This window comes from Xenopus tropicalis, chromosome 8 (genome assembly GCF_000004195.4).
Source record: "Xenopus tropicalis strain Nigerian chromosome 8, UCB_Xtro_10.0, whole genome shotgun sequence".
NCBI classification, from domain to species: domain Eukaryota; kingdom Metazoa; phylum Chordata; class Amphibia; order Anura; family Pipidae; genus Xenopus; species Xenopus tropicalis.
Genome location: NC_030684.2, coordinates 81,583,302 through 81,727,390, shown reverse-complemented (window position 1 = coordinate 81,727,390; position 144,089 = coordinate 81,583,302). Strand labels below are relative to the sequence as shown.

Sequence of the window (144,089 nt, the reverse complement as noted above, 5' to 3'; positions counted from 1 at the left end):
ACTCCCTTACCTGGTCTCTCAGATGGTTCCTCTGTGCTTCTGAGCTGCAGTTTGTCCCAGTGCTTCCCATCTTTATCCTTTTATACCTGGAGTCCCAGATGAAAAGAAAATGCATTTGTGCAAGTGCAGGATCTCTTTCTGTACATCTGGCTCTGTTGGTTACAATAGGATTGGTGAGAGAATAACTGGGAACTAACAGGGATCTTTCACTTTCCTTACTTAACAGGTGAGGAGGTGACGTGTTTATAGGTAGGGAATTCCTCCAGTTACTCACTCTGTCATTGTCTGCCTTCCAGTGCACACCTTCCACCTGCAGAGATTATTAGTGGGGAGCACTGCCACCTAGTGACACTGGTAATGTATTAATATAACTAGGCATATAGCAAAACAGCATCACAGTGAATATTTATGAATGCAAATTACAATAAAAGCTTACTTGCATCTGCATTGTTACATCTCATGTAAGTAGGAGTGCACACTATTTTGTGGATGACTGCTATTACACTGCAAATATGATGATAAAATATATGATATATTTGCACCTATTACTAAGTAAATAAAACCCATTGGGGCTTATTTATAAACACTGGACAAATTTCCCTCAACAGTAATTCACAGATTTCTGCTTTCATTGTTCTACCTGCAGCCAGTAGATATAGGCTTGTTGGTTTCCATTTGTTATCACCAGACACAAATTTACCCAGGTGTGTTACAGACAGACCTAACAGTAAGATTACGCCACAATGTCTTTCTACACAACCAGGAAACCATGAATAATTGTTTTTATACCTAAAACTCCCTTGAAATTATTGAGAAGTTGCAGTCTCTGGTCTCAAAGAGGCTTTTTTGGGCCAACACCATTCACCTTTACTGGGCACAAGTACTATGGGTGCTGATGTACATGATGCACCATTTACAGCCAGGTGCAGGACGTTATGCTTGATATGGTCTTATTCCCTACACCTCCGAGTTTGCTGTTACTAAGCAGAATGATATGTTTCAACTTTAGATAATTGCATCTGTGCAATTATTGACCCCTATATAGGATGACCACTTCCTGCCCACTGTAATAAAGTGTTATGCAGGGTGTGGGCACTTCCTCTTTGGCCTTCCTCTTACCAGCATAAGGTAGTGTTCCATTGAGCCTGGGCCAAATAGGCCTAGAAGCCTGTGCCCTAGAGGAAGCAATCCTACTATCGATCTAATTCGGGGGGGGAAGGGACACTGTGAATGAGGTGAAGTCATTTGCAGGTTAGACGACTGTAATAGCACGCTCTAGGAGTGTGACTTAGAGTTATTTAGCAAGAGCAGCTGTGTGTTCCAACAATGGAGAATTTAGTGGGTTTAGTACACCCAAGGCTCTGCTGCCTTATTGTAGGGACTACAGTTCAAAGGATTCAGGCTATTTCTAAACCCTGAACAGCAGTTGACTGTAGGGATCTGGGCCAGTTAAGGTGGACACCCTTGGGTCATCTGTCTACTATTCCACATCAGTCTCCACAGTGGTGCTACAACATTCTGCTTATATTGCAACTGTTGCATTGTACAACTATTCCTCAGTTCTGTGAGTATTCACCATACATCTGCTGTGTACATCACCAATAAATCAATTTATAGTTCATTGTAAAAGAACCACTGATGTCCATCATATACACCTTTGGCAGTGAAGAGTTGCAGTTCAGCAACATCTCATAAGCGCATTTCTTCCCATTTGTGAAGTCCTATTCTGCATGTTTGAGTCACATGTGCTCGTGCTCATACCCTCTAGCTGGACATTGGCAAATACTAGCCAAAATGGAGTTACAATATATTGCCAGCAAACACATAGGGTTTTGTGCCTGGATTTTGCCCTTTGCATGTTGGCTTACTTTAGTAAATGAGCCCTACAGTCTTCTAAATATCAGAACAGGGGTAACCCCGGGAAGCCACTTTAGAATAATATTTCAAAATAAAAGACATTTATATATATTGAAGAACTTAGGCAGAACTATTTTATTCACACCTTGTATTTTGGACTTCCTAAAGACATAATAATTAACTGCACATTGCAATATTTTTGATTTTTTGAAAGCATGTTCCTACGTGAATTATATAATGTTTGGGTTTAGTATTTTTATTACTTGTGTTATTGTCTTGCTCTATGTGATTGGACTCTTCATGAATAAGTATTAAATCAGGGCTACATATCTATTGAGCAAACTGATTCTGGAGGCACGTTTATCAGAAAATTTTATATTGAAAAATTGGAGTTTGAAAACAAAAAACTGCTCACACTCTCACACCCCTTGGTGTATTCTTTGACCCTCTTAGTGGTTCTTCTACTCTTATTCTTTCCTTATACTTATGCATATTGCTGCTTTACATAGCAGGGTAAATTCACATGGGTCTATGGCGGGGGTTCCCAGCTCTCCTTGGTAACCAGACAAGAGCCTCCACAATTCTGGAGGTCACTTAGTTGCTTAGGATTCCTCCCTTCTTCTGTGTTGCACCCCAACCCTCCTGCCTATGGGCAGATACCACTGCAGTGTTTGGTGTGATTTGTATTTTCCACATGATGTTTTGTGATGCTCAGTAATACTGGCACAGTTATAATTGTGAGATTACTTATTACTGCACTAAAGTGAATAGCTACATATTGCACACAAAGCCATAATTACTGTAATTATGTAGTTTATTTTAATAAAATAGCATAACATAAATAGTCACGGTTATATTTATAAAAACAACAAACATATAACACTATTAGCAATATCTCCTCCTGGGTGTTTTTTTTAACAATGCATTAATAAACTACAAAAAATAAATAAATATGAATATGATTTAAATAATATTAATTGTAATACTCTTATTAGTTACATTAAATATAGAGAGCCTCAATCACTGTAATGATGTCATTTTAATTCAACAAAATAGCAAAATAAATAATGGTCATGGTCATATTTATAAAAACAACAAATATATAATACTATTAGCAATATCTCCTCCTGGGAGTTGATATACAATGCATTAATAAACTACAAAAATAATAAATTAGTATAAATAAGATTAAAATAATAATATTTGTAATATTTTTGTTCTGCAGCCTCTGATTTAAGTGTAGGTTGGTCCAGTCCAGTCCAATTATCAGTCCAATGGGCACAATGGCAGGTAGAGGTATAAGAAGCTGGGCACTGCCCATACTCTATATGAGGATTGTTGTGAATGACTGACAGTCTGGAGCAGGAGTAAATGATCCGGTGCCTCCTGTGTATGGGCTCTGATAGGGATGTGCAGGCTTGTAGAGCAGGGGAAGCTTGTGGGATAATCTCTCCATATAGATTCTACTGACTCTGCTCCTGGAGAGAGCAGGGCATTATTCCTTATTAGCCCAACACATTACATCTTCAATTAGGAGCTGGGTTAGGCTGAGTAACACGGCATCCTGCACACACTGAGAGGAAACCTACAGAGAGGGGCAAACGTATTAGTCCAGAGATCTGACAAATATTAGGAAATCCAAAATTGTTTTCTAATAGCTGCAACTCAGTTTGGGGAATTTTTGTATGTGCTTTGATAGTGGCCTGAGATTTCACATTCTGTAAAATGAATCCAACTTCACTACCAATAGTACCTATACAGCATACAACCTGTTGTCCATGCTGCCTGCTAAGTACAATGTGGGAATATATTCTTGTCTGCTCCCCTTCCTACCCCTCATCCTCTGCTCATCTACAGTATCCTCACCCTTTCCCTGAAATGCTTGAGATGGTTCAGCCATGGCATCAGCTGTTGGGAGGGAGGGTCACTGTACAATGGAGACTTCCTCTGTAAGGGAAAACAGACATTGTTAGAAAATGAAGCATTGATTTGCCTGTAGAAGACAGTTACCCTGTACCACTGCATTTTAGAGTTCTCCTAGTATGCCTTGTATATTGCCCATTTGAACTTACACAGTGCTTCAGATCATCTTCCAGGCTATGGAAAAACTCAAGCGGCTTGGATACGAATTCACTAAGTGGAGAGTCTGTTATGTTTGTCAGCACATCTACAGCCATGGTAACTCTCTCCAGAGTCAGAATCAGTCTGTCACTTGCCTGAGGAACAGGATAAAATGTCACTTTAATGCAGATATAAGAGATACCTCACGAGAGAGCAAGAGGTGGTACTTAGGAGGTTTAATATCATGGGTAGGTACAAGGGAAATGTTGTCAGTACTTGCAAAAGAGACCCAAAGAGGGACAGGTAAAAGGCAATGTCCCTTATTTATACTCATCAGAAAAAACTAAAACAGGGTTTTATTATAAGTGTGGGAACTACATTTCCTTACCTTCAGGTCACATACAGACGCCTTCTGGCGAAACAGTTTCTTCTGACATTTTATCCCATCGCTGAAAGGGCTTTTCTCCTAGAGAAGAATAGACTATGTAATGTCCTGTATGTACAGATGGGCAGTGGCAGTTATAATCACTCATATAAATGACTCCTGGGAACCACCTATATACAGTATCTCCTATATTGAAATGATTTAGATACTTTTTCTACCAGGGCTGTGCTGCTCTGGCGCTCCATGCAAAAAGCAGCATCAAAAGGCACACCCCAGCCCTGCCCTTACTGCCCGCCTTAGGACAAAAGGTAAGGACAGGGCCCTGATATGGCCTGCACATCCTGCAGCTGAGTATCTTGTGCATCTGGTACAGGTAGGGGGATGCCCAAAGCTAACCCCTTTTTAATCTAGAACGGCCTAACACATGCAACACTAGATTGAGCAAGGAGTTCACTCTGTGCTCTGGGCTGCGGCTATTTGCACAATGCCCCATAAAGTGGCCAATCTACAAAAGTGGCTGATTGCTGTGTTTTTTGAACTTTACACACTGCATGGGACACTGTGAATGCTCCCTTATACCTCTAAGTCTGCAAATATTGGTGCAATTATGATCACACCGTATGCTCTAAAATAGATATAATGGAGAGTGTATATTGATGTAATTCATTAAGGTATTGTGCCCAAACACACTCCTGCACTTCCACATGGTTCCCAATGTATCCATCCTGCCCCTTCTGATGAATGGGGCGCAGTCACAACCCCTTTTTATGTGTGTCTCACACTCACATGTTCATTGTGCAGGCGTCTGACTGCCCTTATATCACTGGGGGACACAGATCTGTATCTGGACATGTGGCAGTGCCTTCTGTGTGGATGCGCTGTCACTGTCACCAGCAGGACCATCATGGCGGCCAGTCTGATAGGAATTTCCATGGCTTCTGGATTAATGTTCTGTATTCAACAATAACTCTGCAACCCTGTGAGAGATCAGTGAGTGCATGTACAATATTAGTGAGTGTTCTCATCTCATGTAGCATATACACAAACACCCAAGCCATATTTCATGAACAGCAAATCCCATATATGCACAGGTGCACAGCACCCACAACACACAGCCTCCCTATTACATATGTGGCTCCCTTACCTGGTCTCTCAGATGGTTCCTCTGTGCTTCTGAGCTGCAGTTTGTCCCAGTGCTTCCCATCTTTATCCTTTTATACCTGGAGTCCCAGATGAAAAGAAAATGCATTTGTGCAAGGGCAGGATCTCTTTCTGTATGTCTGGCTCTGTTGGTTACAATAGGATTGGTGAGAGAATAACTGGGAACTAACAGAGATCTTTCACTTTCCTTACTTAACAAGTGAGGAGGTGACGTGTTTATAGGTAGGGAATTCCTCCAGTTACTCACTCTGTCATTGTCTGCCTTCCAGTGCACACCTTCCACCTGCAGAGATTATCAGTGGGGAGCACTGCCACCTAGTGACACTGGTTATGTATTAATATAACTAGGAAAAGGTGATGTACCGTGTTAGCCAGTCAAAAATGTTTACAGGGTATGCTTGATAGAGATTGGTACAAAAGGGCACAAGATATTAAATTCTTTATTTTGTTTTTTTCAAAAAAAAAAGGGGGTGGGGAGGGGTACAGAAGGAAAGAGGTGGGGGGGGGGAGGTAGCAGTCATACACATAGTTATTTGGCAATAAGTAAAGGCATATCTAACAACAAGTCATAACTATCTTGTACTGGCACATTTTTTATTTTCACATTGTCTCAATCACACAGTTTTAACAAACTTTTCAGTGGATACCACATTTTCCCTTGTCTTTGTCTGTAATACCTTATATATTTGAGTGGGCAAGAGGGGGGGGGTTAATGTGGGAGGGTAAGTTGTTCTTTATTATGCTATGCTATGGGTGCCCGCTTTGGCTCAGTTTCTGTAGGTAGTTAGTCCAAGGTGACCATATATTTTTGTAATACTGGTTTTTGTTTTGTATTGAGAAGGAGATCTCCTCGAGTTTTCTTATTTCCTCAACTTTGGCTAGCCAGTCATTATATGTGGGAGGGTTGGGGGATTTCCACTTTTGGGGAATCAGCAACTTTGCAGCTTGTAGCAGATGTATCGTGAATGGGTCTATCAGGGTTATATTTTTCTCTGGTATTGCATATAGTAGTATAGAAGCAGTATAGTCTAGTTTAATGGAGAATTGCGTTGTTTCATTAATTGTTTCTATTATCCTTTCCCAGTAGGGTTTAAGCTTTGAGCACGTTAGCCATATGTGTGAGTGCGTTCCTGCTAGTTGGTTACAGCGCCAGCAGAGGTTAGAGCAATTAGTGTACATCTTTTGAAGCTTGGCTGGCATATGATGCCATCTAGTGACCAATTTGTATATAGCTTCTCTAGTTCTTGCAGCTCTTGATGCTTTGTGGACTAGTCTGAAAATCCTATCCCATAGGCTAGGTGTGATTGTTGTGTTTAATTCTTTCTCCCAGGCTGTACAGAATGGTTTTGGAATAGGTGAAGTTGTCGTGTTTAGCATATTATAGAGTCTGGAGAGAGGCTTGTCTATACTCTTATTGGGTTCTATTGATGTGATTAGTTTTTCCCACGTAGTGGGGGGTCTATTCCAGTCTCCACCCTTGCACGATGTTATGTATGTGTGTAGCTGATTATAGTTCCATATGTCCCTAGGATGTGTGCCCCACCTTTTTTTGGATTTCTGCAAGTGGTATGACTCTGTTGTCGACCACAAAGTCGCTGATTCTGGTGGATCTATCGTCTATTTTGTTCCACCTTGTAAAAGAGGCCGGCTCCAAACTAGGCTTAAAATCAGGGTTATACATGAGTGGTTGTAAGATGTTGGGATAATGGGCTAACTGGTAAGTTTCCTTATTCTTGTGCCAAACCTTCAGTGTTGCCTCTGGGACAAGATATTAAAGGGACCCATCCATATGGTCTTATTCCCTACACCTCCGAGTTTGCTGTTACTAAGCAGAATGATATGTTTCAACTTTAGATATTTGCATCTGTGAAATTATTGACCCCTAGATAGGATGACCACTTCCTGCCCACTGTAATAAAGTGTTATGCAGGGTGTGGGCACTTCCTCTTTGGCCTTCCTCTTACCAGCATAAGGTAGTGTTCCATTGAGCCTGGGCCAAATAGGCCTAGAAGCCTGTGCCCTAGAGGAAGCAATCCTACTATCGATCTAAGTCGGGGGGGAAGGGACCCTGTGAATGAGGTGAAGTCATTTGCAGGTTAGACCACTGTAATAGCACGCTCTAGGAGTGTGACTTAGAGTTATTTAGCAAGAGCAGCTGTGTGCTCCAACAATGGAGAATTTAGTGGGTTTAGTACACCCAAGGCTCTGCTGCCTTATTGTAGGGACTACAGTTCAAAGGATTCAGGCTATTTCTAAACCCTGAACAGCAGTTGACTGTAGGGATCTGGGCCAGTTAAGGTGGACACCCTTGGGACGTCTGTCTACTATTCCACATCAGTCTCCACAGGGGTGCTACAACATTCTGCTTATATTGCAACTGTTGCATTGTACAACTATACCTCAGTGCTGTGAGTATTCACCATGCATCAGCTGTGTACATCACCAATTTCTAATCAGTTCTATAAGATTAAACGTATAGTTTCTAATTTAATTCCTGTTCTCTATAATGATCCTGACTTGGCATTGGTATTACAAGGTGGTTACAATATTGTTGCAAAAAAAGCTCCCACATTGGGTAATATACTTTCACCAACTCTGTGGCGGTCCCGGCCTTTGAGAGCGACATGGCTTACAGTAAAGGGTACATATCGCTGTGGAGCACGCAGATGTGTTACTTGTTCACATATCAGGCAATCCACTACCTTTAGTAGTTCAGTGTCTGGGACAGTATTTAACATGCATTTTTATGCCAACTGTAATACGCGATATGTTGTGTATCTTCTAACCTGTTCAAGATGTAGCATTCAATATGTTGGCTGTACAACACGCTCCCTTAAGAGCAGGATGAGGGAACATATTAGACATATAGCTGCTAGAAGTAGCAACAGTCCCGTGGCTAGACACTTTTTACAATGTTGCCAATCTGATGTATCGTTTTTGCACATTCAAGTCATAGATAAAATTCTTCCTGATGCAAGGCGCAGTGACTTATATGCTAGGCTCTTACGTTCTGAAGTCAAATGGATATTTACTCTTGATACACGATATCCTAATGGCCTCAATTCTATTTTTGACATTAGCTGCTATGTTTGAATTTATGAGTCTATTTATTTGTACATAAAAGAATTTCTAACATTTAATGTTGCCATTCATGTATTAAATTAATATTATTTACTTTTTACTATATTTATTGATATTGATGTATTGAACAGTTTACTTGGATTGATTGGATGTATTCTACATATGCATTTTACAAAAAAAGTCTTTTTTAAATGATTGGCCTTGTTAATATAGCCTACAGTTTTGATTTATACAGGTTCCAGATTCCACTATGTGTGCTTTTTTACTGATGGGGGTGTATGTATTGATGTCTTAATTTGCATGTTTAATTGCTTATGACACTATTTAAACCCTCCTACTGTTGTATATGTATGCCTATGAGTAAGTGCGTTCGCGCAAGAAACATGTCAGGCGTCTAGTTTTTAGATGGAACAATAAAGACCTGGTTTTAGCAGCATGTCGTGTCCGGAGATGTTTGGAGCTCAACTGTATATGATACTATTCCACATCAGTCTCCACAGGGGTGCTACAACATTCTGCTTATATTGCAACTGTTGCATTGTACAACTATACCTCAGTGCTGTGAGTATTCACCATGCATCAGCTGTGTACATCACCAATAAATCAATTTATAGTTCATTGTAAAAGAACCACTGATGTCCATCATATACACCTTTGGCAGTGAAGAGTTGCAGTTCAGCAACATCTCATAAGCGCATTTGTGAAGGCCTTTTCTGCATGTTTGAGTCACATGTGCTCGTGCTCATACCCTCTAGCTGGACATTGGCAAATACTAGCCAAAATGGAGTTACAATATATTGCCAGCAAACACATAGGGTTTTGTGCCTGGATTTTGCCCTTTGCATGTTGGCTTACTTTAGTAAATGAGCCCTATAGTCTTCTAAATATCAGGGGTAACCCCGGGAAGCCACTTTAAAATAATATTTCAACATAAAAGACATTTATATATATTGAAGAGCTTAGGCAGAACTATTTCATTCACACCTTGTATTTTGGACTTCCTACAGACATAATAATTAGCTGAACATTGCAATATTTTTGATTTTTTGAAAGCATGTTCCTACGTGAATGGTATAATGTTTGGGTTTAGTAGTTTTATCACTTGTGTTATTGTCTTGCTCTATGTGATTGGACTCTTCATGAATAAGTATTAAATCAGTGCTACATATCTATTGAGCAAACTGATTCTGGAGGCACGTTTATCAGATTTCTTGTCTATTTATCAATTCTTTGATTGATCAATATTGAAAATTTGAGTTTGAAAACAAGAAACTGCTCACACTCTCACACCCCTTGGTGTATTCTTTGACCCTCTTAGTGGTTTTTCTACTCTTATTCTTTCCTTATACTTATGCATATTGCTGCTTTACATAGCAGGGTAAATTCACATGGGTCTATGGCGGGGGTTCCCAGCTCTCCTTGGTTTCCAGACAAGAGCCTCCACAATTCTGGAGGTCACTTTGTTGCTTAGGATTCCTCCCTTCTTCTGTGTTGCACCCCAACCCTTCTGCCTATGGGCAGATACCACTGCAGTGTTTGGTGTGATTTGTATTTTCCACATGATGTTTTGTGATGCTCAGTGATGCTAGCACAGTTATAATTGTGAGATTACTTATTACTGCACTAAAGTGAATAGCTACATATTGCACACAAAGCCATAATCACTGTAATTATGTAGTTTATTTTAAAAAAAATAGCATAACAAATAAATAGTCATAGTCATATTTATAAAAACAACAAACATATAAACTATTAGCAATATCTCCTCCTGGGAGTTGAAATACAATGCATTAATAAACTACAAAAATAATAAATTAGTATAAATAAGATTAAAATAATAATATTTGTAATATTTTTGTTCTGCAGCCTCTGATTTAAGTGTAGGTTGGTCCAGTCCAGTCCAATTATCAGTCCAATGGGCACAATGGCAGGTAGAGGTATAAGAAGCTGGGCACTGCCCATACTCTATATGAGGATTGTTGTGAATGACTGACAGTCTGGAGAAGGAGTAAATGATCCGGTGCCTCCTGTGTATGGGCTCTGATAGGGATGTGCAGGCTTGTAGAGCAGGGGAAGCTTGTGGGATAATCTGTCCATATGGATTCTACTGACTCTGCTCCTGGAGAGAGCAGGGCATTATTCCTTATTAGCCCAACACATTACATCTTCAATTAGGAGCTGGGTTAGGCTGAGTAACACGGCATCCTGCACACACTGAGAGGAAACCTACAGAGAGGGGCAAACGTATTAGTCCAGAGATCTGACAAATATTAGGAAATCCAAAATTGTTTCCTAATAGCTGCAACTCAGTTTGGGGAATTTTTGTATGTGCTTTGATAGTGCCCTGAGATTTCACATTCTGTAAAATGAATCCAACTTCACTACCAATAGCACCTATACAGCATACAACCTGTTGTCCATGCTGCCCGCTAAGTACAATGTGGGAATATATTCTTGTCTGCTCCCCTTCCTACCCCTCATCCTCTGCTCATCTACAGTATCCTCACCCTTTCCCTGAAATGCTTGAGATGGTTCAGCCACGGCATCAGCTGTTGGGAGGGAGGGTCACTGTACAATGGAGATTTCCTCTGTAGGGGAAAATAGACATTGTTAGATAATGAAGCATTGATTTGCCTGTAGAAGAAAGTTACCCTGTACCTCTGCATTTTAGATTTCTCCTAGTATGCCTTGTATATTGCCCATTTGAACTTACACAGTGCTTCAGATCATCTTCCAGGCTATGGAAAAACTCAAGCGGCTGGGTTACAAATTCACTAAGTGGAGACTCTGTCATGTTTGTCAGCACATCTACAGCCATGGTAACTCTCTCCAGAGTCAGAATCAGTCTGTCACTTGCCTGAGGAACAGGATAAAATGTCACTTTAATGCAGATATAAGAGATACCTCACGAGAGAGCAAGAGGTGGTACTTAGGAGGTTCAATATCATGGGTAGGTACAAGGGAAATACTGTCAGTACTTGCAAAAGAGACCCAAAGAGGAACAGGTAAGGGCTCTGGCACACGGGGAGATTAATCACCCGCAACAAATCTCCCTGTTCGCGGGCGACTAATCTCCCCGAAATGCCATCCCACCGGCAAGGCAACTTCCACGATGTCACTGAAATCACGCCGCCGCGTATGCCATCCCACCGGTGATTTACATTTTCGCCGGTGGGATGGCATTTCGGGGAGATTAGTCGCCCGCGAACAGGGAGATTTGTCACGGGCGACTAATCTCCCCATGTGCCAGAACCCTAAAAGGCAAAGTCCCTTTTTTATACTCATAAGAAAAACTGAAACAGGGTGTGGGAACTACATTTCCTTACCTTCAGGTCACATACAGACGGCTTCTGGCGAAACAGTTTCTTCTGACATTTTATCCCATCGCTGAAAGGACTTTTCTCCTAGAGAAGAACAGACTATGTAATGTCCTGTATGTACAGATGGGCAGTGGCAGTTATAATCACTCATATAAATAACTCTTGGGAACCACCTATATATCTCCTATATTGAAATGATTTAGATACTTTTTCTACCAGGGCTGTGCTGCTCTGGCGCTCCATGCAAAAAGCAGCATCAAAAGGCACACCCCAGCCCTGCCCTTACTGCCCGCCTTAGAACAAAAGTTAAGGACAGGGCCCTGATATGGCCTGCACATCCTGCAGCTGTGTATCTTGTGCATCTGGTACAGGTAGGGGGATGCCCAAAGCTAACCCCTTTTTAATCTAGAACGGCCTAACACATGCAACACTAGATTCAGCAAGGAGTTCACTCTGTGCTCCGGCCTGCGGCTATTTGCACAATGCCCCATAAAGTGGCCAATCTACAAAAGTGGCTGATTGCTGTGTTTTTTGCACTTTACACACTGCATGGGATATTGTGAATGCTCCCTTATACCTCTAAGTCTGCAAATATTGGTGCAATTATGATCACACCGTATGCTCTAAAATAGATATAATGGAGAGTGTATATTGATGTAATTCATTAAGGTATTGTGCCCAAACACAGTCCTGCGCTTCTACATGGTTCCCAATGTATCCATCCTGCATCTTCTGATGAATGGGGCGCAGTCACAACCCCTTTTTATGTGTGTCTCACACTCACATGTTCATTGTGCAGGCGTCTGACTGCCCTTATATCACTGGGGGACACAGATCCGTATCTGGACATGTGGCAGTGCCTTCTGTGTGGATGCGCTGTCACTGTCACCAGCAGGACCATCATGGCGGCCAGTCTGATAGGAATTTCCATGGCTTCTGGATTAATGTTCTGTGTTCAACAAGGACTCTGCAACCCTGTGAGAGATCAGTGAGTGCACGTACAATATTAGTGAGTGTTCTCACTCTCATGTAGCATATACACAAACACCCAAGCCATATCTCATGAACAGCAAATCCCATATATGCACAGGTGCACAGCACCCACCACACAACACACAGACTCCCTATTACATATGTGACTCCCTTACCTGGTCTCTCAGATGGTTCCTCTGTGCTTCTGAGCTGCAGTTTGTCCTAGTGCTTCCCATCTTTATCTTTTTATACCTGGAGTCCCAGATGAAAAGAAAATGCATTTGTGCAAGGGCAGGATCTCTTTCTGTATGTCTGGCTCTGTTGGTTACAATAGGATTGGTGAGAGAATAACTGGGAACTAACAGGGATCTTTCACTTTCCTTACTTAACAAGTGAGGAGGTGACGTGTTTATAGGTAGGGAATTCCTCCAGTTACTCACTCTGTCATTGTCTGCCTTCCAGTGCACACCTTCCACCTGCAGAGATTATCAGTGGGGAGCACTGCCACCTAGTGACACTGTAATGTATTAATATATATTTGCATGCCATTAAAGGGCCAATAACATCAACAACAACATAAAACTGCTTTCTTTACCTTCCTAATATAATATACTGTTAACCTTCTCATTCAAAAATTGTAGGGCTCATTTATGAAGTAAATGCAAAATTTACATGGAATGTGCCATGTAATTAACACACAATTAAGTATTTTTTGCCAATGCAATAATGAACACACCCTGCACTTACCACTAGTAACAGGGGTGAAAAAAGGCCTCTCGGTGCTGGGTGGGTGGGAGATTTAAACATCTGCCAAGTCTCAGCCCAGCCATTCCCCAGTGTGGATGCTTTCTTTCCTATTACTAGCTGTAAGTGCATTGGAAGGTTCAGGAATTTGGCTGTTGTTAGCTTGGAGGGTTAAGGTTTAGTTAGAGTTGTGAGCCAGAGTGCGGACACCTTCTTCCTATTTATAACTATGCGGCCTGTGAGGGACTTGCCAACCTTACTAATTTGTTGTTTTAGGTCCAGGCCTAAGTGAGCGCCAGCAAAATGTGGCCTATGTGGTTTTCATCATTTCTAAACTGACTTGTGGTGGCAAAACTGTTAGTATGCAATTCATTAGGGACAAGTATGTTGCCTTTTGCAAAGGGTGCATTAAAAGTCATACCTTGTAAAGTATTAGCAGGGCTCCCATATGTGCATTTTGCATGCATTTTAGAAGTTTCCATTCTGTTTTCAGAACTATAACAGGGAACTTTATTATAGCAACAACCCCAAAAGTACAAGTCAATTTACAGACTCAGCAGTCCACATACTACACCCAGTGTACACCCATTACCTTCAGAAGCATGCTGGGATTGGGAGGCAGGAAAAGAAGTAGAATCATTATCATATCAAAATTACCTGTTATAAATACAGTAAGTTTATACAAAATGTATCTAATATCCAACAAACCTTAGCAATTCTTTGCTTTCTCTCCCAGTTCATTTTCTGAGTTAATTAAATAATTAGGGTTAGATTTAATATAAGGTCACATATAGTTTTAACCCCAATTGAAATTACATATTTAGGGTGTTATCAGATCCATCAATAACTTCCTAGTTAACGCTTTATGATACTAATGTTATTATTGAGCATATTTAAATTGAGGAAATAGTAAACTGGAGCAAGTGGCTGTAGCAAGCAATGCCAGGCAGCAGCTGCAAGGGCAAACAAGGTTTTGAGCTGTATTAAAAGGGGTATAGATTCACGGGAGGAGGGGGTTATTCTTCCCCTTTACAGAGCACTGGTAAGGCCCCATCTAGAATAATCTAGAAAGTCTCAGTTACAAAGAAAGACTAGGGTTGCTTACACTGGAGAAGAGGTGATTAAGGGGTAATATGATAATTATGTATAAATATAAAGTATTTTATACGTTTTATTTACAATGAGAGCTATGACGTTGTGGAATTCTGTCCTTGAATTAGCTGTACTGGCAGATACATAAGAAGTGGTTGGATGGATTTTAAGCAAGTAAAAAAATACAGGATTATGTAAAATAGCTTAGTACAAAAGGTGATTCAGGGACTGGTCCCATTGCCATCTAAAGGTGGCCATACACGAGCAGATCCGCTCGCTTGGCGATGTCGCCAAGCGAGCGGATCTTCCCCCGATATCCCCACCTACGGGTGGGCGATATCGGGGAGCATTTAGGTAAAAAAAAAAAAATCCGATCGTTTGGCCCGATTATGTTGGCGGCAATGGGGCGGTCGGATCGGGGACCACATCAATGAGCCGATGCGGTCCCCGATCCGACCGGATTTTCTAACCTGGCCGATCGAGATCTGGCCAATTTCAGGCCAGATATCGGTCGGCCAGGCCGCTCTGCTCTCCCCATACACGGGCCGATTAGCTGCCGAATCGGTCCAAGGGACCGATATCGGCAGCTATAGTCGGCCCGTGTATGGGGACCTTTAGAGTCAGGAAGGGTTTTTACGCAAATTGGAAAGGATTCAGGAGCGTGGTTGCCTTCCTCTTGATCAACTAACAGTTAGGCAGGTTTTACATAAAAGGTTAAACTCGATACACATGTATCTTTTTTTTAAAGGGGAAGTATGTAAATACAGCCATAAGCACTCACAGAAACGCTGCACTTAGTCCTCTATCAAAAGAAACAGGATTTCTTGTCTCCTTTTTTGTAAACATGTTCTTCAGGTATCTGACTTCCGCTCTCAGAAAATCCTCCATTCCTGGGCCAGAGTCTAGGCAGTCCTCTCCTCTCTCCCCCCTCCCTTAGGAATGTGTGATCTGAGCTATAAGGGCTAGAGCTATACAGCAGGAAGCTATGAAGACCAAGCTAAAATGGCAGCTGCAATCTTTAGCAAACAGAGAGAGCTTCTAAGGCTCTTTCCTCAAGTATGGTAATGCTTTCTGCAGAATAAATATATTGTTCTAGGTGGCACTAATGTGGCAAATCTATTGGAAGTAAAATGCCAAAATGACTTTCCTTTAACATTTTGATAAGCTATTATTCTGTTTGTACCAAGGTCTTACTGACATAATGATACTGCCAACCTTATATACAAGCAAAGGAGATCACCTGAGCATATATTTTGACATCTAGTAACACAGGTTTTAGGCCTTATTAATGTCTTTTAATTCAACACAAGTTTTTGTTTTGAATAGAGGATCTCTCTCTCTCTCTATATATATATATTTACACAATTTGTTCAATTTCAACAATATTCTCAGTGATGGCTACTATAATTCTTAACCATATCATACAAATATGGTAAAGGAAGAAGTTCTTGAATCTTTAATCATATTAGCCTGTGATGTTCTTCAAGTGACAGGGTTAATCTTGCACCAATATGAATTAACATAGGTATAGGCCAGCTATTTCTGATTTATGTTACCTTAAAGGAATAATGCTATAGGAAAACATAAAAACCGCATCGGTTAATAGAGCTTTTCCAGCAGAATCCTGCAATGAAATCCGTGTTTTAAAAGTGCAGATTTTTTTATGGCCATGTGACTTGTGCTCTAATAAACCTTAGTCATACAGAATAGCACTCAATAGTAAGAAATCCAAGTCTGGCTTGGGACTCCTCCAGTTACATGGGAGTAGGAGAAACAATAGGGTACCTGAAAGCAGTGTACTAATGAGTACTGCTGGCTCCTTCTGAAAGTTCAGACTCAGGCACAACTCACTGAGATGGCGCCTACACACCAATATTACAACTAGAAAAAGCAAATTTTCACAATACATTCACTACATCTAATTAATGGTATTAGTTCTTTGTAATATTATGGGCTGTTGAAGGCAGTATATTTTGGTTCCTCAGTATTGTGACTAGTGAAATAATGTAGTAGAGAGCTGATTTGTGAAGAACCAGAAGTGCAGACAGGGACAGACAGGTACTGCTTTCAGTTGTATTACATTAACAAATAACCATTGACTTTTTTTACAGAATGTATATTTGAAAGTTGCTTAGAATTACATTTTTTTTTGCATGCTCCAGGAGGCAGGACACTTGAAAATACAGACAGATGAAAAAGGGTGTCCCAGGACTACTCCAACTCTACTCCTAGCACTACCAAGAATTCTGGACACAAGGAGAATAAAACAGAACAGAAATATTTCAACTATAGACAAGTATGACTGGGTGGGATGTCCTGTGTCCCTCTGTCAACTACATAGAAACAGTAAGTGCATAAAATCCTGTACTACTGTATGCAAAACCTTGCGGCCAAAGGAGGCCTCTGTTAAAGGCAGGCCTCAATGTATTGAGGCAGTAGAATCTTGTGAATGTTTGAACTGTGGTCCAGGTTGCCGATGTACTCTGCTGATGCAAGTTGTGCCACGTCCAGGAGGCTCCCATTGCTCTCATAGAATTTCCTGAATCAAAAAGAAGAGGAGACTTCCCCTTTGCCACATGAGCCCTACGGATGGCCTCCCGAATCCATCTGGCTATGGTAGGGTTAGAAGCTGGCCGGCCTGCTCGAGGGCCTGACGGAATGACAAAGAGTGTTGAATTGTCTTCATGCACATGAGGTAAATCCTGAGCTCTCAAACAACTTTAGGCAGGAAGTGTAAGGGAAAGGTAGCAGGGAACTGAAGAGAAGGAAAAGGGAAGTCTTCAGGCAAGAACCAATACTGTGCAGACAAGAAAAGGGGCAAAGGCTGGAGGAAGAACAGGACTAAACAAGGACAGAGCAGAATCAGAGAAGGAAAAGGAGCCAGAATAGGGAACTAGGAGCTAGGGACAATGCCATAGTGCTCTAAATAGAGAGGAGGGCTGGGCTTATATATGGCAGGGTCAGCCCAGATAGAAAGGAAGATAAGCACTTAACAGTTGCTCTCCTGGGATAGTGATTAAGGAGAGCAGCCAGCAACCAAAAGGTTCCTGGTTAAAGACCCAGCAGAACCTTACAGGAAGGATGGATGGATGGGTATGCAAAACATCCTTGTCCTTATGAAACACATGCAGTGCTGAATCACTGGAATTACCCTTAGCTCTGACACTCTGCGTACTGAAGATATGACCATGAGGAAAGATAATCTTCCAGGTGTGTAGAAAATATGGATTATAGAAAGGGGCCCATATCTCCTTTGCTTTAGGGTTCATATCCTCATAAATCACATATTGGTTATGAGGAGGTCCCATGCTTCCCAATGATACCAAACAGGGACTGCCTATACCCACCAGTTAGGAGGGATAGTTTCTGGGGGACGGAGACCCCCCTCATGTTTGGTATCATTCTGATCACCCACATATGGGTTAACCCTTTAAGTGCCACAGGACGTAGAATCTACGTCCTGTCTATAAAAGTACCTAAGTGCCACAGGACGTATATTCTACGTCCTGCTGCACTTCCAGGTTTGGGAGCGGAGGAGTGGCTTTTCAAGCTGCTCCTTTGCTCCCCGTTCGTTCCCCAGCCCCTAGGCAACGAGCACCTGGGGGAGAATGAGTGGCCCCTGGGGCGCGATCGTCCAGGGGCCCCATAGCAAAAGCTCTCCCTCTCCCATCCTCCACTCCCCTCTGCTCTCTCGCCCCCCCCCTTTCTGCACCGCCCACTCACGATCGCCTGCAGCTGCCTCTCCTGTGTCTGTCTGCAATCTTCAGGCTTCTTCTGCCCAGGAAGGTGCCAAATACACACACCAACACACAATCACACCCTTATTACATTAGTACAGACTTATACTTACACACACACATACATTTTGGGGGGGGGGGGGGAGGGTTGGGGGTTTTCACACATTCACAGCACATCCACACAAAACACATTTTTGCCATGTGTACACACACACTTATGTAATTTTGTAATTTTTTTTGTAATCGTTTTTATTCTTGCCTTAAAAAAATGTTTTATTGCCATTGCGAATAGCGTATTCGCTAACTGCACTGCGCAATACCTTTTGTGTATTATTTTGGTGTTTTTACTACATTTTCTGTGATTTTGGTGCATTTTTAGCCATTTTATTGCATTTTCAGTTATGCATCACTGTTGTCTGTAAAACTTATTTGCCAAAGCCAAAATATTCAAACTGTTATTCTGACCGCAGATATTACTAGGAAAAAAAAACATTGATTTTAGTGATTTTATTTTTAGCAATTTTATTGCATTTCACATTGTTCTTTGGTTCTTGTCTTTGCAAATGGACATTTTGCCTGCTGTATTTCAATTTGGCCTCCTCTGTACCCCACATAGTTTGATAAATCTATGCATATTGGGCATCAAACTGTTCATTAGACCCCTGGCGTTCATACTTAGAGTGTTTTATGTTGGTACATTACTAAATGTGGGGTACGTAATGGGGCAACATGCAACAAAGATTTTCAGAAATGTCACAAAAACCGTTCTGTTTAGCATAGCTTTGTAGTTTGGTAGTTTGCAGTAGAAAGATGTATTTACCCATTTTTGTTTTGTCAGAATGTGTACTTTCGGAAAATATATGGTTTTCTAGGGTCTCGGTACTGTTAGGGGGTCTTATGGCACATAATACACATACCGGGTGCAAAATTTGCATGAGCCGGAGCGTCTTATGTGTAAATTCATATGCACTATTTTTATTTGGGTGCCCCTGTACGGCACATAGTTTGGCAAATCTACGCATATAGGGCATCAAACTGTTCAGTAAACCCCTGGCATTCATATTTAGAATGTTTTATGTTGATACGTTACAAAATGTGGGGGTACATAATGGGGTAAAATGCAAGCTTTGGGACGATTTTCAGAAATGTCATAAAAACCGTTCTATTTAGCATAGCTTTGTAGTTTGGTAGCTTGCAGTAGAAAGATGTATTTACCCATATTTGTTTTGTCAGAATGTGTACTTTTGGAAAATGTATAGTTTTCTAGGGTCTCCAACCGTTAGGGGGTCTTATGGCACATAATGCGCATGCCGGTAGCTTATATTGCAGCGTATACACTTTGTATGCACTAACTTTCTTTTGGGGTCTCTAAATGCCAAATACATTGGTGATCCTATGCACAATGGGCATCAAACTGTTCAGTGGACCCTTGGCTTTCATATTTAGGATGTGTTTTCTTGGGTGCCTGTTTTGAATTCACCTGAATGTGTACTTTCTGAAGATATATGGTTTTGGGGGGGTCAATGTATTTTTTTGTGTTTTTACCCCACAGAAAATGCAGTAAACGTTGAATTTTCAGTAGCTAAAGAGATCTCCGGGGCAAATTGTATGTACTAACTTCCTTTTGGGGTCTCTAAATGCCAGGTACATTGGTGATCCTATTCACAATGGGTATCAAACTGTTCAGGGGACCCTTAGCTTTCAGATTTAGGGTGTGTTTTCTTGGTACCTAATGTTATGTGTGAGATAAGGTGCTTGAAAGTGGAAGATTTGATGCGATTTTCAGGTATTTCATCAAAACCTTCAATTTTGGGAAAGCACTGCGACTCTGTAGTTTGGAGTAGAAAGACATGGGTACCAATTTTGAATTCGCCCGAATGTGTACTTTCCAAAAATATATGGTTTAGGGGGGTCAATGTATTTTTTTGTGTTATTTCCCCACAGAAAATGCAGTAAACGTGTTGAATTTTCAGTAGCTAAAGAGATCTCCGGGGCAATTTGTATGTACTAACTTCCTTTTGGGGTCTCTAAATGCCAAATACATTGGTGATCCTATGCACAATGGGCATTAAACTGTTCAGTGGACCCTTGGCTTTCATACTTAGGATGTATTTTCTTGGTACCTAATGTTATGTGGGAGATATGATGCTTGAAAGTGGAAGATCTGAAGCGATCTTTTTAGAATTTTCATAATTTTTTATAGAAGCTGCTAAATTCAGTAAAGCATTGCCGTTTGGTACTTAGGATTTGGGAGACATAGTTACCCATTTCGGATTCGTCAGAATGTGAAATTTTCAAAATTATATGGTTTTCTGGGGTAAACCTAATGTTCCAGGATTTTTGGCTTTGGCATCTAAAGTATGCCGTATTCTGCTGTAATTCTTTTTCTTTTGTATTTGAAGCTCTAAATCCTGTTTCAGAAGTGGAAATACACAAAAACTCAGATTTGGAAAGCTCAGGATCTCCTGAAAAAAACAATATATAGTTTGCCTACCAAAACGTAACCCTTCCCCCAGTAAAAGCCCCTAAATTGAGAGAGCACAGAATGTTTACAAAACGTCTAGCACTGAGGGGAACCGAAATGTCAAATTCTGCTGGCACTTAAAGGGTTAAAGCAAGCCCATATTTTCATAATAATATTGGGTACTGGCAAGTACCAATATTATATGACAAGAAACTGGCATAAGAAGTGCAGCTCTCTACAGGGGGTCCCAAGGGACAAGTTCCTGAGCATACAGTAATGAGGGAGGGTCCCAGCAGGGAAATAAAAAGGGCAACAGAGCCAGGTACTCTTTAGTCCATACGCAGGGTCCCAATTCTGTTGGGGTGTGTGCTCAATTTCAGGAGGACACAAAAGATAACTTGGTAACATACATAGGGTTTCTCTGTGTTTTATTCCCTTTTATTTTATTTACTGTTTGTATGTGTATGTCTCTTTTTGTAAAATATTTTTAAATGCACGGTTTACCCTTGTAATATTAAATATAAAATTTATTAAGTTATGTCCTTTGGCTAAGACTCAAGTACCTGTTATAAATGTTTGGGCCTAGAATGTTATACCCTCATGTCTAACTGTGGAGGGCAAGTTCTGTGTAAATGCTTATTAAGTAGTTGACTGCTAGCAGGAGTGTGTGTTTGACTGTAATTTAACCCTTCGGCTGCTAGAGTGCTTGTTGAATTAGTGGAAGCTAACCCTAAGAACAGTAAGAGGAAGTGTGTGATATATTTGTGTATTAGGTTTCTATCGCCTGTTAATGATAAATGGTGGCAGCGAATAGTTATTTGGGGCGGTGGTGTGTTTGGGGGTGCCTGATGTTAGTCACACCTGTGTGAAATGTGACCCCTTGTTTCCCCGTCCCGGTGTCATGTGCGTCTGAGAGTGGGGTGACACTGACACTCATTATGAAGTTTTTGGCCATAAATCACCATGTTTTTCCACTTAATTCCAGCATCAGTTCAGACATGCTCAAAGCTGCATCAGCCCCAATAGCAGCAGATCACTTTAAGGGTGGCATTAACAAAAGCATTAGCAGCCAATTTGCTTGGTACAAGTCTGTAGAGGTTAAAAGAACGTCCCAGTGGAATCCATAAATGACCATGCCCAAAGTGGCAGTAAAGCCAGTGCTCCCTAGCATCAATACATTCACTTGCGCATATTTCATTAGAGATGGCAGGTGCATTGGCACTCCAGTACTTGGAAGTACAAGCAGCATGCAGGGGCCCAAGAACCTTTTATGAATGTTTTTAGTGCTTACCATTTGTGGTTGTGTTTGTAGCCCTTTATTCCTTATTTAAAAGTTTTTTTTTTTTTACTTCAAAGGCAATGCAATCTAGTCTTGTACATTTACATACATATATTACAAGTCAGCTTAGATTTGATTAGCTATTGTAACCATTGCAAGTCTGCTAACAAGTCCAAATATGTAGTTTACTAATTACAAGTGTATTTGGATCTTAATGCCCCTTAAAACACATTTTAGCAAAGCAGCATGTAACCTTGTGAAACAACAACTTGAGTTTAAAAAATAAAACAAACATAAACCCCCCCACAGTGCACTTTCTCTGGTTTATTGACTGCACCATATAAATATTACACAGTGGAAGTCCAGACTAAAATGAGTGCCAAAAAATTAAAAGAACACATCTATAAATGGGATGTAACCAACAAGCTCACATCTGCTAAATGACTACATAGAAAGATTTAATAGCAAAAGGGCCACTTTACCCTTTCCTGAACAATTTTGCTTGGTACAGGGAAATACTAATGACATACATTACAAGTATTTTCATGTACAGGCTCTAATCAAATTGGGAATTATTTTGGCTTGGCATTAGCAGGAGCAGCTTTCTATCTTCAGCTACTCTGAACTGACCATGTACCTAAAGATATCATACGCTGGCTTCTTACAAGAGTATAACATAGATGGGCTCTGTTCAACACTAAAACCTTAATGGCTAGTTCACCTTTACGTTACCTTTAGCAATGTCCTGCCATTGCAATTTCAATCGCTCTAAATTTTTTTTTCCTTCCTCTTCTGCCTCTTTGCTAGTTTTCAAATGGGGGTCACTGACCCCAGCAACCAAAGAACTATTTATCTGTAAGGCTACACTTTTATCTTAAGTTTTACTTCATTATCTTTCTAGTTCAACCCTCTCCTGTTCACATTGGGCTCTTGCTGAAAGCACTGATTGATTGCTACGGTAAATTGGACCCTGACAGTTGCTAATATCTCAAACAGGAGAGAGACAGAAAATTGTTTCAACATATCACTGATTACAGCATGACAAAAAGTAAATTTAAAGGTGAACTACCTTTTAAGGTGAGAAACACATTAGAGAAGCTATAAAGATTTTTAAACACTTTAGCTCTTACTATATCAATTAGATATACAAAAGAACAATAAATTATGAAGGTACAGTGGCTCTTTAAACCTCAGCCTGATGCACAAACATACTGTGACAAGTAGAGCTTGGGCTTTTAGGAGTAAGTGCAGACTTACTGAATGGTATCTATAGCTCAAGAGGCAAGCTTATATAAATCTGTAGATCTAGATCTGATGCCCAGGGATTCACTTGATATTTTGAGGGATGGAATTAGAGCACTCACCACAAACATCTACAGATGGAGCTGAATTAACAATGACTGCCCCAAGGAATGAGTTATGGACAGTAGCTAGAAAGTAAGAAGATCTAACAACTAACTGCAGCATGACTGGACTATAACACTTTTATTGCCAGAGAAGTAAATGCAGTCTGAGTAGCAATACAGAGGGATTTGAAGAGCTGGCATGTTATAGTTACACATTCAGAGGTGATGTAAAAATTTGCTGCAAGAGATGTTCTGTGTGGCTGGGTACAACACCACAGATGTTAGGTTACCACATAAAAACCCATGAACTCATATAAAACATTCCATGTACAGATGAACTGGTTATATACAAAGCCAGATAACGAAAGCCAGTTAATGATGTGGTAACTTTGCTGTTTCATGGCACCCCTTTCACACCTAGGATTCCAGCTTCCCCAGAAAGTGAAGATTAAGGATTTTCAGCTGGTCGTCAAGGTCCATTCGAACAATGCCATCCTCATTATCTATACTGAGTAGGACTCCTGTAGCTTCACGGTCCTCTCCTAGTATAACTTTAACCTGTAAAGGTAGAGACAGGGTATATAGACAAAGGATTTGCAAATCCATTAGCTAAAAGAAAAAAAGATTAGACATGACAGGAGCACTGCTACATTTACTTACCCTGCTGTTCTTGGTGGGGGTGACTGGCTCCAAGTGATCACCAGAGATACTGATTACCTTTTCGCTGTCTTGCAGGAGCACAGAGCAGAGACCACCCTGAAATTTAAAAGTCATCAGCGCTTTATATAGGATTTTTGTGAAGAGAGATTTAAAAAGACTTTTAAATCAGTTACTGAGGTAGAAATCTTTAGTGACTGGTGGACACTGCCAAGGAATAATTCTTTACATCCAGACAAGAGGAAATTGCAGAGGGTGATCAATTTATTTGTCAATTATGTACCCTTATTTACAGTGCTGAGAACAAAAAATAAATTATATAGTAGTTATTCTAATAATTATAGATCAGAGCTATTTTTGCATTGGATCAGTTAACTGTGGATGTCCCACCTACATGTAAAGACCAAATTCTAATAATCATTAGAATAAACATTAAGATTAGTGACAAAAAGGCACTTACCGTTACACTGCGGATAATCCCAGTCTGGCCTATCACCTGGCTATCCTGGAAAGTGTCTCTGACTTTAACTTGAATGTCTGTAGTCACCCAGTCACTGGAAATCTGCTCTATGGATGAGCCAGGGGTATGAGGGTTGTATCCCCCTGGAGAGGGAGCACCAGGTGTCATTGGACTATAACCCATGGGGCTTGGACTAGGACTTGCCTGGAAATAAAAGACACCAACATTATACTGATGTAAAATTACTCAAGGAAAAACACACTGTAAGGATTCATTACCTGGTATGCCATTGGTGATGGGGTTGGATGGTAGCTGGCTGGTGAGTGGGTGTTTTGGTACCCCACAGGACTTGGGGCCACTTGGTGGTAACTCTGTGGACTAGGGCTGGGCTGGTAAGATCCTTGAGGTGACGGTGCAGCATATGGTGAAAACTGGTCTGTATTATACCTTAAAAGACAAAAAATCTGAAATCAAGATTTTCAAGCGCAGGACTGAATATTTAGGTTATGCAGGAGTGTATGCAATCAAAAATTTTAAACAGCCGGGCAAATCAAATAAAAATGCAACTGACATTGTTACACACTATTCACTTTAGTACAGTTTTGTAAAGTAGGGCAACAGATAATAACAATAAAACCCAGGACAAAGTATTCACAGAAAAAAAACATCTATACATATACAGAACAAAAAATATAGTATGTGAAGACAGCCTAATTCCATTATTACTGGTGTTACTTGTCATCTAAGCAGCAACAAAATCCTACACCACTGAAAATGTTCGAAGCTTCCAAGTGCATGCTACGCTATGTTGTGAGCAAACATTATAATTTATTGCAAAAGAGCATAAAGAAATGAAAAAAAAACAAAAAACTGTACGTGTAAAAGGGGGTTAGACAAAAGAAGGAAGCTGTGCAGGCAGCTGAAGGGAAAAAAAAAGATGCTAGATGGGATTCAGGGATTTGTGCAAGAGAAAAACATTTTGTGGGGAAAGGGAATGAGCTGTTCTTTCAAAATAAACACAAGCTCCCAGTTTCCATAAGTGAAAGAAATGGAGCAAGACATGGTTGCCATTGTATGCCACCTACATTGCAGGAGTACCAGGCGTCTGAGGGTGATACGGCGCGTTGACCTGCGGGGAGGGAACATCTGGATACCCTGGAGTCTGAGGGTTGGGTGTTCCACCATACCCCTGTGGTGATGGGGAAGGCTCATCATCATATCTATAATCATATTCTTCATCCGCCCTGTCAGGGGGAATAAAAAAAATATATAAGATGGTAAAGCACAATTCGAAAAAGGACTAGATGAGAAACTCCAAAAACATGTTCCTACCTGGATGGTGTGTTGGGGTTGTTGGGGTCCCAAGCACCACTCTGAGCTGGTGTTCTGCTCCCATCGTGCAGAGGGGTCTGAGATCCATAATGAGGTGTGCGGCTTCCTGCAAAAATACCAGTGGAACAAGGTTGATGTGAAGAAATGCAGGAGATACCGCATGTACATTAAGCACCCTGCATGGCCTCTGCCATATTATTATAAGAAGCAGTAATGCAAGACCCGAAGAATGCCAACAGGAATGTACATTTTGAATGGGGACAGAAATGTTTAAAAGAAATTCAAATATAATTAGTTAAATGTGTGTTTGCTGCAGAAACACTACTATTTAGTATTTATATATAAATAAGCTGCTGTGTAGCAATGGGGGTAGCTATTCAGTCTGAAAAATAAAAAAGAAAAGAAAAAAAGATACATCCTAGATAGCAGATGAGCTTTCCTTTGTAAGAACAAAATCTTTTGTATTCTAAAGAGCTTAAAACGTTACCTGCTATGTAACCTGTGCCATTTAGCCCTATTTCAACTGGTATTGCTGCCCCCATAACTGCAGCTTGTTTATATAAACTAGTGCTTCCGAAGCAGTTTTATCAGTGCAGGGCAACAGTACATCACATTTTAATTGCATTTATACACTTTTATTATTTTTGATGTTATTATTCCTTTAAAAAGCAACCCTATGTTCTAATTCAACAAGCCTGTGTTAAAGGAACAGTAACACCAAAAAATGAAAGAGCTTTAAAGTAATAAAAATATAATGCACTGCTGCCCTGCACTGGTAAAACTGGTGTGTTTGCTACAGTAACCCTACTATAATTTATATAATAAGCTGCTGTGTAGCCACGGGGGCAGCCATTCAAGCTGGAAAAAGGAGAAAAGGCACAGGTTACATAGCAGATAACAGATAAGTTCTGTAGAATACAATAGTGTTTTATCTGTTATCTGCTATGTGCCTGTGCCTTTTCTCCTTTGAATGGCTGCCTCCATGGCTACATAGCAGCTTATTTATATAAATTATAGTAGACTTTCTGAAGTAAACACACAACTTTTACCAGTGCAGGGCAGCAGCACATTATATTTTAGTTACTTTTATACACTTTCATTTTTTGGTGTTACTGTTCCTTTAAACCAAGATGGTTGACTAAAGCAGTCAAGAATTACCGTAAGGCAGCATACAAATAATTTTCTATTCTAGATGCTTGACCTCCTCCCAAAAAAACAAGCACAGCAGTGTAGCAGTTTTAACAGTGGCACCAGGCTAAACTCTAACATCCTTGTAATGAACTGACACTTACGAGATACATTGCAAAACAGAGCTTTGCTCTTCCGTGACAGAATTCTTATTCTGTCACAGAAGAGCAAAGCTCTGTTTTGCAATAAAAGTGATACACTACACACACTGATATACTGCTGGGTATTCTAAAAGTCTATCTATTCTTTTATTAGGCAGATAAAAAAAATATTCTATTCATTTTCTGAGGATAGGAAAGTCGTAAGAAAAGAACAGACTATATAATGTGAGTAAGCAAAAGGAAAACTCTGCAAAGAACATACATGAATAAAGGCAGAAGAAAAAGGGAGTGAGCTAAAAAACTGAATAATATAGTCATGCTCAAGGGTAAACAGGTAGGGCTCGTGCTTACATGTGATTAAGTCTAAATGTTTTTGGTAAGTGTACTATGAATGCTGTTGGTAATGGTACCAAATGAAAAGTACAGAAATAGCTGAAAGGCACTAGTGGGAGTTCAGGAAGTATACAGACAGCAATGAAACAGAAGCTGAGAGCAAGACACTCACCATCGTGCAGCGGAGTTTGTGATCCATACATAGGTGTCCTGGAACCTGTACCATACATAGGAGTCTGAGAGCCGTATATAGGGGTGCGAACATGTGTAGAGGTTGTTCCTCCCGAACGACGAGCACCACTGAGAAGAGAAGGCACTGATGATTAATACTGTTGCTCATTTTATTTTTTTTATATTTTAAGTCTTGGTAACAATTATTATGGAGTGTGTCTTTATAATGGTGTATAGACTTTTTTAGATATCACACCTAAATCCTTTACATTGGAAGCTGGTGTCAGTACTAATAAAACATTTTAAAAGGGAATTTAATTGTACACCAAAATACAGACTTATTAAAGTAAAGAGGGTAAACCATGGGTGCATTCTTAAATGCATTCACAGTGTATCTCACACAACCAAGCAGACCAAGTGATAGAAATAATTAGAATTACTGACACAGTGGTGAGGCGCTGTCGGTCAACAGATATTGTTTGGCATGTGGAATGAAGTTCTACTCTAGCTGTGGACTCTGTAGCATCCTTTACAACCCCAATGTATCCTGGAAAAAATAGATAAGGTTACACAAATTTGCTAGGATGTATAAATGCTAGGATGAGGTGGCAACCTCACAAAATATGGGCAGTCTGCCACTGTGCACTCTGAATACTGGGACATTACCTTTATAGGGACCTTGTGAGATTCTTACAGTCTGGCCAATCAAATCATTGTCTCTACGGCCACGTCCCCTACCAGCGCCTCCACCTCCACCTCCACCTGCCATTCCTCCTCGTGGCCCTTTTTGGGATTAGAGTACATAAATATGGAAGGGGTATTAAGACAAGTGGATGTAACATATGTTTACATGCATTCTCACCTACTAAGGCATTTAAAGCATTACTAACATTGAATTGAGATAATTACCTGAACCACTAGGATGCATTGGACTGCTGATCCGAGGGCTCATGGGAGCAAATCCTCCTATTGTGAAGTTTGTGACATCTCGTGGCTGAAAAGGTATTTGTTTTTAAAAATTATTTTAAAAGTAATGGACTAACTAATGTTGAACTAACTAATGTTGAACCATTACCTACCTTGGATCCTCCTGCTAGAACTAGGTAACGTGTTTTGCACACAAACATGCCTCCATTCTCAACCAGTTTCTTACAGTGCAGGAAGGCATAATTCCGGAACAGATGACGTATTTCTCCCTCACGACCCTAAATAAAGTAGAAAGAATGATGAAAGTGATGAAAACTTATTTGCCCATTTTTGTAAAAATAAAGGAAACATTAAGAAGGATGAACTAAAAATATTCTCTAACCGAATGTGGACCATCTATGACTTTAACAATATCCTTCACATGAATATTATTATCTTCTGAGTCAAGGGCCACAGCAAAACGATTGTCCTTCTTCCTGTTGACAGCCTGGTGTCTGACAGTGACCACTTTACCATGCATGTTCAGGACCTGCAAGAAAGTAGTAGCAATCAGAAGAAGCAATCAAAAAGTTAAAATGCAAAGTAAGCAGCAGAGAGGAAGGAATACAAGACACAGAAACAAAGATATATTTAAAAGAAAGTCAGCAAGCCCTTGGCAAAATTGGGGTATACATGGGGCAGAGAAAAACAGCAAAGCAAAGATGTTTAGAGAATAATGAAAAAGGTGTCAGAAAAATCAAACCATTAAATATACAGAGAAGTTTTATTTAAATGGACAAGTTACACCTACCTGAAAGGTCTCCCTTTCCAGACGCACAATTACTCCCATGGTCTGTGGATCTAGTTGTACCAGCTCACCCCATTCATGCTGCCCACCAACATCTACACCTGAGGCAGTTTCCGAACATAACTGTAAGTCTCGAGGTAGAACCTTTAACTGTAATTTGAACACAGTCATGTGAAGTTATAAATTATAGATGTAGCAGCATAAAAAAAAAAAAAAAAAGATGGTAGAAGCAAAAGAAATAGTGGGAGTGTGAAGAAATAACTGGAGATGATCTGATCAATATGTGTCAGACTATTGCAAATATACAAATAATTAAAAAAAAACAAAAAACTGGGTAAGGTAACAGAGGGATTGCAAATATGGAGGCACCATATTGCAGGAGAAGGAATGTATGAGAGTTCTGTAAATGAAGGAAGGTAATCAAGTTTTAAGTGGAGTTAAAGGTTTATTTCTTGGCACTTACTTCATGCATAGTGAGATCAGAGAACAGAATGACAAAGTTCTCTTCCACACGTACAATCAGTCCTGTGTCCCCTTCATAACGCCCAGCAATCACTTTCACATGGTCTCCCATTCGAAAATACTTGCGAAGTTCTTGGGCTGGAAATTCCAGCATGTCCTGCATTATGGAAAGGTAAACTGATTACACACAATAATATATTAGAGTTGAGGATGTAAAAGTTGCTTTCTTACTTGGAAATGGAAAGGCAAAGAAGTGTACCATACTGTTCTTTTGTATTTGGGGAGACAGTGAGTGTGTGGCACTGTGCAGGAATATATGAGATAAAACATAGAAACCTGCCATGTTGGCCAGAAAAACACAGAATTTGTTCAAATTAAAAAACGAATGCCTTTAAAGGAGAACTAAACCCTAAAAATGAATATGGCTAGAAATGCTATATTGTGTATACTAAATTGACACTGCACTACCCAAAAGTTTTAGCATCTCTTTAGTAGTAATCATATATGTCTTTACAGTTGTCAGAGGAGCTCCTCATCTTGGATTTTGTTAAAACTGTCCGGGACAGTGCATATGCTCAGTGGGTTCTGAGCAGCTGTTGAGAAGCTAAGCTTAGGGGCCATCGCAAATTATCAAGCAGAAAATGAGGCTGGTCTGTCATATAAACTGATGCTACAGGGCTGATTCTTAAATTCTGATGCTAACTGCATTGGTTTCAGAGTTACCATGTTATGTGAATCCAAATGCATCACTAATCAGCCTAATACTGTGACATTTATATTCAATATAAACAGTATATTGTGCATTGGTCCCTAAGCTCAGTAAGAGATTGCAGGATGGAACACATGTGCAGGGAATCAACAGAAAAGAATATGGGGAGCTACTGGGGCATCATCAGGGGCACAGGTCTTCCCTGCTAAAGGGCTGTGGTTGCCTAGGGCTGAACAGAAGCCCAAAACATAATGTACAACATTTCTAGCTTATTTCTTTAGTTAAGCTTTAGTTCTCCTTTAAGGAGGGAACGCTCTTAAATATTTAAATGTTTTAAATTTTATATACACACACAAGATAAAATAAACAACTCATGAAAATTATACTCCGTTTTGCATATACTTAAGGAATGAAATTATGGCCAAGTTTGCACTATTTAAATTAAACTTGTTTAATCCATACACACTTGGGCTTTGACACTGAATCATTCTTAATTCTGAAGAAAAAAAAAAAACAGTCTCCAGGTAAGAACTTTAATCAAGTAAATTTACAGCGCTGAACCACAAGAGTTTGTGTTTCAGAGCCGATATACACCCCATGTCTGCACCTGGGACGAAGCAAAGATTCCTGGGTGAAGGCAAAGAAGGCTGATTCTCAGCCTCCAGTGTGGCATCAGCCTATAAGTCAGGGTTTCTGTGATAATAAACATGGACTTTGCTTCACAAAAAGTACATCATACCTTAAGGTCTTCATGTTTAGGCATAATTGTGATTTTGTTTCCATCCACACTAAGAATTTTTCCTTGTAAGTTTATCAACTCCCCTTCGCACACCTCCACGTTGTCCCCTGGCTGCAAGCTGTGTTCTCTCTCTTTGCCTGTTCAGAGAAAGAGCAGCATACATGTACATATACCATGGCATTCATCAGCAGTAGGTGTATTTACCAATCATTGAGCAGGACTACAGCCTTTGAATTAGTAATGTGAGAAGTGAGGTCTACAAAATCTTTAGCAAAGTATTACATTCTACTGTTTGAGAGATCATTACCTGTTGCTTCAGTCACCACTTCCAAATCAACTCCCTCTGGCTGATCCTCAAACTTTTCTAATTCTGAGAGGGTAGGTTTAACACCTTCTGTGATCTGGTGTTTACAAAAACAAATATATAAAAATACTTTAATATGAAAAACAATTTACTCAAGCATGTGTGATAGGTCACGTGACCTGTGGTGTTTTAAATGTTGAAGAAGGTGTGAAATGATTATTGGTTTACAGAGGGAGTGGAGTCTCTAGAAAAGATGCCCTTTCCTTTCCCTTTTTCTGCACAATAAAATGAATAAAAGAATCATGCAAAGATTTTTGTGATGCACCTAAACGTTTGCTATCTGTGGTAGTGCTATCCATGTTAATCTATTTCAACTCGTCTGCAATCAACTGACCTCTCTATATAAAATACACACAAACACACTCACACTCTCTTGGCTGGAGCTAAATTCATAGAACTAGAATACTTACAACGGCAGACATGGCAAAGCTTTTAAATAGGAAACCTTTGCGGCTGTATCGATTACCCTCAAAAATAAGAAAATCTCCATCAGATGAGACATCTCCACCCAGAGACCTGTTATAAAAAAGCAGGAAAGTCATACTGTTATAGTGAAACGTAAAGGTGGGGTGATTTCTGCTTCATATTAACCATTATCACCATGAACTCACCTGATTTTTTCAGCATTAAAATGTTTTTGGGGTGGTCTCCGAAACTTCTTTCTCTTGGCAAACCAATCTTTCTGTAAATTGGGCGGAAGGGGGGAAGAAAGACAGCTTCATAGAATGCACAAGGTACATTTAATAGCTTTAGAGGACAGTGTCTTATAATACAGTAGTAACAAAAATTAAAAGGTTTGTTTATGAGGAGGGAAAACAAAGTCAACTGGTATACAGAAGAGGGAGCTGAAGGAGGTTACATTTGGTAAAACTCATAATTAATTCTTATTCCCTGCATTATTGAAAAAGGGACTACCCAGGACAAAGGCTTAATGTAAGTAACCAAGTAATCTTCAGGGTGTTTTCGTGATTAAGCCAAGAATGGGAAAAAGGGGGAAAAAGTAAGCAGATGACAAGTCTAGAGGAAATAAAAGGTGATTAGTATGAAAAAAAAACTAGGTGAGTGGAGGGATTCAACAGGAAGAATAGATGAAAAGCCTAAGCATTGAAAATGTTACAAGTTGGCTAACGGTGCGGATACTAAACAAACAAGGGTTTCTCAAATCTCAAAGTTACTCCTACTGGTGTAGGAGGTTGGTCTCTAATGCCAGTTATATTATTTTCTAGATATTCTGCTTGTGTATCTTGCTCAATGGCAAGGGAAAATATATTTATGTCCAACATATACAGCTTTACAAAAGTCATCTGTATTGTACAATTAAAATACGATCCTGAATTTGTCTTACCTGTCAATGAATGCTTACATCATAATCTTTTAATCAGAAGGCTTATTAAGGTATTTTAACACAATGTTAATGAAAAGGCAATCAAATCAGTTTATGGAAAGAAAAGAAGGCCTGACTAACTTACCAGACTCATACGTGCTTTGATACGATCATAGTCAATTCGAGGAATCATTTTCAAGGAGATGGTGTTCTGGCTTGGCTCTACATAATCAACCTAATGAAGTGAGAGAATATTCATTTAAATGCGCTTTCCTCCATTGCAAGGCTTGACATGGGAATGCTGGATAAATCAGTAAAAACCTTTTCCTTTACATCTATAAAGTTATATAAAGTTTTTTGTATTTTTTTGTTACGCAGCTCTCAAAAAAAATACAAACAACTTTTTTTATTATATAACTTTTTTTTATTTATATACATCAGGCTAAAAAAAGAGCAGAATACGAAGTCTAATAAATGTAAAACCATTAAAAAAAAATGAAGACCAACTGTTCAAAATAGGTCCAACATACTCGCTTTAGTATGCTTTCTACTATAGACTTGAGATGTGAAGGAGCTGCTTTTTGATCATAATGATCACAATGACTTGTAGGATAATACCAACCATGGCTTTTTTTTTCAGCAGCTCCTCCTACTTTATGTAGCACGTACCTGGGCTATGTCATCCTTGTAGATGCCTCTCTTGAGCCTCACCCAAGATTTGGGCTTGAGATTGGTCACCTCCTTCACAACTTTCAGGACATCTGTCATTTCCTTAATGGGTACCATTTGCTGATTCCAGAAGCCCATACGCAGGTTGCCAATGCCTTCAATGGCCTGCTTTACGTGGGTTTGTTTGTAAGCCTCCACATAGATGTAACCCTTCACATGCTCTGGAGCAACTACTGACTTTATCTGAAGGGGCTAAAGCATGAGAATAATATGTTAGAGAGAAGTTTAAGGATTGGAAAAACAGAGAATACACAGGAAGAATAAAGCAAGAATGTGGTGGCCACATGTTATCTTATATGTAAGGATAATTCTAACATTGTCATCAAGTAGACAACCCTACATATGGTGAGGTCTCTAAATAGAGCATAAAGAAGGGGCTAAAAAAGGAAAATGGCCATAAAATAGAAATGGATATGGAAATAGGGAAAAATCAAAGCTGGTCTCACTTACTGTATCAGTGAATTGGTAGGCGATAAATTTGCGCATCAGAGCAATAGCTGTAGCTCGTTCTTCTCCTATCTGCATGAGAAAAGTGGAACAAGTAAAGTACAACTGTATGAGGCACTCCGCACTGAGCATAAACCAACATCGACACCCAATTCATACACATAAAATGCTGATATGGACCACAACCACTCTGTGTGCAGTAACATGCATCAATGGGATCTGCATGGCTGTGCATATAGAAAAAAAAAATTAGCCACTTTGTAGGTAAAAAGATGCTGAGAGAACCAAAACCAGATATAAACTTCTCATACTTCAAACAAACTGTCAATTAAATTCAGATCAATATCCACTGTAGACTGTAGCATGCGTTGACATTATCGGTAGATTTACCAAGCAGAATGAGTATTTCATGTGTATCCTGGTTTAAATAAGTGAGCTGGCAACGTTAGCAAATATGTGGTTACGTTATGATTTATACAGCTTTTCTTGATGGGGCCAACTGAATAATTACCTAGAACATTGGGGTATGCTGGCTTGTATTTGTCACTGCACTTTCTTTTCTACTAAGTTAGAACAGCGCAGGACAGTATTTCTGATATGAGGTGAAGATTAATGCTCACTATGCAAAAGGGTGACATACTAATATCTTTGGTGTCTGAATATTATGTAACAGGCAAGCGCCCTGGCAGTTTTGGCAAGATAGTGTAAACTCTAACATGTTTGTGTGTTCAAAAGTGCATCACTATCAATTTAACCATCTATTTATACTATATCTATTATAGATCCCTACAACATTAACATTAAGCCTTTAGTCCAGAACATAAAATGGGAGCTTTACAAGGACCAAGCATGTATGCAATAGCAATTATCGACCTTTGCAAAAATCAAAATAGCAACAGCAAATGCAATGTTAATAATGCATCATATAAGACTATGGCACACTATCAGGGGAACCACTGTTGCCAAAACACTACTCACCCAGTAAAACACTGCCTACAGGTGATGCTTGTGTGTTCTTGGACAATCCTCACAGCACCAGCATTTACTTGAAAGCAAAATGACTGTAGGCTAGGAAAGGGTGTTATATTGCCACTGTACTTTCTGAGGTCTAAACACCCTGCATGCTATAATTCAGGGACCCCCAACCTTTTTTTACCCGTGAGCAGCATTTCAATGAAAAAAAATCTGGGGAGCAACACAGGCACAAAAACGTTCCTAGTAGGTGACCAAAAGGACTCAGATTGTTTAATTAGTAGCCCAATGTGGACTGGCAGACTACTAGACGCTCTGTTTAGCAGTACACATAGGGGCCATTTATCAAAGCATGATTGCCTCCGAATACAAAAAAAAACTGTATTTTTTCTAAGTTTTCACCCATTGCGTATTTTTGCTGTTTTTCTCACTAATTTGTGTGACTGTTTCATATTGTACGTCAAAAATTATGCGACAAAATCGTATTGTTGCAACGAGTAAAAAAGTTTCGGATTCATTCAAACTTCAGTATTGTGACTTTCCTTTGGCCAGGTTGGGACCTATGGGAGGCATCCATCATCACAGAAGGATCAAAGCCTGTTAACAATCGTTCAGATACAAAAATTTTGCAGCTTTCAGATCGCCAATACAACATTATCGTGACTATTACGATTTTTCGTAAGCATTTTCGTGATATTTGCGATCATCAGAAATTATCGTATCTAATCAGAATTTTACCCATTTTGAGATTCGAACTTGTACTTTGATGAATCAGCCCCATAGTCTTTATGCCTCCAAGTCAGAAATTCAAAAATGGGCCCAACTTTGAGGCCACTGGGAGCATCAAAAGGGTTGGTGAGAAACGTGTTGCTCACGAGCCACTGGTTGGGGATCACTGCTTTAATGTTTAGTTACAATGATCCAGCATTATACAGTGGTCTGGATAAGCCAATGCAGATGCAATTACAAACAGTAAACACTCAAGTTTACTCACCTTACATTTTACTGTCCACAGATTAGGGTCTCTGCAAATAACAAAGTCACAATATGCATTAAATGTATGAGACATTGGTTAAAGTTCTCAAATCCACAATATACTGGAAAAAAAAATTTCAGGAGTGAAAGTGAAAAATGAAAATGAGGAGAAAGAGAGAGAGAGACAAACAAAAGAAAGAAAAGAGGTTTTTTTCACTTTCTACCCATTCCTAAATACACTTCTAAATTCCCACAGGAATGAGTAGAACATGGGCGAGTTTTTATGTATTAAGTTTCAAACATTTTGAAGCAATATGCCAGCTCAAATTAGTGATTTATTTTTATTTCTGAACCCTTTTAACATTATGAGGATTTTGTTAATAAACATACAAATTATTTTATTTCTAGTCCAAAGTATTTGGCATTTTGTAGCACAACAGAGCTTTGCACTGCTTGGGGAAGCTTGAACCAGCATGGGGTTGAAAAGGTTGTGAGGCACCTTCTCACTGACTCACTGCACGGCATGGGGTTGGCACAATGAAAGTACGACAACACAGCCATTTATGAAGTCACAAAATGACTTGTGAAGACATTCAACCTTTCAGGAGGGATAACCCTGCTTTTGTCACGACCTGATGTCATCTGAAGAAGCACTATCCCACCAATGTTGAAGTAAGGGAAAGGAAGCCAAGCCTTTCATACAAATGATAAGCTGGGCAATGCTTACACTGACCTTGGGCCAGAAACTAAAGCAGAAGCCCGTTTTGCAGCTGGAAAGTGCCAGACCCACTAGTTTCAGGGCAGCACATAATGCGTCGTGTAGACTTCATGGCATATGTTAAAAATGTGAACTGAACACATGTTCTGCTGTGTAAAATATGCAATAACCCATAGCACACTACCAGCTAATCTATGACTTATACGCTTTATACCTCAAGGTTAACTTTGGCAATTAATTCTGTAAAACAGACAGATATTAATTTTCTTAGATGCTTGCTTTTAGAAAACATATAGATGTAGGCTGTTAACTATGCAATGATTCAAGGGTTGCTGTATTTTTAAAACGGACTGTGGAATTACATTTTTTTTTAAAATGATTTGTACACTGCAGAATGTTAATGCAAAACAATACTACTACTCCTGCTAATGCAACATAATCTCACATGGCACCAACAACCACTCAAATCTAGCTCAAGTGAAAGGTTATAAAGCAAATACATATATGGATGGAATCTTTGGTACAGGAATTCTGCCTAATAACATATGGAAATCCACTAAGGTTTTTGGATATTCGCATTTTACTTATCCATCCCTAGAAAAATTATTACATGTTGATCACAGTCCTAGTAACAGATTTCTGCAGTTATACTGAGAATAATAAAAAAAGAAAAAGCAACTTACTTGACACCAGGGAGCAGTTGTTGCTGGGTAATGTCATCAGACAGCTCATCTGAACCACCATATATGCTGTAAAAATATACAAAAGATCAAATTTTCCAGAAATTTGGAAGATTTAAGAGTTCGGCAATTACTCTACTATAAAATGGATTATAAAAGTATAACAATGGTAGAATGGTATAAAGTAGACTAGTATAGGTTCTCTACTATCTACTAGAGGAAGGTATGACCAGCAACACACTATGGCGAATGTCTATTGCAGAAGAAACTATAAGGTGGAATGCACAGTTTGGAACTAGTACCATTTAAGGTTTTATTGCTGCAATTATTTTTACTGTATTTTTCAAAAGTCATCATCCACCAAATTCATAGCAATCTGCATGCTATTTTTAGGTAATGGGCCACATCCAGAAGATATATATGAGGGAGTTATTGTAAAAAATATGGCTATAGCAATCCCTGTTTAAGTAAGCTTGCCATTAGAACACCTATACAAACTACAAACATACCGCTAGTAAAGGTGCTACACATACTGGGAAAAACTATATGTACAAATGGAATAAACATACTGCTGGGTGACATTTGTGTTACATTTTAAAAATTGCATCAAACTGCTTCAAATTTTACTAGGAAACCCCAAAATCTTACTGTTCTCCCACAGAAGACTTGGCATATTTCTTCATATAGTATTCTCCCAGCTCTTCTTCTCGCTGGTCTCTGAAAAAAAAAAACCAAAAAACACCAAGAAAATTAAAGTCACATTCATGAGTAAGGCATTCTACATTCTGTTCTGTGACAGGAGCCCCTAGATGAATGAGGATGATGTGCAGAACTTGTCACATATATTATGTGACATGGCTTTACCGGATGTGCAGGCACAGATTCAGTCACAGGGCTGAAAATATGCATTGATATTTTGCATCAAAGAGGGGGGAAAAAAAAAATCAGTTTATCCTAATGCTGTGTGTGTTTGTCACGGCACTTCACATAATCATTATCACAATTATGCCGGCCCTTCTTACCTCCACAAGTTTTGAAGGCGCCGAGCCCCTGAGCGATCCTCATCCAGTACCACATTGTCAATGTTAGAGGCTGAGGAGAGAAATCATGGTTTAGAACACAAAGATTGTCACCACGCCCCCTTTATTTTCTGCACTCCTATATAGCTGTGGCTGTCGACAAGACTGGTTAAAACAGAAACAGTATATTTGTTTGTATGTGGGTGTATTAACAATGGGACACATGCCCAAGCGATAAACAAAAACCCAAATAAATAAATGAAGGTTTACCCACACTAGGGTAATCTGCTATACATATCTATAGGATTAGCAACTATAGTGCACAAGAAAGAAAAAAAATGTATTCTGTAGAAAATTATATTTACCTTATCAATTCCCATAAATGTCTACAATTCTTTAAAAACAAAAATGTTGTGCTACAGGCAGTTCCTACTTCTACGTACAAAAAGGCAAAAAAAAATACCTTACTTTAAACCAATTAAAAATGATAAAAAACACACAACAGAATGAACACAGGTACTATTTTTTTCACAATCCACATTCAGAAAAGAACGTTTTCATCAAATAGCATATATTTCAATTAACATTTATTATACATAACATTACTTGTGGCTTAATATATGGGAAAACACGTAATGAGTTAAGCAAGTAGTCAATATGGTCAATCACAGATTCTCAATTAATAATGTTTTTGATAGAGAGAACTGAAACTGTCTGTGATGCATACTAATTTTTAAATAATTTCATAGCCTTTCCACATGTTGCCACAGAGAGCTGTTTTCGATGAAGGATATTGTATTAAACTGCACTCACTTAGTATATTATACTGGTATGGGCAGAACTATAGTAGCAGAAAATGTAATGTGCTATAAGCCTAAGTCACTTCATATAGACTGTCTGTGTGGTTGGAAATAGGCACCTTTCTTTAATTTTCCCAGACTCAGGGTTCTCTTATCATCAATATGACTATTTTAAGTACCTGCTCAAAAGGAAACAGTCCCAGCAACCTTGTATTGGCTAAACCAAATATTTATCCCAAGTATGTAACACACTTTAGCCTGCAAATCCTAGGGGCAAGTGACACATTGAGCCCACTGATTTTTGCATATTGGTTATTGGCCTCAAACTAAACAAATTAAAGCACATATAGAACTACCTCCTGCAATACAGAAACACCAAAATGACCAAATGACAAAATAAACTAACAAGTAAGAGTTTAAAACTACCAGCTCATCATCCCATGTAGCAAAGTCTGGCATGGAGAAATGGGATAGAAATAAATGCCTCTAAACAAAGCTGGACGGTTTCTAGTCACAGAGGAGAAGCTCTATCATCATCATCATAGCTCACTGCCTCCCAGGTGGCCTTTGGCTCCTTTGGCTGTCTTCCACATAGAACCAGATAAAATCTGTTTCTCTATTGTTCTGCACTTAGAAAATATGAATGTTTGAATTTTGTGGTCACAGCCTCATTGCACCCCGCCTAAAGGCCCCCATACACGGTCCGATATAAGCTGCCGATATTGGTCCCTTGGACCGACTCGGCAGCTTATCGGCCTGTGTAGGGGCAGAAACGAGGGGCCTGGCCGACCGATATCGTTGATGCGGTCCCCGAACCGACTGCCTCATGGCCACAAATGTAATCCGATTTTTTTTTTTTTAATCTACTTGCTACCCGATATCGCCCACCCGTAGGTGGGGATATCGGGTGAAGATCTGCTCGCTTGGTGACATCGCCAAGCGAGCGGATCTGCCCGTGTATGGCCAGCTTAAGGGTCTAGCAGTGAGCACAATTTTCCCTTTTTTGCTATGTGTCCACAGCACTCAAAGTTCCAAGCAGTAAAGAGAAAAGGCTGCAACATCAAATAGTTTGTAACAATAGCATAGAACATGGGAACATGGCATCAGGTGTCAGAGCTAGCCTAGTCTGCTGTGCCTATGGCATGTGCAAAACCACATGTGGAAAACCAAAAGATACTATGAGCAGTGGTCACCTGGCTTCAGCTGTCCTGCTCAAGAAACAGACTAGATCTAGGAACAAGAGTTTTTTTTCTCTCTCAAACAACTAAAATATGAATTTAACTTTTATTAAAACCTAGTACAATTGTACACTGTTTCTAGAAAGTCAAACAAGCCCTGGTCTAACAAAGCGTTGGCTCCACTTCTCTCAGCCTGCATTTTATAGGCAGGTGGAGAGAATTGGATTCTCTCTCTTCCAACGCTTCAAATAGCTGGTCTGACAGGCACAGCTTCTGCCGAGCAGATATCAGCCAAAGGAAATGTCTTCAGAGAAGACCACTTAGCAAGTTTAACATTTTAAAGTTCTCACTGTTTCAATGTACTGCAAATTAAAGGGGTTACTAAATCAACTTTTAGCATGATGTAAAGAGTACCATTTTAAAACAATTTGCAATTGGTATCCATTTTTTCTAATGTGCAGTTTTTTTAATTATTAAGCTTTTTGTGCATCAGTTTCAGCAGCTATGTGTTTGCTAGGGTTCAATATAACCTAGCAACCAGACAGTGGTTTGAAAGAGAGATAGTAATACAAATAAAGGAGGGCCAAAATAGAAAGATAAGTAACAAAAAGTACCAATAACAATAAGACTGCAGCCTTACGAGCAAGAGTAATTTGGCTGTGGGGGTCCGTTAACAACCCCCCCCCCCCCCATTTGAAAGCTGGAAATAGTAAGAAAAGAAAAAGCAAATAAAAAATATCAACAAAAAAAAAGAGCAAGTGAAGAGTTTCTAAGAATAGGCCATTCTCTCATTCTATAATAATGTTAACCCAAAGGTGAACAACCCTTTAAATGACTGCTTTAGCAATTAAACATCACCATTAGACTTATTGTACCATGCGTTTTTTGCTACAGCTGTTATATGTTACCAATTGTACTGATTATCAGCAACCAAAGATGTTCAAAGTGAATTATTAAAAAAAAAAAAAATAAGATATATATATATTTATTTAGTGGAATTTAACTAAAGACATGCATCCTTATTTTAACTCCTACATTACATTATGTAGGGCCTTTCTACAATTTGCGCCAAACAACTGCTTTATGATGAAACATGCACATATACACACCCCCACCTGATTCACTTGCAGCTGCAAACATGGTCCTTCATGTAAACCAGATGTATGTGTTCACTGTGATATGGGCATTTGCATTCTAAGTGGGCAATATGATTTTCAGTTGAGCCAACGCTTTTCAACTTTGGTGGGGTTGGACAAATTTAGAAAGGAAGTTAACTTGATGGTCCATGTCCCTGAATAGTTTGCACAAACAAAAATCTACTAATAATTTGTTATTTATCATCATAAGTACTGAGAGAATGTATTTTAAAGCTCTGAAAAGTTGTGCATTGCCATGTCTCCACTTGGCTTCAGGTGGGACGGCACCAATGAGATAAGCATTTAAACATTAAAAGGGCACTTAGTACCCTAAAACTGCTTTCCCCCACCAGAGATGTGGGCTAAGTCCTCTACAGTGTTTGGTTTCCCGCACTGGGAGAGAGCTCCAAGTTCATGTAGCCATGGTGGGGCATTCACATGCACATAATGAGTGAGTGCCACAACTCATTATGCGTATGCATGTGATGTATGTCACACGCATGTGCATAATGAACAAACGGGATGTCTTGCTCATTATTTGTATGCATGCTAAATAATATGGCTGCCTGTACTGGGAGCTCCCACTTGGTGTGGGCAGCCTAGCCTTGGAAGGGACTGTATTTTTTTTTTTTGTTAAAAAAAAAAATTGTTTTCTTCTTGTGGCACTGTTAAACTCCCTCACTCTAATGTGCAAGGGTCTTGCCAGCCACCACCCTCAAACAGAAGTTTCAACACAGTCTTGAGACAATGTTTCACCATCCACTAACCTAAGTGGCACTCAAATGCAGCAGTTTAAGCCAAGCAAGGAAAATAAATGCAGACAATATCACACTTACCTTCAAGTTCTTCAGCTGAGAGAGGTGATGATGTCGAAACAGAATGGAGCAAAACATAGCAGCAAAACCAATCACGTAAGGAGATGAAGGACCGGAAATGGGAAGGGTAAAAATTATAAGGTATGGCACAAAATGCTGCATGAAGTGGTACATGCAGGAGAGTGTGTGATGACTACAAACTAGGAGGATACAGAGGGAGTGAGGGGAGGGGGTATTGTGCCAAGAAGGTAATATTAACATTGCTAATGTTTCAACTGTACATGAGAACATATGAGCAAGACAGGGAGCAAAACAAAAACAACAAACATGCAGGATAAAACAGAAATACAAGCGAAAGACAAAAAGACTAGTGAAACAAAAAGGATGAAAGGGTGTGGCAAAGCCTGTGCCAACTCAAAAAAAGAGAGGGTGCAGGAGCAACACAGGCAGTGTGGAAAGTATATGCAAAATGCAAGAATGAGCATGGGGTAGTAGGCAAATATAGCAAATTGTAACACTTAGGGGCTGATTTACTTACCCACGAACGGGTCGAATGGAGTCCGATTGCGTTTTTTTCGTAATGATCGGTACTTTGCGATTTTTTCGTATGTTTTGCGATTTTTTCGGATTCTTTACGAATTTTTCGGATCCAATACGATTTTTGCGTAAAAACGCGAGTTTTCCTATCCTTTACGAAAGTTGCGTAAAAAGTTGCGCATTTTGCGTAGCGTTAAAACTTACGCGAAAAGTTGCGCATTTTTCGTAGCGTTAAGTTTTAACGCTACGCAAAATGCGCAACTTTTTACGCAACTTTCGTAATGGATACGAAAAACTCGCGTTTTTACGCAAAAATCGTATTGGTAACGAAAAATTCGTACAGAATCCGAAAAAATCGCAAAACATACGAAAAAGTCGCAAAATGTTCGTTTTCAAGTCGGAACTTTTCCAATTCGGGTCGGATTCGTGGGTTAGTAAATCAGCCCCATAGTGCCAGCATGAGATGGGTGTGAGAATACAGTACAGGCAGTCAAATCAATGGATACTTTGGCTACTGTGCAGGAGAATATGAGCTTGTGATTATGGTGGAGAAAATGGGGTAGGTACAAAACAGGATATTATGAGGAAGCATGCCACTTAATATTAGCAAAGCAGAGAGAGAGAAGCTTTGGAGTACAGTGAATAGTGACAAAGACAGAATATACACAAGATATACACACAGGAAGAAAATGAGTGCAAATAAAACAAAATGACCAGAGAATGAGGTAAAGGCTATTGACATTCTATGACACCGGGCTGAGAGCTCCCACAGAAATTCATAAATAAAAAACACAATGTGAACACATGTACATAAGGAACCCTACTTCTCCTAGACACACACATACCTCAATCTGTGTACGCAACTAGCAACCATTAACTTTCAGTCCACACTGAACAGGTAGCAAATATATTATTGGTAAACACAAACACAGTGCACATATGCACACACAAATAAATAGAGCTCCATTACCAGAAACTGTGTGAAGGCGTGAAAAGAAAGAAAAAAACAACAGGCTAAGACAGGGTACACCCTGATAAAACAAAATATGATGCCCTGTATAACAGCAAGTACAGCTTACATTAACTACACGAGCTCTCTATAGAGCCCCATCTAAATTACTTAACGTACATCTTCTGATATTCTAGCTTTTCTTTATAATAGATAACATCCCCATTTACTATTACTTTACACGTCTGCCCCTTTCTAGTATTATTTATACTGCATACTATATTATTGCTCCTTCAGTGTTCAAAACCCTAAGATGTCTAACTTGCAGTAAAGTGCCTTATATATAATAACTAGCTTTCTACCCATATTCACCTTTAAAATAATATACTCCAATGCCTAAGAATCCAAACTCATCATAAAAGTTCCTTACACATCTACCCATCCCTTGGAACAATTATACAGCTCCCTAAACTTATTCTGCTAGTGAATTCTTCAAGGTCTTTACAAAAGATAGCGATCTTATACATCGTAACTGTCTAGGTACACCTTGAAAAAGATGTACCACTCTACTTTTCCATTCCTGTTACAAAACATACACATCAATTACGCATCAATTACATATCAATTATGCAATGTGACATCAAACTAAAACATAGTATGTATTAATGTTTTAAAACTACAGATACACTTCCTGCTCTTGCCTTTAGTATTACTTGCAATCCTCGAAGGAAATACCTTAAGAACTGTTACTTATCCATAGCGAAGCATGGATCGTTTCTACAATAAGTTATTTTACCTCATACAAAGACACTCAAGTGTTTGACTGGAAGGCATAATTGTATGTCTATTTTGTTCCTCTGCACTCAAAAAAAAAAAAAAAAAAAAGAATTATTCTTGTGTGCGCAACCATTTACATTATCTTTATTTTATATTTCTTTGTAGACAATGCTGCAGACAGATAGCAGGCAGAAAAGGCCTATACATACACAAATATAAAACAAAGAAAAAAAAAAAACAGGATTCAGGATACACACATACCAATGTGCTGACAATGAAACATACACACATAGCCTATAAACACACATCAAGTCAAAGCACAGCGACTCCTATTTGAAAAAAAAAAAAAATTACCTTTTTCCAGAATGTCTTCTGCCCCATCTTCCCACTGATCTTCATCTTCATATTCATCATCAACATCTGGACAAAAAGGAAAAAGTCTTTTAATAGAGGACAGACTACTTCCCATTGCAGGCCTAACGTCCTACAGTGCAGGAAAGGGCTATATTTCCCTACCTAACTGCCCAACTATTTAAGACACAACATAACTCTAAACTTCACAACATGGGAAAGCACTGGGCTCAGTACCCTTCCTACCAGGCTTCACTGTATGAAAATGGAGCAGAACATCTTCCAATGCTGTTCACATCAGAAAAGGTACTATATACAAACAGCATTTTAACAGAATCATGAAAACATTACAGCCTGTAGCTGCATAGATCATTTTATATCATGTTTTTTAGAAAATTATTTTTGATATGTGATTGTCAGTTACCCCTTAACGATAACCACTTTTTATTAGCCTTTATGTATACAGCATCTACACATTTACAAGGTGGGTTAATCATTCACGTCAGTCCATAATTACTTGTTGCCCAACACAGATAGCTAATGAAACGCCAGAAGTGACATTATGGATGTGATCCTATCAACACACACTATACTCTTCTAGCGTTTGAGGCAACAGCTTCTAGATATGGCATCCATTTTCTGTCAGGAATATTAAGCCTTTTTTGAATTCACAGCTGCCTACCGGCCTCATCAAGGATAAACCCTCCATGACGTGGTTTCTTTCTAGGTCTGTCATCATCTTCCTCTTCTTCCTCCTCATCATATTCCTCCTCATCCTCCTCTTCTTCCCCTTTCTCACTCCCAGCAGCACTGGCTCTTTCCTCCTCCACCTCCTGTAGTAGCAGAGAACATTTAGGAAATACATATACACACAATGTTGTCAGCACATACATTTCCTAAAAAAGTTCTACATGCTCAAGACCCAGGGCCGCTGCTGGCCAAATGGGTGCCCTAAGCAGAAATTTACTTTTGTGCCCCCTCCCCCAAATTTTACGGAAGTAAAAATAAAATAATAAAAAAACACCTACTATAGGGGCCCCACACACAGAGCCCCCAATATCCCCCATAGACAATGCCCCCATAGTAAGTGCCCCCAATTGCCCCCATAGATTGATTGAACTATCTGGGACAGCAGGATGCGCTATAAAAACCGGCGGGACAGTGTTGGGGGGTATGTTATAACATATAAAAATGATTTTTTTTTGAGCAGCTGGGATGGTGCCCCCCTGGGAGTTGGTGCCCTATGCAGACTGCATACTCTGCTTATAGGGAACAGCAGCCCTGTCAAGACCACAAGATGAATAACGCACTTCCCAAGGACACATTTGATCACACACACAGCTTTAATAAGCAGTGTTACATGTTTACAGATTGACTAATAAGCATTAAATATGTGCTCTGATATTGGCAAAGCCCAAGGATGACTTCCATACTTTAAACAATCCAAATAGTCCATTGGCCTAACAATATGCCAGTAAAGGTGTTTGCCTGTCAGCCTGTCTTAAGCCATGGAATTAATTGCAGGCCTTAGTCTTATAGCTTCAAAGGTCAACGCTTATACATAGACCAATGTATGGTTGTTCCTTTATGGAACATAGGTTTTTGCTCCTGGGTTTGACCCATAATGCAGAATTAGCTCAGTTAATTCCCTGTTGCTGTGCACTGAAGCGCATAAAATTGTAATGGATGGTAAACAGCCAGAGAGGTCTGTAAGTAAAGAGGCTCACTGGGTCACAAGGTGTACACATAAAATATTTTTGTTGACAATATCAGAGTATTGCATATTTTAAAAAATGGATTTTAATCCCTCATCACTCTACCCTTGCTTACCTCATTTTCCTCCACCTCTTCGGCCTCACTGCTCCTGTCACTCTCCTCTTCAGAGAAGTTGCTGTCTTCGCTGTCTGACATTGTTATCTATTTCCTTCCTTTAATAGCTGTAAAACATGTAGGCAGAAAATAAAATAGGAGTCACACAATTGATTAAAATAACCTCTTTCCCAACAGCTGCCATATACCGTGCATGCTCAAATGAGCCCAACACTGAAAGAGCCTGGGTTTACTTAGCATCCTCGCTTGTGTTTTGTATTCATCCAACGAAACCACTTACATATACTGCCCCTCTAGTGCTGTCCAAAAGCTATTTCACACTCACTGTTTTCCTCACTACAACCTATTACAGTTGCTAATTGCCATTGATCAGTATATGAAATGGTATGAAATGTACCATGTATGAGACTGAACAGGAATGTTTCTGTAAAAAAAAAAAAAGGCAATACCACTAAAATGTTGACAATGTACCCAAAATTGCTTCTGATACAACTCTGCAGGTCTGGGCATTACCCTGGCTTAATCAGATTCTTGTGTCTAGTTTGTGCAAAGTGGTCACTGCAGTTTAAGGAATTGTAAGCCTCTTTATATTACATAATATTGCGGTGCGAGGTGAAGTCTTCAGTAGACTTGAATGGCCACCTACTTCTGCAGCCCTGGGGAACAAAACAACCTACAGACCTGCTTCACCTGTGTTCAGTGCCTAGAAACCAGCAAGCAAATCCACCTCCACACAGGAAACAACAAGACCACAATTCTCCGATGATGATGATGATGATGATGATGATGATAATATACTGCACAGCTATTGCAGCTAATTAATATGGAGAGCTGCTATTTCTGGAGAAGTCTTCATTCATTGCTCTTAGGCACTTGGTTTGCTCAGGTTAAGTAACCAATAAAGCTGTATTATTTATAGATAAACGCGGCATTGCAAACGCACAAATTAAGCGTAAAGCGGTACAACAACTACCAGTCACAGCAATGCTCATACAAGAAGCGAAATAAAAAGAAACAGGCACCTACCTGAGCGTCACACTAACCAGCAGAGCTGCACATACAATCCTGTGCTGTCGGGATTAAAGCAAAGCGGGAGCAACCCTGCTCCTCAGTGTGAGTTTTACGCGGTAGTCAGATATAAAGTACAAATGTATCCACCGCGATTCTTTACTCGGTAGCTTAACTCCCCAGCTCCTTTCCACTCGATTCTGATTTCTTCCGGCTACGTCCTACCATTTCCTTTTCCGCTAAAACAAGTACTTCCAGAACTAGGTTCTGCGCCTTCCCTAACGCTATTGGATGGTGCTTATTTCCGGTTCCGCTGCGCGGCCCTCAGCCTTATCATGCTCTCACAGGGAGAGTACCTGCGCATCACGTGACATAAAAGATTGGCGCCCGCCAAGGATGCGGGGCTCGGGACGTGTGGTTTTTTTTGTTTTTCGTTTTTGTAAACTCGTACTCACCAACAATAATTTGATGTAACATTAAGTTGTATTGGTTTGACTAACTCAATCACCAGCGTTATATATAATATGGCTCTGTGTTTTGTGGTTGTAGCGGAAATAGTGACACGGCGTTGTCTTTTGCAGCAGTAGCAATACCAGAACATCTGTAAATAGGATGAGGGATCCGTGGGGTAACATTATTACCTGAAGTGGCTTGCACGGATATCCTTATGCATATGTACAGTAGCTGTTAGAGACTATTTGAGCCGGCGCCTTAATGCTTAATACCTGAGCCCTGCTTGAGACGTTTGCCAGGCTAGATCCCCATCATTTGATAGGCTGTCACAACTGATCACAGGTCATTACCAGCCCATCGCTACAGTCTGTATTTGTAGTTTAGTAAACACCACCCAGTAAAACTGTTGCTCACTGTATGGGACCAAAACTCCACTGAGTGAATATAAACTTGTCCCCAGTAGTAGGATGGCCCACAGTGTGGTGTACCCTGGAATCCTGGTGTTAACTGATTACCTCCACAATCTGCAGGAATGTAAGGATTTTCATCTGTAGGTTGTAGTGCATTGCTGATATACAGTTTCCACAAGCCTGCTTTATAATCCCACAATACTTCCAAAAGTCACACTGTACTATAGAAAAATTGAACGACTCCAAGGATTTTCTAAAGGTGTAACCAATGAATAACTGATCTGCAGAGAATCATTTGTACTCTCTTACTAAACAGACATATATCTCATTCTTATTGTTATTTGTATATGACATAAAAACTTGAAACTTATTAATTTATTTATTTGAGGGAATATAAATAGTTCAGACCAATGCTTCATAACTGGTTGCTTTAAAAGAGAATAACTTGCTACTAAAATGAACACTTGTTACTCAGTTTCTGTAAAACAGGAAGGTTCCTGCCACTCCTTTCTAGTGCTTTGCTGCAAACAGCCCCAGTTTACTTGCATTAAAGCATGTGTAACCAGTCAATAGGGTACCTGGTGCTGACTTGGCCCTATTTACTCATATATGTATTTGTGTATATTCTTATTTATATAGTGCTATTAGTGTAAGCAGTGCTGTAAATTAAAACAATACATTAATAGAACAGATAGGGATCGATAGCACTCTTGCATATCTTTCTGGGTTCTTTGTAAATTACCCTTAAATGGATTCTGTCATGGGAAAATGATTTTTTTTTTAATGCATCCATTATTAGCACCTGCAGAATCCTGCACTATAATTTTTTTTTCAAAAGAGCTGTTATGAACACCGGGAGACTGGCGGTCCCTGGATTCGTAAGCTGTAGTGCGCTTCTGCACACACAATGACATATTGGCGCTGCCTTGTGATATCATTGGATGCACTAACGTCACTTTTGGCTAAAAAAGCATAAATTGCACGGTTTAGTTTGTTTTAGTTGCCCAAGCTAGTTCTGTGTTTACTGATCCTGCTAAAGCATTGCTATTGTCCTTATGTTTTTTGACTCTTTGCCTGGTTTTTGACGTCTTCACTGCCTGCTTTTGACCTTTTGCCTATGCATGACCTTCCTTTTCTGGACCCCTTTTGTACCTGTTGTAACTGTTTTTGGATCAACCTTGACTGTATGTAGGATCCTTGTCTGCACCGTGGCAGAAAGTTCAGGACCCCAAAAGGGCATCAGTAAAGACCAATGTTTGCAGGGCTCGCCGGCTATACCTAAGAGGTTGATACTTGCACTCTACGGGCTTCTAACTCTACAGCCCTTAACAGATTAGCTTGTGCCAACATGGAGCACTCTCAGGCTGCTGCTGGTTCCATGGAAAACATCTTTGAAGCACTTATCAAGTGTCTAGAGATCAAGGAGGTGACCCTTTAGCTTTTCTCCTCCTGACTAGATGTCCTGCAAGGTGTTCAGAGAGTTTCCGCTCTACCACCTCAAAGTCCTTGTCCTCAAAGTAAAGGCCAAACAGAATCAGTCAAGCCCCGGAAAAGTTTCATCACTGGTTTTTTTCTTGAAACCAAGATTTGAAATTTGATTTGAGGCTAGGCATTTCCATATTCTCCAGCTCCCTGACACCTCTGCTGAAGGATTCAGCTACGTAAACTGCCAGGAGCTCTGCTGGTACTGTCCTAAATTTTAGAAAGTGGCTTTGGGCATTTATCTACTAGCTGAAATACACTGCTTGTGTGCCATTAGCCTCTATTATCTTGTACAGTACAGGGGGTATATATATATATATATATATATATATATATATATATACAAATCAGATTCCAAAAAAGTTAGGACACTAAACAAATTGTGAATAAAAACTGAATGCAATGATGTGGAGGTGCCAACTTCTAATATTTTATTCAGAATAGAACATAAATCACAGAACAAAAGTTTAAACTGAGAAAATGTACAATTTTAAGGGAAAAATATGTTGATTCAGAATTTCATGGTGTCAACAAATCCCATTCACCTGAATGATTCTGTGAGTGACTGGGAGAAGGTGCTGTGGTCTGATGAGACCAAAATAGAGCTCTTTGGCATTAACTCAACTCGCTGTGTTTGGAGGAAGAAAAATGCTGCCTTGACCCCCGTCAAGCATGGGGGTGTAAACATTTTGCTTTGGGGGTGTTTTTCTGCTAAGGGCACAGGACAACTTATTCGCATTAACGGGAAAATGGACGGAGCCATGTATCGTGAAATCCTGAACGACAACCTCCTTCCCTCTGCCAGGAAACTGAAAATGGGTCGTGGATGGGTGTTCCAGCACGACAATGACCCAAAACATACAGCAAAGGCAACAAAGGAGTGGCTCAAGAAGAAGCACATTAAGGTCATGGAGTGGCCTAGTCAGTCTCCGGACATTAATCCAATAGAAAACCTATGGAGGGAGCTCAAGCTCAGAGTTGCACAGAGACAGCCTCGAAACCTTAGGGATTTAGAGATGATCTGCAAAGAGGAGTGGACCAACATTCCTCCTAAAATGTGCGCAAACTTGGTCATCAATTACAAGAAACGTTTGACCTCTGTGCTTGCAAACAAGGGTTTTTCCACTAAGTTTTAAGTCTTTTTTTGTTAGAGGGTTCAAAAACTTATTTCACTCAATGAAATGCAAATCAGTTGCTATCTTTTATTTAAAGTTATTTTTTCGATTTTCCTTTTGATGTGCTATCTGCCACTGTTAAAATAAACCTACCATTGAAATGATACTGTTCTGAGACTTTTCATTTCTTTGTCATTGGACAAACTTACAAAATCAGTGAGGGGTCAAATAATTATTTCCTCCACTGTATATACAGTGGTGTGAAAAACTATTTGCCCCCTTCCTGATTTCTTATTCTTTTGCATGTTTGTCACACTTAAATGTTTCTGCTCATCAAAAACCGTTAACTATTAGTCAAAGATAACATAATTGAACACAAAATGCAGTTTTTAAATGAAGGTTTACGTTATTAAGGGAGAAAAAAAACTCCAAATCTACATGGCCCTGTGTGAAAAAGTGATTGCCCCCCTTGTTAAAAAATAACTTAACTGTGGTTTATCAATTTCAATTTTCAATTTCAATATCAATTTCTGTAGTCACCCCCAGGCCTGATTACTGCCACACTTGTTTCAATCAAGAAATCACTTAAATAGGAGCTACCTGACACAGAGAAGTAGACCAAAAGCACCTCAAAAGCTAGACATCATGCCAAGATCCAAAGAAATTGAGGAACAAATGAGAACAAAAGTAATTGAGATCTATCAGTCTGGTAAAGGTTATAAAGCCATTTCTAAAGCTTTGGGACTCCAGCGAACCACAGTGAGAGCCATTATCCACAAATGGCAAAAACATGGAACAGTGGTGAACCTTCCCAGGAGTGGCCGGCCGACCAAAATTACCCCAAGAGCGCAGAGACAACTCATCCGAGACCCCAGGACAACATCTAAAGAACTGCAGGCCTCACTTGCCTCAATTAAGGTCAGTGTTCACGACTCCACCATAAGAAAGAGACTGGACAAAAACGGCCTGCATGGCAGATTTCCAAGGCGCAAACCACTTTTAAGCAAAAAGAACATTATGGCTCATCTCAATTTTGCTAAAAAACATCTCAATGATTGCCAAGACTTTTGGGAAAATATCTTGTGGACCGACGAGACAAAAGTTGAACTTTTTGGAAGGTGCGTGTCCCGTTACATCTGGCGTAAAAGTAACACAGCATTTCAGAAAAAGAACATCATACCAACAGTAAAATATGGTGGTGGTAGTGTGATGGTCTGGGGTTGTTTTGCTGCTTCAGGACCTGGAAGGCTTGCTGTGATAGATGGAACCATGAATTCTACTGTCTACCAAAAAATCCTGAAGGAGAATGTCCGGCCATCTGTTCGTCAACTCAAGCTGAAGCGATCTTGGGTGCTGCAGCAGGACAATGACCCAAAACACACCAGCAAATCCACCTCTGAATGGCTGAAGAAAAACAAAATGAAGACTTTGGAGTGGCCTAGTCAAAGTCCTGACCTGAATCCTATTGAGATGTTGTGGCATGACCTTAAAAAGGCGGTTCATACTAGAAAACCCTCAAATAAAGCTGAATTACAACAATTCTGCAAAGATGAGTGGGCCAAAATTCCTCCAGAGCGCTGTAAAAGACTCGTTGCAAGTTATCGCAAACGCTTGATTGCAGTTATTGCTGCTAAGGGTGGCCCAACCAGTTATTAGGTTCAGGGGGCAATTACTTTTTCACACAGGGCCATGTAGGTTTGGATTTTTTTTCTCCCTAAATAATAAAAACCCTCATTTAAAAACTGCATTTTGTGTTTACTTGTGTTATCTTTGACTAATAGTTAAATGTGTTTGATGATCAGAAACATTTTGTGTGACAAACATGCAAAAGAATAAGAAATCAGGAAGGGGGCTAATAGTTTTTCACACCACTGTATATAAGACAGTGAGCCGCACACACAGGGACTTTGCAAAAAATAATAAGTTTATTTGGAAAAAAGGTCCAACGTTTCGAGCACCAACTGTGCTCTTCCTCAGGGAAACGTTCCTCGAAACGTTGGACCTTTTTTCCAAATAAACGTATTATTTTTGAACATCTATAGGGTGTACTCTGTTTGTTATTATATCATATATATATATACATACATACACACACACAAACACAATGCAATTATTAATAATAGTAGATTGACTTAAGTGAACAATGACCCTAGATCATAAATACATTATACAGTGAGGGGTAGAGGTAGTGGCATTAAATACAGTGAGAGTGGAAACATTAGCCCCTCAAATGCAGTGAGAGGCAGTGGAAACTTTGGCTCCAGCTGCATTAAAATACAATAAGAGGCAATGATTTTTTTTGCCACACCAGACCCCCTTATGCTTCTAAAATGCAGGTTTCCTTAGGGCTGGAGAAGATTTCAGAATCGTATAGATAAATACAAATTCAGAAATCATTTGTATTGCTAAAAATGCTCCCCTCTCCCACCTAGTGGTTGACATAAAAAGAGCACCCAAGAAGTGCTGTCTCCTGAAAGCTCAGACTCAAGCACAATGCACTGAAATGGCTGCCTACACACCAATATTACAGCTAAAAATACACATAAAGAGAAAAAACAAAGCATTATCAGGGTCAAACAGCAAAATAAAGGGGTGGTTCACCTTTAAGTTAACCTTTAATATGTTATAGAATGGTCAGTTTTTAGCAACTTTTCAAATTGTCTTCATTGTTTAATTCTATAGTTTTTGAATAATCTCTCTTTTTCTACTGACTCTTTCCAGCTTTCAAACATCTAAAAAACTATTCCTCTGTGAGCTTACGATTTTATTGTTTTTATTTCTTATCTGTCTGTTTAGGCCCTCTTCTATTCATATTCCAGTCTCTCATTCAAACCACTTCCTGGTTAAATTTGGACCCTAGCAACCATATAGCTGCTGAAATTCCAAACTGGAGAGCTGATGACCAAATAGTGAAATAATACCACAAATAGTAAAAAATGAAAACCAATTGCCAATTGTCTCAGAATATTACTCTCTACATTATACTAAAAGTTAACTCAAAGGTGAACGGCCCCTTTAAAGCTTGAAAACTAAAGTGCTTAAAGGAGACATTTAGCATAAGTGAACCCCACCATTCCTGTAGGCATTAATGAATACTATTTAATGCTGACTCACCTCTGGCCTAAAAATGATCATTGACATTAAAAATGACCCCTTTGGGGACACGGAGAGCAACATCCAAGTCACTTGGGGGTGCCTAACATTTTGGCACCCCAAAGTGACTTAGCCTTTCCTTCTCCTTTAAGGTATATCTATATGGCCAAAACTATGCCAATACCTGTCCAACAGTTCATTCTAAAGCCAGGTGCTAACATGAAGTTCATACTGTCAGTTTAAACATCCTCTCCCCTACTATTTTGGAAGGCTTTCCTCTACATCAGTGCTGTCCAACTTTTACGGTGCCGAGGGCCGGAATTTCTCTAGTATACATGGTGGAGGGCCGCTAATGGAAGCCAGTTTTGACCACTCCCCTTTTTGAAACCACACCCACTTCAAACCACACCTATTTTATCACAATGGTGGTAGCACAGCAAAATCCCAAATGCTTGGTCCTTACTGTGGGGATATCAACCATCATTCATATGTGAAAGAATTATGTCATATTAAGATATACCCTTAAATTCCATATGCCTCCTCCTCCCCTGTGGATAGCACAGCAACCCCCAGTACATAATTACACACCTTAGGGGCCATTTAATGGCTATTTCCAACTGCTAACAAACTCCCACAACAAACCCCTGCCAGGTTCACCTCCCACAAGCAGGATAGGGCAAGCAGAGTATGGCACACACAGGCAGCACTCTGCCTTTCCTATGCTGTCTGTGTGTGCCATACTCTGCCTGTCCTACCCTGCCTGTGTGTGCCATACTCTGCCTGTCCTACCCTGCCTGTGTGTGCCATACTCTGCCTTCCCTATGCTGCCTCTGTGTGCCATACTCTGCCTGCCCTACCCTGACTGTGTGTGCCATACTCTGCCTGCCCTATGCTGGCTGTATGTGCCATACTCTGCCTACAGTACCTATGTCTGAGGTGTGCAGAAGTGAACAATGGGAGTGATTACAGTCTGAGCCTGAGGTGTGAACACTGCAGGGGGTGAACAATGCAGGTATTAAAAGGTGTGAAAAACACAGGGGATTACATTTTTAAACAATACAGAGGGATTACAGCCTGAATCTGAGGTGTTAACCATGCAGGGGGCCAGTTAATCTCAGTACTGATACCATTGAATGCTTACTCAAAGGTAAGCCATCAAAGCAGCCAGACAGGTGGGGGGCCACACAGAGGGGGGTCGCGGGCCGCCAGTTTGACAGCACTGCTCTACATGACGGAATGTTGTTGGTGGGATTTGTTTCTATCCACTTTTATTGAATGATTCATTCTGGTTCCCATTGGCCTTTCAATTCATCCTCCAGGTATTTAGTTGGTTTGAAGTCAGAGCTCTGTGCAGAGCCAGTGAACTTTTTCTACCCCACCTCTGCAAACTAATTCTGTATGTATATTACTTAGTCCATGGGATTTTTATCATTTTTTTATTATTATCATAGCGGTTTATTCCACAAAGTAGCATGTTCAACAATTTAAAAATGTCATTGTATGATGTAGTGGCATCTTTGTCTTCAATGATGGGTATGGCTCACTTTACAAACGTGTATGCATTGATGTTGTTGCAAGCTCTGGTATTGTACTTTTAATTTTATAAAACACATAACAGAAATATTTGTAACATGTTTTTATTTATGTGGTATTAAAATTACCTTAAAAAACCAACTATAGAAAGAGTTTACATACGTAATGTACAGTTATATATATAAGCCACAGGTAACATGAAATATGAATGCTACTCTCTATATTGAGAGTATTTGCATAGTTTACTTTTCATCATTCAGCATTATCCACCTGCCAGGCCAGTGGTTGAAGAGGAGACATTCACTTTTCTGAGGTGCCCAAGATAAGCCAAGATAATAAGAGAGGGTAGTAAATATCTGCGTGTTTTACTGACCAGTGGTCTGCTTATTAAGAACTGATGCCCTGGCCAATTAGAAAATGCAGACAAGTCACAGGTTGTTTTAAAAAATAAACTGCAACCTAGATGATTGAACAAGTAGCCCAAAACCTGAGGAAAACAGTCTGACACCCTGAACAGCATAGGAATGTGTGATATAGTGTACCTTAATGTCCCCTGCACGCAAAGAGGTATCATCATATGCAAGATACAGTCATACTGTCTTGCAGTGTACCATGCCATTTTGTAATTCACACAGAAGTTTATACATATAATATACACTGTACATGTGCCTACCCCCCAAGTGATACATACATACAAATAATAAATATGTACATAAACACATAACATTGGGTTCCTATAAAAGGTTTGGTTGTGATTTGACTCCAATACTACATCTGTTGGATAGAGAAGCTGTAGTGTCTGAATCCCTCCATGATATATTACAATGCTGTATGCGGATAACATTACAGATATGGACATTGCGTTTGCATAAGGTACCGTCCCAAGGAGAGATTAGACACCTGTGATAGATCTCTGCTACCACTGGCATTCCAAAATGCCTTTCCACTGGCAACAAAGGGAATCGCTGGTGGAAAGGCCTACACATTGCTTCTGTCACAAGCAACTTCGCTTGACTTAGGAAAGCCAAATCAATGTGTAGGCCTCATTACCTTAAATAAACTCAAGAGAAAGAGTAAATTGCTTATCTGCAAATGGGCAATGCCCTAGTTAAAAATAACACAAACTTTATGAACAAAACAGACTGTGTGGAATATGTAGCCTTTCAAAATTTACCACATTCTACAGAAGGTACAATTTAAATTGATTGTACCTTAATTTTATGTTCCACTACTTTTCTGTCACTTCCGTTGTTATTTCCTCTACAACTGCCCAATCTTCTAGTGTTACTAGAAAGGAAAGTTACCTAGGGGTAAGTTACCCATGTTCACATGCTTCCCATTTCTTCTTCCTGTACTGTAGACTAAAAACAAATCTGTATAATGAAAGAAAGAAGCAGCATTCTGATAAACTTTTATTAAAACTTTCATTTTTAAGGTAAAAAGTAAATGTAATGAAAAAATGAAATGAAAGAAGAAACTGGCTGCCCTTTGCTTTTCTCTGGACTGCTGGTTCTGATTACACATACACTTGAAACAATGTAGCAGTAATTCCATTTGCAACAGGGCCTTGCACCTTTCTCTGTGTTTCAGTGTTAGTCAAAACCAGCAGTAAAGTGAATAGATCAAGATAGACTGGTAGTAATAACTTATATCAAGGCAGTATCTTACCTGACAAATTGGAATAGTTGCTTAACATTTTCTTTCATTGTGCAGAATTTTATTTTTACAGTCTGTAGAATACAGGCCTTTATTTTATACATAGATATAGGGATTGCCTCCTAACTTGATCGCTTTACTTCCTAACATACTTTTTGATTTTCCATCTCTAATGCTGGCTACACATAGATAATGTTTATAGATATGCAAAAACACAAAAATGCATGGCCATACTACACTAACTCAGTGGACTGGTCCATGGGTCGATAAGTGGCAAACTTAACTTACAAAATGCCACCACAAAGCTGGGCTGTCCCATTCAGAGGAACCACTGATCTTATTTGGGTGTATTTTCTTTGAGGTGTATGCCACAAAGCTTTATGGCATGTTATTGCTTTGTTTTTTGTGGTATAATTAAAATAATAAAATATTTAGAACCACTTCATGCCTTCTTTTAGTCCCCATGAAGAATACAAATATAGTTCATCATTTGGTTATTATTGTCTTGGGGCATCTCAGTGGAGAGAAGTGTAGCTAGATAAGCAAAAGTCCCCCTAGTTTTCTTCCATATTTCACCAAGGAAGTAGGTGCTACTTTATCTAGTGGGTAGAATAGAATGTGCCTTCCATTTGTCATTTAGTTCCCTTGCATGTGTTGTCCGTAGCACCACAACTTTTTTTTTCTTATCTATGGTGCACTAATGTATCTAGAGCATACACAATATGCAGAATATATTTGAAATGATTCGGAAAACATAATCTTTCCCTTACATGTCAGTTTGGTGTACAAGTAGCTGTCAATATTCAGCTGGCATTTAAAAAAGTATTAATTAATATCTATAATATATGTTTGGCTTTGCTTACTTCTCTGTAGATACCTTAAATCACCCAGAAGCTACAGTGGTTTTTTCATATGCACGAATGTTGTCTTAACCAGACACTGCATAAAATTAAACAGAATTACACAAGACTATTCTATTCACTGCGATAGAATCAAGTCTTAACAATTTTTTTTCTGTTACTGTATTGATAAATATTTGTTCAGTTTCAAAACTAACCAGGTTTTCCTGCTGCCTTTTTTTAAAATAAACTTCAGTTCCATTTTTTACCAAGTGTCAAATAAGTAATAAGCTCTTTCAGTTTCAAGCCAGCTTTAGCCGCAATAGTGATTAAATTGGCCTACAATTACAAAATTATAATATGTATTGATGATGATGATGATGCTGAAATATGTCGGCTATGTAAGCCCACCCCACATGGCATATACTAGAGAACATAGAAGATTGACAGCGGTGATCTGATGTAGATGTCATATGGGTTATAGATGTGCTGCTGCATTTGTTACTCTATTAATGAATCTAAAGTGATAAAACTAAAAACGTTTTAGAATTAGGGGCTTTTTAAAAATCAAACATTATGGGCAGTATAATTATAACTGGAAACTGGTTAGGTTTAAAAGCCTACTTAAAACCTGTTGTACAGGGAGTCATACCAGTGGGAAAAATGTTCTCATTTGAAGCAATAATTTAATTGTGTTTGCAATCTGTCTTCCATACTGTGAATATTTTTGTCCTGTAAGGACTCACCACAAGCAGACATAAGTATAAGCTTTGTATTCTGACAGGTAACAGCCAAGAGTACCAGGTGTCTGATATATTCATAAAAGTGAGTAGCGCCCTACCAGGTAAAAACATAGTTCAGTTCATTGTATACTTGGAGGAGACTGAAAGAGTTTATTTGACCAAACTTCTAATCTTTGGTTTGCTTCAGTGTGTGTGTTTTTAATAGGCACTATATGTATGTATCAGTACACCTCTGATGCAATCTATTTATTACTAAGTGCAAAATTCAATGATGCTCAAAATAAGTCCAGCACAGTGTTGATCCACTTTGAATACTGTATAAAAAAAGTTTTAAGCAGTCCTTCTTGCATATACAAATGTGCAAACTGGCATATTGTCATTTCTTTGTAATATGATTTAAAATACTTTTTTTTTTTATCTGGTTGTCCCTTTTCCCATCCTTAATGTTTTTAAATTACTCACAAAGTCTGACTTCACAGGGCATGTGAAGTTTCAACACAGTCTCCAAATGTGACCTATTATGATATACATTCTTATCATTCCCTAGACTAGAAGGCATCATGATTTTGGCATTTGGTCTAAGGTGCTTCCATTTATATTAATCTTCCTCATTGTCTGAGATTCAGGGGCCTGGAGCAAAGGGTGTGTAAGAATGACCTGTGCATTGGTAAAGGATGCTATTCTACCACTGCCCCCAATCTGTATGTTCACTGTTGTGGAATAGCTTGCCTTCAAATTGGCTTTCTCTTTTCCAATAGATGTGTCCCATTTGTCTCCATTTCCAGCTCCTACAGTACTTTTTGAGCGCTGAATAACATGTGTGTGTGGGATAGTTGAATCAAGTGATCCCACTCTTTTTGGGGATTTTTTGGACCCTACAGATGGACATCCAGTTGGTTTTACCAAACTTGGCTCAACTCTGTTCTGGTGAGTAGTGGACTTTTGAAATTTAAGTGGTCCATACTTTGAGCGTAGCTCACGTACATCAGGCCAGTGTATACTGGTTAGTTCATGAGAGCTAATGCCACTTGGCCCTGAATGGGTATCAGGGCTCCGGCATGGTGGCGATTCACTGCTGCTCCAGAATCGGCTTTCTTCATCAGTTGACCCCAGTGGAGAGTTTAGTGCACTCCTTGGGCTGACAACTCGGTCTCTTCCAGATGGAAAGCAGTTTCCCAAAGATTTTCTGGCGTGGAAAGGAAATCCATGTCCTGGGTCAGGTGACTGAGGCATGATAGAAGGGCTTGTGCAGGTTGGTGTAGAATTTGTTGAAGATGATGATGATTTCTCTACCTGGCTAAACGATAGTGGTGTGAAAGAACAAGACCTAGAACTAGAGAAGGAGGGCATCCGAAATGACTTTGGAGCAGACCTTGGAGGAGGAGAGCACATTCGAGTGCGGAGAGGCAGTGGGGATTGTACGCGTGAATTTGGCTCAGATACAGTTGAAGTTGGTGTTGTTTTTATTGGAGGAGGGTAGGGAAAGGCAATAAGAACAGCAGAACCAGGTGACAGGCATACAGGGCTATCCTCATCATTATCTCCAAAGTTTATTTCCTGGCAATTATTTGTGAAAGAGGCTGGACTTTGAATGCCTTGATTTCCGGAAAGTGCTTGCATTGGTTTTAAGTCACCTAGTATGTGTTCTTCTTCTTTTGTGTCATCCCTCTGAAATGATGGTTTCATGCTTCTTGTTTTAATGCCATTTTCAGGTAATTGCGGATTAATGTGTGATGAACAACCAGCCAATGGTTTTGCGATGACTGGGGCAGGACAAGGATTTTTGAGTAGTGTTTCTTGAGTGTTTATTTCACCGTCTGAGCTTTTAGACATGTTGAGTGGTCTTCTTTTCATGTAACCTTGCCCTGCATGTGATGCTGACAGATACTTAGAAAGAGTCATAGCACTGGACAGTTTCCTTTGTAAAGCAGAGGGGTTGAAAATGTTGGGGACTGTCTTAGATTCACCTATCTGTATTTTGTGTGGATTTAACAATGTTTCCTTGGCACTCTGGAACTCATGAGCAGTTGAAGTCTTGCTCTTGAAAGATGATGAGCGAGTTGCCAGATTAAGCCTCTTTGAGTTGTTTGGGTTATCTCTGGACGCAATAGAAAATGAGGAGTCCAACTGAAGCCTCTGCATTACATCAAATACAGATGGGGAGACACCTCTGTTTTTATGAACTTTGTCGGTGTCATACTGTTTAGCTATTATGTTTTTAGATGATGGGAGAATATAATCTTCAGTGTGTGATTGTGACCCATTTTCAAAAACTTGTGCCGATAATGGTTCAACAGTATCTACCATAACAGGAAAATGCAGGGCTCTCTCTGATGAATTTGTGTCTTGTGTAATTTCCTCTGTCATTTTCTGATTTTCAATATAATTTTGATCTGTTATCGTGACCTCCTCTTTCATGTTTTCAAAATTCATTTTTGCTTGTTCTCCATTAGGAAAATCTTTTGGCTGTTCTTCTGTTTGCATCTTAGGAGATTCTGTGCTACTGTCTGCTTCTAATTCATTGAAATCCATATGTATTTTGTCCTCATTTTCAGTGTATGTCTTTCTTTGGCTGGGTGAATGTGGCTCAGGTTCTATAGGAAGCAGATTTTTATCAAAACTATGCTGAAGTATTCTAACTGATGCATTAAAATCCATTAAGTTGTTTTTTTCAGATATCTCACCCAAATTAGCTACAAGTTCTTGTTTTTCTTTTTCCTCTGCTGTATATCCAACAAGCAGTAATTTATCAGTCATGGCCATACCAGTACCCAAATCATTACTTGTTTGTGAAGGTCCCAGGACAGAGTTAGATGTTACACACTGAACCACTGCCACTCTGTTTTCATCTGCATGTATTGTTACTTCTTGTTCTTCATTACTTTCAAGTGATAATTTGGTCATGATCTCAATAACTGGTTCCTCTGTCAAGGGAATCTGAAGCTTGTCTTCAAGTGGCTGCTCTGAAAGTGTTTCTTTACTTGACAAGGGCTGGGTGCTGGAGTAATCCACTGTATTTAAATATTCTTTGTAGAGTTCTCCAGTGATCTCTCGAGCTGCAGATAAAAGGGGGCTATTCTCCTGAATGCAGTTAATATGCAAAAGTGTCTCATGGATCACCAGATGACCATAAGAATGAGGCTCTGTGGACAAAAAAGTAACCTAATTAGCATGTATGCAACACAAATTGATGTTTATTTTCAGACAAAACACATTATAAGAGAACAAGGTTCTTTCCTATTATCCCAATGGCCTCTACTGACAAAACAGTTTGTCTTACAGCAAGGGAGTGATAACTGTAAATTAGTTTATTGTAAAAGTTAGAGGTTTTCTTCTTGGTCTTAGAAAAGGACATTATTGCTTTGCTAAAGAGCTTCACAAAAGGAAATACAGGTGATTGTTAGCTTAATCCTTTACTCAATTCCTGGTATCTAAAGCCCTCCCTGTATTGCCCAGTATGGGTAAATATTGCATTATATTTGGATTAATGTGTGCTATATTGTAAAATATATAAAATTCGAATGTAAAAGGTTGCAGGCTAGAGTGCTTTCCCTCTTTCGCGTAAGAAATAACTTTTTATCTAGTTATACTTTACCTGTTACACTCTTGTCTGCAGCCTTTTCCTCAATAACCTGTGGGAGAGTCTCCACTATAGCTTTACTCTGATAAACTGTTGGTCTCTTGTTATCACCATTCCTTCTTTGTGTCTTCATCCTGCCAATCTTCTCGCTATACATTTTGGCCAACAGTTGCACCTTGTTAATGATCTTTTCAGAGTTCTCAAGTAAACATCTATCCTCTGTCTCATACAGGCTTAGGCCTGAAGGACAGCATATTTCTTTGCTTTCCCCAGGATCACCTATCATGCTAGGAATTATGATTTTATGGTGGTTCTCCTGTCTGGTGATTTTTTCCTCCATGCTCTGCTTTTTCTGTTCCTTGCTTGTGTCCCCTTTTGGTAGAATTTCTTTAGACGCCTGAGGCACATCTGCATCACATTCCTCCATGATAACCAGGGCATCTTCTGATGCCCCCATCCTTTTCTTACACAATTTTCCTCTTCTTGGTGTTGCAATGCTCTCAATTGGATTTGGCTTTTCCTTTTCCTTCCAGGCTTTACGGATCTCAGCACATGACAAATATTCTGACTCTTGTTCTAAAGGAAGTGTAATGGGGCTCTTGATTTCTGCTAGGGGCAAAGGGACCTGGCTATCTTTATCTAAGCGAGACCATGGTTTTCTAGAAGTGCTAACTTGCTTATTTCTTCCTATATATTCAGTACTTCCAAATAAACTCTTTTCTTTGTCTTTTTTGACCTCTTGTTGAAGAATGTAATTGAATCTCAAAATAGAGTCCTTCACCACTCCTGTTGGAATATAAGAAATGCTATCTTCTTTGCTTAAATAAGATACTCCTGCTTCTGCTGTGTCATAGTAATTTTTAATCCTCTCAATCAGCAGACGATCATCTTGTGTTAGGGTTGAATCCCTCTTAGTTTTGAGGCTTTTCTCATTCTTCTCTGGCAATAGTTCTAGTTTGGCCAGCTCCTGAGAGCCACCTGTATCATCTACACTTGAATTCTCAGATTGAATGCAGCCACTAAGTTCTGTATTCTCCAATTCATTTAAACATAATTTGTCCAGGATCTCTTTCTGCTCAGGATTCTCTGTGTTGCATAAATCAGATGTCTCCTCCCGTTCCAGCTCTTCCAACATGTGAAGGGGTGATTCTCTAAGATCTCCTTTTTGCTCTTCTTCTTCTGATGACTCACTGTTAATATGTCCTTGGCGAACTGAAGCTTTGGAGGGATATTGGAGAGGATCCATGGAATCACAAAGGACTTCGGGGCCAGGAAATACATTTGCATGTTTCATTAGCTGAAGGTCATTTTCTGCCTCTGTTCCAGTTGTTTTAATTTCTATTGGTTCATAGTTTTGTAGCTGTTAAATCAAAGAAAGGCATTTAAAGTATGCTAAGTATAAACATCTATGGTAAAAAATTACCCTAATATTTAATAAAACACTAAATGTGCCCAGTAGCAGTAACCCATAGCAAGCAATATGATGTTTGCTTTTGAACAGGTGATCAGTCAGCATGCTGATTGGTTGCTATGGGTTAGTGGGAAAACTTAGTGCCTTTTTTAAATAATCCTGCCTAAATGTAAACAATGAAACTATAAATAATTAGATTGCATTCTGTATGAAGATGTACAAGGTAATTATCAGTGCAGCCAGAGAGGCAGCCAATGAAACTGAACAGGGCAAAAAGGCAACAGCAGATAATCTTTAAGCTGTGTATCATACATTTTGTTTAGTCCTCACATAGGAAGATAAATAGTAGTCAAATGTCATTAAATGAGAGCTAAAGCTTAACTAGAGAAGTAGGGTAGAAATGTTGTACATTATGTTATGGGCTTCTTTACCAGCCCAAGGCAACCACAGCCCTTTAGCAGGGAAGATCTGTGTCTCCAAAGATGCCCCCAGTAGCTCCCCATCTTCTTTTCTGCTGATTCACTTATTTCTCACAAATAAGGCTGATTAGTAATTAATTCAGATAATTACTATATGGCAGCTCTAAAGTAAGTGCAATTAGCACCAGAATGTAATAATTTACCCTGTAGCTTTAGCTTATATGACAGGCCACCAATTTTCTGCTTGATAATTTGCTACAACCCCCAAGCTTGGCTTCTCAACAGCTGCACAGAGCCACACTTCTAAAAAGATCGAATATGGGGAGCTTCTGTGGCAAGTTGGAGGACCTGCTGCTGTTAGCTTTAGGCTGGTGTAGTAAGTTCAGTATATAAAATATGGCATTTCTATCAAGATTCACTTTCAGAGTTTATTTCTTCTTTAATAGTTTTATACAGTACTATAACATGAAACCCTTTTAATACAACATTTGTAGGTACCTGGTCATTAGATACAAACTGTAAATGTATAAGAAATATTTCTTCTTTTTAATGTTACTATTTAAGAAGAAACCCCCCCATTACATTTAAGAGATTAAAACCTCAGCGTAAAGAAATATATATATATATATATATATATATATATATATATATATATATATATACTATAAATATATATAATATATACCTTTCTGATAAAACAGGCAATAGCTCATATTCAGACCATACTGATATGCCTGAAAATAAACCCTGCGATACATACCCTTAGACACTGTCCAACATTAGTGAGCTGTATACCCTAAATATGTGTGTGAGTGTACCTGTATCTGTGCCTAGGGCAGCATCTTAAAAGGAAGGGCAGCCCTTGCTTGCCTTTATAGAGCACACACACACATATATTTTTTTTCAGACAAACATATTTCTATATAGGGCAGTGCATATTAATCTGGTGCTGTTTGAATGCCTGCACACAACCAAAGTTGCTCTTCTCATTTTCTACCAGTAGATGGAGCAGTGGAGTAAAAATATATTTACCAAACAAAATTAGAGAGAATTTGCCTTTAAATACAAACCATTTTACCATCTATTTTTCATTTACAATATATATGTGTATATTTGTTTATAATATATGTGTATATACCTCTATAACCTCAATTTTACATTGTGGGCCTGCCAATTTATAGTGCATTTCAATGGGTGCTTTTCCCTGATTATAAATGTTTTTCTGGATTTTAAACAAAAACTTTGTCCTAATGTTCCCAAAAATGGCTGTTTGTCTTTTATAAATCTTATTATGCTATTATTAGTTAAATAAAGAGGTTTAAAATACTAACCAGATAAATATTTTGCTATGGTTCTGTCTATGAATAGTCAATACCAATGAGTCTGCACCTCATACAGCCATGCAGAAATGTATTGCTTTAGGTTGTGCATCTGACTGGTACATGCCCCCCCCCCCAATAGTGTAACATTAATTCTGCAATGCTTAACCCTTGTCAATTACACAATAAATACTGTATTTCAAAGTAAAAAGTATATTTCAGTGTATTTCAAAGTAAAACTGAATTATTACAATGAATTATATATTTGATTTTCTTAGGTAGTATCATATACTTTTATTGCACAGTGCTATCTACTGGCAGAAATGAGAATGGCAATTATATAATGAAATAAATGTAGTGCACACTAAATTAATGCAGCTTTACAGCTGCTGTCAGATATCAGTGGAAGTTACCCAGCTCCTGTGCATGCGCTTTTGCATTCTGCCACCAAAAACATGGCAGTCGCCGTCCTATACCCATCATTTAGTGAACCTTGTATTCTACATATGTGTCATCTCTGCAATGGCCTGTTAAACATCTCCAGACTTCTGCTAGCATGTGACCATGGTTACCCCGGCAATTATATAATTGTCCTGTCTCTCTAATTCCACTTCATAGCAAACTGTGGGATTAGAAGTCACTTCGGAGTTCCATGACCTTTGGCCTTGTGCTTTTATATAATCATGGAACTGCACTGTAACTTATAATATTCTTATATTTTACAACAGGGAGTATATTTTACATATATAAAATAAATACATATATAAATAAAAAAAAGTACATAGTGAATAGGGGCAATATCATTCACTGAATTGTGGTCAGTTTATGCAAGTGAGAACTTTGCGGGGTGGGGAGGACCTTATAAGGTGAGGCCTACACTTGGCTGTTTAGGGCAATCATATGCTAGTAGTATGCAATTAGAGATTGAAAGGGCACCTCAAATAGGTAAAGTGTATCTTGCACTATGGTCCAGGGGATATAAAGAATGAGCTGCGCTGACAGTGGCACTGCCCTTACTACTCTGGCACAAGCTAGTGTGCAGTTGTGTTAAAAGCCATTATTTTTATTGTTGTCCCTTCACTTGAGAGGGGGCTGTAAATTCTGAACAGACACAGCTTAATTCATTCAGTGTTCATACACCATTGATGTGTATATAAAGGCATAGAGAAATAATCACATTGAATTTTTTTGCGCTCTGATCAGTTGTGAAGCATTAACCTCCTCCAACATGGATGCAAGTTCAAAAATATATACAATTACAACAAGGAAAACTTTAGGCAAACTTTTCTCACCCCCATCCACTGGACGATCTTTACCTAGAGCTTCTGGCAAGCAGCAATTGAGAACACTGCTCTGATTGGTGGGGGATTCAGTGCTTTGAAAGGTTAGAGCTCATTTCCATCTCATTTTCAAGTAACATTGATAGAAATATATTTGTTAATACACAAGTGTTCTGGAGATATATTAATTGACTATAATACATATTATTGCTCTTATTCTGCAGCTGCCAACATTATATTTTTATGTAGAATTCACAGGGGGTCACGCTGAGTGTCCTTTTATGAAATATTTGATTATTGAAACTTAGCAGTAGCTGCTGCATTTCCCACCCTAGGCTTATACTCGAGTCAATACGTTTTTCCAGTTTTCTTAGGTAAAATTAGGATCGGCTTATACTCGAGTATATACGGTACTGGTATTTCAGAAATACTTTGTATTTATGTTTTAATGTAAAACTGATATTGTTTTGAATGGTTTATAGTAGGCTTGGTAGATACTTGTTGTACTATTAAATTAATATCTCTTACATTTTTAAATTAATATAATGTATTAAGCTGTAGTTTGAGAAGAAAAGTAACATGTTGGACTCTAGCGCTGTTCTTTCTCCAGCTGCAGTACTGAGGGTGCAGCCAGCGTGATAACTGCCACAGACTCTGAAATGTGCAGGTATAGGGTTGGGGATTTGGTAAGGCATTAGAATTTTAAAGAAACAGTAAAACCAAAAAATGAAAATGTACCAAAGTAATTAAAGTAAAATGTACTGTTGCCATGTACTGGTAGAAGTTGAGTGTTTGGTTCTGAAAACCTACTGTAGTTTATATAAGTACCCTGCTGTGTAGCCATGGGGGCAACCATTTAAAGGGGAAAAGGCACAGGTTACATGGCAGATAACAGATAAACTATGTAAAATACAATGGTGTTTTATCTGTTATCTGCTATGTAACCTGTGCCTTTTTTTGTTTTTTTTCCAACTTGAATGGCTGCCCCCGTGGCTACACAGCAGCTTATTTATATAAACTTTAGTAGTATTTCTGTAGCAAACACCCCAGTTTTACCAGTCTAGAGCAATAGTATATTATATTTTAATTACTTTAAAACACTTTTATTTTTTTGTCTTGCTGTTCCTTTAAAAAAGAACACCACAAGGATTGTTTGTAAGTAACGGTAGGTTCCTATAAAAAAAAAAAATAGCAAAAGAATGCGTGCGTTTTTCTCTTTGCAACAGAATTCTTTTTTTATATATATAATTTTTTTTCTGTAGAGCTATAATGTTAACTCTCAGCAAAATATTTCTGTTTATAATTAAAGTTTGAAGAGCATTGCTGAAAAACAGCTTCCCAAAAAGGGTTTTGCATAAAGATATATTAATTCAAATATTTAACATGTAAGCCTTCTATCTGGCTGGAACAAATAACTGCAGGCTAACTAGGGGAAACATATGGAACCCATTATGTATTTGGTGCCAGTTTATCTAGCAAAAACTCTGATCATTAAGTCAATTTTGTAAAGCCATCGGATTCAAAAGATTTCAAATCAGGAATAGAGATTGACCTCATTTCCACTTAATTATCTCACATTTTCCCACAACAAACCTATGGTTTGGGTTGTTCAAACACAATCTGTGAAATCCCAAAACATCTAAAAAATGTTACAGTTAAGAAAAGGATAAGACTGTAAACCACAGCTCCAAACTAACAGCAACTAAAGGACTTCCCACACATCTCTTTTAATCAAGGAGATCTAATCTACAGCCCTCCAGCTGCCTGGGACCTTATAGACTGGGCAACATCTGCACAACTTTTGTCAACAACTTATCCAGCATGGGCCAACCTGTGTCCTTTGAATTGTTACTAGAATAAACCCCAGTTCACTAGGAAGTGGGCTGTTCTGCAACAGCCGGAGAACCGAAGGCCTGTGGCCTAGGTGTGGACCAAGAAAGTTTTTGGACCTGCACATGGTTAAGCCTCTAGAGACTTCTTTGTATGAAGTAATCATTTTAATAAACTCTGACTAACATACATACGGAATATCAAATATTTAGCCCTGGCCCACACTATCTGTACATGTATGTCTCTTCCAACACTTATATTGGGACCATGCAACTCTGTATGAGATAGCAATTACTCAATGAACTAGAAGGAAGTAAACGGCAAACTGCAAAGTCAACTGTTTAATAGCACATTTTCCCAAATAAAACATGAAGGCCGAAGAGATACACAACTATTGGAGAGTAAAACAATATGACTGGGTTATAAAATTAAAACTCTTCTTTTATTAGTCTATGTATAAGGTGGTTAATTAAAAGACAACAGGATCTAATACATACTGGGCAAAATAACTAAACGGGTATTATAGGTATTATATGGGGTGGTATTATTCTTTAATAAAGGCTGTGTATGAGGGCAGTGTTGTGAATTCCTAGATTCAGATTTATGCCACCAAACTAATTCTTTCTTAAACTACAGTGGTGGATCATGCACCTTCTCCATTGCACTCCATCAAATCAAACCCCCTACAATTCTCTGCTACATTAAGAGGTCAAAGTAATACCAATGGTCTGCCAAAATAATGGTAAATTAAAGAAAAAAAAAAAAGTTGTGCCTGATGTATGCTTTGCCTCACTAATGATGCCTTTTATTGCCTGTTTTGTATCTCCGTGGCCTTGACTTAGTAATTTACGGTGGTGTGATAAAAAGCTGTTGGCTTTGTGATGTAATCAGTTAAGGTACTTTATATTATATTTTAGGGATGGACTGAACCCACTTTTTTGGGGTTTGGCCGAACCCCCGAACCCACCCTGACGGATTCTGCCGAATCCCAAACCAAATCCGAATCCTAATTAGCATATGCTAATTAGAACCAGGAAGGGTTAAAAATTGCCACGCGCTGCGCGTACTGTGAAAATCTTTTACCCCTACCAATTATGAATGCTAATTGGTGTATGCTAATTCCGTTCGTCTGGGACCGTGGATTTGGCCGAAACGGAATCCTTCAAAAAACGGCTGGATTCGGCCCAAATCCCAAACCGAATCCGGGATTTGGTGCATCCCTATTATATTTATTCAATAATAGTAAGATCAGCACACAGTTGCTTCTGCCCCTAACTTTTTGAGTGATTGGTGCTGTATTTGTATATTTTGTATTAGATGACTTCTCCTATGCAGACTACAATTTATAAACTATATTATTATTATTATTTATTTCTAAAATTGCCCCCCCCCACCAAAAACAACCCTTTAGAAAATCTGACTTCTGATACACTAAGAGCCGGGACACTTTAATATGTAGATAAAATTAGCAGTACTTGGTGGGGAATGGACCCTTGTACATTTACTTAGGCAGCATCTCTTATTAACACAATACCTGCTCCTCTGGCTCTGTGTTGCTCCCTGCCAATGCAAGGCTCTCGCTTTGCTCCATGATGCCCAGGTCAGCTTGGAGTCCTCTCTTTTTCAGCAATTCCAGAATCTCCTCAGTGATGGAAAGACTTCCTGACAAAGCTTCCTCAGGCAAGCTGAAAGAGTTATCTTCCTCATATACCTCATCAGCCACCTCTAGGATACTGGACTCCAATGTACATACGCTGTCTGAGGACCTGAGAGACCCAGATGATGGGAAAAGTTCTCCTTCACTGCCGGCATGCTGGAGAGGAAATGACATGGGAAGACATGCTTAGCTATTTAATACAAATGTTTTTTAGTTAATACAAAAATGGGCAGACATTATAGGTGTGAAGTTATCCCAGCAAGATCGACAAGCCCAAATTATTCTTCAGGATTTTGTCACAGTACCATAAAAACTGTAACAACAAATAAAATTACATTGTTCATATTGTTTATGTTAATAATATCTATGATTAAGGCAGCTTATCAAATGGAGCTATGCATAGACAAAACTCCTCAATTGTGCCCAATGAATTAACAGCCCACAAAATGTAATCTACCAGGTTACTGCAATAGGAAAAACTAATTTACTGACCTTTATTGGCACCAAATCTGTAGTAAGAAAAGAAAAAATGATGAGAGTAAGACAGAGAAAGGATGAGAGCAGGAAGAAATCTAATTGGAATTGCTGTTCATATCAACTGAACACACACACAGGGCACACATTACATGTGGAACACAAGTATAGCTATGCTTAAAACATATAGAAATATAGTTTACATTGATGACACAGACATTTAAGGTTTGAATTTATTGTTATCTGTACATAAAATAATAATTCATAAAAGCCATTTTGATGTTTTGAAATCTGGTACTCTGCCAGTACCTATTAAATTGGGTGATTTAATGGTGTCTGTAAGTGGATGCATTGCCCAGAATGTATCAGTACTCATGAAAAATGTCTGTACATGGATGAACACATGCTGGTCACTTCCTGTACACCAAGTATCTGGCACACTCCACTTATTTCTTAGGAAAGACTGGGGGCATTTTTGTTAAAGGACCCCAGTCTTTGGCTATTAAAAAAGCATACGGAAGGCTGAACAACATGTATTTTACATATTGTTTATATAATTTGATGGAGTGTGATTGTTTGAATATTTTTATATTATTGTGATTAAAGTAGCATTCCCTCTTTTGAACCTAAGTTTTATTTCAGTTGAAGTCAGGTCTCATTTATGAAGACAAGTGCAAAGATTCACGCAAACTTGCATCCATTTAAATGCTATTCATATTTCTGAATGCTCCTCTGTTCTTGCACTTTGCACTCAATGTCAGTTATTTGCACTTTGTTAAATAAGGTGCAAGTGCTAAGTACAGGGCACATGGATACAAGGGAGCCATAGAATTAGCGCTTCCTTGTAAGGGCATCCTATGTGTGTAGCACCTACATACACAACTAACTTGCAGTTAGTGGATCACATGCTAACACTGTTTCTGGTTCCAAAAATGATGGCCTGATGCCAGAAAGCCATGAATGCAATTTAGCAACATGGATGCCAGTTTTTGTTTGCACTGTTAAACAGAGCCTTGGGCAGGCTGGATTACACATGGAATCTGCAGAGTTTTGTGCAGGATAAATTGCACACAGAATCTGCAGGGCCTTAAGAAGGTTGGATTGCACTGAGAATCTACAGAACCTTGTGCATGATGTGTTACATAGGGAATGTACCAAACCTTATGCAGAGCAGATTATACAGAAAATCTGCAGAACCTTGTGCAGTATGTCTTACACTGTCACTCTGTAAAGTACTTTTTAACATAGAATCTCCAAAATATTGCACAGAATGGATTACACATACTGTATTTGTTATCAGATTAGGAGAATTTCACTCACCGCTGTTTTCAAATGCAGCCTGAATTTCTTTTGCTGGTTCTGTTGGAATTAAAAATATATATTAATGTGGTGCATCTGGCACATGTAATCGGAGATAGGAAAGAAGGGGAAATATAAATGCACTTAAAGTGGTGAACTGAAACTTGATGTAAACAAATATTTTGTAATAAATTAAGCACTGAAGATAATACATTTAGTTTGGTACTACATCTGTTTTAGAATATATCACTGCAGTCATTCCCCTAAATGTGAAGGACATTAATATTATTAAGTATTCAAGCACCATCATACTCTGCAGCACTGTACAATAAGAGGGTTTATACATACAGAATTTCATACAAATTAACATACAAAGAAACCAGTATAAGAGGTGAAGAGGGCCCTGCCCAAAAGAGCTTACAATCTGTAAGGAGAAGAGGTTGAGACACATGAAGAAATGATTTATGTGGGATATTAGCATAGAAGAGATGACATAGATGAGATACAAAAATGGCTGCATTATCCTTATAATGATACCAGCCTGTGGCAAACATCTTGGGCAAAACTTGTTCTTGATCTTGCACCTGGCAAAAGAATGTGAATATTCACCAATGTGAAGTTAATTTGGCAAAAAGGTGTTGCATTCTCCTTTTAGTAAACTGCCAATGTCATGGCAAATTCTCACTTTTGGTGAAAATATTCCAAATGTTAACGTTTGCCCTTACATATAGCCACCAACACTCCCCTTTTTTACTAATAAAATGTTCACCATACTTACCAGACAGCCTGCGCCCACGGCGGTGCTGGGAGCCACTGTCCAAGCTTAGTGCTGAGAACAGTTTTTTGGACCTCTCAGGGCTGCACATGAGCTGTGGCGGCTCTGGAAAAGAAATAAATTGTGTCTTAAATCCTGGGAGAAAGTGTTCCCAACATATAATTTTTAGCTCTTAACCTGTTTTATATTCTGTAACTGAGGATAATAGTAAAACAATGCCAGCTATACATTGGCTGCACTCAGTGTATGAGGGTGCAGGCAGTTCTTTCTTCAGTGTCTTAAATTGTTTAAATGTTCTAGCTTTTCTGGACTCCTTGGCTAGTTGTAATGCCAGAATGTGTCTAAAGTACTGTCCAGAGCAGCAAGTATGAAGTCTGTTAGTACTCCAGCAGGGTGTTACTGATTAATAGAAGGAAGGAAGGCAAAGAGAATAGATTGTGCCCAGTGGCCAAGCGTGCCAAGACATAAGTGCTGGCAATCATCCTATCTCTTGGCTGATCACTCTAATTATCCTAAACTTTTATACTGTACTTTCAGAAAAAAATCTTTACCAGGAAATGACAAGGACATATGAGGGAGGAATTCATATTTAAATGAAACACACTCATGAGGTAAAAAAAGCACAGAATGAAGGGACAAAACATTATCCTACATGCAGGATCTTGGGATGTGCGGGGAGAGAGGGTGAGAGTAAAACACTAGTATTATATGAGAATGAGGTTTACAGAAGGGAAGGAGGGTAGCCAAGGCTCCAATCTGGCACGACAATAGTTTGGTGGGTCAGTCAGAACAAGAAACCCAGACGTAAAATAACTAAGAAGCACCAGCCATCATAACCAAATTATTAGGACATATAAGTAATTTCTCATAACTGTAAGGTTCCAGAACCACAGAGATGTATGCTGTGCCAGCTCTAGAGTGTAACAATGGAACCATTTTCTACAAATGGCTTTTGATTATAGTAGCTATCTGAACTTTGCACATCTGTGCCTGGGCCACAAGGGACATTGTGGATAGATTATATTATCATTTGGTTTCATGTAAAAATAACACTCTGCATACATGATCTAATTTCATAATCATCAACTACAGTACCATGATACATTGTTAGCTCACCTCATATTCTGAATGGCAGTAATGTACTGCAACACAGGCCATCAAAAAATACATTATATAACTAAGCCTTTGTTTATATTACTTGATATGTCTGCAATAGCATGCAAAAGATGAGCTGCATGAAACTGGCAGGAGTCCTTTTCAATATGTTATAAATCTGACCCTGACAATAAGCAGCAGCGCGAGTAGAAAGAAGGAAGCGCATCGCTACAGGTACCCCGGGCTGGTGCTGTTTTCTCCTAACAGGGGCACCAGACTTTGCCTTTCCTTCTCCTTTAATAATATTTAGTTTTCCCCCTCAATTTGGGCTTGCTAGGTGAGGCAGCCCCATAGTTTGGCATACTCTGGCTGAGATTACTTATTACCTGATTGTCTCCGGCTTCGGGAGAATGCCCACAACTCATCTAATCGTGGTGACTTCAAAGGTTCTGGGCTGAGGCGCACATCAGGGGAATCTGGAAAAAGTGGCAAAAGTAGTAAACATTCAAAAAAAAGTCAGGAAAATAAAAAGATCTTATCAATGCCCCTGTAAGTACTTTATTTTTCTTATGGAATTAGGGGGAATAATTTACTAACGGATGTGCTAAATTGTACAAGTGCTTTTCCCCATAGTAACTATTTAAATTTTTGCTTTTCATTTTAGGTAGTAACAGATAAATCAAAACAAACTGCTGATTAGTTGCTATTCGCAACCATACACACATATAATTTCAGACGACCATACACATGGAAACATAAAATGAAAGTTCACATAAATGAGCAATGGAAGGCACATATGAATGGTGGGAACAGAAGAGGCTGTTTTTCAGGGGATAAATACTTGTAAATGCTTGCATACAAACACACACATAAGTAAATTCTCAAACCCTTTGCATACACAGATATACACTGAGTATGGGTGGTAATACACATCACCCTTGCAGCTGTAGTGTCACTCACACTGGAAGCTGTTTTCCAGAAGAACTTGCTTCGCCTGCATAAAAAAAAGGGTTTTTAATGTGATGACCAAGAAGTCATTATCAGAGCATGAAAGGTTACAAGAACATGGTGGGATAGAGTTTTGAAGGCCAGTGAATGCAGTTTAAAAGGACAGATATATTCATCTATTTTTCTGTAAATGTTTAATAAATTACTTTCAACCAGGAAAGATGAAAACACAGGCCAAAAGGCATAAAAATCAAAATGTCGGTATCAAACGAATGCAAAAATGTATGAAGTGTAATGTGCAAGACCAGTGAGAAGTGTATTTTTCACTATAGTAGGAACACTTTTACAATGTAAGCTCTTTTGGACATGTTCCTTTTTTACCTTTTGAATCAATTATTAGTTGCTTTGTATGTAAATCTGTATGTTCAATGTATGCACCTATTTATTGTACAGTACAGAGGAAATATTGGCACTTTATAACTATGTAATAATAACAACAACAACACCACCATAGTGCATTTCAAATGCATATATGTGAATGAATTACCTTCTGAGGAATAGATGCTGGGTGGTTTTCCACAATAAGTCGTTTGATTGAATGGACCCAGTGTCTTTTTTCTTCCTGGTTTCTGGCCTAAGATATTAAGGAGGGGATCAGTCTACTGAAGATGATATATCTTCCAGCTAGGAATAAAATGCTGTTTACAGAGAAGCTGCATATTCTGTTGCTCTAGTCACTGTAGCAAGCTCATTATTCTGTGTAACACTGCATGGGGGTAGCACACATTGTATGGGGAGAGACTGCTTCCCTAACTAAGCTGAGCAACCTTTTGCATCCCTCAATAAGACTGCAGCTAAAAAGATTTACCTGAGGGTGCTGCACCTGTGCCCCTTTTCTAAATTCAAACACATACCAAACATGAGATCTCCGATACTATGAAAGTCATCATCAATAAATTATCTTATTTAATATTTAATGTTCTTGTTAGCAGATGGTAGACCATTGGAGTTCCTTTTTGATATATAATTCTGGCTACAGAACATGGGGTGCATTCTTCACCACAAAACTGAAAACGGCACCGAAGAATGCAAGTTTCAGTGCTGTCCCACATTTCCTATTTAAATAATGGGAAATGACAATGGTGCATTCTGGCACCACTGAAAAACACCCATGGAAAACACAAATGGATGTCACCAAACTTATATATTTTGCTGTCTGCTAACTTACATGCTTTTAATGAAATATAGCAACAGAAGAAAGCCGTTAAAATCATACACATTATTTAATGATAAATAAATAAAAAAAGTTTTTAAGGCAGCAATCAAAAAGGCAAAAATAAATAAATAAATAAATAAAACAAGGATTTATTCCCTTGCAAAGACCAATCCCACAAACCAGTCAAAAGATGAGTGTGGATCCATTAATGGGACAGTATACTTCCTTAATCAACATGAATTTGATAGAGTGAACTGGTAGATAATTATCAGTATGCTCTAAAAACATGAACAGAAAGTAAATGTGCTAAAATATTACAAATTAATTGCACTGTACTGCATAGGAATAGCTGATATACCATGGCCAATGAGTACTGTCCATATTTTAGTTAGTATTCATTGATAACATAGATAAATTGTGCTTAAGGGAAACCCTGCATTTATAACCATATGAAAATCTTTTTCATTTCTTTCTGTTTAAAACAGGATCACCAGGTGTTTAATTTAACCACTATGCTGGACGTGTTCTAACTTTGATTATTGAGGCTTTCTTTCTAACGTACCATACAATATGTTTTCTAACACTTCACCATTATGCATATCCTCTTTTTCCATCAAAATGATCCCCTAAAGACTTCTCCTTCTCTTCAGCCATCTGGCAGAATTTGGTCCCTTAGTCCACCTGAGTGCATTTTTATAGGTTTAATGAAATAAGAGATCATGCATAAGTCTTATAAGATTTATTCTTCCTAACTAAACCAAACCATATTTTTGTCTATACACTAGCAGCTCATGTTCTGCCCTAGCATACTGATTTCTTTAAAAAGATGTCCAAAGAAACTGATCCATTCAAATTACCTGAATCACTTGCTGGTGTTTGGAGATTGTCAGGTCAGACACTCTGAAACTTAAACCATCCTTCAAATGCTCGGTAAGGGAGAGGTTACAGCACTGGAACAAAGGAAACATAGAACTATAAGTTTTGTGTATGATGGACTAAACAACCACCTCCTGCATCATTTCGAACTAAAGAAATATCTGCTTCAAACAACTTCTACAATAATATACATTTAAAAACGCCAATGTAATGCATACCTATATCTAGGAAGATATTGAGAATAGTGCAAAGGAATTACCTAATTGCACCTTTATATCCTTTAATCGTCTGGGAACTGTCTCCTTTTATTTAGGCTCACAGAACAAGGACTTTGTCGTATAGATATAATAAATATGTATGGAAATGCCATTGCTTGTAAAGTTAAAACTTTAACCTAAGAAATGTGACAAATGTACATATCTAAAACATAAGAATTTATTTTAACTTTGCCAAGGATATGACATATCAGCTGATTAAATTACTTGTTAATTCATAGTTTTGACTGCCTAATATATAAACAAGAAAGCCAGTGCTATCACTATTGATTTTGACAGACCTAGCCCCCCACCAACTCTTCATTAAAATCTGACTGTAGTCTGTGTAAATGTTATAAGGACTTTGGAATGTTAACTGAGAGGAAAAGACAGATGCAAAGAATAATCTCTGTAAAGTATATATATATATATATATATATATATATATATATATATATATATAGTGTCCCCTCACAGCCCTACTACTGTAAGTGCAGCAGAATAGCTGATTAAATAACTTACAAAAATGTGCATCTTGTAAATGAAGAGGTCCATTCGCTTTTTTGCAATGAGCAGCATCTTACTAAATAAGAAGAAAGCTCGTTCCTTCTTCATACGTTGCACACGGAATGTCCCCTCCAGGACTAACTCCCCAAAGGCACTGAGATCGGGGCCCTGCCAGTTAACCAACTGGCTCTGAATTTCCTGCTCATAAAAAACAGACAATGTAATACCAGCTGATCTGAAACCTTCCAATATTACTTTTTCTTACACAGATGCTTGTATAATTTAATAATAGTAAATGCTGAACATTAATCAGCCATTAGAAATTACCCTTAAGGGTCAGTAATTAATCCATCTTCCTCTTCACATCTTTACTGTTATTGGGCAAAGCCCTATGTACTCAGGTTACAGTTCATTAACTAATCCCTTATTGGTTTAGTCAGGTTGTACACGCCCCCTGCAGACTGACAGTGTCTGGCAGGAGGGTGTGACTTCCTCTTTGGCTGCCTGTCTGCTACCTAAGCACAGCTCCCTCTGAGCCTGGGTGCAGCAACAGGCCCCAGTAAAGCCATTCTAGTCCAGAGACCCATTTACCATCTGGATAAAGTCAGGGACAGGGCCCTGTGAATGAATTTTAAGTAAGCATAGCAGTTTTGTAATAGCACTCTCTAGGAGAAGTGAGATAGTTAGCTCTAGCAAGCAAGGGCAGCCTAATAGCCCCATCAAGGAGAATTAGTGTTCTGGAAGTAGCTTTCCATCCGGCAATGTTGCCTCAGTAATAGGGCCACGGAGTAGAGATTGGAGACAGGCAGGATAACCCCTGATCCCTACTCACGTGGAGGACTCATATACTAGAGGTTATCAACCTGAGGAAGAGGTATCTATCCAGACCTATCTCCACAAAGAGGGTATTAAGCTGACAGGTACATTTACCCTGCCCAGACTCTACCAAGAGGTGGGATAAACCGGTGTGTACCCTCCCTTGTCTTGTCCTAAAGAGATATTGTCATCTATCCTTGATATCTGCATGCATTGTGAGTATTTGATAACCCTGCATCCATCTTGTCTCTGCCAATAAATCTGTTACTAGTTCATCAGCAAGAACCTTTCTGGCGTCAATTCTTAACAACTGCACTACACAGCTATAGTAAGTTGTAGTTCAACTACACCCACATATCCGGTCAGGTCCCTTCCACCTTAGCGAAGGCCCATCCTGGGAAAGGGGGTTGCTTGTAACACATGCTCTACATCATCTACTAGCCTGGATTTACCCCTTTATAGCCAAAATAGTGTTACACCTTTCTTATCCTCAGTCCACAATTATTCAGATTCTCTCTCTTACTCATGCTCCACTCCATTTTCTACCACATTTCTATTTCTTCTAAAAATGACTTTCTTTCCTCTGATCTGCTCTCTTTTTGGCTCCCCTCTCAGTAGTTTTCTTTCTACTCTGTTTCTTGACCCTCTTCAGCTTCTGGTCCTCTTTGCATACCTGCAATCTCACAGCATGCTCCTGTTTCCTCTTCATGTCATTGATGTACCAGGCCACCGCAGTCATTGTAATAATGGCTTCCTCCACTACCTCGTACCCTGGAGCATTCTTATCAAAGTGTTTGGCTAGCTCCTGTAAAGGAAACAATTTAAAAAAGAAACATGGCACTGATTATCCATAGAAAACATATATAATTCCGGCAATGTGACATTTTTCTCACTGACTTCCTTAATAATTATATTGTAGGTATCTGCTACCAAACAAGGGGTGCTTCCAAAGAAAGTAAGAACTACTCACAGAACTGTACTGGGGAATTTTTTATAAATCTGATAGAAGAAGATACAATACTATTCCCTTACCTGTAACAAGAGGTGATATTTCATTATACGCTGCACAGGTTTAAGGAGATATGTCTCCAACGGAAGTGAGTGTGATAGGATAGCTTGGCGCTCTCTGAAGAACTGTACCAGCTCCTCACTCTTCATACACTCACGGAGGACAGACACTGAGCTTGTAAGAGATAAGTAAAAGTTTTACTAAGCAGAACACTTAACAATTGGGCAACTTACCTGTGTATTTTAGGCAATTCTAAGTCATGGAAAATCATGGAAACCTGTGGTGGTCAAGCATTTACCCAGTTTCACTAAACAGTAAAATTACAGAATATTAGGAATTTGTTAAAAAAACATAATTTCAAGAAATATTGTTGAATAGTCAAACATTACATTTGGGGGGATTTCTGATGTTATTGGCCCTTTAATAAGGGGTTATTTTATGTCACTACGGCAATTAGGGACTATAACAGGAGTTGAAATCAGGGTTATAGTTAGAAAGATATGCAGTCGTTCCACCATCAAATTTCCAAAGTTTTCCTGTTTCACGGGGCTGTAACCAGAGCTGTATTATATATATATGTATATATAGACACCCAGGAGTGGGCAGCGCTGGACTTCAAATCTGGGCGCCCCGTGGCTGCCCCGCCCAGCACATGCATGCGAATTCGCAACTCATACAGAGCAGTGGGGAGAGGTCCCCACTGCTCTTTATGGGAGCAGAACTTCGGTGCGGCGGGCAGCATGCAGCCCCAAAATGTTTGCCGCCCTAGGCCCGGGCAGTGTCGGACTGTGACCCCAGGGGCCCACCAGAAAACCTTAGATCCTAGGCCCACTTTCCAAACTATTTTTCCTGTTTTCCTCACCCAACCTCTTTATCCTCCTAGTCTCTTTTATTTACATGCTAGCATCTATTCTTCCATCTATTTCTCCATCTATTTCTCCTCTTTCTTCCCATTCAGAAATAGGGAATGACCATAAAACAGGCCAAATGGTCAGGAGCAGGAGGGCCCACTGACACCTGGGCCCACCGGGAGTTTTCCTGGTATCCTGGTGGACCAGTCCGACACTGAGCCCGGGCCTTTGTGGCCTCGCCAAAAATCCAGGCCTGAGAGTGGGATTTAGAATCTAATAGAGGCATTAAGAAAGTTATACATACACACCACAACCCATGCCCCACTGGCAGTTGAAAACACCTTTGTGGGGATCACAACCCCACTAACTTCCTTAGCTTCCTGACTGATAAAAAATGACAATGAATATGCACTGGCAGAGCAACAGAGACTTACTTGGGATAGTTCATGCAGTACAATGTATAAATATCAAAATCTTCACTCTGTAAAAATAAACATACAGTACAACTAGAGACAGGTAATTTATATCAGTGGCTCCAAAAATAACAATCTACCCTCTAGCAAAGCAAACTATTTACAGCACTAGGTAGATACAATGTAATAGAAAAATAATGGAGAAGGAAGTGTGCAATCATACTATAAGCATATACAGAGATTGATAGTAATATGTGTGTCTCCTCCACAGTCTAACTGTAAAGGCATTGTCAGAGCTATTCCTCACCACTTTTGCCAGCAATGATTTTAAAGGAACAGTAACACCAAAAAATGAAAGAGCTTTAAAGTAATAAAAATATAATGCACTGTTGCCCTGCACTGGTAAAACTGGTGTGTTTGCTACAGTAATACTACTATAATTTATATAATAAGCTGCTGTGTAGCCATGGGGGCAGCCATTCAAGCTAGAAAAAAGGAGAAAAGGCACAGGTTACATAGCAGATAACAGATAAGTTCTGTAGAATACAATAGTGTTTTATCTGTTATCTGCTATGTGCCTGTGCCTTTTCTCCTTTGAATGGCTGCCCCCATGGCTACATAGCAGCTTATTTATATAAATTATAGTAGACTTTCTGAAGTAAACACACAACTTTTACCAGTGCAGGGCAGCAGCACATTATATTTTAGTTACTTTTATACACTTTCATTTTTTGGTGTTACTGTTCCTTTAAGAGTGAAGACACATGGAGCTACTAGTAGCAGCTACTTATCACGGCAACAAAAATAGACAATGCTGATCATTTACTGAAAATTGCCTCTACATGTGTTTTAGCAGAGGCAATTCTCAGTATTGTCTTTGGCAGGGTATTTTCTGCCGTTTAGTAGCTTTGACAAGTATCTGCTACTAAGTACCTCTGTCTGTCTTCACCATTAGAATTACTGTTGGCAAAAGTGGTAACTGCAATCACCCTTCCAAATGAATAAGCCTTGCACCTCTCCTCCACTTGGGCAGAAATTGCATGTAACTTCCATGGGAGGATTGTGGTTATATGACTGTAGGATTCTCTTACCCTCATGACAAAGCATTCCGCTATCCCATGGGCAGAATTACAGTTCTCTAAATCCTCCAGTAATTCACTGCAATTAATAAACAACAAAAACAGGTAAGATCACCAAGAAAAAGACAAATTTACTTCACAGTTGCTGCTCATTTGAGACTCTCTTTCAACCTACAAAATGCTAATAGCTGAAAATTAGATAAAAAGGCGCTGTGTGCAAATGTCAAGTTTTTATATATACATTTTAAGCTTGTATGTTAGGATTATGGGGGTTGTCTGTTGACCTTCATTTAGACATGATAAAACAGTATATAATTAAGGAGAATGAATATAAGAGTACAGATAATAAAGAAATGGAAATAGCAATATAGCAAGACAGGGTACAAAGGGCAAAAAACAGGCACAATCCACCAACTCTGAGCAGTGGTTTTTAAATATTTTTTCTTTTCTGACCAGAAACAAGAGATACATCCTTAACCTTGGATACGCATTCATCTTCTGTTTACTCAGATGTTTTATTACTAGTTACTACTAGGTGTCAAACAGGGTAATATACAATGCACCATGCAAAGTGCAAAAAAAAGGCGCAGTGTAAGTAGCTGCAGGCCTTTTCCTTTTTAGAATGCCTTCTCCTTTTCGGAGCACTGAGACCTGCGGCATGCCCCTTAAATAGAGCACTGCCTATGTTAACAGATATCAGACCCCTTATACGGAAACCCATTATCCAGAAAGTTCCAAATTATGGAAGGGCCATATTCCAAAGAGTCCATTTTAATCAAATAATTCACATTTTTAAAAATGTAATTTTAAAAATTGTAATAATAATTACTTGATCCCAACTAAGATAGAATTAATCTTTATTGGAGCCAAACAATCCTTTTGGTTTTAATTACTGATTAAATAATTTTTTTAGTAGACTTAATGTAGGAGATCCGAATTATGGAAAGACCCCTTATCCGGAAAACCCCAGGTCCCGAGCATTCTGCATGATAGGTCCCATACCTGTAGTACTTTATCTCTTATTTACAGTACTTTAAAAGAGGTTTCCTATATACTCTCACAAAGTACTTGAATAATGAATAATATTTTTGAAGTACTTTTTAGCTTGTGCAACACTGTTTACCATTGTCCAGCACAAGCCTATGCCCTGCAGTAGATTTACTTATTGTACAGCACTGCGGAATATGTTGGTGCTTTATAAATAAATGTTAATAATAATAATTTCAGAAGATATCTCCAGCTGAAAGAGTGTCACTGGGGAAAGTCCAGTAGAATTCATTAGCAGTTTAAGCTTAAACTGCATGTGTGGCTGCATTTGCAGCACTTACCATTGCTTGTACGCAATTGTTGTATACTGGCTTATATGGCCAATAGTAGTTTTAGTATTTTCCCAGGGAGCACTGGTTATAATATTTCTAAGTTACTACCGCAGCTAATGCTTGACTCCATGGTTGCTGCCTGGCTAAAACAACATGGGAAAACAGCAACATATTCACCAATCTGGTTCTGGCCACAAATGGGCTAGAAAAATTCGGGCTACCAAATGACATGCAATCTGGTCCTGATGTCTCCTGGCATTAGGAGTTGCTGTTCTCTCTACATTCTCAGCAGTTAACATCTCTTGCAATTTTCTTTGTATCTGTCTTACCATAAACTGCCTCTCCTCTCTACTGTACATACATCTTAATATGCTTTTCCCCTTGGTGTTTTTATACTCCCCATTTTTGTCTCTGTCCCATGTCTGCTTTATCCTTTCCCTCACTTACAATTTTTCTCAATTGTCCTTTATTCATGTCCCCTTCCCACCACTATCCCATTACCTAATCTCCACCCTTCATAGAAACACCCATACAAAACGCCCATACAAAACTCTGCCCACATATACATATGTATATATATATCTCCCTTTCCTGCACTAATCTATTCTTTTTATCTTCTGTGTTCGTGGGAGCACAGGGCAGATAACGAGGTGCTGAGTTTCATTAATATCTGAGTTGTAGAAATGTGCATTATGTGCATTATCCAGTCTCCTGTATCCGCCATCCGGCATTAAATCGTTTACAGATGAGAGTTTAAAAGTTAGCTTTGTAGGCAGGAAATATCTTGTCACACACTACACATCGTACCTAAAATCATGCTGCCCTGCAGGGAATTCTTGGGCACTGTAAGACTTGTTTGGTGGGTTTTTCCTACTTTTATTGCCAGCAATTGCCTACTAGTCCATGCTGCATTTACTTTAAATGTTCCTTGAAAAGGCTTGTACATCACTATATACCTCACCCATCTCCAAGAATTTATAAAGTACTCTAGCCAGCTCACTCTGACTGCTTATACAGTACTTAGCACTATGTATGACTTCTGCATCCATTCAATAATTGGGCACTACATTCGATTTGCCTCTCCAGGTATAGTCCACTATATTTATGGCTTTACAACATACCACAGGAATGTGATTGTTTTTCAGTACAGTAGCACTTTCCTCCTCTCAACCTAGACTTCAGTATCAGATCCCAATCATTACAACTACTTTTTGTCACATAAGGCAACGCCAAGTCCCAGGGGAGTAACTGGATTTTAGTCTAGGCTTGCACTTCTGCCTATAACAGCCACCTGTGGTTTTGGGCCTGGCCTTCAGCTACTCAAGTACTGCACAAGAATTTAGAGACTAGAGTTAGTATGGAAGCCAAATGTAGAGACAGAGGCCAAAAGGACAGAGCTAGATGTAGTCAGATGGACTGAGTCAAAACACTTAATAGAATAGAAGTGTAGGGCAAACTTGTCAATGGTAACCAGGGTCAAAGCCAGGAGATTAATACAAGGGATATGACATGGCAAAAATTAGTAAACAAAATACAGAAGTAGGAAACAGAGCACCCAATTAAAAGCAGACTTGACCTACAACAGGCAGGGAATGAGCTCAGAGCTGGGGAATATATAGGGGACTATCGGTAAACTCAGAGTACCTGTGGCCAGGGTAATAACAACTGAGCAGACTTAAGATGGCCTTATATATGTTTATTATATGTACAAATTTAAGCTGACAATTTGTCCCTTTCAGACCATGTTGGCAAGTTATCTGCCCATGTATAGGCCCTCCTAATCTGCCTCCCAGATAGATATTGGCCAGATATCTATTGTTTAGGTGTGAAAATCCCATCAGACTGACAGGTCTGCATAGTTGCCTAGAGTGACCAGGGTCCAAATGATTCTGATTTGGCCCAGAATGCAGACGGTGGAATTAGGCAAAGAGCAGCTCATTTGGTGACCTCGCCAAGCAAGCCCTTCCTCATGTGTATGATCCCTTTAACCTGAAAACCCAAGGAACAAGAAATCTAACTGTTTGCTTATACAGAGCAAAGGTATTGCAGGCTGCAGAGTGGTTAAAGTCCAGGCAGGATGTAACACTTTTTTGCTGAATTATTGCTATAATAATAATAACTGAACATCCCCTGAAGCCCTGTGCCTTATTGGAACTGATCTTTCCTGCTCTCTATATGAAGCTTGTACTCAGTGGATCCCCTCGGTCCTGTCCCAATACTTCTATGTGCCACATAGAGCATACATGGGGCAGGCAATACTTTGGCACATACACATGACGAGTTATGAGCTGATGTCACACATTGTTGATGTGCTGGGAACCTTGGCTTTCACGGCATAATAAACCTATCCCAGATGTGGCAGGCACAAGAGAAAAGCCCACACCGCCCCACACCGCAGACTGAAAGAGCCTGGAGTTATTTTTAAACCCCCAGCTCTGTATCTTATTAAACCTCCTTGTGAAACCAGAGCCAACATGTTTGTAAAAGGGAGAGGGGGTGGAGAGGTCAGCCTGCAGATGCACAGGAATGGACTGGGGGATTTACTTATTATACTGGCTAGATTACCAAAATAAGTACATTCATGGAGAAGAGAAAAGACACCATGGGGGGCATTATAGAAGTATCCCACTTACCTATTGAACTCATAAATATCTTCAATATTGCAGAATAAAGTGCTGACTTGCTCAGGTTTGAGAGGAAGGTGCCCACAGTCTATGATACAGCCCAGGTAATCCTGCAAGTAGAAAACAATCTGACTTTAGTATTCAGGCACACTCTGAAAAGGTGTTAGTTGCTTTTTGTGGCAACATTTAATGTACTGAGGGGCAAAGAGGAACAGTAAGAATAGCAAAACATTGTTGGGCACATTGTGGGGCAGCCTGGTAGAGATGAAGTGGTCAGTTACAAATTAAAATGGTTTTCCAGTATTGAGGAATGTGATATTGTGGCCCAGTATAAAACAAGTTAAATTGCCTATAATGTTACAGCCTGCAATGCATTGTAGCATAAATGGAACATTGTGACACAATCTGAGAAATCCTGCTGTTGCAATGGTTCCATGTGATATAGTCACACACAATCTGATAAATCCTCTGCAGTTTGTTGCAAGGTAACACAATCAAATACAGACTTCAATAAATGTTGCAACATGAGACACAGTCTGATAACCATACACAATTTGGTGCAACATAGCACAATCAGATAAAGTGTGTCCTGGATGACTTGTTGAGGCTGAGGGCAATGCACGGCGTTCTTAAAGAATATGGTACAACCTAATAGGAAACATTTAATAGAGCAACCCAGTGTTGTCTAATATTACATACACTGACATTGTGACAGTATGGCTGAGCTGATTTAGTAAGCTCTTGTGAGCAGGATCCTATATAAATAAATTATGATAATGGTGATGATGAGCTAGACTTTTTTTTCTTCATATTTAAATGTCGTACAGTTTCCTTCTCACAGAATTAATTACTACTATGAGTACATACATAAATAAATAAAATAATAACAAAAACAATAACAATGATGATAATTTAGTCTAATTATTAGTCTGATCTTCAGTATTTTTGTATTAAATCCTAACTTCCAACAATTTTCAGATCAAATAATCTTTTTTGTACTATTTTTTTAATTTTTAGCCAATGCAAACAGTGTCTGTAAGAATGTATTATACAGTGGCTTGCAAAAGTATTCGGCCCCCTTGAACTTTTCCACATTTTGTCACATTACAGCCACAAACATGAATCAATTTTATTGGAATTCCACGTGAAAGACCAATACAAAGTGGTGTACACGTGAGAAGTGGAACGAAAATCACACATGATTCCAAACATTTTTTACAAATAAATAACTGCAAAGTGGGGTGTGCGTAATTATTCAGCCCCCTTTGGTCTGAGTGCAGTCAGTTGCCCATAGACATTGCCTGATGAGTGCTAATGACTAAATAGAGTGCACCTGTGTGTAATCTAATGTCAGTACAAATACAGCTGCTCTGTGACGGCCTCAGAGGTTGTCTAAGAGAATATTGGGAGCAACAACACCATGAAGTCCAAAAACACACCAAACAGGTCAGGGATAAAGTTATTGAGAAATTTAAAGCAGGCTTAGGCTACAAAAAGATTTCCAAAGCATTGAACATCCCACGGAGCACTGTTCAAGCGATCATTCAGAAATGGAAGGAGTATGGCACAACTGTAAACCTACCAAGACAAGGCCGTCCACCTAAACTCACAGGCCGAACAAGGAGAGCGCTGATCAGAAATGCAGCCAAGAGGCCCATGGTGACTCTGGACGAGCTGCAGAGATCTACAGCTCAGGTGGGGGAATCTGTCCATAGGACAACTATTAGTTGTGCACTGCACAAAGTTGGCCTTTATGGAAGAGTGGCAAGAAGAAAGCCATTGTTAACAGAAAACCATAAGAAGTCCCATTTGCAGTTTGCCTCAAGCCATGTGGGGGACACAGCAAACTTGTGGAAGAAGGTGCTCTGGTCAGATGAGACCAAAATGGAACTTTTTGGCCAAAATGCAAAACGCTATGTGTGGCGGAAAACTAACACTGCACATCACTCTGAACACACCATCCCCACTGTCAAATATGGTGGTGGCAGCATCATGCTCTGGGGGTGCTTCTCTTCAGCAGGGACAGGGAAGCTGGTCAGAGTTGATGGGAAGATGGATGGAGCCAAATACAGGGCAATCTTGGAAGAAAACCTCTTGGAGTCTGCAAAAGACTTGAGACTGGGGCGGAGGTTCACCTTCCAGCAGGACAACGACCCTAAACATAAAGCCAGGGCAACAATGGAATGGTTTAAAACAAAACATATCCATGTGTTAGAATGGCCCAGTCAAAGTCCAGATCTAAATCCAATGGAGAATCTGTGGCAAGATCTGAAAACTGCTGTTCACAAACGCTGTCTATCTAATCTGACTGAGCTGGAGCTATTTTGCAAAGAAGAATGGGCAAGGATTTCAGTCTCTAGATGTGCAAAGCTGGTAGAGACATACCCTAAAAGCCTGGCAGCTGTAATTGCAGCAAAAGGTGGTTCTACAAAGTATTGACTCAGGGGGCTGAATAATTACGCACACCCCACTTTGCAGTTATTTATTTGTAAAAAATGTTTGGAATCATGTATGATTTTCGTTCCACTTCTCACGTGTAATCCACTTTGTATTGGTCTTTCACGTGGAATTCCAATAAAATTGATTCATGTTTGTGGCTGTTATGTGACAAAATGTGGAAAAGTTCAAGGGGGCCGAATACTTTTGCAAGCCACTGTATTTTGACCACACCCTGATAGGCCATCCACAAACATAACCTATTACAACTCCATTCTCTTATGGGTCCGTGAACTTTGGGCAATGTACATATTTCATACAGGGCTACTTAAAGGGATACTGTCATGATTTTTATACTCGAGTATAAGCCGATCCAAGTATAAGCCGAGGTACCTAATTTTACCTAAGAAAACTGGAAAAACTTATTGACTCGAGTATAAGCCTAGGGTGGAATATGCAGCAGCTACTGCTAGGTTTCAATAATCAAATAATTAATAAAAGGGCACTCAGCATGACCCCCCTTTAAATGCTACATAAATATATAATGTATATATATATATGTATAATATATATCTCCAGAACACTTATGTATTAACAAATATATTTCTATTAATGTTACATGAAAATGAGAATGCAATGAGCGCTAACTTTTCTAAGCACAATTACTAGCAGCTTGAAAATTTCCAGGCTGAATGGAGTTACATGTAGTAAAGAAATACCCCTGCACTAGCTTATTTTAGTCCCAGACTGGTGTAGCCCTAGCTAGACAAGTAAGTGAACAATATTTAAATGATTTTTTAGTAGATTTAAGAAATGGAGATCCAAATTACAGAAAGATCCCTTATCTGAAAAATACCAGGTCTCGAGCATTCTGGATAACAGATCCCATACCTGTACAATGTGTGGGCAGGGACAGTGCTCCATATGCCACCCCTATCTAAATGTACACTGCTAAATTCATTTGTAATCCCCAAAACAGAGCAATGACACATCCAGAGAGGTACTGGTGAAGAGATAAACAGGAAACAGAGTTTTTTAATGAGCCTGTGAGACATTTAAAATAGGCTATCCCTAAAAAAAGAGTGATTAAATAGGCACTTAAGAATCCCCATAAAAGCAAAAAGATCAATGTATTTTCTCTGCAGGAACAAACAAAGCCCTAAAAATATATCTCCTTTCATACAATATACTGTATCTCTTCCATTACCTATGTGCTGTCATTGTGGAAAACTAGGTTCACTGTTTGTTGGCAGGGATACTTCAGTTTACAGAACAGCTCAGCAGGAGGCTGGAGGAGGCAAGGTATCACAAATTGAAGAACGCATATGTGCGCGCGCAGGGTGGGGGGGGGGGCGCAATGCATGGGGCCAGTTGGTCGGACAAGTAATCCGGCGCTGCCCTTAGTAATTGATGAGTATAAGCCAAGGGTTCCTTTTTCAGCACATTTTGGGTGCTGGAAAACTCGGCTTATACTCAAGTATATACGGTACAATTTATTTCAAAATTTTACTGTTTACATAGAAAATAATACACTCTACCATTTAAAGTTTTATTCTTGGACCAAAAAAATTAATTTTTTTAGTTGAGTTGGTGTTTAGGCAGCTATCTCAGTGCATTGTGTCTGAGCTTTCAGAAGGAGCTTTCAGGTAACCTATTGTTTTTCCTACTCCCATGTAACTGGAGGAGTCCCAAGCCGGACTTGGATTTTTTTACTATTGAGTGCTATTCTGATATCTACTGGGAGCTGCTATCTTACCATTGTTCTGCTGATCGGCTGCTGGGAGGGAGGTGATATCACTCCAACTTGCAGCTTAGCAGTAAAGTGTGACTAAAGTTTATGCAAGCACAGGTCACATGGCTGTGGCACCCTGGGAAATGAAGAATATGGTCAGTCCCAGGTGAAATTTCAAGATTAAATATAAAAAAATCTGTTTGTGTTTTTGAAAAAAAGATTTCAATGCAGGATTCAGCTGGAGAAGCTCTATTAACTGATGTGTTTTGAAAAGACCATGACAGTATTCCTTTAAGAAGAAATCTGAGAAATCCTTTCTTGATACAGTATGCTTTGGAAATTACCAAACCACAGGCTTTTAGAATATAACTTCAATTCTCCAATGAATAAAAGGCAAAGCTGCTAACCAGAGCACAGTATGATTCAGAGTCATCCTATATATTTCTGCCTTTTTACTTGATTTCAGGCTCCACCATCTTGTACATGGGTATAGTGAATTAGAGATCACGACCCACTCAGGGCCGGATTTCTGTTTTGGGCGCCCCGAGGCCGCCCCTGTCGGTCGCCCCCTCCCCACCCGTGCACATGCGCGAAAGCGCCCCCAGTGCGAAAGCGCGCCCCCCAGTGCGCATGTGCGAAAGCGCGCCCTCCCGTGCGCATGCGCGAAAGCGGCCCCACCAGTGCGCATGCGCTCTTTTAAACTCCCATACGGAGCAGTGGGGAGAGGTCCCGACTGCTCCGTATGGGAGCCAAATTTAATTTTTTTTTTGCGGCGGGGCGGCATGCCGCCCCTAAACTTCTGCCGCCCTAGGCCCGGGCCTTTGTGGCCTCTCCACAAATCCGGGCCTGGACCCACTCCCTTCAGGGGAACTTGAGTATTATACTAGTGGAAAGTTCTGCATAAAAAATCAATTCCCTTTGCAGTTCTGTTTTTCAAATGAAATATATTAGAATGCCACTCTATACCAATTTTGATGCTCCCATTAGGGGTGAAGCACAAAGCACTCCACTGTCTAGTACCAGGGCAAATGTTCATGGTGGCCTCCTTAAAAATATTTTTTAAAACTTATAGTTCCTACTGTTCCTTCAATCCTTAAACAGCAACAAAACAAAAAATACCGGATGCAACTGGATATTAATTTCAGTGCTGGTGCAAACGAGTCAGTCATTGTCTAAAGAGGACTTCTTTGTTTTTTTATGCTGCCAGCGGTCTTTCTAGTATTTAAAAGTTTTTGGAGTGTACTTTTAATTCATGTTGGCTTGATGTTATGATATTTTTAGTCGTATTTCCAGGTTTGGTAATTCATTTTTGTTATAACAAATCTTTAGGGCATTATTCAAGTTCAATAAACTGACCTGACAGTCAAGGGCAATTTAATTGCATTCCTAAAATGCTCTTGTACACACATATAAAGACTATTAGAACATTTGGAGGGTTTATAAAAGATAAAGAAGATCATGAAGGCCAGCCAAACAATTATGCATTCACCAATATTTTCACTGATATTAATATTTTCATAAGATACATTTGAAGGCAAAAAAAAAAAAAAATTACTGCTCTTTAATGTGTCATATAGGGTAATATTCACTAATTATATAATATATACCTATAAATCTGTATATCTAAAACACATATCATTCACCGGGCTGTTTTCAAAATAAAGAGAGATAAAGATATGAAGGCAGCAATAATCCATCATTACCAATCTTATATAACTTCCACCCAGCTGTTGCAATGCCAACTGTGATTGTCATAGTATCGAGAATAAAGGGTATGGTTTCTTACTGTAAAGATCTGAGATATAGTTAGATGTTATTGCACTGCTAGGGGGCGACTTGGCCCTTCTTGCCTCCTTTTTGAAATGGGCCAGTAATAATAAAGTACAGGCACTTGGGAACCTGAAAGTCCTTCCTAGCAGATGAGAAATCCAAATACTAATATAATGGCACAGAGGAGCAAACACTATAGGTCCATTCAGTTAGTAAACAAAGAAATTACAGATAAAAAGCAACCTGTGCAGTTCACATTCCTTGACTAAACATTCCAAATAAAAATGTCACACAAACATAGTTTCAGACAATGGCACAAATAAAAGAGCTGTGTTTCTTTTTCACACCTAAATCTCATGATTGGTCTCAAAAACTAAACAGCGTCCTACAAGAATTCAGAATATGGTCAGAAAGGGGTTCATCTCCACAGAGAACTTTACAGGGGAATGTATGCAGCGAGATAGGACTTTATACAGAAATTATTCTGCAAGGGCCATGGAGACAAATTTGATCTGAGTTACCAGCAAGGTACAAGACTCTGCCAATAAACTATATAATTTGCATATGCCTAAACACTAGAGCATATAAAACAATCCAAAAACCTCCTACAGACCACAAAATTCCCTAAAATAACCAACTATTTCATTCTGGCAGAAAACTGCAAAACCACTACACAAATAACAAATCAGCAGACCTAAAAGAAATGCAGCTAACACTGCACAGAGAAATCTATACCCCTATGTCCTGAACAGTAAGTACAGCACCAACTATTGCCAACTGTTCCAAGTGCTTCTAGAGAGAAGCAGACCACAGGTGTTTGTACACTTGCCTCCCTTGCAACTAATAAGTCCTGTGTGTTCCCAGCCTGTGGATGTTTTGGCCATGGTGACTATGTAGAGACAGACTAAAGGCCTGTACAAAAAAAGGAGAAAGGATTGTGACCAAAGCTGAAAAAGGATGCCTTAAGCTAAAGTTTTATGAAAGAACATACATTTTCTGTCCTATTCAACATATCTGGTCAAAATGTTGCAACTGTGCATGTTGCAAGTAGATGTGGTGTTCCACAACTTCACCTTACCGTGTTTTCCCGAAAATAAGACACTGTCTTATATTTTTTTAAGCTCCAAAATATGCACTAGGTCTTATTTTCAGGGGATGTCTTATTTTTCCATGAAGAAGAATACAATACACATTTATTCCATCGTTTGGGTGAGATTTATCGCCCAGCCGTAGGTGGGTGTCTTATTTTCGGGGGGTGCCTTATTTTCCGAGGGGGGTGAAAAATCGGGGGGGTGCCTTACTTTCAGAGGATGTCTTATTTTCGGGAAAACAGGGTAGTGATCAGACATACAACTGCCTTTCCATTTGACTCTTTTGGATAACAGAAAAATTCCATGCAGCCAGTCAGATCCAGTATTACAAGTATTACATTATTACCCCTAGACAAAATGCAAGTTGAAGGAGGCCTGCTACTTCAATCATCTGCAGTCAGCCCTGTTTTAATTTTGGGTTAAATCTTTACCTCCCCTCCCTCTACATTATAATGCCTCTTTAATGCCTGCTTTAAAGCCACGAATGGCACCCATAGGTAAGGATAACACAAAAACTCTGATTAACCATAAACATTGTTTGCATCATTTCATCTATACAATAAGTAGCAGTCTATAAAAGTGGCCAGCTGTAAAGAAGCAATGTAAAGCTTCTGTTGCCAGAATACAGTTCCTAGTTTGGCTCTTTCTGTGCTACTACAGTAATAAAAAGCATAACTTACACACAACTACCAGCCACAAATGGTAAGTATGGCACACCATGTGTAAATCTCATGCAATGCACCCGCCTCTCAAAAAAGTATCCTGGAAATTATTTTCAGATGTTGGTAACAATGAAACAAGGAAAAAAGGCATTGCTGTAAAATGAATATTAAAGAAATGGACCAACCTTCCCACTGCACAGTATACATTCTTCATCAGTTCAAATATACTAAAGCTTTTCTACTGGAGGAAATGGGAGAATGGCAGCACTTAAAAGAAGACAGATTGCATCAGGGAAGTGACGCACAAAGGAAAAGGCTTCTGAAAAGCTACCAAAAAAAAAATGGTAAACACAACTTAAACAGCCAGTCTAGGAAATAACTGATGGGCAGGGTGGGCACCAAACATCAAAATGAATGAGCCATATGCTGCACTACAAATGTTGAGCCAACTGAGAAATACAGGCCCTATTATTCTGTATAAGCTGGGCAGCTGCCATGTTGTCTGATCTGCCAAGGTAAAATAAATGGACAAATTATCATGAAAATTGAAGAATCTTGTCTAGCCTTGCCAACACATTACCTTTGAATAAGGTATTTCAGAACTGAGAGTTTACTTGAGTTCCTGTAAGAAAGTCTCTATAACATTTTTGTTTTCAGAATATATATAGTTGTCAACACAAGGAGACAATAACACACCAGGAAAGGTTAATAGGTAATCCATTTTTTTGGTACAGGTTTGGGATCTATTATCCAGAAACCCCGTTATCCAGAAAGTTCAGAATTACAGAAAGGCCGTCTCCCACAGACTTCATTACAAGCAAATTCTCTTTTTTAAAAATTATTTCCTTTTTAAATAAAAAACAAATAATAAAACAATACCTTGTACTTGATCCCAACTAAGATATAATTAATCCTTATTGGAGGCAAAACAATCCTATTGGGTTTATTCAAAATGTAAATGATTTTTAGCAGAGATAAGGTACGGAGATCCAAATTACGGAAAGATCCCTTATCCGGAAAACCCCAGGTCCAGAGCATTCTGGATAATAGGTCCCATACCTGTATTATATATGTCTTTATGTTACTAGTGAAATGTATTGTAGACCCCTAAGGCTGATGCCACACAGGGCAGATTCTCCGCATACTATAGACCCTCTTCTGGCATCAGCCTCCTACCTTGCCTGCACCCTAAACCATTGTATGGGCCTGGTACAGGCACACGCTGCAGATATTGGCATAGAAAGCAAAAGTTGGCATTGCAGAACCTATATCTGGTTCTGGGTGTAGGCAAGGTATGCATGCAAGAGAAAGCTGGTGCTTAGGTTGGTTTAGGCCGCTGACACACAAGGGCAGGGCGATTAATCTCCCTGACATGCCATCCCACCTCCAAGAATGTAAATCGCCAGTGGGATGGCATATGCATTGCTACGATTTCCCGAAGTTGCCCCTCAAGGAAACTTTGGGCGACTTCGGAAAATCGTAGTGATGCGTATGACATCCCACTGGCGATTTACATTCTTGCCAGTGGAATGGCATGTCAGGGGGATTTGTCACCCGCAATAGCGAAGATTTATCGTGGACGACTAATCTCCTGCCCTAAGGCTGATGTGCCATGGGAAGATTAGTCACCTGTGAGATATCTCTGCTAACGGGGACGACTAATCTCTCCAAAATGCTTTCCTCCAGCGAATTGAATTGCCAGTGGAAAGGCATACACATCAATGTGTTTTCAAAAGTCGCAAAAAGTTGCCTGCAGGAGGAAACCGCTTGAATTCTGAAAACCGAAGCAACATGTATACCTTTCCATCAGCAATTTACTTTGTTGCCAGTGGAAAGGCATTTCGGAGAGATTAGTGGCCCGTGGTAGCAGAGATTTACCTCTGACGACAAATATGTTCATGGGGCATTAAACTTCGGGTGAAGACACACAAAGCTACTAGTAGCAGCTACTTTTTCACAGCTACTAAATGTCAGAAAATACCCTCTCCCTGCCATAAACAATACTGAGAACTGCCTCTGCTAAAACACATACAGACAATTATCAGTAAATGTTCAGCATTGTCTGTGTTTGTAACCGTGACAAGTAGCAGCTAATAGTATAGTTCTGTGTGTCTTCACCCTTAGAACTCATGCACATTATAGACTTCTCTGTATTTCAAATGAATTGAGACTGACATCAATCTGACTCATCAGACTGCAAATGCATGTGTTGAGACTATGGGCACTGAAGGTACAAAGTGGGGTGGTGCAGCTCCTTGATAGTTAAAATGAGCATTGGAACATGCAACCATTTTTTGGGGGGCAGTTCTACCTTTGTAAAGTGGTGTTTATGAATATTATATTTGGGAACAAGAAATATAATGGTACTTCCTGTTTATTTTGTGCACAGTGAGCCTTCGTTATCTTGTACTATTGAGTACTACAATATTATTGATTCAAGTAGAATCCTTTTTACATAATAAAGCCATAATGGAACACAATTATTTCTACAGTGAAGATTAGGTACAAATTGTAACATATTCTTTTAAAAGCTGGTCTTGAAAATTACCTCAAATCATTTGATACAATCTCAGAGTCTTTACATTAAGAAACAATGTGACAAACAGATACACTCTCTGATAAAACAGGATATTCTGATTTTATCCCAAACACAACTCCAGCCTCACTTGTGCAATAGTGGCTGGTATTGTTTAGTTGTGCCTTGAAATTTGGATAAGTGTAACAAAATCAAACAATCTGATAGATATGCTAGCATTCACACACCACCCTTTTCCCAGTCCCAGCTGTGTAGAAACTCTCCTGCTAAACAACTTTTTAGCAAACATAAATGACCCCAAAGATTAACCTATGCATAGGAGGCAAAGCTGGGTACAAACCAATGTTTCAATGACATTCTGTTTCTAAACCTGGCTGTTTTGCCAACCTGACTTTCCCTTGTCAGCCTGTCAGTTACAGCTTCCAATGCTATCAGGCTACTGCAGCACAAATATGGCAGTCCCCTCAGAGGGGAACATGGGGGATCAGAGGGGTTATGTAAAAGCATTGAGCACATACATCTAGTGCAAAATTATAAATAGAATGCAAAGACAATGTTATGATAGATGTAAAAAGGGTTAATTTATGGTGTCAGTATCTCTTTGTGGGCAATTCTTATAGGGCTGAGGCTACGTGTTTGTATAGTGTTGCCTCCCCATATAAAGGTGTAACACTGTCCTTGATTGAACTATACTATGCATTATGGGGAAGCTGCCTCCTATGAAAGTTCATCAGCTATGAGAGTATCCAGAAGGGGGATCCCAGGGCTGTAAAGCACCTTAATGCCTGATTTAAGAATTCTGCCAACTCCCTTCCCTTATATATAACAGAAAGTTACATACAAATTAGTAGGTCATTTTCATCACAATGAATTATTTACAAGGTCAAATAACTTCAGTAAAGCAAATGTATTTCAGGTCACATGTGCCCTCCCCCAGAAGGACATATGGCTCTCCTGCTACATGATACACAGAGTTGGAGAAAAACAGATGTTGGTAAGTATGCATACAGACACACACAGCAGCATGCTGTCACATGCAAACCCACACGCACCAATCACATTTCAGCTACTCTCTGATTGATTGTTTTCTTGTGGCTGACTCAGCGCAGCAGCTGGTTGCACACATTTTACACAGGCACAGTTGGAGTGATGATTCCATGGTGGTTAAACCATTGCAGTCTGAAAGCTAAAAAAAAATGTTGGATTTCCAAACAAAAAAAAAGCTGATTAGTGCAAAATGATCCAAGCCAGGTTTGTGTCTAGCCATTCTGGCTGCACAGTATGAGTCTTCAACTGAAAAATCTGAGCCAGGATTTTAGTGCTGCCCTTTTGAAAATCTGCATGCAGCTATGTATGAGGCATTTCTGCAGAAATACAGAGGTGTTTTAGCTAGTTCTCCAAATCATGTGTTTTTGAGGAAAGGGCCCTACCTGCATTTAACATCTGTTTATCACTAGGCTGTCAGAAAGTGGCTAAGAAATATGAAGCACACGTAGGGGCTGATTTATCAATGGTCATATTTTTTTAGCACTAATATGATTATTTTTTGGATGCATGATACATTTTTTACAATTTATTATGCATCAAAACTGTGAATACCATGATTGTAAATATAAGCCATCTAAAAGCGGGTGCTGTCCTAGGCATTCACTTTGATTTGTTTTTTTTTAAATGTTTTGAGCTATTACAGTGATGTAAAAGTTCATAATTCGAGATATTTGCCTTTTAAATCAGATTTTTTAATAAATAAGGAAATAATTGTGCTTTTTAAAAATGTTGAGGTCGAAAAAAACCTCTAAAGTTACACAAATACAAATTACGAATGCTGTGTAGCATACAATTAGCAGAGATTTGGAAGGCACATACCTACTGTGAGGGACACATGAATGCCGAATAAAGAACATGTTGTAGGATGAACATACATACTACTTAATAGACATAATAATAATGTAGAAGGAATGCACACATACTGCTTCATAAACAGCAGTAGGAAGAAAAACATACCACTTTGACACATGGTAGGTGGGATGTACATACTATAAGAAATAATACAGGTATGGGATCCCTTATCCGGAAACCCATTATCCAGAAAGCTCCGAATTACGGAATGCCCATCTCCCATAGACTCTTTTAATCAAATAATTCAGAATTTTAAAACTGATTTCCTTTTTCTTTGTAGTAATAAAATAGTACCTTGTAATTGATCCCAACTAAGATATAAATAATCCTTATTGGACGCAAAACAATCCCATACGGTTTAATTAATGTTTTATTGATTCTTTAGTAGACTTAAGGTATGGAGATCCAAGTTATCCGGAATACCCTTGGTCCCGAGCATTCTGGATAACGGGTCCTATACCTGTATAAGAGGACAGACATTCTGCTTAATAGACATATTGTAGGTATTGCACAAATAATGCTTGATACACATACTGTAGAAGGATGTAGGTATTATAGGTACTGATTAAGAGACATGCTGTTGGAGGAACATTGTTACACAGGCCATACATAATGTCTGAAAGATATACTGTAAGAAGGAAAGACATACAAAGAGTATACAGCATACTCTGCATACATAATGTAACTGGTACTTAGATAATACATATAGTTTTCAAGAAGAAACTACAGATACAATTCAAATCACTGGTGGAAAAAAAAACTAGAAATGAACACTGCAGCTAGAAGAACTGTGCTGGGAAATCCCTTTAATTAAAGGAGAATGCTACTACTGGGAAAATTACATCTGGCATAACACACTAGACAAATATAATTAGGAACCATGACAGAAGATAGGAGCTCATGGGAGACACCAGTCTGGACAATGTGCACACACAGCTGAGAAGAAATACCACTGGTGTGACACAGCTCTGGGGAGACAAAATGTACACACAAACAGCTAAGAAGAAATATTACTGGGAAGACAGTTTTAGGGAGACAGACAATACTAACACTGCTGGGAAGAAATACCATTAGTGTGACACAACTCTTGGAAGACAATCGGCACACACATACCTGCACACACAAACAGCTAAGAAGAAATATCACTGGGAAGACAGACTAAACAAACACTTCTGAGAAAAATTACCAGTGGTGTGATACACCTCTGGGGAGACACTTGTGCACACACATACATACACACTGCTAAGAAGAAATTTCACTATGAAGACACAGCCCTGGGGTGGCAGACTATTCACTGTACAAACACTGCTGGGGAACAATACAGTTAGACTAAAAAGGCCAACCTCTGGGGAATCATACTGCATACACAGCATTGGGGAAGAATAACATTAGTACCAGAGTACCATAAATACATTTACACTTTCAAAAGTTCTTTAGTCTTCTAGAAACCATGATAGTTTTATTTAAAAATACCTGTGGTTTATTTTCTTATGAATTTCTAAGGAAGATCATAACTGTGTATCATCTGAAGTTTCAGTGGAAAAAAAAGTTCCGGGCCCAAATGCCATCTGAGGTGGCTGACTCGATTCCACCCCTGATGCTTCACTTAAAGGGATGGGTTCACCTTTATGTAAATGTTTAGTATGGTATAGAAAGTCCCATTCCTAGCAATTGGTTTTCATTATTTATTTTTTTATAGTTTTTGAATTATTTGCCTTTCTTTTTTGACTCTTTACAACTTTTAAATAGGTGTCACTGACTCCAGCAGCTAAAAACTATTGCTCTGTGAGGCTACAAATTTCATTGTTACTTTTTATTACTTATCTTTCTCTTTAGGCCCTTGTTATAAAGCTTCCTGGTTGGTAGGGTAAATTACACCATAGCAACACCATAAAACTTATAAAATACCAATGGAGAGCTGCTGAACAAAACTCTAACTAACTGAAAAACTGAAATGTAGACCAGTTGCAAATTGTCTTAGAATCCCAATGTCTGCATCATACTAAATGTTAACAGGGATACATTTTGCCACCGCTGGTAAATTTCTGCCTGGATCACCACCATTTAGTAAACCAAATAAACATGTTGGGGCTTTTGCCAACTGTAGTTCAAGATAATTACTCCTTATTATTTTGAATTATACATTTCCCCCTGCAGTGGGATAAGCAACCTGCACCAATTGCTACAAAAAGCATTTGGTATACTTGGTCAGACATCAATGTGAAGAATGTCCACCAACACTGATGGGTGGAAAATATCTATGGGGGGGGGGCAACCTACTGGGAGAGATACCACTAAGGATACATCACTAAAAAAATAAAACACTAATGCTTCTGAGGAGAAATAACTGAGGCCAACACTCCACAGTGGAAAAATACACTGGCACTGCTGGGTGGAAATCCCTGTGGAAGAAATGCTGCTGCAAACAAAAACACAGATTGCTGGGGAGAAATACCATAGGGGGTAAGAGACCACTCACACTGCTGGAGAGAAATACCAGTAAGGAGACACACAGCTGGGGAGAAATACATCTGGGGGACACCACTGACACAGTGAAATACAGTTTGGGAGACAAACACCTAAAAATCAGAACTACAGACACTGATCTGGAAGTTCAGCTTGAAGGACTTAAACCTAATCATGTTAGGAGACACCAAGGAGTGGGGCTGGGGAAAAAACATGGTGATTTAGGAGAGTGAACCTCATGCAAATAAATGCAGTGTGTACAAAAAAACTCAGCCACGTTCTATTCATTCCTATGTGATTTTAAGGGGGAATAAACACAGAGTAACTAGTAGCAGCTACTTGTCATAGCTACTAAATGCCAGAAAATACCCTGCCTTAGACAATACTGAGAACTGCCTCTGCTAAAACACACTAATAGTAGCTCTGTGTGTCTTCACCCCTACTTTCACCCACTGATGCAGGGTCGGACTGGACTGCCAGGATACCGGGAAAAAAACAGGTGGGCTCCGGTGGCCCAGACTCGATACCTGTTACTGCTTACCCGGCCGCCAGTGCCCTCCCCTGATGAGTTTCACTTGCCCATTCAGGGGAGGATGTTGGGCAGGTGCGGGGGCCACCACGCAGGGTACAGGTGACGCGGCCAGCAGGGGCACCTGGGGGGGTGGGGGGCCCCTGGTTCGGCAGCCCAGGTGGGCCCTGCACCCCCCAGTCCGACCCTGCATTGATGAATACGTTTTAGGGTGAAGACATGCGGAGCTACTAGTAGTGGCTACTAAAATAGACAATGCTTATCATTTACTCTACGTTTCTCTACGTGTGTTTTAGCAGAGGCAATTCTGAGTATTGTCTATGGCAGGGTATTTTATGTTGTTTAGTAGCTGTGAAAAAGTAGCTTCTACTAGTAGCTCAGTGTGTCTTCACTCTTAGGGCGGGTGGCACACGTAGAGATTAGTCGCCCCGCAACAAATCTTCGTTGTTGCAGGCGACTAATCTCCCTGCAATGCCATCCCACTGGCTAGACTGTAAATCGCTGGTGGGATGGCATATGCATTGCTGCGATGTCCTAAAGTTTCCCAAAGTTTCCTCTCGAGACAACTTCGGGCGACTTCGGGACATCTCAGTGACACATCTGCCATCCAAACGGTGATTTACATTCTGGCTGGTGGGATGGCATTGCAGGGAGATTAGTCGCCCGCGGCAATGAAGATTTGTTATGGGGCGACTAATCTCCCTGTGCTGCTGCCCATACGCTGGAAAGACTCAAATGGTGAGTTTTTATGTATCAAGCTCTAAATTCCCATTTTTGCTAAATCTGCCCCTTTGTGTAATCCTATGCAGTATGTAACATAAGAAGATTTGAAACAATGGTTAATGTCAATGATCAGATGGGTAACTTAGGACCCCTGCAGATCTACAGCTACATTTGTGTTTACAATAAGAGCATTTCTCACAAACCGGATGAGAGGTCAGGAATTCTGTTCTGGAATGTCAACTGGAACGTCATGGGGGAGGGAAAGAAAGGGGAAGAGACAGCTCAGTGAAAATATTGTAAAAAGGGAATGCAGTCAAAAATTTGCAGTTGGTCTTCATTTTTTATTTTTGTGGTTTCAAATTATTTAACCTTTTGTTCAACAGCTCCCCATTTTGGAAGTTTAGCAGTTACCTGGTAGCTAGGGTCCAATTAACCCTAGCAACTTAACATTGGTTTTAATAACAGAATGAAGTGAAAAAAGTAACAATAACAATATAATTGAAGATTCACAGTATTTAGACTGATGTGATCAGTATTTTAAATTGCAAGCATTCTATAACATACTGAATTTAACTAAAAGGTGAACTACCCCTTTACAAATTAATAAGGGTAATGTGGGTACTCTAAATTAGGTTATTTGGCTCCAGATAAAATTGACCCTAGTATGATTGGTCAATAGCCTCTAATTCCAAGAAATGCAACTAAACAGGGAGCTACTGACCTATGAGGGCAGTTGCACACGGGGAGATTAGTCACACCGCAACTGCAAGCGACTAATCTCCCCGCAATGCCATCCCACCGGTAAGAAAGTAAATCGCCGGTGGGATGGCATACACGTCGCTATGATTTCCCGAAGTTTCCTTGAGGGGCAACTTCGGGAAATCATTTGCCAGAGGTAGATAGGACCACCATATGGGATTTACCTTGATGTGCTATGGTGGCTTTGTAATTTTATGATCATGATCTGTAACTGAAAACTCCTATTATTGAAAGTATACACACTTGCATAGACACTAGTCTAGACACTAGTGAACCAGGCAATGTGAATTGATCAAACCCTAGGGCAGGGGCTGAAGTGAATGATATATATAATCTCTTTAAAGTGTTGGAGAATCTGTAGGGGCAAATAACATCAGAATAGTAGTAAAAGGCAAGCTGAGAAAGGGAAAAGGCAGTCAAAGGAGGGAGACAAGAAAGGATAATAGTACAAAACATAGGTAGAAAAGGCAGGCAGTCAGGGCCAAGTCAGCAGCGCTGCACTGAGGGCAGCAGATATAGAAAAGATGAGACCAGAAATGTGGGCTGTAAAATAAGAGAAAAGAAGCAGATCATGCAGGAAAGGTGGGTAGCTTAAAAGAACAAATGAAGCACTGGAAAGACAAAGAGTAGAGCAAAAGCAGATGAGGGACAGGAAAGGTGGACAGTAAAGCAAGAGGAGATGAAGAAAGTTGAATAGCTGAAAGACAAAAATGAGGGAGAGATGAGGTAAGCAGAAGAGCAAGAGCAGATGAAGCAAAAGGAGGTAGGAAAAGGGTAGTTAAAATGATAAAATGAGGTGCATGAAAAGTGTAGAAACAATTAGGGAAAAGTAGACTGGACAGTGGAAAAGGAGAAGGTGCGGAACAGGAAACATATACAGCTGAGAAGGAGATGAGGGATATGAAAGAACAAAATGAATATGGGGGGGCCAAAGAAGATATGAGGGATTGAACAGACAGAAGTTGGAAAATTTAGCAAAGGATGGTTGGATATAGAAAGAATCAAAACACAGACAAATGCTGCCTCCATCTGTCTCATCTTTTTCATTTTTAATTAATTTTGTTCTTTGATATACTTTTCATCACTTATTCAATCACTTACTTACTCTTGTCTCCAAGTTTTAAAATATTAAATTAAAGGTAAAAGTACATTCTAAATACTTCCTGTTCCTATGAGCATAATCTACGAAAATCAGCAGTCCTGAGAAGTCCTTTGTATTATCAAACAATTTTCTTCCCCTAGCTAGAGCCTGCTAGGCTGTGAGATAGTGAACGCATGGAAGCCAGTATCACACAGGACCTTAGATATTTACCTGCTTTTATGCCTTATTGCCACAACGTAAAACAACTGACATAGTTACATAGTTACATAGTTACATAGGGTTAAAAAAAGACCATTGTCCATCAAGTTCAACCCATCCGAGTAAACCCAGCACACAACCTATACTAACCAATCTATACACTCACATACATAAACTATATATACAACCAGTAATACTAACAGTAGATATTAGTATCACAATAGCCTTGGATATTCTGCTTGTTCAAGAACTCATCCAGGCCCCTCTTAAAGGCATTAACAGAATCTGCCATTACCACATCACTAGGAAGGGCATTCCACAACCTCACTGCCCTCACCGTGAAAAACCACCTACGCTGCTTCAAATGGAAGCTCCGTTCCTCTAATCTATAGGGGTGACCTCTGGTGCGTTGATTGTTTTTATGGGAAAAAAGAACATCCCCCATCTGCCTATAATCCCCTCTAATGTACTTGTACAGAGTAATCATGTCCCCTCGCAAGCGCCTCTTTTCCAGAGAAAACAACCCCAACCTCGACAGTCTAACCTCATAGCTTAAATCTTCCATCCCCTTTACCAGTTTAGTTGCACGTCTCTGCACTCTCTCCAGCTCATTAATATCCCTCTTAAGGACTGGAGCCCAAAACTGCACCGCATACTCAAGGTGAGGCCTTACCAGGGACCTATAAAGGGGCAAAAATATGTTTTCATCCCTTGAGTCAATGCCCTTTTTTATACAAGACAGCACTTTATTTGCTTTAGTAGCCACAGAATGACACTGCCTGGCATTAGACAACTTGTTATCAACAAAAACCCCTAGATCCTTCTCCATTAAGGATACCCCAAACAAACTACCATTCAGTAGATAGTTCGCGTTTATATTATTTCTACCAAAATGCATAACTTTGCACTTGTCAACATTGAACCTCATTTTCCAGTTTGCTGCCCATTTTTCCAATTTTGTCAAATCGCTCTGCAAAGCGGCAGCATCCTGCATGGAACTTATAGTTTTGCACAATTTAGTGTCATCAGCAAAAATAGAAACAGTACTCTCTATGCCCACCTCCAGGTCATTAATAAACAAGTTAAAAAGCAAAGGACCAAGGACTGACCCCTGCGGTACTCCACTAACCACACTGGTCCAATTAGAAAATGTTTCATTTACCACCACTCTTTGTACTCTATCCTTCAGCCAGTTCTCTATCCAATTACAAATATTATGTTCTAGCCCAATATTCCTCAATTTGATCATTAACCTTCTGTGAGGTACTGTATCAAACGCTTTAGCAAAATCTAAGTAGATGACATCAACTGCCATTCCAGCATCAAGGTTCCTGCTCACCTCCTCATAAAAGGCCATAACTGACATGCCATCTACACATTTTTTCTGAGAGCCATAAGCACAAATTAATGTTCTTTTGTGTGCACTCCACAATGTACTGAACTAGTACTCTAAATCAACATACTTGTTCAAAGCATTTTCACTTGCTGGGTGTTTATGTCTTCTGTAGTTGCACACACAGCATCAAAAACTATATAACCATATCCTAAAATGTAATTCGTTATTGTGTGGTATTTTAGCTGCACCTTCCTCAGATATCTGTGTGTGAACTGGTGTCTTATCTTGTTTCTGCACACACTAAAATGTCCTTTAAAGGCCAATACCATTAAATAGTGGTCAGGGTGCTATTGGTAAATTACCCACTGAGGAATTTTGAGGAAAGGCTTTAATTTGTCACAACTGTCACTACTAGCAGTTTATACATGTGGTTTTATTTAGCCATGCCTACCAACATTTCAACATTTTTCGCAACACCCAGCTCAATTACACCCAGGCACACTCCTGATCTGCCCAAAACCCTACCCATTTTCACTTAAGCTCTGGCTGTTTTGCTCTCCACTCCATTAATGACCATTGGAACTATAAAGCTTGTGCTCCTTTAGAACACCACATATGACCACATATAATCACTTATTGTATATTATTTTACTAATGTAAGGTCAATCAAAGTAAAGTTTAAATCTACAGACCACTATACAATGTACATCGTAGGAAGTGTCACAATCGGCCCACAAGCACAGCCCATAGTCACACTGGTACACTGGTTAGATGGAATCTGCATCAAAATCACATTAAAAGTGCATAAAAAAACAAAATGGACAAAAAAAAGCATAGGTAAACACACTAACAAATGTAAACAGGCCTGTTTAATATGTAATTCTATTTATTTTATCTACTTATCATGTTAAACTAAATCAGTTGCACTGATGCATATTACAGAGTTTAATACAAAAACACGCTTCTAAGAGTCCAGATGATATGATCACTTTTATTTGCATTTAGATATACAGTTTACAAAATCTGAATTATAGGCTTTATATTCATTTTATACCTGTTGCTCTCATTGATTTTCTGGATATACAGTAGTTCTAATACTATTCTGAGCATCCTCTTTGCTGAATATTTAGCATGTGTCTGATCTGCCCAGGCCAGGAAAAAAATCTGGATAGGGCAGCAAATATATACTGCAAGCTTCATATATTTTAAAATATGAGGTACACTATTCCCTATAAATATGTATAGTAATAGCAAAGAACAATAGGGGTATACAGGTAAGTGTTAACCTGAGTCAATAAAGTACCAGTAATTCACCCTTACCTCGACAATGCTTTTCAGATCCCTGACGTACGCCTGCTCAGTCTCTAGAATCTCAAGTACAACTCTGTCAACATGAGATAACTTGATCTTTGGATCTCTAGCCTTGCGCAGAATAGGAGAACATGCGTAACCAAGAAAAGGTCTATCCATGGCACGTCTTTCTGATTCCCCTTCTAAAAGTGCCACAGGCGTTAGGTCAAGGCTGATGTCACTACCATTTTGTTGAGTATAGCAAGAGCCAGTGTTTTGTGAGGACACAAGAGCTCCACTGCTTCCAAACGAACTATGGCTGTCCTGCAAAGAAGCCGAAGACGTTGAAGAGCTAAGGCTAACTGGCCGGTCACTGTCTGAGCACACAGTATTCACAGAGGTACAACTGCCAGACATCCCGTCTACAATTCCACTCAGAGAACTAACTGATGTGGGTCTGGGGGCAGCTAGAAGAGAGAAGGAAAATTAAAAATTATTAATACACAAATCCATACATGAAGAAAAAAGAGGAATGGAACATTTACCTCTTTCAGGCATATAACAATAAGTCAAAATTATGATTTACATAGTATTTTAGATAGAGAAAGAAAAACAAACGTAGCGTTTGGGTTACTGTCAGTGATTTCCCCTGTCCATACTTTCCATTTTATTCCGTGGCACTTAGGGTTATGTAGGGAGGTATATAACAAATTTGTTCTTATTTTGGACACTTCTTGGAAAATACAGGAAACAAGCAGGCACAAGCATTTTCTCCATTAATTTATTTTAGCACTAACTTAAGCTCTATCTTAGCTCTTTGAACCTGTGTATAGCAAGTTTTACATTTTAAGGGTTTTAGTATAACATTGTAGTCCAATATTTGTTAAGGACCTTATTTGTTTGCATGCAGATATATAGAAACATCACTGTAAAAGTTGCACTGCTTTATGTCCAGGAGTATCCAGATAAACAAAAAACAATTTACCCTTAATCCCACATTTTTTGGACTTGTGACCTGTGCTGTTTGGGAACCTATGGTGTAAAATGATGTGTTTCCTTGAACTGCTATATATAGAGTTTTTTATTTTATCATTATCATAAGTGCACCTATTCCTAACTGGATGGCCACTGAGGAGTTAGCTTGCCCAGTCTAATTATAATATTAACAATAAAGCTTTTGGTCATTCATTAAGCTTCTTGACCACTAATTAACTGCAGACTCTGAATTGTTGCTATGACTTAAGCTGGTCATAGAGACATAAGCTTCCAACTCAGCCCCCAGCCTGCCCAACCAATATCTGGATAAAAATTGTCTATCTATCTAAAAATTGATATCTATTAGGCATCTATTAAAGCATCAGTGCACTGATGTGTTCCTTGTCTGACAGGTCTGCATATGCGCCCATATAGATCTGATCATTGGCACAGCTTTAAATGATGCTTTCTCACTGTCTCCACCTTAACCAAGGATCCCCTTCATCACTTTGATGGATTCCAAATGCTGCATCTAGCTATTAATGCAAAGCTAAATCATGGATACTGTATTCCTTGTTGCTGTTGCTATCAGTAAGGTAACTTGTGTGTGGTTTACTATACATCTCAGTGTCAGGCACCTACTTAAGCCAAGGTATAAACCTTGGATACACTTGCATGTTGATATAAGTGCTCTAGCAGGCACAAAAATAACATCTAATTCAAAGGGAGTGAAAAATATCTGCTCAAAGCACACCCATGCCATTGCACCTATAAATTGTGATTTAGGAGAACCGATTTGTAACACAATTAAATCAGTTGCACTAAAGTTGCTGGGCATGAAGATTTGCTTCTGGGTTTCATCCTATAAATACAAAGCACACACCTTGTTTACATGCTCTCTTACTGCTGCCCCTGGAGACTCCTTCCGGCATGGTGACCTTATAGTGTAGCCTGGCCCTGTGAGACAGAAAGAAAGGAGATTGTTAAGCTGAATGAAGATACAAATAAGAGTTATGATAAATTGGATAGAGGAAGAGAAGTATTTATAATAACATCTTGATCACTCAGTATTTTAAACTACAGTACATCTTTCTGCTCATATCTTCCTTTTTTGGCTGTGCTCATATAACAATTACCTCATTTCTTTGTGATTTGTGAAATCATCACCTTCATGACATCATGAGACAGATATGAAAGCTGCAACAGCACAGAACCCCACTAATATGCAAACCCCAAATCTGTGAATGGGTTGTGAGTCATTATGAGGAATTGTGGCCGGAAATCTGTCTTCAGTTACCCTTCTTCTCCAGCTGTGGGATACATGCAATAAGATATATACAAAGCACAGTGCCTTTGTGGAGAGGAAATCACAATATCAGCTAAGCCACTGATGGCTGTAGAGTTTATCCCAAGGGGTCTGTCTCATCCCAGTAAAAGCTTAGGGGAAATGTGGAAATAAACACAGCAAATGTATACGAGATACTACCATGTCTCTAAACCTGGGGGGGCATGTTAAATTCCCTAGTTAGCTTTTGATTTCAGGCTAGTCACTTTATCCTTCTGTGCCCCGGTCATTAAATAATGGATTTTAAGAGCTAAGGATGCCATGCCTCTAGCGTCCCCTACCAATTCATCTTTTAGATTATAAACTCTTTTGGAGAGGGCTCTCATCTTGTATAAGTTATTGGTTATTTTTTAGCATGTAATTTGTATGTTCATTTTATATACCCATTTATTCTAGAGTGATGTAAAATTAGAGCTTTCTAAATACATGTTAATAATAAAGTTAATACCTAAAATAACTGAATCTAAAATAAGTATCCCCATGGAAGCAAAAAAAGCACTAAGACAGAGAGAGAATAAAAAGAACAAGGGGAAATTTTGCTGTCATTTATTATTTTAACATTGAGGAACTGCATTATAAATTGAGCTCCCACTAGATCTGTAAACATGACCTAACCGGCAACGGAGGGGTTAACCGGAGAGCAGAAATGGGAAGGGGATGTTTAGGGGAGGGTGGGTGTCTGAGAAGAGGAATGCTACATCAATCACACACTGACCCAGGAGCAGCTGTTGCATTATAGAGAGATACAGACCCTACCCCTCTGCAATCCAGGAAAATAAAAAAACCATTGCTAGAGTCCATGGGTGAATGTCCTGTAGACCCTGGAAAAGTGTATGACCGGCATGTCTGAGAGAAGAAGATGGCCCTTCCCCCAAACTATCAACATCTGGTGATACATTCACTGTGGGAGATTGTAGAAAGATAATTCACTAATGATTCCTCATCTGTTTACTATAAACACATCACTTCTTTCCCCTCCTTAGTAATGGCTTCTAGAGTAATGATGTCCTCACCTCTTCCCATCTATGGTTCTTGGGACGAAGACCTTGCAATCCCTTCTTTTAAAACATGCTGTGTATACACAGATATAACTTCCAAAAAAAGCAGTCATGCAAATTTCTACACAGTCTCCTTTTTTCCAAAATACCCATACCTTCTCATAGCTGTGCCACACCTCTCACAACTCTGGTCATGCCCATTCCCACATCTTGTGTCTCAACCCTCTCTCCTTGTAGATTGTAAGCTCTTTTGGGCAGGGCTCTCTTCACCTCTTGTATCAGTTATTGATTGCTTTATATGTTACTCTGTATGTCCAATGTATGAAACCCACTTATTGTACAGCGCTGCGGAAAATGTTGGCGCTTTATAAATAAATGTTAATAATAATAATAATAGTTACATGGTGGATGAGGCTGAGATAATTTGTAGGTGGCCGTTCAAATGTAACTGCTGATTGGTTGCTTTGGGCAACATCACTGGTGATGTTGGCTTACACACTATAAGAAATATGCCCCTTGAGCATTCCACTAGCCTTATCCATTGAGTTGAATCTTCTGTACAAGTGAAGTCTGCATAACTACTGAATTCTTTTTCAATTAGTCTCAGAGAAGGAAACATTATTTCCAGACTCTTAAAAGCACAACCAGACCAGTTCCTGGGTGCCTGGCACTGAACCTCTGACCGCTATCTTCCCTCGCCTTTTGGAACATATGCAGTATAGACTGTGCATGCACTAACTCTGGAAGACAGGGTAATCCTGTCTGCTCTACTTTCCCATTTACTCTCTGGCACCTAAGGGCCATTTAACTATAGAGGGGGCAGATTGCACGGGGCCTGAAGGAACATGTTTACCCCAGATTTCATGCAAAAAAATGAAAGAATTGTGCTCAGCACTAAATTTAAAATCATTAGGCAGGGTGCAATGAGGCTGTGGCCAGAAAATTCATACAAAGACAAAACATTATGGAGAATGCAAAGACCCCCAAAGTTCTGCCCCTTAAGCTGCTGCCTACATATTTCTATATAGAAAATAAATACTGAACCAGTGCCAAGATTAAATTTGTACTAAGGGGTAACCTCAGTAACCTTGTATTTGCTTACTTGCTAAAAAATGTCCAACACTGAAGCTAATGTATCTGCCTGTAAAAAAATTCAATTCCACAACATTACAGCTCTCACTGTACAAAATAAAAAACAAAAAAACCTTTATTCTCCTCCTTTCTTCTAATGTCATAGGATCACCTCACATTCTATGGAAGAGTCTACTGGCAAATAAATCATACTTATTTATTGTATGGTCCAAACCCACTAAGGGCAATGTGCATGTAGTGTTTTGTCGCTGCAGGTTCAACACTCAAATTACAATTCAAATTGCGCAACAACATGAAAATGCATTTATATGTATTTTTCAATGATTGTACAATTTGAAATGCTATATTTTATTTACTATATTTACTGCACCAGCCTAAAGTTTTAGCATCTCAATAGCACAGTGGTTCTCAATCTTCCTAATGCCGCAACCCTTTAATACAGTTCCTTGTGTTGTGGTGACCCCCAACCATAGAGGAGCAGTGTCTCGGTTCCTAAAACCATCGGAAATATCTGTTTTCCGATGGTCTAAGGCAACCCCTGTGAAAGGGTCGTTCGACCCCCAAAGAGGGCCCCCGACCCACAGGTTGAGAACTGCTGCAATAGCAGCTATGATCCAGGACTTAAAACTAACTTGACACAGGAGCTCTCCATCTTAGAAAGTGTCTGCGAGCAGCTTTTGAGAAGCTAAGCTTAGGGGTTGTTACAAATTATCAAGCAGAACATTAGGTTTGTCTGTCATATAAGCTGAAACTACAGGGCTGATTATTATCTGATGCTAACTGCACTTATTTCTGAGCTGCCATGTAGTAACTATCTGTATAAATTACTATCAGCCTTACACTGTGACATGTACATTCTATATACACAGTATAGTTAGCATCTTTGGAGGCACAGATCTTCCCTGCTAAAGGGTTGCGGGGGCCTTAGGCTGCTACAGAAGCCCAAAACATTTATGCCCTACTTCTTTAGTTAGGCTTTAGTTCTCTTTTAAGAAACATGTATTGTAAGCATTGTATGAAAAATACATTTAAGTAGATCACTGCAACCACACTGTCCAACTTAATATGTTCTACTTATTACATACTAAAACCTGCAATGTGATCTTTTAACAAACCTTTAAATACAGCAAATACCTAACAACAGATGTCAAACTTACAGGCCCATAATTTCCTGGTTGAGAGTGAATTCATTTAAAAACTGGACTTCTATCATCTTTTCTCTAATCCACACTAAATGAAAAGGACCCTGGCTCTGTTTTTGTTTGTATCTTGGGTATGACTGAGGCCCTTAATAATTCCCATCAAATATTTATCTGTATCACATTTGTCCCACCAAAAGACTAAAGTTCTTAAATATCTCTTCCCTGCTTAGCACATAGAAAGCACTAGTTAGTTAACATCATGCCTGAACCCAAATGAAGGGACTAGATATTGAATCACAACCCCAACTATAGACATAAACTACTCTGATTGCTCTGGTAGGTGTCTCAGTCATGTGCTTCATCCATCTTCATATACCTGATCTAACATTGCAGTAATCATTCCTTCTTGTTCCTGCAGATCAGGCTTGTCTAGAGATGCACCAAATCTGCAATTTTTGGATTTGCCCAAAAGATTAGGCCATATAAAGAACAGAATCCTAACTGTAACCTTATGTAATTTATGTAATCCTAACATAACGAGTTTGTGTTATAAAGCCTGTAGGAGTCACAGATTGTCACTGCATTGACTTGTATAAATGATGCTGTGTGTACCATCAGTAAGCAGTAAGCTATGTCCCTTGTGTAAACTAGACAAGTGTTTTCGTTACTGTTAGTATGTTTGGGTTCCAGAGGGAAGCGAGTTGGGTGCTTGAACGGAAGTAGGCAGATTACACTGTAGGACTGACCCAGACTGGGAAGCAAGCTCTTCCTGGCATTGATTTTTGAAGCCTAAGAACAGACAATACTCTTCCCCTTATTGATGATAATCTGCTGCTAAATATGGCACAACAACAGCACCACATTCACCAAGGTGCCACAGGAATACAAGCATACTATCTCCCCACAAACATTCACAATGGGAAAAATGCAACATAACTGACAGCATACTTGAAAGCATATTGTACTCCATAACAACAGACAAATTGTGTTTTCCAATAAAAATGCAAACAAAATGCATAATGCTTTAACAATATGAAGAGGGAAATCTACGGTCTGATGACAACACCGTTTTGGACATTTTTGCTCCTAAATTAGCTGTGTGATAAACTAAATGTAATGCTGTATCTCATTTTGCACCTTATTCACATGCTTATTACTCATTTACACTGTGTTTATTAGTACATTTTTTAGAGTTGTGTGCCAATTTCACAGGAGATTGCACCGTTTCTTCAGTTAATTACCCCTTCCAGCAAAGAGGCATTAAAGAGGAGTTAGCCAAGGACACTGGCCCAGTAGTCCCAATTTACATTAGCATGCCATTTGCTCATATACTTAACATTCACATAACCCTCAATTATTCCAATTTAGGAGGAAAGTACCAAATTGTGCACCCCAAATAGGGCAGGGATTAGCAGGGAGTTGGTGGGTTTTCAATGGTGGCTGGGGGTTTCTAAACATAGATAACTGTCTTAGTATTACATTTTTTACATTTCAGGAAGTTTAGGAAGTGTGTGTAGTACTTATAATTTATATGTGTTTATAATCTCGGGGTGACTAATCTCCTGCATATGTTTACCCACTGGAAATAATGAATAATGTGAATCGCTGGTGGAGAGACATATGCGGAGTGGCTACTTTAGAAAGTTTCCTCAAGAGACAAATGAGGGCTACTTCATATGGCCGAAGTGACGTGTATGTTTTCACACCAGCAATTCTCATTTTTGGAAGTGGGGAGACATATGCAGGAGATTAGTCGTCTCAGGTAGAGGAGATGTATCGCGGGGTGACTAATCATCTAGTGTGTCATTGCCCCTTAACCATCTTGCCTTTAAGATCTTACAAGATGCTTTCCTTTTTAGTTCTATTCCTCCTGTCAACTTGAGTAATTAAAATGAGCAGGAAAGCATCAAAAGATGCTTCCTGCATCAGTAAAATAAGCTTTTGCCATTCTACCTAGCTTTTACCCGAGCCAAATACCAGGTTACACTCATTATGCAAAGTGATATTAATAAAGTAAAAATTGCGTATATCATGAAATATAAATGTTAAACATGTAAATTGCAAAATTGATCAGATGAAAAAAATAACATTACACATGGTAAGGTACATCTCTACTTTGATGTATTCCAAAGTTACTGTTTTTTTTGCTTCTGGATGTAAGGTTTATGGAAATTCCTGTCCTATACTAGTCTGTTAAGCTACTTCCATTCATGACTGTTCATCCCTAGTGTTTAAATATGTCACTAAATAAATAAGCATACATATCTAGACAAAGAAGTAACTCTGTTTTCTAAATTAAGGTCTACAACTGTCTGATCTGCACCACTGGTTTCCTACTGTTTGTATAATTACAGGCGAACATAAATCAAATGCAGGCTAATACAATTTACAAAGCTTCCTTGGGGCCATAGTTGTTAGAGAATAATGGTGCCCTGGTATGATTATTTTCATTGCCTATATTTTATCTTTAACAAATTTTATTACATTCCAACCCACCCACACCCATGTCAACAAAATATTAAACTACTTTCCTCAATGTGTAATAAAAATGACACCTCAGGTACAATAACCCATAACAAACTATAAGGTCAATGACAAGCGGGGAGATTAGTCGCCTCACAATTAATCTCCTCTTGCGGGGCAACTAATCTCCTTGAATGCTTTACATTCTCGCCAGTAGGAAAACATAAGTGTGGTTTCAGCTTTCCGAAGTCACCCAAAGTTGCCTCGCGGGGCGACTAATATTGTCTGTCATTGGCCTAAGACCAGTAGCTGCTACCGGCTGATTGGCTGCTAGATCTGTAATAAACTTTGCACATTTTATTTCATGTCCCCATTAGAATTAAGGTACAATACAGGCTTATCCCATTGGAAGTATTACAGGTATTTATCAGGGCTAAAAGAAGACAGTGGGGGCCCAGAGCAAGAAGCAACAAGATATATTTATAGAAAAGGATTTTTATGAAACAGCTTTGTCACAGAGTGGCAAGTGATTCTTGCATCCCATTTTTACAAAAGTAAGAGCATATTGCATTTTGCCCAAAATATATGACAGCTAGCTCCTTTGGATCTTGAATGCATTTTCCCAAAACTGTTTTCTGAAACTTTCCTGTTCTTACAACACCCTTCTCATAAATAGCAAGGAATTTTGGAAGTGTTTATACCCACATGTAAATCACAAAATTGCATCCTGCTAAATGCTATTTCCAGAGGTACTTGCTCTACTGTACTTGTGCCTTTCACTAAAATGCCATTTTTGCCTGCTACATAACGTGCAAGGTGCAAAGTACAGGAGCCCTGCAACAAGGCAGCCCTGGGATTAATGCCCAGCTCGAGAAGGTGTTACTTATGGAGCTCCCTGTGTTGTGCCTACACAGTGACTTTCACCTTAGGAATCACATGCTAATGCCTTTTTACACTGACACTGATGCCACCAAAATGCAAACATTTATTAATTTGAATGCTAATTTGAATTTGTACTGGTAAATTGAGTACAGCACTGCATTCATAAGAGAAAGGCTAGGGGAGGAGTGTAGGCATACCTCCTCCTGATCCCAATTTAAGGTGCACCAGCCATAGCAGGTTATAAGGACAGGGCTTCCTTTCTTTCAGCAGTGTTGTTCTTTGCACTTGCACCAGATTTTTAAGGCCCATGGCCCATGGCCCATGACACAAGAGCTTAATGAGTGAGCAGTTGGGTTCTTGGTAGATTCTAAGTATGCTTACATTTTCATTACATTTCTGCAAATCCTCAGAATCCCTGCAACATTACCAAAAAAAGTCTATTGCTGTCGCTGCTGGTCATAAATCACAGACAGACAACTAGAAGCATCCCAATGTTCGTCACAAAAGCATTTTTTATCAGATTTCAAGCCAACAAAAGCATTTTTTTAATCAGATTTCAAGCCACGCTCATCTAACCCAGGTCAGAACAACCTAATGAGATCTAGCAGTGGCAACATAGAAAACATGACACTGGGTTTAGTGACCCTGAGACCTTGAGATTTTAGTTAAACTCTTAAAGGAAAAGGTCAAACACTGGGAGGTCCCAGCCAGGCAACATCCTTCCCTTTGCATACCTCTCAGTCAATAACTGAAAGTCCAACAAAGGGAAAGTTGTGCTCACCACTAAACTGTGTGTAAGTTTAGGATTGGTCAGACTGGAATTGACTTTGACGTAGTTGGCCCGCCTGAAGTATATTACAATATATGGAAAACCAATCTCTTTTTTGTTTAAAGGGGAGGGCATGTCTTCATAGCTTAATGCACAGAACATCTTAATGTCCTATATATACTGATACTGTTTATAATAACTGAAAGAGCCATCATTCCCACATGCCTTAACCTCTACTTTCTATGTATGTTCATTTATATCTTTATAGTGCTACTTATGTACGCAGCTATGTACAGCTACTTTTCTTTTCAAGACATTGTAGAAGGTTTAGAAAAAATAATCATATTAGGCAGAGAAATGTTAGACAAGGTTGTAAAGTCATATTCTTAAACCATAGTAACAAACTTAGAAAACTTATCATAGTCAGAAATGTATCACATATGGGAAATTAGTAACAGAAGAATGAGCAATCATAAATAACATTAAAGTTGCAGCAACCATTGGCAGACAAAGGCTGCAATAACCAATAGAATGCTAGGATGTATAAAAGGGTAAATTGACTCAAGGGATGTAAGCGTAATTTTTCCTACATAAAATGGCATTGATTAGCTTACATCATGTACATAGGGTGCAATATCATGCACCAATCCACCAAAAACTGATAAATACATTTGGTCACAGGCCACCAAAATAAATACAGGGAATTACTTCATCTAACTACTGCCCATTCTTTCCTCAATATTAGTAAAACTTCTGCCTGCAGGTGACAGGACAATTAACAGTACAATTAGAGGTAAAGCAGGCCATACACATTAAGATTTCTCTCTCAAAGATGACCAATTTCACTGTGATCAGACAAATTATTGTAAGGTTAGTGGATACCAAACGATCGTTCATCTAGCGATTTTTCCAGGTTTAAAAATTTTCATTGTTAATAATAGAATTTGCCCATTGTTTGCAGGACCAAGCAGATCATTTTCCTAGCTTCAAATAACCATTCTTGCTTGAAATTGTCATTTTCATTGGACAAATCATACTTTTAAACAATTGTTTCAGGATAAGCACAGTCCTATAATAACGAAAAGATCTTTTAAAAATCTTAACATGTGTAGCTAGCTGTGATCTTCCCTGATTTGTACACTTACGGGCACCCTAACACCCTAGTCTGACACTGGTGGGCGACAAATCTCCTTGTGTGCCATTAACCTTAATTTGGTCTGTTGGGCCATTTCAATCAGACCAGGTATCTGAAGGTGGTGGTCCAGCAGGCCATTTCAATCAAATCAGGTATCTTAAGGTGGTGGGCCAGCAAATATCACAGGAAAAAAACATACTTTCTAAAAACCTTTTGCTTTGGGGCCCTGAAAGATAACTCTAAACAAGTTACAGACTCTTGTCTGAAAATAAAACAAGAGCATAGTACTGTGCTAGTGTTAGGGACGTGACACACGGGGAGATTAGTCACGCCGCAACAAATCTCCATTGTCTCATGTGACTAATCTCCCCGCAATGCCATCCCACAGGCTATAATGTAAATCGCTGGTGGGACGGCATATGTGCACCGTGATTTGCCAAAGTCGCCGAAGATTTACATTTTAGCCAGTGGGATGGCATTGCGAGGAGATTAGTCGCCCGTGATAACAGAGATTTGTTGTGGCGTGACTAATCTCCCCGTGTGTCACGGCCCTTAAGGTGGCCATACACGCGCTGATATTATTGTTTCTTATGATAATCGGTGCGTGTATGGTTGAAGATGAAGCGACCAATATCAGTAAAAGCCTTGGATATCGGTCGTTTTGTTAAACGGGCAGGACTGAAAATTTTGGTTGGGCTCTTTGAAGGTGCCCGCACATCATGACGCTAATACTAAATTGTCTGAATTTCTTTGTTTTTACCTGCATATCTGACGATTCACTCTTAACATTAGTAGAATGGTTGAATGATCTTTCCTATGAGCAACGGTCATGGGAAAGATCGTAATTGTAGCCTGTATGGTCACCTTAACTCCCCATTCCACCATAATAAATAAGTCCTACTAGACAGGCCATTATAGAAATGAGCATGGGGGTTATTATAACATAAATATTATAGATAGGGGTACAGTATTTAACTGAGCTAGAAAGAAACAGAATAAGGGGTCGAGTCAAAAATCTGTAAAGATTAAAAGTAAAATGGTAGCAATAAAAAAGAATTACTGAAAGGCTGGTAAAAATGCTTTGGATAAACACAGCTTTCCTATGAGTGAGTTGAATTCCAGACATAACTAAAGAAAAAAAACGGTAGATAAGATGAACCAATTGGTTTTAAACTGTTGTTGATTTTTTCCCCTAGTTTATGTTATGGATTTTTCCTTTATGGTATAGATTTTTCCATGACACATACTATATACATTTTCTTTGCTCCTTATCATCACCTATTCTGTGAATAAACACTGAATCCTATAGAAGATTGTATTATTCATTTAGAGCAGTGTCATGCCAGACTGGGGTGTAATCAATGAGCAATCTCTGTAAAGTGCTGTATAAAGTGTCAGAACTATATAATTAAATAATAAAATTGTCACAGAATGACCAGACCCATTATTTAAATTTGTGTTGTAAATTGTCGGATAATGTTGAAGACGTCATGGTACCTATTGGAATCAGCAGGACAATGTACCTTACTTTACAGTTCTAGGTTACATCTAATAGTTGTGTTACTGAAGTATGTGGCATTTATGGATATGACATGCATTATTTTCTGTCTATAAGATGCTTGCTAAAGGACGTGACCTGTTAAACACAGCACTGGAAAATGTTATCTGCATCTATTCCAAAATTGCACCGTGTTAAGGTCCCCATACACGAGGCGATTTCACTAGTTGTGCGACGAACGATTATATCGACAAACGATCGGGTTTCCATACGATATGCCATCCACGGGAACGATAATTTGCAAAAGATTTCATCGTATCATTATCATAAAATACGTACGATCGTACATCTACGTATGATCCAATGTCGTGGCGGAAGCAGTATTTATTTATTTATGTTTGTTGACTTCCGCTGCTGGCAGTCATGACATGCGCAGAGAACAATCGTTCGAAGACAAATGTCTGACACTCACACCAACTGGCAGATTTTATCGTTAAACGACTAAAATTCTTAAACCTGGCCGATCGATTTTGGGGACGATAATGTCGGGTCGATTAGCGGGCCGACGATCGTTCGCACACCATCAACTATACGATAACTTAACGATAGTATCGGATCGTTTGGGAATCGGTTGTTTGACAGTAAAAAATCGGCCCGTGTATGGGGGCCTTTACACAAACTCTACTTCAGAAGAATAGATGGTGTGAGATTACAAAAGACACCAAACTGAGCATTACTCATACACCTTAGGTCCTAGGGCATGTGCACATCACAATACCCATCTGCACTGGATTCCAGAGCACACAGTTAATTATATCTTTTGAATCTTCTTTCCATAGCACAGAGACACTCTTAGGGCTCTGGCACACGGGGAGATTAGTCGCCCGCGACAAATCTCCCTTGTCATGGGCGACTAATATCCCCGAACTACCATCCCACCAGCAAACATGTAAGTCGCCGGTGGGATGGTACACGCTGCGCAGGCGATTTCGGCAAATCCCCGGGTGTCCTCGCGAGGCATTTTCGGCGATTTGCCGAAATCGTGCCACGTGTGCCATCCCACTGGCGAGTTACATGTTCGCCGGTGGGATGGCAACTGATGGCAACTCGGGGAGATTAGTCGCCCACGAACAAGGAGATTTGTCGCGGGCGACTAATCTCCCTGTGTGCCAGAGCCCTTTGGATCTGCTTATCTCCACCTGCCTCCAAAAGTCAGGTTCAAAGACAGTACACCACATGTGACTGTGACCTTAGGCTGTATGCAACTTTGTTATAGGCATTAAGTAATAGGCTTCACTGTGCTTTGCACTAGTAGGCACTAATAAGTAGGGCACTGGTAATTGCTGTAAAGGCGGACACTCCTGGGTTGCCCAGGTACCAACCCTGATATGGTGGGCACAAGTTGTGCTGGCTTGCACACCAAAATTTTAAAATCTTTGACCCATCTTAATCAGAGCAAGCAAATGTGCAGGATAGCAGTAGACATTATAAGTAGACATTATAGGCATCCTGGAAAAATGTTTTTTTTTAATTTGCCCATATTTTGTGCTTTATGCATTATGTAATTTAGTAAATGATCCCAACTTACTGGGTCCTATTCAAAACATGTACAATGTAAAAAAACACTGCATTACAACAAAGTCTAAATGCATTCCTCTATCTGTAATGTAAAAACTGCAGTTCGCTTTGAATACATTTATCAGGCTCAGAAGCATAAATGTGCGTGTTTGGATAGAGTATGAACTGGATTCTTCTGGATTTCTGTGTGGTATTGACACTTTTAAAGTGATAGCTAATACCATTTCAATATTTTTAACATTAACAATGCAGAAAATATTTCTTTTTAAAGTTTTTCTAAAGGTCTCTCTGTTTAGTACTGTTTTACAATTTCAGTCACTATTAAGCCTCCCACACCCAAATCACAGTTTCAAAACAAACAAAATCACAACTGCAATGGGTCCCTAAACACAGAGCTGTGTAGCACACACACAGTCACCTTGGCCTTCATTACAGAGAACTTTCTTTTCCACACAAAAATTCAGATCATGCTCTCTGACCCAACCAAATATGGTAACAATTAGACTGTGTCCAAAAAATCTGACATGTTTCCAAAAATACTTCTTAGATCAGATATCATGAAAACCTCTGTTAAATGTTTGTGGGGAGAGCCTCTAGCGGACTAAAAGCTAATGCCAATAGGTGCCACAAAAATAATTCAATGCATACGACAGAAATATGCACCAACTTATTTATACACTTGTTTTAGTCTCATATGAAAGGCCATAATCAATAACTCTATGCTGAGAGAGATGGAATCTGTCTGGAAAAACTTTATAAACTACAAATACGTAGACTGACTAGACATTGCAATACACTGAATATAATATGGCAACAACTACACTGAATATAATATGGCAACAACGGAGAAATTGCTTACTTTCTATTGCCAGGAGTGAGCAATACAGCAACCCATAATAGTGCCACTGTATAAGCTGAATTTAGATCAGGAAATCTAAATTTCAATGTATGTATTAGTCCTATAACAGCTTTTCCCTTTAAAAAACCCCTGAAACTCAGGCTGATCACAAAGTAGGATTCAGTCATTGGATAGTAAATTAAAACTAATATGGTAGATTGTGGCTCAGTGGATAGCTTCTGCCTCTCAGATCAGTTCCGGCTTGAGCACTGTATGGATTTCCTTCCAAACTCCAAAAACATATAGACAGGTTAACAGGCTCCTGTTTAAATGTAACTGCATTAATGTGATATGAACCTTAAAGGTGCCCATACACTGGCAGATCTGCTCGCTTGGTGATGTGACCAAGCGAGCGGACCTCCTCCGATATCCCCCACAGGGTAATTCGATCATTTGGCCCTTTACATTACATTACATTAACATTTATTTATAAAGCGCCAACATATTCCGCAGCGCTGTACAATAAGTGGGTTACATACATTGGACATACAGAGTAACATATAAAGCAATCAATAACCGATACAAGAGGTGAAGAGGGCCCTGCCCAAAAGAGCTTACAATCCTGGGGCCAAACGATCGAATTATAATGATGGGCATAGGTAAAGTCAGTCCGGGGACCACATCAACGAGCCAATGCGGTCCCCGATCCGACTAGATTTTCTAACCTGCCCCATCGAGATCTGGCCGATTTCAGGCCAGATATCGCTCGGACAGGCCCGTTGGAAGCGCCCATACACGGGCCGATTAGCTGCCGAATCGGTCCAAGGGACCAATGTCAGCAGCTACTATCGGCCCGTGTATGGGGACCTTTAGACTGTAAATTCCACTGGGCAGGAACTCATGTGAATGATGTAAATATTTGTAAAGTGCTGCAGACTATACTGGTGCTACATAAATAACAGAAAATAACAGCACTGGCAGACAAATACATAGCTGTACTCATTCAGCAGCCTATGGATTACTTGAGGCATAGCCAGAGGCCATACAAACTGGGCTCAAACCACCCATGGGTGAGTGCGCGGTAAGTAACTGCACCCTAATCTTGCTTAGATCAATATTAATAAATTAATAAATTATTAATAAGTGATCCATGCAAATACTTAAATTCAATTTTGATTTTATTCTTATATTAACATGAGCATGAGTGCTGCTTTGTTAAGTCGCCCATTACTATACTATTTGCCATAAAATAATCCATTTTATAGAGCAGGAATGCCCAACCTTATTTTACTTGTGAGCCACACTCAGATGTAAAAAGTGTTGGTGAGCCACACAAGCATAAAAAAGTTATTTGATGATACAAAATAAGGGCTGTGATTGACTATTTGGCAGCCCCATGTGCACTGCTAGCCTGCAGGGTGCTCTGCTTGGAATAAAACAGTGTATCTGTACTTCCAAAGCTTGCCACCAAGCCAGAAATTTAAAAATGGGCACCTACTTTGAGGCCACTGGGAGCAACATCAAAAGTAGTGGTGAGCATGCTGCTTGTGAGCCACAAGTTGGAGATCACTATAATATAGAGAGTATCATTAATTATTTCCTATTATTCTTTATGTGGTCTGCTTAATTGAATGTCAGCAAATTCTTAAAGAAATATGAAATGTCAGACTGGTGCTACATTTATGTAAAGAAAATCTGAGTGTAATCCATTAGATTCAATTGAATTACTCAAACAGTAATACATAAAGAAAAAAAAAACCACATACTAACGCATCCCAATATGTTAAAGATGATTCTGCAAAAACATGTTTTCTTCATAATACAAAGATGCTAGAGCTGGTTACATAAATGAAAGCAAGCCCAGCATTGCCAAGGAACAAAGCAAAGGGTCTTGCAGTACTTGCACTGTGCATGGTGTCTAATTTAACCCTGGGCTGAAATATGGAGGGCTGTAATTTGTGCATTGCTATTTCAGGTTTATATAGGGATGCCAATGTCATGCTTCTGTTAACTACAATTGTCTTCAAGCTATCAGAGGGCGCATGGATTTGCAGATGGGCCATGAGATGCTACACATAGTTGTTAGCATTCCAAGCTCCCTAAAGAAGACTAAGCACGGATTACTATTTCACATTGCCATACTTTTATTCCCTGATACATTTCTGAGCAATTTGAGTGCATTGCGGTGCAACATTTCCAGCCTACTTCTTTGGTTCTCCTTTAAGATTTTGAGTCTTTTTCAACAGGTTAATTTTTTCACATTTATAGAAACATTTCAATCAAATGTTAATGATTGAGCTTAGTTATCAAAGGATTTTTCACAGTTACATAGTTAGGAAGTTAATTTGGGTTGAAAAAAACACAAAAGTCATCAAAAGCATCAAATTCAACCCCTCTAAATGATCCCCAGTACATATATATATTATGCTGACCTATCAATACACTTACCTACAACAAAATTTATATACACTTATCTTTACTAACTAACTAGGCATTAATAGAATCTTCCACAGGGTCATAGTGGGGGGTGCAGGGCCTACCGGGTCTTCTGCCCCAGGACATTCTTACCGTAGCTTGTTGGGAGAGGGGGATCTTTAGGCCAGGGGGAGCACCAGTGGGGATCGGGTCTGGGCCAGCGGGCCCACTGAGTTTTTCCCCGGTGCCCCACTGGCCCAGCCCGACCCTGATCTGCCATCACAACATCAGCTGGTATGGTATTTCACAACCTCACAGCCCTCTCCATAAAGAACCACTTAGACTACTGAAAATTAAAGTTTAGTTCAAGTCTAAAGGGGTAGTCTTTTATTTTCTATATGAAAAAAGATCCCCTCTGTCTACAATGTCCTCTAAAGTAATCATAACCACTCACGTGTACCTTTTCTCCAAAGAAAACAACCACAACCTTGACAGTGTTTCCTCATAGTTTAATTCTTTAATTCCTTTTACAAATTTAGTTGCACTCTCTCCAGCTCATTAATATCCTTCTTAAAGGAGCAGTTCAGTGTAAAATTGAAAATGGGCAAAATAGATAGACTGCGCAAAATAATTTTCAAAAATGTAATTTATAAAGAATGGATTGGACAGATGTCTAACATAATGGCCATAACACTACTTCCTCCTTTATAACTCTCTAAGCTGTTAGCAGTCAGTAGCCAGTGAAGGGGGGGCACATGGGACATAATTGTTGTACAGTTAGTTTGTATTTTAATCTGACATGCATGCTCACAAACTAACAGTGAACAGTTATGTTCCATGTGGCCCCTAAAGTCACTGACAAACTAAGAGGTCAGAGAGTTAAAAGCAGGAAGAAGAGTTCTGGCTATTATATCTGGACACTCCAGCCTTTATAGATTACATTTTTGCCTAACTCCAGCCTTTAAAGATTACATTTTTGTCCTTCATATCCTTTTGATCTCCTGCACTGATCCTGCACTGAATGCTAAAAAGGATACAATGTTTAACAAACTTAATTTAAAAAGTAGCTTTCGGCAGAGAGCCCAGAAACTCAACAAGCTACACCTGCACTTTGATACAATTGTAACTAATAAGATAAACAGGTCTCTTGGGGGAACTGAGACTTGCAGCTTAAAGGACAACTTCACCTTCAAAACTGTAATAACACATAAAACAAGACCCCAAACCCCCAGAAATGTGTTCAAACTTTAAATAACCTGGCAAATTTTGTAAAATGGGAGTGGCATTTGGGAGGTAGTCATAAAGATGGCCATGGTCAAAAAATTATGCGCAGCATTTCTTTTTGTCCCTCTTTACATTTTTCAAATGTTGGGAGGTATGTAACTATATGACAAATATTTGTTTATTTTGGGCAGTCTATTCATTTTACCCAGTTTCATTTTTAAACTGAACTGTTACTTTAAGGACTGGAGCCCAAAACTGAACTGCATACTCATGGTAGGGTATATTTTCATAATTTTGCAGGGCAGACAATATATGATTGACAGCTCAGATTTTTAAATACAATTATAACAGTTATGCATGTTTTCATAGGACTTTTATTATACAACTTTTTATGTCTGAGTAACAGGTCTCCTTTCGGGTATGAACCCACAGAGCGAGTTAGTCGCTGAGATAGATCTCTGCTATCGCGGGCAAGTAACCGTTTCGAAAAAGCTTTCCACCAGCAACAATAGAAGTCGACGGTGGAAAGCCCTTCACATTTTTCAATAAGAAGTTTTATTAGATACACTGTGCAACTTTCACAAACAACAAAATTCACAAACTTTCCTCCACTGTCAGAAGTGGTCGCTAAACAGTTCTGCGTTCACAAAGCCCTTATTAAATTCTCGCAACAGCAAATTTATTCCCACAGAGCCATATATTTTTGCATTGCAAATAATTTTCCTGTTATCAACTTTTATGACATTCCCCCTTATGACATCAAACTACCTTTGAAATAGCAGTCATTCTAGGAGGAATTAGACACAAGACTCATGCTAACCAAAATTTATAAAAGAAAACTCAAAATATACGGAGCAACTTCAACATCACTGCATAAAATCACTGTTTATTGTATTCACTTAAAAACACATAGTGCGAGTGTCAAAATAAGGGTTATACGCTTGACGCGTTTCGTGGCATCACGCCACTTTCTCAAAAGCTGCAAAATTTATAAAAGCACTAGTAAACAGCAATTGCGGGCAATTGAGAAGAAGCCAATAAGGGACATTACAGAAAATGTGCTTCTTTATAATGATGCACATATTACTTTGTCTATCACAACCACCTTGAGCTGTAAAATGGGATTAGATTCGCTGGAGGTCATTATTCCCCTTTACAAAGTAATGGAAGATGCTTAAACGGGATATTATTGGATTAGAGAGGGTCCAAAGAAGGGCAGCTAAGCTGGTAAAGGGTATAGAAAGTCTCAGTTATAAAGAAATATTGGGCCTGTTTAAGCTGGAGAAGAGGCGCTTAAGAAGGATATTGTAACTATGTATAAATATATAAGGGGATCCTATAATAAATTCTCTAGTGCTTTATTTACCAGTAGGTCCTTCCAGCAGACATGAGGGCAACCAGTCCGATTAGGAGAAAGGAGGTTTCATTTTAATATTTGAAAAGCCTTGTTTAAAGTGAGAGCTGTGAAGTTTTATATAGACAGTTTGAACTTTATGGACATGTACCTTTTTTAAACCTATGTTACTATGTTAATACAAAGGACATAAAGGAGGTAAGTGTGAATTAATAGCTGTAAGGTTAAGAATAAGGTGATTTAAAGCCAGGAAATTCATGGACGTAACTATAACGTTTTAGTGCAATTACCAACTCCTACATCACTTTTCCATCCCGAGGCCAAGAGAAAGATTTGTAGAGATGAAAATCTGTTGTGCAAAGGTTTGTATTCAGCCCTGCACCTATGTAAACTTAGTTTAGTGCTATAATAAACTTGTGGATCTGGAGCCAATAACGGGTCCCCATGCTGTTTATGGTGGGTCTCCATGATCTTCTTTATTCAAATATATTTCTTTTCCAATAAGAAAAAAGTAATTAGAATTTGGAATACAAATGTTTATTAATCAGTCGTTATGCTGATTCCCTCAGCTTAATTAGGGTAAAAAAAAAAAAGAAAAGTTAAACCCTGGTTTTATGAGTTTATTGCCTGCATTTTTCATTAATTATGCCTGATACTCTTGCAAAGTTCTATGTGCCCGACACCTCTATAGAACATTAGAGAACTACATTATGTGTACCCTGAGCACAGCAGAATTCTACCAGTTCTGCATAAACATACCTCTGGCAGACTAGTATGCAGTTACTGTATCTGCCTTCTGACTTACATAGGCTGAACAAGGACTGTATAGACATAACAATTATACAAGTCTGACTTTACCCCAAAGTTGCTTCTCTCTTGCCATGGAATGTGTAAGTAATATTGTATGCTTTCCAAACACATACAGCTGGGGCTGAGGACATTTCACACAGAAGAAAAGAAGCCATTAGTTGGGGAAGGAAAAGCCCCATAAACACTGAGATTGGTTAGCACAGGCCCAATATAAATATTATTAATAGCACTAATTTTATGAGCATTCCCTTCTAGGGCATCAATTTAAGTCCCACAGGATCAGTTGAATGCTGCAACTTTTCTCATGGAAAAGCACCGGCACATGCAAGAGTTACAGAATAAAACAAGAGTCTTAGATGTCCAGCACATGATACATGAATCTCAAAACCCCTTATGGTTCACCTGTCCCTGTCCTGTGACAGCGGGAGTTGGTGTTTTGAATGCCAGTGTACCATGGACCTAAGGCTAATGCCACTATTGCCATTTTCTCTGCCAGCAAATAAAACGCCAATACTGATCCAAACCTCCTGTGGAAACAGCCACTGACTTTAATGGCACCCATTTGCCCACATGGATTTTGACCCAAAAATACTATTTTCTGTCTGAAATTCACCATTGCATATTGTGATATTCATATTTTCTCTGTCTTTGTAGAAAATAGTTGAGACGATGCTTCAATACAGACATGCTACAGCACTAATGTTCCAATGCCTTGTGCATGGACCCCATAATCTGGGAAGCCCCCCAATACTTTCTCCTGTTGCATTTACATACAGTCATCTTGCTGCTGAACTTTTACCTGCTTAAAACAAAATCTCCTTGTGTCCCGAGGGTTTCAAATTGCTAATTGCTGTCAGTGCTACATAGTGACCTAGTAACCTTGTCCAGTTCAGGGCTCTCCCAGGTCCCTAGAGAGGTAAAACCAAAAGTTACACTTCCTTGAAATCCCATATAGCGTGGGCTGCAGAACATCTAAGTACTGTTATGGAGCAGACTTTTCCCTAACATTCAGTCTGGCTCTAATGAGTGAAGGGGAAAAAAAAGATTGTTGGGGAATAAGAATGGGAAAATCCCACTCCTCCGCCTTCTCTGGTCTCTTCTCGCTCCACACTTGTCTTCTGTTTCCCCACTTGCATACTTTTATGGTCCGTTCACGGCTACAAACATTTTCATTGATTATCCCACTCCTTAGGAATGCACGACCTCTCAACATCCGCCGAGCACCGACCCAGGGCCTTTTATTTTAGTAACTCCTTAGCACACATTCTCATTTAGACTGCAAAGTCTCTAGGGCAATATTCTATTTTCTCCTTACACGCACTTCTGTGCACACAGATCCTTTGTAAGTCAACAAATGATCAAATAATACACATTTTGATTCAAGGCAATTTAGGATATGAGGAACCCGAAACTCAAGCAAGTAGTACAAAGGTTAGTCCCTTGACTAGAATCTTAAAGCTGAAAATACAGAACTATTCATTATATATCACTGATACATAGGTAATATCCAAACCAAACTCTGCCCTTTTTTGCTTTATAGACTGAGGACCTGGTCCTAAGCCCTTGTTCCCATGTCACCAAGGTAGATCTTCCATGGAATTACTCAGAACCCACCTTTTATAACCTTGTTCATCTACATCAGGGCTGTACAACTATAGGCCCGTTGGGCTGGATGTGGCCCTTCAAAGGCTTTTTTTTATGGCCCCAGTCTGCTCAAAGGCTCCATAAATTTAATTTAATTATATCATCATTTATATTTGATCTGGTTCTCAAACATGTTTTATGATAAATAATTGGTCCACTATATGTAATATGTTGGACAGCACAGTTCTACATCATTAACCTTCTATATCCTCCTTTATTCTGTTCTCCTCTTCACAGAAATTAATTTACCACACAGGCAATACAAGTTAATAGGAAAATCATCTTCAGGGGTCACAAATGAATGAAAACCTAGAAATATCTCAGTAAGATAAATTGTACCATTGCATGACTGAACACAGTCAGGAATCTATTAAGCATATTCAGTGACACAATTATTCTGTTTCTTGAAAAACACAAATTTGTATAAAATTATATGGGCAGATTTGGGCGTTTCTAAACTGGATGAAAAATACCAGATGAGAATATCCTGACCTGTTTACCATCAGTCTTAACCTGCTGGTCAGTAGGTCACCAAGCTGTTCAGGGTTTGTTACAATAATCATATTTAAATCAGTTAAAGCTCCTCCTGCAATAATACAGCTCATTATATCTGCAGATAAATTTTACTAAAAGGAAACAAAGTTAAGTCTAACCCAAACCCTAGGCCAATCTCACCCTTAGCAGTAAATAAGTTATGTAATCTGAACATCATTTTTGTTCTGGATTGAATGATTTGGGGTGCTATGGTGTCAACATTATATGTTAATGGGCTATATCCCCCACTTATAGAATTTGTCTACCTCTGATGAGGACTGAGTCTTGCATGCTTACAGGGCTAACCTTATGAACTTACTGATAATTCGGATCTTTTCCTTCTTGGTAGGAAAGGTGGCTGTTTCAATTATAGTTATAATGTCACACAAATACTAGAAGTAAATGGTAAATAATAGCTAAAGACAAGTTTGCGTAAAAACTCCAAGCTCAAGAGAGTGAAATGGCTGAAATTAAAGGGAAGAGCAGATATAACTTTTTCCATACCCCTGCTGTTAGTACAAAGACTTGTATGGGAGGATGGGAGGGCACTCACCAAAAGTTACAGGGCCAGTGAGAGAACAATGGATGGAGGAAGGCTGCGCGCACAAAGTTTACACAAGGAGGCACAGGACACATTACAATAAAGGTTCTTTATAAAACCAGCGAGAGCTATTAGCAAGGTTGGGAATTAATTATATTCTGTGAAATCTAGTATGTTCAAACTGACTCCCTCCAGGTATTGCTTAACTACAGCTCACAACGATCAGCTGCAGCTGCATTTTGACAGTTCTACATCAGGGTGCCACCAGGTAGACACCCATGCCCAAAATCCACAAGCTAGAGTCAGAGAAGTGGGGCCCCAAGTAATGAAGGCCGGGCCCCATTATTGAGGTAGGAGGAATACATGCATTGGTCTAGCCTTTAGCACTTTCATCTGTTGCTGAACTACAACTTCTAGAATCCCCTATGGCACTGAGTGTGATATTGATATTTGCAAATCTACAGCTGCTGGGAGCTACAGACTGCACACCCTTAAAATATACCCTGGAAATAATACCTCACCTGTGATGCAAGGGCACAGCCGTACATCTTATGCTGAGACCTGTTCTTTGACCCCTACGCTAAAATAATTCCAGCCCATAAACAGGGGACACTGGCACCTCTGCCATCTTCTGTGCTCACACCTTCCCATAAAGCAAGACCAATAAGCAGGTAAGGGATCTCACATATGCAGAACAAGCAATAAACCAATTTAGCATTGTGACATCTCTTCACTCCATGTGTGAGATTAGACTGAGAATGTGATGAGGGTTCCATGTCATTCACTTTGGACCAAAGGATTGTGCCCTGTCTCCACATTGTCTCTCACTGCCAAGCTCCAGTAACAAGATGCCAAGCCCTGACCGTTTACTTGAGCCCTGCCAGCTTCCTAAAATGATGTCTCAAAACATCACCATCTTTATCAGCCACAAGTGCAGAGGTCTCTGTATCTAAAATCGAACCTTTACTAATTTGTCCAACGTTGTACCATGCAGTGCTGGACTTACCCGATCTGTGCAGCACCTAATGGCCAAGCAGGAAGGTCCCCTGGCTGAAAGTTGCCCAAAGTTACATCCTTTGACACAAAGCACATCCGACTTCTTTCAAGTGTTTTCCAAATTCCAGGTAAGTGACCCGTTCCACTAATCCAGCTTCCACATCCCACACCTTATGATTGACAGGCGGAACATGTTGCCTTTGTGCACAGTGGAACGGGACTGCTGTCTCTGCAATGAGAAAGGAACAGTCCAAAATCAGAGGAAATCAGGGGCCGGGGCTGTGTAATCAGGCAGGGAGGGGAAAGAGAAAGAGAAGGAGAGAGGGGGAGGAAGGGAGGGAGAGAGGGGAGCAGTGAGGGGAGGGAGAAACAGCTGAGAGGGGTGAGACTGGTCTGAAACAGGAGGGGAAAGTGGAAAGTTTCCTGCTGTTCTTAACCACTCCGGTGCCAGAGCAGCCACTTCCAATAGTCTCCAAGCCTACACAGCTCCGGGCATCTGCCTTTTCATACCAATTAAAGAAAAGAACGCAGTAATTATACTGTAATTCTCTTGCTATTGTGGCAGTACCCTAATAAAAAGGGAATTGCAGTTCCACTACTGCCCACTATCAGTAAATCAGTAAAATATGGACAACTTATAACACAGCATTTAACCCCCTTTCCTTTCCCTTTGGCTAACCTACAACTCTCTATTTGAGATATCAGTTAGAATATTGCCCATATGTACATTCTCATAACAAAGAATTGGCATGGTTGGCAGCCCTAAATGTGGGATATAAATAATGACCTCTGTTTTGTTCTTTGCTAGATAATGTATCACATGTAGTAGCTAAGGTGCTTGACTCTACTAACACTGTGTGGCCTATTACTGTATGCACTTTCCCAGCTGCCAGTTGCAAGGCTGGTATGTAGTGAGGTTGCCACCTGGTCCATACCTTACCAGGCTGGCAAGTAAAAATGGTGCTTGAAGCCAATGTTATTAATAGGGGAAAAATATAAAAGTATAAGGCCAATATATTTTTCCAAAAAGGTGGTAGCCACCTATCTCCAAAATGGTGGTGTGCCACACAGATCCAGATCTTTCAAAAAAAGCCCTGGTATTTTAAATACACAGAGACCTAAACAGCCCCCTACAGGCCAAAAAAGTGTGACTGTTTATGGCATTGTATAGCAGCCCCTCTGGGCCACAAAGTACTTGCACTCCAAGCAATACTACTTGTCCTGGCATCCCCTGCTCACCACCCCTCCACTCCATCCCCACCATCACTTGTGCAAACCCCACCAGATACCCACTCAGGGTCTCACGCAGCCTTTGTGCAAGTCATTCAGTTGTTTTTTCCGCTGAAATTGTGCCGTCTCCACTTCGGCTATGCACCCTGGCATTTGCCAGAATCTACCAATTCCCTGCCAAGCCCAAGTCTGGTGGCACAAGGAAACCCCACTGTGCTTGGGAGAATCACTATGTGTGCAAGAAAACCCACAGAGCGAGGTCAGACATACTGAGCTACAGACCAGCTATTAAGCACAAAGCAAATAAACTACTCACAGGAATGTAGAAAGTAACAATGTTTCTCCCCCAGTCCTTGTTCATTGCTAAATAACTGTCTGGCCCCAGTGTCTGTGTTGTCCCACAGCAACCCTGCATGCAGTTGGTACTTGGTATTATAAGTTTCAGCCTGTGGGCAACTAACTGGTTCTATAGAAATTTGGCTCACTGTATGAAGGGAAACAATACACTGAACATCTCATTAGCAAATGGGCTCATAGAAGGGTCACTTTCATACACTGACATACATAGAATAACAGTGCTTTTAATACCAATTCTTGTCTGTAGTGTGAAGTTTCCATAATTCATATTTATTGCAAAAACACATTCAGGTGTTGCTGAACTACAACTCCTTGGGTCTTGTACAACATCTGGAGAGCTACTAGCTGCCCGTTGCAGCATTCAGTGCCTCTTAACTAACTGCAGTAAATGGATATCATGACATCCTGTCTTACCACACCATAGGGTCAATATAACATTTTCCATCAATTATTGCAGTTTATTTATAAAGCACCAACATTTTCCACTAAGCAGTGATGTACAATAAATCAGAGGTAAAGATAAACAAACAATAGCAGCCTGAAGCCAGGATCCCCTAAAATGAATACAATTACAGCCCAGTTCCCCAGCTTATATAAACGTGCCAGAAAACAAGAAACAATTCATAAAAAATGATTTTTTTTGCAACTTCTGTGATAAAAAAGTTAAATTAGTTTATTATATGTTTTTGTGAAAAATACAACTTTTTATCAACTTTTTTACTTTTGCAATAGTTTTTAATTGAAATGTATCGTTTTTAAAAGCTAAACACAGCAGAAGACACTGACACAAAGGGGCATATTCAGTGGCATAGCAAAAGGGGAACAGACCCCAGCTTTGGGGGCCCTGGGAGAGAGGAAGCCTGGTAAAATATTGGGTTTCTTTTAAAACTGTTTAAAAACAGCACCAAATACATCAAATATCACCATTATTGTTGCAGGATATGCCATGAATTTAAGTCCAACTGTGTTGTAAAGTTGTATAGTAAGTATTTTTATATTTACACGGCTTTCGATAGTGTGAAATATTTGAAACATTTATAAATACACAGGCTTGCCATCAGGAATCACTAGGTTTCATACACCCACCTCGCTATACCCACTGTAACACCTCTACTTTTGTGCAGGTTGTACCCCATGTGTGGACTGGTCCCCAATTATCCACAAGCTCTCTACTTACTGTAACACCCACAGGCGCATAGGTCTTGCCCCTTGCACCTTCATGCACTCCGTTTTTCACCTGTAGAATGGGCATATTTGTGGACACCAGTGAGCACCCATATGCCCTATGGCAGGTGCAAGTTGTGTCTGATGAAAACAATTTATTGCAAAGTGTAAATTTTTTACCTTGATTCCTGAGGCTTAAAATATTTGCACTTGACAGTGGTGGATGCAAAATGCAGGAAAGCAAGGTGCATTGTAGCCAAAAAAACTTGGTGCCCGACTTTGCCTGTTGTGCCTGTTTTTGCGCTTTGCACCTTGAACCCCTGTTGTAAATGAGTCTTTACCTCCATACATGACACATCCCAATACCTGGGACAAAGAAGAGCTGCAGCCTTGAGCAAGACCTGAGTTCACACAAAGGCCCATGTAGTGCCAGCATGATAAACAACAAGTTGTCATTGGCTGCTTAGCAGTTGCACCGTAGATTAGGGCATGTTTGGCATCACTGGATTGTCTTTCAGAGGGCCACTCAGTATAGTGACCATCTGAGTAATAAAAAAATGCTTCAGGGGAACACAAATTCAATGGTGGAGGGAAAGGTGAATGCATAAATAGAGCTGAATGTGAATACTTACTTTCCCATGCTTTATGTTTAAAAATAATTTCTAAATACACTGCTAATCTGGATCTGGATGTGGATGTTCTGGCAAAAATGAAGTCGGAAAGAATATTACAAATAAACAACCTGCTATTTATACTTGAATATGTAATGATGGTTGTTATTTAACAGGGAAACCCAGCCAGAAGTGGTCATTGTGATCGTGTGTATATACAGTGGTGAGAAAAACTATTTGCCCCCTTCCTGATTTCTTATTCTTTTGCATGTTTGTCACACAAAATGTTTCTGCTCATCAAAAACCGTTAACTATTAGTCAAAGATAACATAATTGAACACAAAATGCAGTTTTTAAATGAAGGTTTACGTTATTAAGGGAGAAAAAAAACTCCAAATCTACATGGCCCTGTGTGAAAGAGTGATTGCCCCCCTTGTTAAAAAATAACTTAACTGTGGTTTATCACACCTGAGTTCAATTTCTGTTGTCACCCCCAGGCCTGATTACTGCCACACCTGTTTCAATCAAGAAATCACTTAAATAGGAGCTACCTGACACAGAGAAGTAGACCAAAAGCACCTCAAAAGCTAGACATCATGCCAAGATCCAAAGAAATTGAGGAACAAATGAGAACAAAAGTAATTGAGATATATCAGTCTGGTAAAGGTTATAAAGCCATTTCTAAAGCTTTGGGACTCCAGCGAACCACAGTGAGAGCCATTATCCACAAATGGCAAAAACATGGAACACTGGTGAACCTTCCCAGGAGTGGCCGGCCAACCAAAATTACCCCAAGAGCGCAGAGACAACTCATCCGAGAGGCCACAAAAGACCCCAGGACAACATCTAAAGAACTGCAGGCCTCACTTGCCTCAATTAAGGTCAGTGTTCACAACTCCACCATAAGAAAGAGACTGGGCAAAAACAGCCTACATGGCAGATTTCCAAGGCGCAAACCACTTTTAAGCAAAAAGAACATTATGGCTCGTCTCAATTTTGCTAAAAAACATCTCAGTGATTGCCAAGACTTTTGGGAAAATACCTTGTGGACCGACGAGACAAAAGTTTAACTTTTTGGAAGGTGCGTGTCCCGTTACATCTGGCGTAAAAGTAACACAGCATTTCAGATAAAGAACATCATACCAACAGTAAAATATGGTGGTGGTAGTGTGATGGTCTGGGGTTGTTTTGCTGCTTCAGGACCTGGAAGGCTTGCTGTGATAGATGGAACCATGAATTCTACTGTCTACCAAAAAATCCTGAAGGAGAATGTCCGGCCATCTGTTCGTCAACTCAAGCTAAAGCGATCTTGGGTGCTGCAGCAGGATAATGACCCAAAACACACCAGCAAATCCACCTCTGAATGGCAGAAGAAAAACAATATGAAGACTTTGGAGTGGCCTAGTCAAAGTCCTGACCTTAATCCTATTGAGATATTGTGGCATGACCTTAAAAAGGCGGTTCATGCTAGAAAACCCTCAAATAAAGCTGAATTACAACAATTCTGCAAAGATGAGTGGGCCAAAATTCCTCCAGAGCGCTGTAAAAGACTCGTTGCAAGTTATCGCAAATGCTTGATTGCAGTTATTGCTGCTAAGGGTGGCCCAACCAGTTATTAGGTTCAGGGGGCAATTACTTTTTCACACAGGGCCATGTAGGTTTGGATTTTTTTTCTCCCTAAATAATAAAAACCCTAATTTAAAAACTGCATTTTGTGTTTACTTGTGTTATCTTTGACTAATAGTTAAATGTGTTTGATGATCTGAAACATTTTGTGTGACAAACATGCAAAAGAATAAGAAATCAGGAAGGGGGCTAATAGTTTTTCACACCACTGTATATATATCAAGGAATGATGTATTAGCAGTTCTACAGTGTGATAGATATTACAGATTCAGTTTACATACCTTAGACTCCAGTGAGTTCAATACCTCAGAAATATGTACCTCTAAGGTCTGGATTTTACACAGCTAAAAACAATAAACTGTTGTCAAACTTTGGAGTGAATGTTTCTGCAATTAACTTAAAAAAATGCTTTAATGACTAAAGAGAAAATGCCATGTTTAGAATTAATTAGTAACAGTGCTCATAAGTTAAAAAACCAATCAGAGAAGTTTATAGGAAAACTATACCCTTAACCGATAGATAGTTTACATTAAGTAACATATTAAAGAATCTTGTCAAACTGGAATATATATATCAGTAAAAATTACCATTTTACAGCCTTTCCGTTGATCCACCATTTATTGATGGGCTGTGTGCTCCCTCAGAGATCACATGACCAGAAATAATGCAGCTCTAACTGTAACAGGAAGTAGTGTGGAAGCAAAAGGCAGAACTCTGTCCATTCATTCGCTGATGTGGCCTAGCATGTATGTGTGCCTTGGCTTTTTTGTGTGCACTGTGAATCCTATGTTCCCAGGAGGCGGCCCTTAATTCTTAAAATGGCAATTTTCTATTTCGGATTACCCAATAGCAAATACTACTAAAAAAGTATATTTTTATGAAAATGGTTTATTTAGATGAAGCAGGGTTTTATATATGAGCTTGTTTATGCAATATATTTCTATAGAGACCTTCATTGTTTGGGGTTATAGATTTCCTTTAAAATTAACGCCGTTAATTATACATTTGAAAACTGCACATCATGTGTATTAACCCACACATTTATATGTATAAGTTCCTACAGCAATACAAATGGCATATTCACAACATTTTTATTTTCAAGCAGGGCCAGAACTAGAGGTAGGCAGAAGAGCACCTGCCTAGGGTGCAACGGTGGGGGGGGGGGGCGCCAGGCAGGTACCTCGTTTTCGCATGCGCACGTGCACACAAAGCGGTGGGGGGAGGGGGGCTTGTTGGGGTGGGGCAAGCAGACCAGGTTGCCTAGGGCGCCTGGTCGGCTTGGCCCAGCACTGTTTCCACGTAGAATGTTCTGGTATATATAAAAACTTAGTAAGTATTCTATTACATTAATTAAATAGAATAAAATGTGCATCAGAGAGACAAGCCTCGGAATCTTTATTTATAAAATCATCATGGTTAAATAATAAGAACCTGGCCAGGTACTACTTTAAAAATACTACCCCTAGTTCTGACTGCTACATATTATTATACTTACTGAAGTAACGTTTGTGCACTCTCTATTCGAGCTGGTAACTCTGACGTGTCTATAACCCTAAGCATTTCGCACATGCACACTTCCTCCAAGGATCTAGAAAATGAGGCTTGCAAAGCATAACATCTCTAAATACTCACACATTATTGGATGTAACACCTGCTCTTCATTTTCCATCTCACAAGGCAACAGGAACAGCCCACCAAAGGATACCATTTCAATAAATAAACCTAAAATTCTGGATTCTGGCAAATGCCAAAGGGGCTGATGAATATGCCATAGACAGAATCTTTGTCTGGATCTGGACTCTTAGGACAAGCTTATTGCATTCTTGCTAGCTGATAGTGTAAGCCAACCAAGAATCACCTGTATCCCAAGTTATACTATAGTTTGATAGTATCAGCATTAGTATGAAAATCAGAGACTGGTAAACATTATCAGTAATAAATTTTAATTAATTTTATGTTTATGAAACCCTAATTCACAAACTTGGCAGCAGTCGATGTGCAAAATAATCTGGGCTTGTCCAGCCTCTTACCCGATGCAAGGGAATCCTGCAGCTAATAGAAGTGTACTTGTACCTAAAGAATTGGGTGCAGACTATATTTTGACACTTCAAATTAAACTAAAGATTTTCAGCAAAACTGCATCTAATTTACTTTGAAATGCATGTGCAATTGCATGTGTTTTTAACACATTGGCTGCAATTGTGTCAGAAGCATTACAATCTCATAGCCTTATTTATGCTGGCATTCTGGGGGGAACACTGCATTGTGGGTAAAAAGCATGGCACATTGCTCCCAAAATTGCACTTTGCACCTTGCACTTGAAATTGTAAATGAGTTTTATAGTGTATATTTTGAAAAAACATATAGTGCAGGAATGTAAAATCAAGGAAGCTAAGGCAGAATAAAGAATCTAATGCTAAGGAATGTAGGTAAGAAGAATATAAAACAGCCTAATGGAGGAGAAGAGATGCAAGTACAAGTGCCTTGGTTCTGTGAGCAGTCACTTACTGAATTCAGGCTCCCTCTTTGGGATTTCAGGTATTTACTTTGGGACCCGGAGGAGCACAAAATCACACGATGCAAATGAGTAACAAGAGAATACCAAACCAAGCAAATTGCATCACCTTTTACAAACCTAGACTGAAGCACAAACATAATGGAACCAGATTTTTGTCAGAAAGCAGAAACACCTATGTAAATATTTAATTACTGCAGGCAACAGGTGGCAATGCAAGGTCATGTGTTCCTCCAAATACCCACTATTCTGCCATCTGATTCAGATGAGCATTTCTCAAAGTTGAAACACCATTCTGTTTGATCTGGACACACATAATTTGTGCACACAGTACTCATATCTACCACATGTGTAAATGCATACACCCATCATATTTACAACAAACAAACAAACACATTCTTTCAGAGCAAACTGTCAATGTATGTAGACCATGTAAACACAATATACATATGCCCACACGCACTTAAGAGCACTTTTGTCAGTGTTAAAGAAAAATCTGAATGCACGTTAAAACCCTGTATATATGAGTTTTCCCACTTCCAGTTGGTTTTAAAGGCTTGAGGTGCTTCAAAGCTGGTAAGCACCATTATATCCCATGGTTCAAACACTTGCAGGTTTGATTCAGATCAGTTGGTCAAGGTAAAGTTGCTTTTGGTAAACTTATTTCCATGGGGATGTAATTTATGGGCTCATTTACAGCCACAGACATACTGGGCAACTTTTCTCTGCAGTGGGTTGCGTTTATTACCACTTTCATTAAAGGAGAAAGAAAGGTAAAAACTAAGTAAGCTTTATCAGAAAGGTCTATGTAAATACAACCATAAGCACTCACAGTAATGCTTCACTGAGTTCTCTGTCAAAGATTTCTTGTGTCTGTAATTCCTCTGCCAGAGACACCCAGCTCTCTGCTGTCTCCTCTCTCCTGCTCCCCCCTCCCTCAAGAATGCTAAGAACTCACTCCCCCCCCTTAGGAATGTGGATCTGAGCCAATCAGCAGGAAGCTGACTCATAGGGGCACATTTACAAAAGCACGAACGCTCGAGCGTTCATGCGAACGCTCCGAGCGTACTTTCGGACATTTGCACGAAAAAATCGGAAAGGTTTTACCGCTGTTTACAATTGTTCGGTACAAAAATTTCGTGACTTTCAGATCGCCAATATGATATTATCGTGACTAATACGATTTTTTCGTAAGCATTTTCGTGATATTTGCGATCTTACAAAATTTTTGTTTCCAATACGATTTTTTCCCATTCGTGATTTGGATTCGTGGATTAGTAAATGTGCCCCATAGTCTAACTAACTGAGCATGTTCACTTGGTCTGGGTGTCTGTGCAGGAGCGAGGCATTATGGGAACAGCTCAGCATTTTTTCTGTTTGGCTTCTGATCATCTGAACAGGTGAAATATGGGGAGACTTAAGGGCACTATTGAGACAACTGAAGGTATGCCTGCAGCTTGAGATTATTTGCCTTTCCTTCTCCTTTAAAGTGCTCTGTGCACTTTCAAATAGTTGGTGCTCAGATCCTATCATTTCTTCCTCCCTTTCATTCTGAATTGAAAGCTGCTGCAGCTACTGATGCATGATGTTGTGCAGACCGTGGAGCTACCGTCAGCTCCTGACCAGGCGATAGCCCCAGGGCTCCTGCGATGCCCTGTGTCAATAGACGCAGCACACTTGTGGCTCAAAAATCTAGCACGCCAAACTCTGGAAGTGATGCCAGACAGACTGCATCTGATTTGTGACGAAGCGCATACGCATTTGCCTACATTTTGATGACTTGCAAAGTTGCAAAGTTGACCCAGATAGCGGAAGTGGAATTGCATCTAATTCAACTCCAGTATTGTGCCTGCAATGATGCATGAATTCTGGAAAAACTTGGCTCATTGTAGGAAAAAACATGGCAATTGGGTCCAAAATTGTAATTTGCTCACTGTGTCTGGGTAAGTGAATCCAACCTTGCTTTATAAAAATGTCAATACCAGACATTACATTGAAGCAAATCAAGAAAACACAGAAGAAGAGAAGTCAATAACACTAATACACACTTTTGGCTCAGCGTCTCTTTCTTAAGGTCAAAGACCTTAACTGTGAATGTACTTTCTGTGCATTTCTTATATTTAATTTTACCCTAAGGTTGCTATTACAAGCCTTGTATTAGCAGTCTAAAACTGCAACTAAAACTTCGAAAAATACTAACCGGTATATTTATCATGCTGTGTAAAAAGTGTAGTAAAACATTACCTGTGATGTTGCTCATAGCAGCCAATCATATGCGTTGCTTTGGTTTTCTAAATGAAATCTAATTGCTGATTGGTTGCCCTGGGCAACATTACTGATAATACTTCACTCCACAGTTCATTTGTGTTTAGTTCCCCTTTAAAAGTGTGGTTCACCTTTCAGTTAACTTTTAGTATGTCATAGAATGGCTAATTCTAGGCAACTTTGCAGTTGGGCTTTATCTTTTCTTCTTTCTAATTTTTGAATTATTTGTCTTCTACTTCTGACTCTTTCCAGCTTTCAAATGGGGCATCTAAAAAACAAATCCTCTGTGAGGCTACAGTTTTTTGCTACCTTTTGTTGCTCATGTTTCAATTCAGGCCCTATTCTATTTATATCCCAGCCTCTCATTCAAATCAATGTCTGGTTGCTAGGGTAATTTGGACCTAGCAACCAGATAGCTGCTAAAATTCTGAACGGGAGAGCTGCAGAATAAAAAGATAAATAACTCAAAAACCACAAATAATACAAAATAAAAACTGATGGCAAATTATCTCATAATGTCACCCTCTACATCAAGGGTCCCCAACCTTACTTACTTGTGAGTCAAATTTTTTTGTCAGTCAAATGTAAAAAGACTTGGAGAGCAACACAAGCATAATAAAAGTTCATGGAGGTGCCAAATAAGGGCTCAGATTGGCTATTAGGGAGCCTCTATGCACACTCAGCTTACAGTGGGCTTTATTTGGTAGTAAATCTTGTTTTTATTCAACCAAAACTTGCCCCCAAGTCTGGAATTCAAAAATAACTACCTGCTTTGGCAGTGAGAGCAACATCCAAGGGGTTGGGGAGCAACATGTTGCTCATAAGCCACTGGTTGGGGATTATTGCTTTGTTTTCTAAAATTTGGTTTAAATGAATATGTGACTTAAATCTGCTTGTTGTAAAAGAATCAACTATAATAAGGTAAATATGGAAATCCATTCCATCACGAAGGAGTGCCTATTTTAGGTTCTGAAACATAGAATACAAATAAAGTTTAAGCTATATAAGTATGCATTTTCATCATCTAGTCTCGCTTATAAAGTGCAAAGCCCAGTCCTCTACATTTTAATATAATAGACCTACAAACCAACTCCATGAAATACGCCTACACCATCTACTATTTATACATTCCAATATACACTCAATCCAGCAGTGATCTGCACAGTAACTGTACCTCATGATCACAGGGTCCAAATGCATGTACTCGCTCTCTCTCCCTCCTTTCTTGCAATGGGAACTGTTAGCCACTCAGATTTCACTACACTAAGGACAGACTTTCCAAAGCCACAGAAAGATATTTCCAGACACAGAACCCCAGGCTGAACATTGGACACATTCTGAAGAGCAGAAATACAAAACAAAAGAAGTTGCACATCAAGGCTATAATGTAACATATTTATACCAAGCTAGCTCCCTGTGTTTCATAGAAAGCAGCACTGTTAAGTGAACATACACTTACAGAATTCTAATATCAAAGGATGCCAGTAAACCTTCGGACTGTACCCAAGCACCACAGGATCTCTAGCGTAACTGTCGCTTTGCATTAGAAATAGTCTGTTGTATTAAATCTGTTTTTGGAAAACTCCTAGAATGATGATACAGAAAACAATAAAAGAATATAGCAGGATTTCTGTGAACCTTGGAGATAACTGTCATGGTGTCACATTTCTCTTCTTTAAGCACATTAATGCCCTTAAATCCAACATTGTTTCAACTGAAGCCTCAGCATTGGTGGCATTGCCCATATGACAGGCCTCAACCACCCAATAGCCCTCTACAACCTGCAATGACCTTCTTCTCAACAGAAATTCTTCTCACTAAATTTGACCTGCTCTGACATTCTAGTTATCTTACCAAGCCTGACCCGATGTTTAGCATGTGCTTGCCAAGTTTGTCCTGCTCTAACCTTAAACTCATCTCACACTCCCTAGCCTTTAATACAACATATACAAGGAAGAGTTTTTTTAATGCTTGACATGCACTATTACAATTTATGAACAGGAGCAAGCTTGAGATATATATATATATATATACAAAAAAAGAGGTTGTGGGAGCACTCCAAGGCTAAATAAAGTATACAAATACAATGGAAGTGAGTGCAACTGATCTGGCCAAATTAACTACAAACATACAAAAAGAAAAAGGGATTGATCAATGCACATTCCCTGGTCCCCTGTTTCATAAGTAAATTGTCTGTTAGTTTCATGCTAGTGCATACAGTATATTGACAAAAAACAGGGGTTTTTAGTTACAAAATTATGATCATAAGATTGGTAAGCCACCATACCACGTCAAGGTAAACCCCGTATGGTGGTCCTATCTATTTACCTCTGGTCATATTTTTCAAATGCTGGCACTCCCATGCACTATTGCCATTCTTGACCTGGGGGCTGGTTTGAATCTATATACATCTATAATATATATACAGTATATATATATACAACCACATCACGATCCGCACTCCGGACTCACGTTCAGCCACCATTTATTAATGCCTGGGTGCAGCTTAGGGAATTTTTACACATTCAAAAAATATTGTAAGTGCACTCCAAGGGCTTTTCATAAAAATTCAATCTTTATTTTAGCAATGCAATACGACCAACGTTTTGGCTCTAGCCTAGAGCCTTTCTCAAGATACATACATATATATATATATATATATATATATATATACATATATATATACAGGTGTCTGAATATACACCTCCAAAAAGAACCCTGGTCTATATGTGAAAATCCTGTAGAAAATCTACATGGAAGAATGGGTCCAAAATGATATGCTAAACTGGAACATACTTACCCCCAGAAGACTTAATGCTGCAAATGACATCAATTCAAAATATTAAAGCATGAGAACTGAATACTTGTAAAAATAGTATATATATATTTTTTTTAATTTTCTGTCATTTTACACAGCACTGTTTACACAGCAAATAATTCACTCTACAGTTTAAAATTTTATTCTTGAACCAACAAATGTATTTTTAGCTGTAATATTGGTGTGTAGGCAGCCATCTCAGTGCATTCAGTCTGAGCTTTCAGAAGGAGCCAGCACTACACATTAGAACTGCTTTCAGGTAACCTATTGTTTCTCCTACTCCCATGTAACTGGAGGAGTCCCAAGCCAGACTTGGATTTCTTAATATTGAGTGCTATTCTGGTATCTACTGGGAGCTGCTATCTTGCTCCCTTCCCATTGTTCTGCTGTTC

General features: G+C 39.3%; 4 protein-coding genes across 5 annotated transcripts; all 4 read right to left on the bottom strand.

The window, feature by feature from the left end:
- Nucleotides 1-3,352: 3,352 nt before the first annotated feature.
- Nucleotides 3,353-5,236, bottom strand: ifnl3 (interferon, lambda 3). The gene is made up of 5 exons (NM_001171766.1): nt 5,090-5,236; nt 4,307-4,384; nt 3,930-4,073; nt 3,724-3,804; nt 3,353-3,442 (listed from the first exon to the last, which is right to left on the bottom strand). Exons 1-5 carry the CDS (start codon nt 5,234-5,236, stop codon nt 3,353-3,355), a joined length of 540 nt encoding a protein of 179 aa, NP_001165237.1.
- Nucleotides 5,237-10,257: 5,021 nt separating this feature from the next.
- LOC101734966 (interferon lambda-3) lies at nt 10,258-14,578 on the bottom strand. The gene is made up of 6 exons (XM_004920951.4): nt 13,014-14,578; nt 12,650-12,840; nt 11,872-11,949; nt 11,259-11,402; nt 11,053-11,133; nt 10,258-10,771 (listed from the first exon to the last, which is right to left on the bottom strand). Exons 2-6 carry the CDS (start codon nt 12,794-12,796, stop codon nt 10,682-10,684), a joined length of 540 nt encoding a protein of 179 aa, XP_004921008.2. The 5' UTR covers nt 12,797-12,840; nt 13,014-14,578; the 3' UTR covers nt 10,258-10,681.
- A 7,879-nt stretch (nt 14,579-22,457) lies between these two features.
- supt5h (SPT5 homolog, DSIF elongation factor subunit) lies at nt 22,458-48,264 on the bottom strand. Of its 2 annotated transcripts, XM_012968089.3 has the most exons (30): nt 47,993-48,264; nt 46,967-47,073; nt 45,819-45,969; nt 45,140-45,205; nt 42,544-42,558; nt 38,597-38,666; nt 38,223-38,291; nt 37,578-37,643; nt 36,196-36,226; nt 34,233-34,301; nt 33,723-33,974; nt 33,199-33,288; nt 32,341-32,411; nt 32,140-32,245; nt 31,673-31,766; nt 31,366-31,502; nt 29,919-30,074; nt 29,459-29,605; nt 29,051-29,197; nt 28,821-28,946; nt 28,651-28,735; nt 28,408-28,524; nt 28,186-28,288; nt 27,743-27,870; nt 25,949-26,054; nt 25,702-25,860; nt 24,895-25,063; nt 24,617-24,820; nt 24,160-24,255; nt 22,458-24,057 (listed from the first exon to the last, which is right to left on the bottom strand). In XM_012968089.3, the coding sequence occupies exons 2-30, from the start codon at nt 47,045-47,047 to the stop codon at nt 23,917-23,919; spliced, it is 3,252 nt and encodes a 1,083-aa protein (XP_012823543.1). In that variant the 5' UTR covers nt 47,048-47,073; nt 47,993-48,264; the 3' UTR covers nt 22,458-23,916. The 2 variants fall into 2 exon arrangements, with proteins under 2 accessions (XP_012823543.1, NP_001123796.1); NM_001130324.1 differs by lacking the exon at nt 42,544-42,558 and having other exon boundaries at nt 23,620-24,057; nt 47,993-48,168.
- A 7,884-nt stretch (nt 48,265-56,148) lies between these two features.
- On the bottom strand, nt 56,149-131,439 carry plekhg2 (pleckstrin homology and RhoGEF domain containing G2). The gene is made up of 19 exons (XM_002938593.5): nt 131,122-131,439; nt 108,737-108,810; nt 106,909-107,345; nt 86,359-86,459; nt 82,419-82,485; nt 81,349-81,395; nt 80,087-80,237; nt 79,728-79,859; nt 78,254-78,436; nt 77,459-77,551; nt 75,933-76,019; nt 75,398-75,431; nt 74,824-74,913; nt 73,346-73,447; nt 72,589-72,627; nt 71,287-71,303; nt 70,672-70,950; nt 62,894-64,238; nt 56,149-62,441 (listed from the first exon to the last, which is right to left on the bottom strand). Exons 1-19 carry the CDS (start codon nt 131,205-131,207, stop codon nt 59,857-59,859), a joined length of 5,949 nt encoding a protein of 1,982 aa, XP_002938639.3. The 5' UTR covers nt 131,208-131,439; the 3' UTR covers nt 56,149-59,856.
- Nucleotides 131,440-144,089: the final 12,650 nt, after the last annotated feature.

What these genes read in the sequence shown, in the direction of transcription:
- ifnl3 (NM_001171766.1), bottom strand. Translation starts at nt 5,236, where the DNA reads ATGGAAATTCCTATCAGACTGGCCGCCATGATGGTCCTGCTGGTGACA. An exon ending in AAGATGATCTGAAGCACTGT is followed by an intron (nt 3,805 to 3,929) that starts GTAAGTTCAAAT and finishes TTTCCCTTACAG; the next exon opens with AGGAAGTCTCCATTGTACAG. An exon ending in TCAAGCATTTCAGGGAAAGG is followed by an intron (nt 3,443 to 3,723) that starts GTGAGGATACTG and finishes CCCTCTCTGTAG; the next exon opens with GTTTCCTCTCAGTGTGTGCA.
- LOC101734966 (XM_004920951.4), bottom strand. Translation starts at nt 12,796, where the DNA reads ATGGAAATTCCTATCAGACTGGCCGCCATGATGGTCCTGCTGGTGACA. An exon ending in CGTCTGTATGTGACCTGAAG is followed by an intron (nt 11,403 to 11,871) that starts GTAAGGAAATGT and finishes CCTGTTCCTCAG; the next exon opens with GCAAGTGACAGACTGATTCT. An exon ending in TCAAGCATTTCAGGGAAAGG is followed by an intron (nt 10,772 to 11,052) that starts GTGAGGATACTG and finishes CCCTCTCTGTAG; the next exon opens with GTTTCCTCTCAGTGTGTGCA.
- supt5h (XM_012968089.3), bottom strand. Translation starts at nt 47,047, where the DNA reads ATGTCAGACAGCGAAGACAGCAACTTCTCTGAAGAGGAGAGTGACAGG. An exon ending in TTTAATGCTGAAAAAATCAG is followed by an intron (nt 32,246 to 32,340) that starts GTGAGTTCATGG and finishes TTTTTATAACAG; the next exon opens with GTCTCTGGGTGGAGATGTCT. An exon ending in ACAAACTCCGCTGCACGATG is followed by an intron (nt 26,055 to 27,742) that starts GTGAGTGTCTTG and finishes GTATTTTTGCAG; the next exon opens with GAAGCCGCACACCTCATTAT.
- plekhg2 (XM_002938593.5), bottom strand. Translation starts at nt 131,207, where the DNA reads ATGTGCTTTGTGTCAAAGGATGTAACTTTGGGCAACTTTCAGCCAGGG. An exon ending in GATATTTATGAGTTCAATAG is followed by an intron (nt 82,486 to 86,358) that starts GTAAGTGGGATA and finishes TATTAATTGCAG; the next exon opens with TGAATTACTGGAGGATTTAG. An exon ending in CAGCATCTATTCCTCAGAAG is followed by an intron (nt 75,432 to 75,932) that starts GTAATTCATTCA and finishes TTTTTTATGCAG; the next exon opens with GCGAAGCAAGTTCTTCTGGA.